Source organism: Ostrinia furnacalis, unplaced genomic scaffold (assembly GCF_004193835.3).
Source record: "Ostrinia furnacalis isolate ACB-3 unplaced genomic scaffold, ASM419383v2 OfSCF2077, whole genome shotgun sequence".
NCBI classification, from domain to species: domain Eukaryota; kingdom Metazoa; phylum Arthropoda; class Insecta; order Lepidoptera; family Crambidae; genus Ostrinia; species Ostrinia furnacalis.
The window spans coordinates 23,362-167,540 of record NW_021132316.1 but is presented as its reverse complement, the minus strand read 5'-3'; the positions used below and the strand labels follow the sequence as shown (position 1 = coordinate 167,540).

Below are 144,179 nucleotides of genomic sequence, written 5' to 3'. Positions count from 1 at the left end.
TTGCGTTAAAGTAGTAGGAAGTAGAAAACGCAGTAGAGATTAGTAATCAGATAGCAGCAGTTGAAATCATACGAGGGGAGGGCGGTGTTGTGACATATTTATCTGCCCAATACATTCACTGGAGGTTCACGGTATATGAAAACTAAATAATAGTGTAGGTACACATTAATCACAGTAATAATTTATCTTTATGAATGAACAGAGCGTATTGAGTAGCGTCCTGCGTTCCCACATCATTGCCCAATACAATCAACAATAGAAAACAATAGTTATACTGTTCCTTGTATGTGTCGGCGGCTGAGCCCGCCAGTTTTATTATGGATTGTACTGGTCAATAGATTGGGACTCTCGAGAAAGTTCGAAAATTGCAACTTTAAGTCGCGGAATTAAGCTACAACTACAACAGAAACAACTCACAGACACGATTGCGCTGTGAACAATATCAATAACATCATTCACCTGGGTGAAGAGGACACAAAAAAATCTACTTAGTTCACCCAGGTGAAATAAACCAAGGAAAGCAGAGGTGACGTCACGGCCGGATATCGCTCTAAAATATTTCATTTGTCAAGCTTCTTCAGTGTCATCTGAAAGGGTAGCTTCAGTGGTAAATTTGGCTGTGCCTAATGATAGGAGCAGATTAACAGGGAAACGCATCAAACAAAGGGTGCTCCTGATGTCAATATCAGACAAATAGTGCATAAAATTAACCCAACCTGAGAATATGGTCCGCAACAGGATTAAGGAGGGGCTGCCCTCCATCATAAAAAACGTCCAAGTGGCCTACTTGTTTTCCCGGGACTCCGCGGAAAGTGAAGAAACTCTCAAAGGTGACATCCTTTCTATCGAACCACATCATCCCAAACTTATGAATAAGTTATGGCAACTATCAAATCTGGGTCAGCAAGAAAAGGTTTTAGGAGTTTTCCTCCTCACGATCCATACAAAAGGCAGCTCTCGACAACTGGATCAGCGAGAGAGACATGTTGATTACTATACAGGCACTTGAAAAACGGCAGGAAGACTTCTTCAGACGCGCTCCTCCTGCACGAGCACAGGACATCTTGGACAAGCTTCGTGATACCCCTTGCGTCACCCGCTTTGCTCAGGCACTCAGAGAGCATCTCTGGCAATTGGACCTTGAGGGTATCACAATGGCTCCTATGCAGGAGTTGATAAATATTGTGCCCTGGAACTCCGTGCCTGAATCGCTCACCACATCTGCAATTTATGTCGAATGCACAGCACCCACAGAGGTTGACCTAGTTAAGCAAAGAGGCCCTAATACCCCCTACATAGGCTCCCAGACTAGGTTAAGAGCCCGGCGATCCGCTCTCCAAGTCGCAGAGATAGGCTCTCTCGTAGAATCTGTCAAATCTTTAATGGAGCTTAGAAGCTGGCTCAAAGGGAATAGTGCAATGCTTGAACTTATTGACAAACTAATAGGAGAAAAGACCAACCTACCGAAAGAGACACTGGACCGCTTCACCAATAAGGTGTACTCCGGTCTTCTCACTCATCGCCTCCCATGTCCCGCATTACGACGCGGAGGCATGATTAACATGAACTCTACGATATGTTCATGGCTGCGGGTAATCTCTGACACAGCCCTCCAATATGCGAAACAAGCTACCAACTATAACTTATGTTGGCAAGAGATATTCCTGACAGGAGTGGCGAGATTGGCTAACATTTACCACAGCCACAGATACCTACCCCAGCGCAATGCAATAATCATCCAATCGAAGTGTTGTGTGTGGGAGCTACCCCCTGAAACATTCGAAATGAGCCGCAGTAGCTACATCCCCCTCTGTCACACGTCATTTATCAGTCATTTGACCCCAACAGAAGATCATTATCTTGTTGACCCTAAGGATGTGACAGATCCCATTGTCAGCTACTCAGTTCATATGGCCCACAAATTTACTGCATGGATCCTCAACCTATCAAAGGAGGAGTTCTTCACCAGCTTGGAGAATCGTGCTCTTGAGGAAACTTATAGGGTCTCATTTGTCAACTTGACAGAGTTTCAACACTGCAGATTGGACATAATGCTTCCATGTATGGTTTTCTATATGATGCTCTATAATAGAGACTTCATAAAAGAGGGTGCATCATTATTGGACAACATACTGGTGACGTGCCGAAAGACTCCCTATGATGTGCTTATAGACACTTTTCTATCTTGTAACAAGGCTTACGAGCTATACAAATTGGCTCACATGCCACCGAGCTCATCTAAGACAGGGTCTCGTTCTGCCCTCTACATTATACTCACAAGCAATGTAGATAAGGGTTACAACCATATCATAGAGGAACATGGATATCTTACCCCTGATAACGCCCAAAGACTGCTTCCACGGTTGGTTCACTTGCACATGAATCTCGATGGACTTCCTTACTTACAAACTGATAGGCTTGAATTCAATGAGTTACTGCAAAAGGCGGCTACCCTTCGACCACCACTCAATGTGCGAATTACACTTACCGAAGAAGACGCGATAGCATACGTGAGGAACACGGCCCCGACAACGGATCATGAGGCATAGCATTCGTTTATCCCGTCAATGTGGATCTTGACATTGAAGTAGGATGCGTGTGCATGGTAATCAGAAACCGTAGATTTTCAGACCGACTGGTCCACAGCACAAAAGTTATCGTCGTGAAAACTACGCCACGTATAATATCTGTTCGCAAGCCAGGCGAAACAAATTAATTTTTGATTCGATCGAACCGGACGAAAAGCTGTGATATCTAATAGATTACAGGAAAACGTAGTAACTGTTGACTTATTCAACAATCTAAATAGAAAAAAACTAATAAAGAATTTGTTTATATTAAGGGCAAAAATGTATTGCACTTTGCGTAATAGCGCCACGCCTTGGGAACTGACAGTGCCAATTTTCATTCCGCAGGCCTCAGCCTACGGAAGTTTGCTGTGATGTATGTGAATAATCTGACACTGAACTATTATTCTCCAAATCTGTATAACGACTTGAGACAAACTTTCAATGCATGCCGTCCGCGTCCTCATCTAAGACTCAAGTGGTATAGCCATATAAAAGGAGATCCAGGGTTTACTGAGGAATCCTTTCAGGCATTAAAAGCGAAGGCACAAGTGAGCCAGCAACGACCATAATTGTGCTCTTGACATTCGATGCACTTGCTATTAGGCGTCAGAAAATATGGGACGGTATGCACAACGAGCGACACTCGGACTACAAAATCGGGTTTCGTTGGCGTTATCGCAGAGCTGGGTGCAGCAATGTTTTATCGCCGACGAAAAAAACTTTTTTTGAGCGAAGCAAGGTGTCTGTCCTAGACACATTGCGATTAATATTTCACTTTTTTAGGCTGCATAAGGCGACTAAAGAAGTAGGTGTAACGCGTACAACAGCGGTTCAAGTATTTCATTACCTAAGAGAAGTTTGTGAGATGGCCGAAGCGCACGACAGAGAAATACTAGGTGGGGATGATGACGTCTTAGAAGTGGAGTTTACAAGAAAATATCAGAAGACGACTTCTACGACGTCAAACGTAATCGTTTGGGTGCATAAGCCACCACAAACGAATCCACGTGGAATTAATACAAAATAAAAGTCCACCTGTTTTAGACAACATAACGTCAAAAGAGGCTCCTACATCATGTGGGACATGCACCGCGCGTATATGGGTGTGCACTTGCGGCTGGGTATGAGGGAGCAACCGGCTGTTAATCACAGCCTGAACCTCGTACAAGGCACAGTGAACATTCCCGTTCACAGGTCCCTGGGCAACCTGTGACGGACGCTTCAGTGGTGAATGCACACCAACAATCTGGAGCGAAAGTGGCTAGAGCTCAAACGCCACTAAAAGTTAACATGTCAGCGTGTGCTTCCGCATTATCTGTTATCAAAAATCGGGCTGCTTTTGATGTTTCTGATATTGACTCGATTCTTAAGCAAGCACGGTGATTTAGTTTACTGGAGAACAAACCTCGGGACCAAAAGTTGTTCCTAAAAGAATTGCCATGTGATTTTCGAGTAGCGAATATAGCGGTTAAAATAAATTCAATGGGCCTTCCATTGAATTTATTTTAACGAACAGGTGAACTGGCTATTTCCATTTTCACTGTGTAATGGAAGTTAACTGTTATGGACGTTAACTACTTTAACAATGAATTAATATTTTACGTAAAAACGTTTTTACTCGCGAACATAGCGATACTCAGGAGTTATTTGTTAATTTGGGAAAAAAATAAAATTTTCAATTTGAGCACTTCCCAATGTACCTAACAGGGGACGACCCAGAGTACATATTCAGACTTTTTATTAAAACTGGGTTCGAATCAATTGCCAGTTCAAACAGTAAAGGTAAATAGTTCAATTTAAAATTCAGTAAATTTAACTTCCCACCTTTCGTATTCGTATGTCATAGATTTAAACGATTGAAAAGATTTTGTTTTTTCACACGTAGTCATTGTTGAACAGAACACGTGTGCTGGTCGAGCAATACTCGCCACACACAATCAAAAATTAATTCCATTGTATTAGATAGGGTAGAGTCGGAACCGTTACACTTTTATTCGATTGATAAAGTCGTTTCCGAAAACGCGGACGAAATATTTTTAGGCGCGTTAAATTACAGCTAATTGGTGTTCCAGAATACGATCAAAACTTGAAGTAGGACGAGTGTGCATGATAATCCGAAACCTTAAGTTTCTCAGACCGACTGGTCAAAAAATTTACCGTCGTGAAAATCATTCAAGTCATACTAACTGTTCGCTCCGATTGAACCGGACGAAAAACTGTTAAATCTAATAGACTAGAAAACGTAGTTACTGTTAACTAATTCAAATATTAAAGCAGGTGAATATGCCGACCATAGATCCTAGCGTTTTGATAACGTTCGTCCCATCCTATAACGGAGACACCTTTCCATTTATAATTACTTGAAAAGTGCGAAACAATACTTGACTATAGCAGGAGGAAATACACCTCAAAATGTCATGTCATTGTTAGAAAAATAAGAGGGAAGAGCATCCCAAATTGTGACTATGATAAATCATAATTTTGTCTGCAATATAATAGAAAACTGTCTTGAATCTGAATATGGGGATAATAGAGAATTAAGAGTACCATGCCGACCGCTTCCCAGTTGAAACAGGAAGTGTTCCATTATAAATAATTATAATTCAGTACAAACTGAAAACGCACTGTTGCCGATGGTACATTAATAATATGCAGAATTATTCCTCAAATGCTAGTTATCTGTCATCAAAGTTACTCTATTTCCATTCCGCCATTTCCCCTCCTTTCCGTCCACGATAAATAACGTCGGCGGAAATAAAATCATGGAACGGTAAGTAATCTTCAATTCTATCTACTTTGTGAGGTTGTTGCAATTTTCAAAGAAAAAAGCTGTGATGAGTGCAAAAGTACCATACTTTTTTTATTTCATGCCAATTTATTTTTACTTATATTTTGTTTTTGAGTTTGCTTTGCTCATTTGTTTTTTTTTTGCATGTTATTATAGTGCAATGAGAGGAGGTCGTACGCGTGGTGGCGTACGCGCACGTGGCGGCGGTAGTGGTGGCACAGGCCGGCCATCAGTCTTGGAACCGTAATTACCGCCTTTTATTTTATTTTATTGTTAGGAAAACAAACAGCATTCTATAACACATATAATATTTGTATAATGAATATTTTACTTTGTTTTGTGTGTGTGTGTCTTGATTCACTTATATGGTCTTAATTAAAAAATGTACAATGTAATGATCAATTTTATTATTATTCCACGCAAAGTGAATGATTTTACTCAAGTCACTGTTATTATTATTTTAGAATAGTTTTAATTTATCAGCATTTTTGTTTAATATTGTCATACCCATATAGATAACAAATAGTTGATGCGAATGTTATTTTCATTTTAGGATGAGCAGCCTGGATATCAGGGAGGTGCCGCGTGGCAGTGGCCTGGAGCGGCCGCTCCACGCTCCCAAACGAAAGAGAATTTTGCCGTCGGCAACTGTGTATGTATTTAAATGAAACCCTGTTTTTATGATTATGTGTCCATTTTAGTATTGACTTAATGTATTTAATTTATGTTTTAGTACCAACATCCGAGAGCATGTGGGAGCGTGGAGCACTGACGATGCTGGGCTGCCGTCGGTTCCAATGTAAGTTATTAAACATTATTATTACATATTTTTTAAACTTTGAATATAGGACAACATAAGGTTTATTTTCTGTTCTTATACAATATTCAATTTCAGTGACATTCCAACTGATGTGCCGGACCCCACCCCAGCAAGAGGCTGTCAAGAATATGCTACCCAGAATAGGGACGCGGTTAAACGTTACTCGCAAAACCTACGAAACACTAAACACTGTAATGAAGAAGATGTTAGATACGTCGAATGGACAAGACACATAGGATTCCATCATCATAGCCAATCACATTGGTGATTATTCCATTTTTCATAGTCAAAGAGAAGCCACAATACAGTATCTACGTCATGGGACAGTTTCTTGGGTATCCCAACTTGATTGTCCGAAAACACGACAAATGAGCTCGAAATCAACGCGCGGTGCATGTCCCACATGATGTAGGAGCCTCTTTTGACGTTCGAAATTATGTTGTCTAAAAAAGGTGGACTTATAATTTTGTATTAACTCCACGTGGATTCGTTTGTGGTGGCTTATGCACCCAAACGATTACGTTTGATATTTTCTTGTAAAAAGATGAGTTTCGTCCACTTCTAAGACGTCATCATCGGGACCTAGCATTGTACTTTGCGTAATAGCGCCACACCTTGGGAACTAAAAGTTCAAATTTTCATATGGTATATTATCGTATGTGAGTATGTGAAAAATATTAAATATACCCCTGTTGTAAAAGTATTGTCTGTCACTGAACTATTATTCTCCAAAAACGTATAACTACGTGAGACAAACTTTCAATACATGCCTTCATTCATTCATGAAATGCAATAAACACATTTTGACTTTGACTTCCTCAACTTAAGACTCAAGTGGTATAGCCATATAAAAGGAGATCCAGGGTTTACTGAGGAATCCTTTCAGGCACTTAAAGCAAAGGCACAAGTGAGCCAGCAACGACCATAATTGTGCTCTTGACATTCGATGCACTTGCTATTAGGCGTCAGAAAATATGGGACGGTACGCACAACGAGCGACACTCGGACTACAAAATCGGGTTTCGTTGGCGTTATCGCAGAGCTGGGTGCAGCAATGTTTTATCGCCGACGAAAAAAACTTTTTTTGAGCGAAGCAAGATGTCGGTCCTAGACACATTGCGATTAATATTTCACTTTTTTAGGCTGCATAAGGCGACTAAAGAAGTAGGTGTAACACGTACAACAGCGGTTCAAGTATTTCATTACTTAAGAGAAGTTTGTGAGATGGCCGAAGCGCACGACAGAGAGATACTAGGTGGGGATGATGACGTCTTAGAAGTGGACGAAACTCATCTTTTTACAAGAAAATATCAGAAGACGACTTCTACGACGTCAAACGTAATCGTTTGGGTGCATAAGCCACCACAATCGAATCCACGTGGACTTAATATAAAATAAAAGTCCACTTGTTTTAGACGACATAATTTCGAACAACGTCAAAAGAGGCTCCTACATCATGTGGGACATGCACCGCGCGTATATGGGTGTGCACTTGCGGCTGGGTATGAGGGAGCAACCGGCTGTTAATCACAGCCTGAACCTCGTACAAGGCACAGTGAACATTCCCGTTCACAGGTCCCTGGGCAACCTGTGACGGACGCTTCAGTGGTGAATGCACACCAACAATCTGGAGCGAAAGTGGCTAATGCTTCCGCATTATCTGTTATCAAAAATCGGGCTGCTTTTGATGTTACTGATTTTGACTCGATTCTTAAGCACGGTGATTTAATTTACTTGGAGAACAAACCTCGGGACCAAAAGTTATTCCTAAAAGAATTGACATGAGATTTTCGAGTAGCGAATATCGCGGTTAAAATAAATTCAATGGAAGGCACGAGCTTCATGATATTTGCATGCAATATGTAATTGGCTGAGTAGGATAGTGAGCTTTTTCCTGTATTCCATCTGTACCTGTACCCTACTTAATGGCAAATAAAATGTTTGGGTTTGAGCGGGTGAACTGGCTATTTCCATTCTCACTGTGTAATGGACGTTAACTGTTATGGACGTTAACTACTTCAGCAATTAATTAATATTTTACGTTAAAACGTTTTCACTCACGAACATAGCGATACTCAGGAGTTATTTGTTCACCGCGATAATTCTACGGTTTCTTTTTGGTTTGCCAACCAATTTTACCGAATAGTCACGCGAAAATAATAAATACAATCATCAGGACGAAAACCATAACAAAGCACGTTTGTTTTGTTGCCAAAACATTGATGATCTCGCTAAATTATTGTTCATAGGATAAGCGTACACCTCGACGCAATACTCCACACATAGATTAACTGTAGTCAATTTTGCGCTATATGAAAACTGAAGTCCCGTCGTCCCACTCGGACCACGCGACGCGAAATTAACCACCTTAAAACCTGTCGTAATTCTTGAAAGAGTTTCTTTAAAATCGATAGACATTGTCCCAACGATGTATAAGCCGGCTCACCAAAGTTTGTTGTTACAAGCGACGTGGCGCACTTCAGAATTTGATATCACAGCTCGCGAACCGAACGCAAAGCACCTCGCCGTACATCTTGAGGGCCAACAATCCATCTTTTTCAAACCGGGAACCGAAGCAGAATCGGTGAACAGTTGGATAACTTAACGTACTTAGATTTTTACGAGCGGTATATTGTTCATTCGCGACGTCCCACCACTAAAAACTTTGAAATCTTTGAATTAAGAAACAATAAATTTTTGACAAGACTTCTTTGTGGGATAAGTACAAACATTTAATTGGTCAGGATTTTTTGCAGCGTTTATCCGATGACGCAAAAAAGCGTACAAACTATGTCTCGTCTAAATCGACCGGTTATTGCGTTAACATGGGACATCCCTTGTCGAGCAAGGGTTACCGGGCGTTGACGATTCGACCGAAGTAGGCCGCGAGCGCGTCGAATATAATCGCGACGAGTTAAATACGTTCGTGAGTAGCTGGCTACCAAAATTATGCCCCGACCAAAACCTCGTGTATCGTTATATTCACACTCTTTTGAGTGACAGCAAGTTCCGAAACTCTAACAATACTGCCATTAATTATAGACGGGCCTGCCGGAACAAGTAAAACTTTGCTCTTAAATGTAATTACTGAACACGCACGCGGAAATTCAGCACATAGCATGTTTAAATTCCCCCCCCCTCAACCCTATAGATGATCTTGGTTACTGAAGCATTACCAATGGTTTGCAGTGCGCTGAGCTTGTTCGACAAGCTGACGTGATTATTTACGACGAAGCCCCCCCTATGGCTCACAAATATTTAATTCACCTACTTGATAGGTCTCTCCGCGATTTGATGAAGTGTAACAAGATTTTTGGTGGGAAAATCGTAATTTTCGCAGGATATTTCCGTCAGATACCTCCTGTCGTAGTTAAAGCTAAAACTAACTCTGACATTATCAACTGTTCAGTTAAGTCCTCACCAATTTGGGAACAAATTAAAATTTTTAATTTCCAACGAAAAAGAGACGACCCAGACAGAATTCAGACTTTTTTAAAAAACTGGGTTCGAATCAATTGCCGGTTCAAACAGTAAAGGTAAATCGTTCCATTTAAAATTCAGTAAATTTAACTTCCCACCTATCGTATGTCACAGATTTGAACGATTTAATAGATTTAGTTTTTTCACACGTAGTCATTGTTGAACAGGACACGTGTGCTGGTCGAGCAATACTCGCCACACACAATCAAAACGCTGGAAATTAATTCCATTGTATTATTTATTTATTTATTTAAGGATAGTACACAGCACAATATCAATCTGTAATAACAATGTTAGATAGGGTAGAGTCGGAACCGTTACTTTTATTCGATTGATAAAGTCGTTTCCGAAAACGCGGACGAAATATTTTTAGGCGCGTTACATTGCAGCCAAAAGAGGTGTTCCAGAATACAATCTAAAACTAAAAGTAGGACGAGTGTGCATGATAATCCGAAACCTTAAGTTTCTCAGACCGACTGGTCAAAAAATTTACCGTCGTGAAAATCATTCAAGTCATACTAACTGTTCGCTCCGATTGAACCGGACGAAAAACTGTGAAATCTAATAGAATAGACTAAAGGAAAACGTAGTTACTGTTAACTAATTCAAATATTAAAGCAGGCGAATATGCCGACCATAGATCCTAGTGTTTTGATTAAGTTCGTCCCATCCTATAACGGAGACACCTTTTCCATTTATAATTACTTGAAAAGTGCAAAACAATACTTGACTGTAGCACGAGGAAATACACCTCAAAGTTTCATGTCATTGTTAGGAAAATAAGAGGGAAGGGAAGATTGAACCGGTATAGACTACAGGAAAACGTAGCAGTGAGTTATTCAACAATCTAAAGAGAAAAAAAAACTTAAAAGAATATTTGTTTAGATTAAGGTAAAAATGTATTGTAATTGCGCCACGCCTTGGAAACTAACAGTTCCAATTTTCATTCATAGATGGCGGCCTCCGCCTACGTAAGTTTTCTTATTTACGCGTGTGATGTATGTGAATAATATTAAATATACCCCTGTTTTGTCTGACACTGAATTATTATTCTCCAAAAGCGTATAACTAAGTTAGACAAACTTTCAATACATGCCTTCCTCATCTTAAGACTAGTTGTATTAGCCATATAAAAGGAGATCCAGGGTTTCCTGGGGAATCCTTTCAGGCACTTAAAGCAAAGGCACAAGTGAGCCAGCAACGACCATTGTGCTCTTTGACATCAGATGCAGTTGCTATTAGGCGTCAGAAAATATAGGACGGTACGCACAACGAGCGACACTCGGGCTACAAAATCGGGTTTCGTTGGCGTTGTCGCAGAGCTGGGTGCATCAATATTTTAACGCCGACGAAATAAACTTTTTTTGAGCGAAGCAAGATGTCGGTCCTAGACACATTGCGATTAATATTTCACTTTTTTAGGCTGCATAAGGCGACTAAAGAAGTAGGTGTAACGCGTACAACAGCGGTTCAAGTATTTCATTACTTAAGAGAAGTTTGTGAGATGGCCGAAGCGCACGACAGAGAATTACTAGGTGGGGATGATGACGTCTTAGAAGTGGAAAAACTCATCTTTTTACAAGAAAATATCAGAAGACGACTTCTATGACGTCAAACGTAATCGTTTGGGTACATAAGCCACCACAAACGAATCCACGTGGACTTAATATAAAATAAAAGTCCACCTGTTTTAGACAACATAATTTCGAACAACGTCAAAAGAGGCTCCTACATCATGTGGGACATGCACCGTATATGGGTGTGCACTTTCGGCTGGGTATGAGGCTGTTAATCACAGCCTGAACCTCGTACAAGGCACAGTGAACATTCCCGTTCACAGGTCCCTGGGCAACCTGTGACGGACGCTTCAGTGGTGAATGCACACCAAAACTCTGGAGCGAAAGGGGCTAAGGCTCAAACGCCACTAAAAGTTAACATGTCAGCGTGTGCTTCCGCATTATCTGTTATCAAAAAACGGGCTGCTTTTGATGTTTCTGATATTGACTCGATTCTTCAGCAAGCACGGTGATTTAGTTTACTGGAGAACAAACCTCGGGACCAAAAGTTGTTCCTAAAAGAATTGCCATGTGATTTTCGAGTAGCGAATATAGCGGTTAAAATAAATTCAATGGGCCTTCCATTGAATTTATTTTAACGAACAGGTGAACTGGCTATTTCCATTTTCACTGTGTAATGGAAGTTAACTGTTATGGACGTTAACTACTTTAACAATGAATTAATATTTTACGTAAAAACGTTTTTACTCGCGAACATAGCGATACTCAGGAGTTATTTGTTAATTTGGGAAAAAAATAAAATTTTCAATTTGAGCACTTCCCAATGAACCTAACAGGGGACGACCCAGAGTACATATTCAGACTTTTTATTAAAACTGGGTTCGAATCAATTGCCAGTTCAAACAGTAAAGGTAAATAGTTCAATTTAAAATTCAGTAAATTTAACTTCCCACCTTTCGTATTCGTATGTCATAGATTTAAACGATTGAAAAGATTTTGTTTTTTCACACGTAGTCATTGTTGAACAGAACACGTGTGCTGGTCGAGCAATACTCGCCACACACAATCAAAAATTAATTCCATTGTATTAGATAGGGTAGAGTCGGAACCGTTACACTTTTATTCGATTGATAAAGTCGTTTCCGAAAACGCGGACGAAATATTTTTAGGCGCGTTAAATTACAGCTAATTGGTGTTCCAGAATACGATCAAAACTTGAAGTAGGACGAGTGTGCATGATAATCCGAAACCTTAAGTTTCTCAGACCGACTGGTCAAAAAATTTACCGTCGTGAAAATCATTCAAGTCATACTAACTGTTCGCTCCGATTGAACCGGACGAAAAACTGTTAAATCTAATAAAATAGACTAGAAAACGTAGTTACTGTTGACTAATTCAAATATTAAAGCAGGTGAATATGCCGACCATAGATCCTAGCGTTTTGATTAAGTTCGTCCCATCCTATAATGGAGACACCTTTTCCATTTATAATTACTTGAAAAGTGCAAAACAATACTTGACTGTAGCACGAGGAAATACACCTCAAAGTTTCATGTCATTGTTAGGAAAATAAGAGGGAAGGGAAGATTGAACTGGACGAAAGGCTGTGCCTTAGATAGACTACAGGAAAATGTAGCAGTGAGTTATTCAACAATCTAAATAGAAAAAAAAAAACTAAAAAAGAATATTTGTTTAGATTAAGGTAAAAATGTATTGTAATTGCGCCACGCCTTCGAAACTAACAGTTCCAATTTTCATTCATAGATGGCGGCCTCCGCCTACGTAAGTTTTCTTATTTACGCGTGTGATGTATGTGAATAATATTAAATATACCCCTGTTTTGCCTGACACTGAATTATTATTCTCCAAAAGCGTATAACTAAGTTATACAAACTTTCAATACATGCCTTCCTCATCTTAAGACTCTAGTTGTATAGCCATATAAAAGGAGATCCAGGGTTTATACTGAGGAATCCTTTCAGGCATTTAAAGCAAAGGCACAAGTGAGCCAGCATCGACCATAGTGCTTTTGACATTCGATGCAGTTGCTATTAGGAGTCAGAAAATATAGGACGGTACGCACAACGAGCGATACTCGGGCTACAAAATCGGGTTTCGTTGGCGTTGTCGAAGAGCTGGGTGCATCAATATTTTAACGCCAACGAAATAAAAAACGTTATTTGAGCGAAGCAAGTTGTCTGTCCTAGACACATTGCGATTAATATTCCACTTTTTAGGCTGCATAAGGCGACTAAAGAAGTAGGTGTAACGCGTACAACAGCGGTTCAAGTATTTCATTACTTAAGAGAAGTTTGTGAGATGGCCGAAGCGCACGACAGAGAGATACTAGGTGGGGATGATGACGTCTTAGAAGTGGACGAAACTCATCTTTTTACAAGAAAATATCAGAAGACGACTTCTACGACGTCAAACGTAATCGTTTGGGTGCATAAGCCACCACAAACGAATCCACGTGGAATTAATACAAAATAAAAGTCCACCTGTTTTAGACAACATAACGTCAAAAGAGGCTCCTACATCATGTGGGACATGCACCGCGCGTATATATATGGGTGTGCACTTGCGGCTGGGTATGAGGGAGCAACCGGCTGTTAATCACAGCCTGAACCTCGTACAAGGCACAGTGAACATTCCCGTTCACAGGTCCCTGGGGCAGCCTATGACGGACGCTTCAGTGGTGAATGCACACCAACAATCTGGAGCGAAAGTGGCTAAAGCTCAAATGCCACTAAAAGTTAACATGTCAGCGTGTTACAAACTTTTTATTTTATATTTTACGCGGTCTTTTGACTTTATTTTATACTGTGTTTACTTGTGTTTTATACATTGACGTACGCCTCTAGCCAATATGTTTGGTTTTCGTACTCCGGCAAAGAGGACTACTACAGAAGACGTCCAGCAAAAGTCTCCTGATTCCCCGCCAATCCGAAGACCGGGAAAGGTGAGACGCAGCGTCGGCGAGATGACTCGGTGAAGGCGGAGGACATCGCAGCCATATTGGCTGAGAAGGGGAGATGCTCAGTGGACCTTGCAAGAGATCAGCGTTGCAAGTGGCTGAAATAGGCTCTCTTGTGGAATCGGTGAAATCCCTCATGGAGTTGAGAGGCTGGCTGAAGGGCAACAGCGCCATGCTCGAGCTGATAGACAAACTTATCGGAGAAAAGACGAATTTGCCCAAAGAGACGTTGGACAGATTCACGAACAAGGTCTACTCCGGCCTGCTAACCCACCGCCTACCGTGTCCGGCGCTTCGACGAGGTGGTATGATCAATATGAACTCCACAATATGCTCATGGCTTCGCGTCATATCAGATACAGCACTCCAATACGCAAAGCAAGCCACAAACTACAACCTGTGCTGGCAGGAGATCTTTCTCACGGGTGTGGCAAGATTGGCCAATATCTACCATAGCCACAGATTCTTGCCTCGACGTAACGCAATCATCATACAATCAAAATGCTGCGTATGGGAACTGCCCCCCGAGACGTTTGAGATGAGCCACAGCACCTATAGACCTCTCTGCCACACATCATTCATCAGCCACCTGACACCCACAGAGGACCACTACTTGGTCATACCCGAAAGACGTAACGGACCCCGTCATAAGCTACTCCGTGCACATGGCTCATAGATTTACCGCGTGGATCCTGAACTTGTCCAAGGAGGAATTTATCACCAGTCTGGAAAACCGCGCTCTCGAAGAGACCTATCGCGCGTCGTTTGTAAATTTGACGGAGTTCCAGCACTGCAGGCTAGATGTTATGCTCCCATGCATGGTATTTTACATGATGCTGTACAATAGGGATTTTATCCGAGAAGGAGCGTCTCTCCTGGACAACATACTGGTCACCAGCAGGAAGACTCCATACGACGTGCTCATAGACACCATCTTGTCATGTAATAAGCTCTACAAGCTAGCACGCATGCCACCAAGCCCCTCCAAGACTGGCTCACGCTCGGCATTGTATATTATCCTTACAAGCAATGTCGACAAAGGCTATAACCATGTAATCGAAGAGCATGGATACCTCACACCCGACAATGCCCAGAGGTTGCTTCCTCGCCTGGTCCATCTTCATACCAACCTAAATGGTCTCCCATATCTCCAAACCGAAAGTTTTGAGTTCGATGAGTTGCTACAGAAGGCCGCAGCCCTGAGGCCCCCACTCAAGGTGAGAATCACGCTCACAGAAGAGGACGCAATTGCATATGTCAGAAACACCGCGCCCACGACTGACCATGAAACATGCGCTTTTGTATATCCCGTTAACACAGCCCTAGATATAGAGGAAGGCTACAGCTTTCATTTTTGCGAGAATATAAATAAACTTGCCAACTTAACATCGCTCCCCGTTTTGGTCGCCTCCTGTTATGAAGCTCTCGCCAGGAGACACCATAAGAATGATGACATCCAAACCAGCATTGTGTATACTTATGGGGATGACAATGGGCTCGCCGCCTGCGCCCTATGGCACCTTTACCGCGTGCCTGTGTGCCCGTTGTGGACACTATCAGAAAGGGACTCTCATGTCTGGGAAAACGGACCCATGGCCCTTGCAACGGACCCGTGTGAGCCGGAACTGGCTAAAGGGGAGTTTTTCCGGCTGATGGCCCGGGAGAACCCTCTGGAGAGAAGCGACGTGGCGCACTTCAGAATTTGAATATCACAGCGAATCAAACGTAAAGAACCTCGCCGTACACTTTGACGGTCAAAAATCCATCTTTTCCAAACCGGGAACCGAAGCAGACGCCGCGCGCTCATTCGGACTTAATAACCTATTTTAAAAGGCCTTTCGGTGAACAGTTTGATAACTTAACGTACTTAGATTTTTACGAGCGGTATATTGTTCATTCGGGACGTCACCACTAAAAACGTTGAAATCTTTGAATTAAGTAACAATAAATTTTTAACAAGACGGCAAAGTTGCGAATTGAAATCGCGTTTATTCTGCAGGTCGCGCCAAACAGAAGTAATTATTTTACTTGCGTCTTCTTTTTGCGTCTCAACCCGTGTCGTAGTTACGACGATTTGTATCAACTTGCTCCATTGTGCAAAACTGTCCAGGAAGCGTCGAATATAATCGCGACGAATTAAATAACGAGGTCTGTCTGTCTGTCTTTGAATCATTACGATTAAAATGAAATACTTAACAATGAATTAATATATTAAATATTTATTGTACATAGTATTTATTCCCTCCAACCATTCTCTCTGCCTACAAGCTTCCATTGAAGCTAAATTTTTGAAAAGCCTTCTCTACCGTGCCTTCCCCCACCGCCCGAATCAGTTGCAACTGCTCGAGCGGTTCGTGTATGTGCGTCCATAGAACTCTGCAGTTCACTGTGCAGTCGCAGCTTGAAGCTGGACCCTGACTGCTTCAAGCGGTCCGTGTATTGCCGGCCTTAATGAAAATTGTTGCGTAAACGGAAATAAATATTCAAACGATCTTTACGCGTATGAAGTCGTGGGCACAGTTAGTTTTTTTTATAACGATAAATTGATAATACTTTAAATAGCTCCATTTACAGTCGCAGGCCTCATGTGTACGCCCTTGCATATATACATATGTACGTCATGTATTGCTCACGTAAGCCAAAAGCAATTAATGTCAAAGTTTAGTTGCAAATTAAAGCAGTAATAATGGACTCTAGCAGTCACCACGAAACTCGTGCCTGTAGCAGCTGACTTCAAATTCACATTTACGAAGATACTCAGTATTTTTCACTATTCACATTCAAATCAACGCCTCTACACATTAAGTTCACTATTTATAGGTCGCCGTAACGCAGGGAGACCGCGGTCCCGGAGCCGGCGGCGTCTACAGCACTAGATAAGTTTGACTACCAGTTGAGAGCTTTCACGCAACCTTAAATCGCACAAGAGTTGAGGAGAGAAACCTTCTCTGACATTAATTGTGGACCTACTACTCCATATTGTGCTGTCATTGATTGTTGGTCTGTAAAAGTTTGACAGATGACATTGACGTTTTGCTTTTCGCGCCTCTTGGCGGCACGCGGTCTCTTGGAGGAGCACGAGGCTTCAAGATGGTTACCTACTCTGCTGAACCTGTCTTATGCCTGTCTTTTCATTGATTATCCTACACTACATGGTGGCAGCGGTGGACAGCATAAACTGCAAGTGGAGAGAGATCGAGTGCGAGAAAAAACTATCGCTAAGATGTCGGGAACCAAGAATATGGTTGAGCCTCCCAAGGCCATGGATTTTGAGGATCCGGCTGCTTGTAGATGATTAAGTCACACAATAAAATTATTGTCTAGGTTTATTCTTATGTAATTTAAGCATAAAGTAAATGTAACTTTAAAGTAGTTTTAGCATAAAGAAAATGTAACTTAGATTTTCTCATTTTAACCTTGATTTAAATAAAGAAAATCATCTTGAAGCGAGGGGTGTGCTGTAATTGATTGTTGGTCTGTGAAAGTTTGACAGATGACATTGACGTTTTGCTTTTGCGCCTCTTGGCGGCACGCAGTCTTTTGGAGGAGCACGAGGCTTCAAGATGGTTACTCCGCTGAACTTATGCCTGTCTTTTCATTGATTATCCTACACTACACATATGACACTTTTATCGCCATTTGGACAAATAATGGAGCACATTGTGGAGACAAACCTGTACGCTCAACAACTTGCATCCTTCATGATTCAGTCCCAATACTGTGTCCTACCAGTAGGATAAAGTGGGTGGACACGACTGTCGACGAACTGTGCGTGTATTTCGCTAAAACACTAGCAATGGGGATTTTGGTGAAATCACGTATCGAGGAGTATTAGAATTGCTCTCGTGACACTTTCTCTACTCCTGAATTTAGCGATGACTTGTGATCGCTTCTTGTTATTAAGTGTCTCGCACTTCCAAGACAACGCTGCGAGTCGCGTCTATCAATCAATCCTGTCGAGCTAACGAGAGCTCAAGCTAAATTATTTAAAATCCAGCCCATCGTAGACCATTTAAATCATAAATTCTCCCATTTGTATACAATGGATCGAAATGTGGCACTGGATGAGAGTGACGATTTTGGAAGGGGTGGTTGGACATCAACCAGTTTATTAAAATCAAAGCAGCAGCAGTCCGCATCAAGACTTATGATGTGTGCGAGGCCAAGACCTGTGGCGTTTTGAGGTCTATTCAGGACATGAAGAGGCCTCAAACGCTCAAGCGTCCCCGGTCTCTGGGATCATACCCTCAATAGTCTTGAGGCTACTGAATGGTCTCGAGACCGAGTTGACCGGGATCTAGTCCTCTTGGCAGAGAAGCGCAATGAGCAGTGCGAGGAGGCAGTGATGATCGATGGTTAAATACCAAATCTGCCTCCTTCAAGGGACCTCAACCATGCTGTTGTAGTTTAGTACGTAAGTAATTGTAGGAATATTATAGTTTCATTAGTGTACACCGCATGAGTGTATATGGGTCGATGACATACGCGACCTCAGCGTGTGACGTAGTTTAAGTTAGAACATAATATTTTGTAATGCACTTTTTCATTTTAATTATTACACGACTATCATCTAGAAAAGATCCAGACGGATCGGGAACTTGTTTTGTCTCGTTGCGTGACCATGGACGAGACCTGGAGCCACCATTTTGATCCGGAAACCAAACAGCAATCGATGACTTGGAAACGAGCCTCTTCTCCGACGCCGAAGAAATTCAAAGTGTCAAGTCGGCAGGAAAGGTTATGGCGTCCGTTTTTTGGGATGCTGAAGGAATTATTATGGTGAAATACCTAGAAAGGCTCCCTCTATTACGGTATCTTACTACGCAGACCAAATAAGAAGATTGCGGGAAGCCATTAAAGAAAAAAGACGAGGCAAACTCCGAGCTGGAGTGTTGTTTCACCAAGACAACGCACCGGCTCACAAAGCCGCCGTCGCGATGGCTGCCATTCAAGAAGCGGGATTAGGGTTGCTCGAACACCCACCCTATTCACCAGACCTGGCTCCCAGCGACTTCTATCGCTTTCCTCGACTCAAGGAACACCTCCAAGGCAAAACATTTGAGGACGATAGCGAGGTGATGACGGCGTTTTTGGAGGGTCAAGACAAAGATTTTTTTTCAAAAGGAATTATGGGTTTAGATAAAAGATGAACTAAATGACTTACTAGGAGACTATGTAGAAAAAAAAAATTTTTTTTTATAGTTAAAATACCCTTATTTTATATTGATTATCATTACTTTTGGATCACCCCTCGTACAAAACAAACTTTTAGATTTTTATGAAAATGCTAATGAGAGTGCTGATGGCATGTTTGCTGCTATAAAAAAATCTATGGATATGTATAATATCCCTTTTAATCGAGTATCTGGCCTTAGTGCAGATAACACAAACTCAAATTTTGGTGTGAATTCTCATTATACACTAATATGGTAAATGTAGTACCTGATATGATATTGTTAAGGGTAATTGTTGTCATGCACATATTGTGCACAACTGTGTGAAACATGAAATGGGTTTTCTAACTTATGATGTTCAAAATGTTATATTAAAAATACAAAGCCATTTTTCTGTGTCCGCTTGTAAGGGAAAATCTTCTGTAGAAGAGAATCGGACTGGACCGAGGTCCTCCAGATTGACCTAGACCAGTACACAGATCTGGACCAGGATTTGGACCCGGAACTGGACCTAGACTGGTCCACCCTCGAGACCGAGCAGAGGACCAGCCCAGGAGGCGACCCAGGAAGAAAAGACGCGGCAAGAAAAGGTTCAGGAGCGGCAAGTCAAGAAACAAAATCGACCAGCAAATCAAGGACAAAATTAATTTGTACGCTAATTCATAATGGTAAAAGTAAACGATTCAAAACATGATTATACAGCTGACGACCATCAAAACCACTACCACCAAAACCAAGTATACATAGAATGGACAAAAATGACTTTTATAGCAGCGAAGATATTGATAATAACAAAAGGTAGAAAATAATGGAGCACATTATTGTTGGAGACAAACCTGTACGCTCAACAACTAGCAGCGTTCATGATTCATTTTCTCTACTCTCAACAGAGTTCTCGACAGCGATGACTTGTGATCGTTTCTTGTTATTGAGTACGTGTCTCGCACTTCCAAGACAACGCGACTTGCAGTCCTGTCGAGCTAACGAGAGCTCAAGCTAAATTATTTAAAATTCAGCCCATCGTAGAATTCGTAGACCATTTAAATCATAAATTCTCCCATTTGTATACAATGGATCGAAATGTGGCACTGGATGAGAGTCTGACAATTTTAGAAGGGGTGGTTGGACATCAACCAGTTTATTATAAACAAATCAGCAGCAGTCCGCATCAAGACTTTGATGAGTGCGAGGCCAAGACCTGTGGCGTTTTGAGGACTATTCAGGACATGAAGAGGCCTCAAAACGCATCTTATACAGTTCATGTTTGTGTACGTATACCATCCCATACATCAAATGCTTGTTATGTCGGGCTATGCCTCAACTATTGGAAGTTGTGGGGTCTCAACTTATTGGACTCAAGCAGTCACCACGAAACTCGTGCCTGTGTCAGCTGACTTCAAGTTCACCTTTACGAAGATACTCAGTAAGTATTTTTTGATAAGTATCAAATTGCTGGTGGTGCTTACTGCTTTCGACACCCTTGACCAGGTGATACTACTTTTGTAAATAAAATAATATTCACGTTGGAGAATTGACGATGGACCAACTTGAAATCCTACGGTCGCAGAATCCCACTCACGGGTTTATGTGTTAATGGAGAAGATGTAAGAAAATCCCCTACTACATACAATTCAACGATAACTGCAGTCTTATTTTCACGAGTTGATGGTAACAAGGACGCCTCTTTTGACAGCGTGAGTTGCCGTAAGCCAGCCAATAACTAGAGGTATACTGATTTGAAATCTCCCGTGCTGGCAGTCTCTCACCTAAAATGTATCGTATGCTTTCGGTTACAGAGTACATTTTACGATTGGCAAATTTACTCCCACCACGAAATTCTTAGATTCTGTAGAGCCTGAGGAAGGAGAGAGGAACTGGAATCACGTTTAAGTGACAAGCAGCAAAAAATACAACTGCTGAACCAATATTCTTTTATACCTTGTTGGTGATCAAATAAATAAATATGTTCACAATCAGATGGAAAAGGTGCAACATGTGCATACAAAATATTAGACATGTTTTTTACTCGTGATTTTTTATACAAGTGTTCCTGGACAGGAGGCAGCGGTGTTCACGCGGCGCGTATAAACAGTGCAAAGGCGCGGGTAGCGGCGTCGTGTGCAGAAGCCCAGCAGTCTTCCCAAGAAGTTTTTAATATAACTAACTATTAATACTACATACTTTTTATTGATAAGGCTAATTTGTATTTAGAGAAATGGTTCGATTTTCATCAGACTAACTTGGCATTCTTTAATAAGCTGTTTGTTATTGAAGTATTCGGTCGTATTTTATAATTTTGAGAAATTTCAGATTGTCTAAATTTGTATAGACTCAATATTGGCATGGATGAATTATATTCAGAATTAACATATTTGTAGTAAAAAAAGTTGCAACTGTGGGGTGGAGGAACTGCAAACCCCAAATAAGAGGAAAGACGACCGCCAGGGTTGTAAGCCCCTTGACAAAGTGGTGCGAGGGGGCAGAGATGGTCGATGGCTAAATATACAAATCGAAATTTAATTTCGAATTTCAAATAGTGATATATTTGCTTCTGGTGGTCCGAACTCTTTAAATTTTCACACATTTATTACTGTTTAACCGCATAATTGTTAATGTAAGTTTGTTTTTAGATATATTGGAAACAGAGAATTTAAAAGATTCCGACATAACCGATAACCGCCTCTGTGGTCTAGTGGTTAGACCACCTGCTTCAGACGCAGAGGTCCCGGGTTCGATTCCCAGTGGGGGCAGATTTTTCTGTTCGGTTTGGTTGGTGGTAGGGCTTGTTCTAAGTCCGCCTGGCTAGCTACCACCATCTTACCTAAGTCTGTCGCCATAACAACAATGTTAACAGCATTGTTGTGTTCCGGCAGNCCATAACAACAATGTTAACAGCATTGTTGTGTTCCGGCAGTTAGAGGTAAGATAGCCAGTTCCTCCGTGGTTGAGGATTCCGGGTGAAGCTCGCTTCCACCTTCGGCCTGATCGTCACTTACCATCAGGTGAGATACAGGCCAAGAGCTTCCTCGTTGTGGATAAAAAAAAAAAAAAAAAAAAAAAAATTCCGAAATAAATATATCGAGTTTTGAAGAGCAGGAAGACGACAAAATCTTTGAAAATAACCACTTTGAAGTCGTACTAACTTTATGCTTGCTTAAACTCTTTCAGATAGTAAACTTTATTTAGCAGCAAAGACCAAGACTGCTGATCAAGTTCGGAAACCCACAGACTACATTCGTCGAGAGGCTGTGATACGAATTAAACATTTGGAAAATAAAAAAGAATGGAAATGCAAATATTGAAAACCCAGGTACATTTTGTTTCTAATCATGAATTGAACAAGTAGTGATTTTTATCAAATAATAAAAATAAAGTACAACATAATGTATATTATTATGTTTCTCTTTACATTTAGAAGTAGAGGAAAATAAAAAAAGCAACAGCATTTTTAGAGCAAGAGAGTCAGAAAACATTATTAGAAAAAGCTAAAATTGAGTTAGAGGAAATTAAGAAGTCAAATGGTGGTTAAAAATAAAAATATTTGTTTGATTTTCGGATTTTTATTTGTAAAAACATTATGCATTTGTGTAATGTAGGTAGTATGCAGGTAGTAACGTGCTGCTAGTACCATTTTTATCACCCAATTCTATTCCCCAAGATTATAATGAGAAACACTGGAGAGATGCTTCGGCATAAAGATTCGATCTGGGAATTTAAGAAAAACCTTAAGCTAGAGTTGGACAATGTCGAATTTGTGTGCAGTACAGCTGATATTTGGTCTTCATCTAAAAGATGTTACTTGGGGGTTACAGTCTATTGAAAATGAGACTAGCAAGGAAAAGTGCTGCAATTGCTTGCAGAAGATTCTGTCGCCGAAGAACAAGACTTGCGGTGGATGCTTTAAGAAAATAGAAGATAGGCGCGTTTTGACGTGCCACTCATGCAAACAGCACTATAACTTGGAGTGCGCTGGGATCACTGAGCGGCGATTCCACGAAAGGTGTGTGCGTCACCTGCGTCAAAGCGCAGCCCAAGCGCGACAACACAAATACGCCGGTCCGGGCCGCCGTCGACAGCTTTAACTTTCCCCGGGACAAACTTGACCTTCACTGGTTGGACTATTTCAAACTGTAGATCCTGGCTACACAGGAGTTGCAGCGGTGGGAATAGTCCCGAGCCCCGTCAGCCTGGACGACTCATGCTCGAGCGGCCGGCGTTGGACGACACCGCGCACAATACGACCGTGGAGCTGCCGGACTTCCATGCATTCGTCCTCGAGATGAGGCAGTTCAGCAAGGAGGTACAGGACATGTAATAAATCGACGCCATTTTTAGAATCCAAATAATGGATATGTTACGGTTAATGTGATAATTTGAAAATTATTAATAATAACCGGTTATTATGAATAATTACCAACAGTCGCGGTAAAAGTGATAAATTAATCACATTTGACAGTGATTATTCAATAATTCAACCTTAGTACTAACAAATTTCATAAAAGAGAACAACATCTTGTGTACGTGCTCGTGTACAGCCAAACTTTTGAACGTTTTGATATCATATATCAATATAATTTGACATAATGACTTTTGAATGTTTCTTGCATAATATTACTTTTCCATGATGCCTATAACATAGTGTTTTGATTAAAAGTGAAAAATAGGTTAAGGTGCGGCGGGGGTGGCCCTTGGGCCACCCCTAAGCCGCCTATTTAGTTTTATACACACATAAATGACCTCATATTAATCACATTTACCAAATCATGCGGTAATTATTCATAATAACCGGCGATTATTCATAATTTTCACATTTATCACTTTGACCGTAACAGATATATCAGAATATCCCAGTGGTGAACCCCTGGAAAGGCTTCTTAATGTAAAAAGAAGACGACATTCTATGGTCATGTCGGTGTATGTTTTTTCTTCTCTTGCCAAGTCATGTATCAAAGTAAAAAATTAGTTTTTCTGCTGTTTATAAAGTTATTGTTTTCAATCAAAATCCCATAACCTCATACCTAGTGCAAGACATGAGGGAAACTTGGTCATTCTGAGAACGAATGTCGGACAACAAACGGGTTCCACGTGTCCAATTTCAGTCCAATAATCCTCAACCTTCTACTCTACCCTCTGTTGTAGTTAAAGCTAAAACTAACTGATATTATTAACTGTTCAGTAAAGTCCTTACCAATTTGGAAACAAGAAAAAATATATTTGAGTACTTTCTGATCGAGCAATACTACCCCCTACAACTCAAAATGTCAGGGAAATTAATTCCATTATACCCTTTTCCCCTATTCCAAACTCTTTTGCAAACCAAAAGAGTACGCAAACACGCCATCAGAGGGCGCTGCTTGTTTCGAATCATCTAGAAAACGCGGGAACTGCCTACGACAGTCAAGCTCAATAGAAAACCGCAACCATTGTCGACATTCCACCAGCTCGCACTAATCGTTTCGATGACTCTTTTATAATGCGAACATCTTTTATAATTGCCATCGTGGTTTAAATGCAATCGTAAAAGAACGATTGCATTTAAACCAAGATGGCAAGCGATACTGATTTTTAAGTTGGTAGATAAAAAAAAACAGGAGAAAAGGGAGCGAGATGTGGTGAGGCAGGGAGGATGGAAGAGGCCAATTCGAAACGAACGCATAGTATAATACATGCACAAGGCAATAAACGTACAGCCACCAAAATTATATGGTTTGCCTAAAATACACAAGAGCAATGTTCCACTTAAGCCGATCGTGCGTGAGTCAAATAGATTCACCAACATATTTGGCAAAACATGTTGCAGGAGTGCAACCATTAGTTGGTAAGACATTGTCCTATGTGAAAGATTCGATGCATTTTTTGAGCTTATCAAGAATGACTCAGTGGAGCCGGGTGACACAATGGTGAGTTTCAAAGTCGAGTCACTGTTCGCCAGTGTCACTGAAGGATTGTCAAGATTGAGTCAAGAGATTATAGGGACAACTTTTGTCCTAAGTAAAGAAACGCAGGTAAAGACAATCTGAGCCAAGATAGCGATCGGATACCAACTCAATGCAAGTCGATAACTTATAAGTTATCGACTTGCATAAATGACATCTTGTTTAATGTAAGTATTTACTGTATCTAATTGAAAAAGAGGCTGACAAAGGTGACGTTTCTTCAGTCACTTCTTCTCAGCACCAGCCCATACGTTGTCAAGTGGTGGTAGGGCAAGCTACATTTGGGACGTACATAAGCGCCCTGAAAAGACATTAGCCTGGTGAATTATTGCCTAACAATTTCTTTTCTTATCCTATTGGACAAGTTCTAATAAAATCTAGAAAAAATATCATCATATCAGACCAACAGTGGTCTCAATTATAATTTATTTTTATCTAAATATGTTTAATTTTTATACACAAGATATGACGCAAAAACTGACTGTACTCAACTGTACTCGAACGAGTACGGCGCGCGCGGCGGCGACATTAATGGGTTAATAATAATAATACGTTTATTTCAGACCACTTATTTCGTTAAGGACGACTTCACAAAATTTCGCCAAGTCTATTTTATGAAGGAAAAAGGAGAGGTTCATGAGAAACTTGAGCAAATGTTGGCAGAGACAAAGGCTACCTACTGGATATATTGTATAAGAGATACTCAGTGACAATGGAGGTATTATAAGTGCCAAATTACTGGTCAAAACTGAATAAAATATTTTTGAATTTGATTTAGAATACCCAGGTCAAACCGGATGCAGTGCAAGGTACAGCACAAATAATTATTGAGAACAAGGGAATATTTGGCATAAAATATTGTCAACTTGCCAATCCTTTTGTGAGCAGTGTTCTCTTTAATCTTTAAGGTGTTGTTATTATGTTTGTTGTTACCTAACTATTTAATTACGTAATAAGGTATAAACCTGTGTAATTAAAATAAATAAATAAAATAAATAAATAAATTTGGAATCATAGTCCCACTGCCAGTACAGAATCTGACTAATCCGGTACACCTTCACTTCAAGCCTATGGATAATGTTGTCCAAAAAATAAATTGCTGATCCATAATATATCTCAGGATGGTAACAGTTTTAAAGGATTGAATTTGAAGGATTTTGTATTGTCTCTCGCTCATGCTTGGAAGTGTATTTCATGATTTCATCCTTGGGGCAACGGTATTTGGGGGAGTATAAAGTATGTCCTACCAGCAGAACAAACAGCCAAAAACTGAGATGGATGACATAAGGTCTAAAATTATATGGTGAATACATTGTGAATATTATAAACTTTATGTATTATTTAGACCATTATAAAATATTGAACTTTAAACCTTTGAAAAAGAGGCTGACAATAGTGACAGAGTTTCTTGCGCTGCTTCTTCTCAGCACTGGCCCATTTGTGTCCTGAAGCAGTGGTAGGGTTAATACTGGGACGTGTAAAAGTGCTTTTTATAAGCCTATTTAAAGAAATAAATGAGTTTTATGAGTTTTTTTTATTGTGATTTCCTTTCTGTTATACAAGAATGGTCTGTAGTTTCAATTACAATAGAATTGGAACTTATAAGATTTTTATAAGACCAACCAAAGTGGAAATAATTGAGGAAGAAATAATTCAAAGAAAAAGAACTCTATGAGAAGCCAGTGATTTATCAGGATTGTGAACCTGGTCATAAGAGAATCGATTCAGAAAGAACAAAACCATCACCTACAGAATAAACAAAATACTAAATATATCTAAGTACCGACATCAACCACAATTATTATTGTTTGTATGAATAAAAACATTTATTTTGTTAAAATTCTTGTTAATACTCTGATAAACAACAAGACAAGACAACCCAGACGCACATACGACAAATAAAGTAAAATTTAAACCAAATTAGAACGAAATCGATTCATTTGGAGTTTCTACCCCTACCCTCCGACCATTCAATAAAATTAACTTGAAGCCCTTTAATAAAAGGTTACGAATTCCAAGTAAATGCAACTTCCACGCGTGCATTTTACGTTATTTGTGATAAACCTTGACAAAACCAAGACAACACCTCAGAAAAATCCAACGAATTCCATGATTTGCAGATTTTCTAGATCTCAAGTAGGAACAAACGAACATGATGTTAAACGACACAAGAGGTAATTCAGAAATATTTCCCAACGGTAACAATAGGAACTGTTTTTGAAAACCATTTTTACAAACACCAAGATAGATCAAATACAATAAATTAGCGAATCTGCGATTCCAACAAGAATCACAATCAAACAAGACCCAGAACAAAAAACAATGGCGATTGACCGGTAGATTTGTCTATGGTAGCGGAGCCGGCTGTCAGGCTGTCATAGACAATTATTAGTGATGACCGCATGTCTGAATCGAGGACTAATTTTGACGATTCATTAATCTTTAAATTCTAATGGTTAAAGTCTTGCAGAAATTATACCGGTAAGTCGTGACAGTTATTTCAAAATTAAAGGCAAGTCTTTCAGACATTAAAACGTTTGTGGTTTGACCCTATAGTTGTGATTCAAATATAATATAATTATAGCTCGTTGGTTGAGAGTTAGACGCTAGCTACCACAGATAACACAGAAAAAAATTAAAGCTGTCATGTCATTGTCAAACAAAAATCTTGTTTTGTTTGTTGTTGTTTTACTTTTACACGTATTTTTATATAAATATTGTACAATGGACAGTGAAAATGCAGAAAGAGAGTTATTGCTACCTCACCACGAACAACAGTCGCTGTGTACCACGCGTTTGCCGTATAGACAAGGCCGAAAATTAACTGCTGTTAAGGTTTGTTTAATTTCGATATAAACACCCTTTTTAATCAAGAAAATATGTTGTAAAAGGTATACGATTCTTAAATTTACATCAAAAGTTCGTTGTGTAATTATAGAAATAATTTTGTGTGAAAATAATATACAAAGTGGTGAATTTAAGATCTTCCTCATTATTTTATTCTATCATACCACATAGGTCCTTCTTACCTTCACTGATGACTGTTAAACAGTATTATCTAACTACAGACAGAACTCCGTTGCTGTCTTGCTCCTCCAACTGCTAAAAGCCAACTTTTTTGATGCTTACTTACATTGGATACTTCTTTTCAGGTATACACTGTCAATAACGAGTCCAATCACCTGCTAGTGTTTGGAGTGCCATCCCTAAACCTTCGCCAGGAAGCCAAAGCGTTATTCGCAAAGTTTGGTAAACTTTTGCAATTCAACATCAGCAAAGATCATGCGGCTGAAGTGTTTACGGAGACGTACTATGTTTTGTTCGAGAAGATACAGTCGGCAAGACTAGCAAAACGTATGTTAGACACGAAGAATTTCTACGGAGGCTCTCTGCACATTTGTTACGCACCTGAGTTGGAAGATGTCAGTGAAACCCGCAGCAAATTGTTGCAGCGTCAAAAAGATGTAATATTCCGGCTAAGAAATCTTCAAAAACCAACAAATATTAAGAAACCATTACTTGAAAAAGTTACAGAAATGACTGTTGAACATGTTACAGCAGATGATACCAAAAAATTAAACATGGGTGATATTAACACTATAAATTTAGAAAATAATACCCTGAAAAGGAAGAAAAATCAACCAAAGCAAGCTCAAGAGAAACATTACAAACCCTGTTTTTTACCGAGTGATTCCAAAGCTTCCAAATTGAGTAAAAAGTCTAGTAAGAATCACAATAATGATGTTAAAGAACAAAGTAATTTAAAAAATAGTGACTTTAGACTACATAATGATATAGAAATAATAGATTGTACTTCAGCGGACTTGGAAACTGTTACTAACATTAACGAAAGCCCCCAAGACTTAGGCAATATTGAAATAGACGGACAGAGCAATAAAATAAGTTTAAATGATCAATTGAATTATAATAATTTTGGTAATGAAGATATAAGAAAAGTCCCCTCCAAATCTGTAAATAAGATTAAGTTTAGTTTAAATAAAAGATAATTGTTATTAACTAGCTTTTTATTTAAAATTCTACAATGTGTTGGTATAAGATCATCATCATTTCAGCCACTGGATATCCACTGCTGAACATAGGCCTTCCCCAATGATTTCCATAGTGACCTGTTGGTAACGGCCTGCAAGCCTGGCAGCCTGTAGTCATAAGTGTGGTATAAGTTACATGTACTGTTACTAACATTAACGAAAGCCCCCAAGACTTAGGCAATATTGAAATAGACGGACAGAGCAATAAAATAAGTTTAAATGATCAATTGAATTATAATAATTTTGGTAATGAAGATATAAGAAAAGTCCCCTCCAAATCTGTAAATAAGATTAAGTTTAGTTTAAATAAAAGATAATTGTTATTAACTAGCTTTTTATTTAAAATTCTACAATGTGTTGGTATAAGATCATCATCATTTCAGCCACTGGATATCCACTGCTGAACATAGGCCTTCCCCAATGATTTCCATAGTGACCTGTTGGTAACGGCCTGCAAGCCTGGCAGCCTGTAGTCATAAGTGTGGTATAAGTTACATGTACAAAAATATTAGTATTGTAGACTTTCTATCTACAGGATGTCCCAAAATTAGCACGGTACAGACACTGGAGGTAGCTGAGCCGAGGAGGCATTGAACAAGCCAAAATGTCCATAAAAAAGTTTCATGAGTTTTGAGATGACCAATTTTCATAAAACTTGTTCGATACCTCTTCAGCTCGTATACCTCTGGTGTCAAAGTTACGTGCTAATTTTAGGACACCCGTATTTTCAAAACCCCTGTGCCTTCCTTGCTGCCTTCGGACACCACACCTGTAAAGATAAAAGCGATTTATTTTTTCTCATTACAGTGAAACTACTATTACTACTATTCTCACCATATTATCTAGTTTTATAAAAGCGCTTTCTATGGGTATTTCGCCAAAAATGGTCAATTTTGCCTAATTTCCTTGGCACGAATTTTATTTTTGTTTTTAACTATTTTTAGTTTCCCATTGCATTAAGTAGTAAAAACTAAGCTAATATATCTAGAAGGGGTGTCATAATTCGTTTTAGAAACAAAGTTATGAGGTCATAAATTTTTGGTAGCCAAGGAAATTATTATAAATATTTTTTTCTCTAAGTTTTCTTCTGTGGTTTGCTTTTTTTTTGTTCGACCTATTTTTGTGTACTTTCGCAAGCAAACATGCCAATGAATATTATATCATTACGACCTTTTTACACAACTAAGGAAGATAAATGCAGTAGATTGAGTTAAAAGTTAAAAACAAGTTTTTCTATATCTATTCTGATACCTATTTCTTAAAATGTAAATTTTAAACTTATTCCAATAAAGAAATACTCAAAATTTGACTTTACGCCGAATTATTAATGGTCTTTTATAATTTCCTAGGTCATTTTATGCCACGGAAAACAAGGAAATTAGGACCAAAGAAATTAGATTTATGCCTAAAAGACACCACAGACAAAAACCTATTTACCCTATGCATTTACTATTTAAATCATGGGTTTACCCCTACAGATACTACATTTGTGTAAATAAACAATAAAATTAATCCATTGTTTATTTGCAAAAAACCGTCCAAAGAAATTGACTTTTTAGTAAACAAAAACCCAAGGAGGGACCTATTTATGCGATTTGTCGCGAAACTGATCAACGACGTACTGTCCTGCCTCAATGGCCTCTTGGGACGAAATGGCCGAGTGTAGTGGTGCAGTGCGTTACATTCCAAGTTTTTTTGTTTCGTTACAACAATGGTCGAAACGAAGACCCAGGGAAATTATACTTTTGACCTGGACAAGAACTTAACTTCACTTTATTTTCTTCCTATAAGTATTTGACATTTAAAGTTTTTATTTTCCGATAGCCAAACGTTTCTCAAATGTAAAGAGAGTGCTATTAGAATTAAATTACGCTTCAATTTGTTATAATGAGCCTTCATTTTGGCAAACAACAGTAATGGACATAACAAGGAAATTAGAAAAACGACTTTTGATTAAGTTTTTCTACGGTATTATTTGTAGTTTCTTCTATTGTAATAGCAAAAACAAATAAAACTTTTGATGAACTTTCCCATAAAAATAGTTTTATACAGATATATATAAAAAAACATGTGTTCGCCTGCCTGGACACAGAAAATTTACTGTTTCGGCGAAATACCCCTATACAAATATTGAACTAAGATTTTTTTTTACCAATAGAACTTTGAATCGAAAAACCGTAAATACGAATACCATCATCACTCGTTTGATGAAACAGTTCGATTATACAATTCAGTGACATCACTACCCACTGTCACTGTCATTTCCTACATTCAGTTGTTTGTTATTGTCGACATAACCTATAAACCCCACGTGAATTTGTAATTTTGTGATAATATAAATGGCAGATTGCTTGTAAAATGCCCAAACTTCACATAGATGAGGTCTACCCTAAAGACTCTACCTATCAAATGGTAGTAAACTTCCAAAATGGGTACACAACTGAGAAATTTAAGTCGAAAAGTTGTTTGCTGCTCAAAGACAAGTTTAATGGCGAAAAATCTGTTGTTACTGAGGTGTCCGGGCTCGTTTATGCTGGAAAAGAAGAGCAAGAAGATCTAGGGAAGACGTTGATACTGGCGAGGAATAAAATCACTGGGAAAGTGCGAGTCATTGAAGTGGGAAATGTGGAATTGAAACCATACGTAAAGCAAAATAGCGATCAGAGTGTCATAGGTTTAGACAACAGTAAGCTTGAGTTAAGTAGGAAATTTGGGTCTAAGAAGCAAAAACAACACATGGAGCAGAAGGAGAAGCTTAAAATCAACGTTCAAACTGTCACCGAACAAATGCAGAATGTTACGGAAAGTGTGACAGAGGACCAACTGGATATATCGTCTTATATCAAAACTGATTCGGATGATTTCTACATACCGCCCATTAATCGACAGGCAACATCGGCTAGAGAAGTGTATGACATGTACAAAATACTAAGCGAAGATGAGTATGAAAGAATTTACAACGAAATAAAAGATAGCGATTATATGGAACAGATTCAACCGTGGATAAGAGACATGATCGCAACGAAGGATCTATCAAAGGAACACACCGTTTTAGTTGTATATGCGAGTACGTTATTAAAATTATTCAGCACTACAATGAGAGATATCGTTAAAAAGAATTATGTTGCGTACTCATTATCGCCTACATTAAACGATATCCTTCTCAAGAACTTCACGACGTTTTCCAACGGCAAACGGAACCGACCGATGCCATATAAGGATAAAACTTTCTGCCATGTATTAGTGTTCCTGCTTATCGTTAATAATTTCAAATGTGATATAGATGAATTGAGTAAACACATGAAATACAGCGCCAAGACTATGATGACGAAGTTTCGAGTTATCGGAGCGACTGTAGTGACGATGGGTGATAAGAAAATAGCACAGCTCAAGCTACCGTTGGCAACAGTGACGAATATGAGGCGGAAAAGCGCGAAGTTTTGATGTTCACAAATATATGACTATGTTACTGTTACTTTGGTGTTTTATTGTATCAGTATAATTTGGAAAATCAATCAGCTGCTATATTCGCCTATGATATACATATATGATAGCTTACAGCAGCCGTTTTTAACACAATCGGCGTCAAATAGTATACCTAAAGTAGCCAAAAAGTTCGTTACATGTCTTTGTTAAAAGGAATTATCCTTTTGTACCCTTTGCACCACCGGCCTGCACCACTGGTGGTGCAAAGGGTATTTTTAAATCCCTCTTGCACCACCAACAAATAGTGCTGTGCTACCATCGACTGTAAAACTAGTAGTAGACTGTAAAATACTTAATAATTTACTTGTTATAAATAAATCAAAACCTACCTAAAAGTTTTAATTTGTGTGTGTGTAAGTGCCTATAAACATTTCACTTCAGACCCACGATACCCCGGGCCTACATCCTACATACAACGAATAAAGTACCAGGGCAACATAACCATAAAGGAGCTATTTTATGATACATGTTTATTTCTCGGATCAACCAAGAAGAATTTGATATAGCTCCTTTATGATTATGTTGCCCTGGTAAGTACTTTAGGAATTATTCGTTGTATGTAGGTATGAATGGTTGTTATTAATTTTTATGTTATGTTGTCAAATCTGTCCAGTAGTTTCGGAGCCTATTCAGTACAAACAATCAAATCTTTCCTCTTTATAATATTAATATTATATGATTATAGATAATCGTTTTACAGTTAATGGTAGGGCGGCACTATTGGTGGTGCAAAAGGGATTAAAAAATACCCTTTGCACCACCAGTGGTGCAGGCCGGTGGTGCAAAGGGTACAAAAGGAAAATTATTAGCATAAGGTTGTGTTGTCAACGTTGGCCAAAAAGTAGTTCGACAACTATTATTTGACGCTGACTGTACGAGTGGCAACATGGGTCAGTTATAATTTCGGAATGCCTTCATAGAGCGAAATAACGTGATACAGAAAAACGCTAAAGCGTACAGTGGCGGACTTAATACTATAACCGGTTCGCTACCAGAGCCCCGATTACGGTAATTTTTAACGTCAACAATCCAGACACGCTTCTCGATTCTGCGATACGATTGGTCGTTCAACAGCGTACGTCAGCTGTTTTGACCAATCGTATCGCAGAATCAGAAACGCGTCTGGATTGTAGACGTTATAAAAGTTACCGTAATCGGGGCTCAGTAAAGCAATAATTACAACTGTCTTGTTTTGCCACTACTATACAGGGTGTTGAAGTTGGGTTACCTACGCCATATCGAATGACAAATGATCGAAAATCATAATATCGAATACGTTTCATCGAACGATCAAAATATCGAATGCTCAAAATATCGAACGTTCAGAATATCGAACGATCAAAATATCGACAGTCGATATAGACGTTTTTATTAAATTTCATCTACCTTGCTCGGCTCTGGTGCATGGTTGTGTTTGGTCATACAACTTTTCAACAAATGTTCCTCGGCTCCTTGCCGAAGGTAGATGAATTAAATAAAAACGTCTTTATCGACTTTCGATATTTTGATCGTTCGATATTTTGATCGTTCGATATTCTGAACGTTCGATATTTTGAGCATTCGATATTTTGATCGTTCGATGAAACGTATTCGATATTTTGATTTTCGATCATTTGTCATTCGATATGGCGTAGTAGGTAACCCGTTGAAGTTACCTATTTATCTAGCTTTATTTTACTGAATAATAAACACAATTTGTGATATGTTATTTATTGGAAGAAATAGTATAGGTACAAAATGAGTATAATGCTGGTAAATAATTTTTAGAATACAAAACTATTCTTATACATAATAATAGACTAATATATTATTATAAAATACACTGGGTTTAAATGATAGATTAATCAGACCTTTCAGAGGGAAATAAATCTTGTGACATCAACAACACAGTTCATAATTTTAACCGTCAGCCTAGGTGCAGAACACAGACTTATAGTTGGGCCCTATTCTAATTTGTATGAAGAATCGGCCGATACTAAATCGGTGTAGTGTGCGCACTTCCTATGTTCATAGTGGTCAACAATCGGCCAACTGAAAGTCGGTGGTCTGCGCCTTAGCTAAAAGTTTCTTGATAAAGTTGTAACATAACATACCTATTTATTACCTACTCAAAGTGACAATACATTATTATACAAATATCGTAGAATAAAAATGTTTTTTTATTACACAAATATTCATTATACATGATATTATTTTTTATTTACAGACTTCACTTAAACCGGCGTCACACATTAGGCACATTAGCTATAAATTATTAAAGTCAGATTCCATATACCAACCAATGCGTAGATCGGTCTTGGCATTATGTTTATGATCAATATCTGACCCAAAACTGACATTTCCCCACACATTTAACTTTCCCCCGGGACAAACTTGACCTTCATTGGTTGGGTTTTTATGGCAGTCAAGCTGTATATCCTGGCTACACAGGAGTTGCAGCGGTGGGAACGAGAGGTGGGAATAGTCCCGTTTGACCTACACATTGGTCAATTGGTGTTAGTCATCGTCATAATTTCAGTCAAGACGTCTACTGCTGAAATAAAATATCCTTGGACATGGTTATAGCAAGGAATCGTACATCTCACTGTTTTCTTAGATTTTAACGTAATAAGTTAGGTACTTACTTTGGAGATAAAGTCCGGTCGCCGAGCACATAGAATTTCGTCCAATGACCCCAAGCTACCCATCCTTGTCGCTCGCGCGTAATTACATTACTGTCGCGACAGTGCGTTTATGTAGTTTATATTGCTGTCGCGACATTCTATCTGCTCGGCGACCGGACTTTGGTACTTATTACTCCACGTCGAGATGGTAAATAAGGTTCCAGCTCTTGTATGAGGTCACACACACACACACTTATTTAGGCGAAACAGTCCGACGAACTCGCGCTCCGGTATTTCGAAGGCTATTTCCAAGTTCCGAAGAGCCATAATTCGTCGACGATGTAAAATACTCTCCATAACACGGGCGAACATTTCTTCATATTCCTCGGTTCCTCACTGATGAGACACATACATAATATAGTGTTCCTCCATAAAGCCCGGTCTGTGAGCACGTAGAATTTTGTCCAATGACCCCAAGCTACCCATCCTTATCGCTCGCGCGTTATTATATTGCTGTGCGTATAGAATGGCTGCTTGGAATGCCGAACATAGGCTTCCCCCAATGATTTCCACATCTCCCGTTTGGTAGTGGCTAGCATCCAACGCCTTATTTACCTTCATGAGGTCGTCGGTCCACCTTGTGGATGCCCCACGGTGTATTGGATCCGAGAATATAATGTGGAGCCAATATGCATACCCAATGTGTGACGCCAGTATTAAAAACTAAGGCCTAGTTTCTAAAATGAGATCTAAGTATGAACTTTTCATTAGCTAAATAATCATCATTGAGTAGAAGATTGACTTCAAGCTTGAAATCTCAAATTAGATACCGGGCCTAGCCGTTAGCTTGCTGTTATACAGGGTGTAAAATTATTACATATATTCAATAACTAGCTGTGCCCGCAACTTCAAAAAACGGAAACTGCATCTTAGCCTATGCAGGCTACAGACTTTTTTCAGCCGTTAGTTTGGTCGCCTTTTAATTTGAATGAGGAATCGGCCGACACAAAATCGGTATAGTGTGCTCAATTTTATATAGATTACCTGCCCAATTAAACTATCTATCAGCCAACAAAAAGTTCCACGTATAGAAAAAGTCCGGTCGCCGAGCATTTAGAATTTCGTCCAATGACAAGCTACCCATCCTTGTCACTCGCGCGTAATTAAATTACTGTCGCGATTGTGCGACGGGCGGCCGCAGTGAGTGTGAGAGTGCGAGATCATTATAATTACACGCGAGCGATAAGGATGGGTAGCTTGTCATTGGACGAAATTCTAAATGCTCGGCGACCGGACTTTACCTAGCTCCGCAACGTATAAATTCTAAGGAGACACCGGTTCAGTCTTTACAAACATTTCTTCATCTACAATTTCTTCCTTGATATCACTTGTCGTACTTTCCGGTTCCATTATTTCATGCAAAGACCCAAAGCCCGCGAAAGACGTTTCATCATCGCTCATTTCTGTGGTGCACAGCTCACTGAGAATCATTTTACCCTTTCCAGCGTCATCATTGACCAGTTTATACCTTTGGATGTAATACTCCAACGAGTTATATGAAGCCAGACAAGATTCGCATTTAAATATAACAGACTCTTTCGAATGCTTCAACTTCTGATACAGATTAAAGTGCTGATCGTCGTTGAACTTTTTTATACATTCTTCGCAGTCTACATTAAAAATTCGACGTCGAGAACCAAAAGTAGCAAGTTCGTCGACGTCGAATTCGTCGTGGAACTTCTTAATGTGTCTTTTCAGAGTCTTTCTAGTGCTGAAGTCTTTTATGCAGATAATGCAACGTGGCAGGATCTTTTCCTTCATATTAGGCACGACGTTCACGTGGCACAACTCGTTATGTTGCTCAAACTTCTCTTGGCCTTTGAACACCAAATTGCAGACCTCACATTTGTAAATCTCATCCTCGGCCAAGTGCTTCGTTTGCAAATGAATCGTGAGCGCTTCTTTCGAACTGAACGATACTGAACACAAATCACAAGGAAATGTGTTCATGTTGAACGAATGCAACAGTTTCAGATGGATCTTGCACGATTTGGCCGATTCGAACCTCTTATAGCAAATGTGGCACTGCGGAAACGTCACCGAGTTTGGATGCTTGGTTCGCACGTGTTTCCTGAGACTGCGTTTCTCTTTAAACAGCGTCTCACACTCGATGCATTTGTACCTCTGCATGCCGAGATGCGTGTACTCAATATGCCTGCGGATATTCCTTTTAGATTTGAATTGTTTCTCGCAGTAGTCGCATTTCGACCACGAATCGTTGTTGTGCACGATTTTTATATGCGACGCTAAATAATATTTGTTGCTGCATATTTTTCCACAGTATTCACACTCCATTGCCTCATCTGTGGTGTGTTTTAGCTTGATATGATGCTTCAGCGATCTGTCGCTGTAATAAATTCGGTCGCAATGCTTGCATTTATACGAATTGCTGTCGGTTGAATCCTCTATGTTCGTAGATGTGATATTTGAATCAGCAATTTGAGCTTGTGGGTGGAAGATTCGTGTGTGGAACTCTAAGCTGGATATATCTGTGAATAGCTTGTCGCAGTGGCTGCAAGGGTTTACGTTCGCCGGCGGCAGACATATCTTCTTGTGATTCACCATCGATTCTTTGCTGTAGAACTTATTGAAACAGACGTTGCACGTGGACAGAGAATATTCTTTGTCATGATTGATCCTCATATGGTCTTTGAATTCGTAGACGCTGCCAAATGAGTTGTTGCAGTACTCGCAGTTATAAAACACAATGTTTTTGCTCTTAGACTTATTCATTTGCTTCAGTAGCGACTTCTTGCAGTACTTATAAAAAGCTTTGAACGAATGTTCGTTTTTGACATGCCTGCGCAACTGAGATTCTTCCTCAAACGTTTTCGAGCAGGAGACACATATGAACTCGTGCGATTTGCTAGAAACCACATCGCTGAAGTCCACAGAGTTGGAATCTTGTTTGTGGAAGAAGGACGTGTGACTTTCTAAGTTCTCTTTACCGTATAGAACTTTGTTGCAAAACTCGCACGTGTATTCGTCATTATCGGTGGTGTAATGTCGAGTACGGATGTGCCTTCGTAAGCTCTGGTTAGACGTGTAAACTTTAGGGCATATATCGCAACGAAATTCCCCTTTCTCGCCATGGTACATTTCGATGTGTCGTTTCAGATTTCTGTTGTTAGTGTACACTTTAGCGCATAAATGGCATTTTATAGACCCTTTTTCGGAGATGTTATGCGTCGCTTGAATATGGGCGATCAGGGAATGCTTCCCTTTGAAGACCCGATTACAATCATTGCATGTAGGATACTGAACATCAGGGTTATGGAATTGGTTCATATGCCGTTTCAAATTCCACTCTGTAGTGAAAACTTTCTCGCAGAGCCCACAGCGGATCCCCTGGCTTGTGTTTTGGAGGTGTACGGTGATCATGTGGGATGTTATGTTTTGTTTTCGGGCGAAGATGTTTCCGCAGATGTCACATTCTGGGGACGGTTGGCCGTAGCGGTTGTGGCCGCGAGATAAATGGAGCTGTAGTCCGGCTGGACTGCCGAAAGTCTGGTTGCATATCTCGCAGTGGCAGGACGCTGAGAGGTGACAGTTCTCGATGTGAGTTTGCAAGTTGTACTTCCTGGTGAACGCGCGACTGCAGTAATCGCAGACGAAATCTAGAAGGTTTTGATACATGATGTAGCTTACTTAGGTTTTTGAGTGTGTTACCTGGAACAAAGAAACATATGTTTAGTTGTGTTACCAATTTCACGCAGTCCAGTCTCGCAATTTATGAGCCTGTATTGCAAGGATGCAAATTGAAGGAAGACTCCAAAAAAATCCAGTTATGGAGGTAACAGTGGTAACTATAGGGTGGCAGGACTGGCAAAATGCCACGGGCCCCCGACCTGAGGGGGCCAAGCTAATCGCACCCCTCACGATGATCTCGGGGCTCCCTGAAAAATAAACGCTAGATACGCCAAGGGCCCCATGCACAGAATTTGCCACGGGCCTCAGATGGTATAGTTACGCCACTGGGAGGTAACTTGTTTCAAACTATGTGTATTGATTTTTCACAACAACTTGAGGTATTGAATATGGATGTAAGGTAAGTCAATTTTTTTTTTGTTTAAGAAAAAATGTATTGAATTTACATCAAAGGTTAACTTGTTAATTATTTCGACATAGAAGGTTGAGATTTCAATTAAAGGAGGTTATGGGCTTGAAAGAAAGGGAACACCACATTTTATCAAGCTACTGAAGTTTTTGACTAATCAAGGTTCTACTGTATAGTAACTTTTGTCTTATCACCAGCTCTGTACGAAGTTGTCTCAAAAATCATTAATCAAAAAAGTTAAATGAGAGCAACAATTTTACAACAATAAAATAAAAAAACGCAAAACTATCCATTCACTGCTAAAGACAAACTCTCTCTTGCAACTCACGAAGGCAAGTGAGCTTGTGTGTGTATGTGTACATGCAAATTTTTGTATTGTTATTCCATTTTCTTCCATAAACTTTGAATTTTTGACGAATTTCAATATCTAATTACTACATGTGATATACCATTGGAAAGAAGAAAAGCTAGAGATGTTTTAAAGATCATAGTCAAATGGGCGAATTTGTATTCTTAAAATTACCTTACCTATACACCCACGAAGTTTGTCTAACCTTCCGCCAAACACCCTGTATGTATAGTTAATAAGTTTGTAAATTACTTGTAATTTTTTTTTACTATAAACTTCGATGCAGTCCTTATTTTGGTTAGTAACAAATTTGAACTTAGAGACTATGTTAGTAGGGTTATTAGTAACAATGTTAGAAGTATGCTAGAATCACTTTGAAAGCTTAGGGTCTGTTTTTTTAGTGGTCATTAAAATGCCCATTTCTTTGTCCATGTCGCAGGCAAATTGTATGATTCCGCATTTTACAAACGGCGTCGTCAGTTTACAAACGCTCGCTGTTCTATGAAATGCCGAAGGCAAATTGGCGACTCGTTCAATTGATAAAATTTCGACTATGATTGTTGCAATAGGGTGACCATCATAAAACACATGTTGGACAAATCAGACTTAATTTCAGAAATCAGGTAGGTATCTATTCAGGTAAGACAAACCTAAGATACTTGCTACTCCTAAAGTAATTAAAATATTTTCGTAATAAAAACAACACTAAACTAATTTAAACTATTGACGTACGTACCTAGGTAAAACTATGACATACAATAAGTTTCGATAGTCAGTCCTTTAATTCTTACATTTTAATTATACCTAGAAGAAGTCTAGAAGACAACACAATATTTTTTTAAACCAATAATATTCCGCAGCAGTCCACCACCAGTCCGAGCACCAGATTCCATTGTCACCTTAGCGTTTTTTACGTGCCGGATAACCTCAAAAACTATTTCATTTTTCCATAGCTTTTTCACTGCTCCTATTTATGAATCGTAAAATATTTTTAATTCACTAAGTATAATCAATGTCTTTTTATGTGAAAAGTCCTTTGAATACGTAGAATTTGCACTGTTTTCTGTATCACAACACCACGACTCGACGCCATTTTTCTTGTTTTGATTAGCAGCGCCTCGCGTGGTAAGAAAAAGAACTAAATACTTCAATTTGCCGCGGCATTTTGTAAACAGCAATTGAATTGGCTATCAAATGTTTTGGCATATTATAAAGTGCCCAGGCAATTTACATTTTGCCTTCGGCATTTCATAGAGCAGCGAGCGTTTGTGAACTGACGACGCCGTTTGTAAAATGCGGAATCATACAATTTGCCTGCGACATCTACAAGCGTAATTTCATTTATCTTCGACATTACTTGTACACGTAGAAGGTCTAAAGGCCAGTCAAAGTTTATTAATTTAGCTGTTACTTACTCCACTTCCATTTTTTGCTTCGTTGAGTAATACGGGGAGTTCACCACAGCAAAATGCAAACTTCTTTTTAACTGCATTTACAGTTTATAGCATAAACTGTTAGTTGTTGTTGTTAGCTACGTAATATAGAAACTTAGATTAACGTTAGGGAATCACAAATAACAATTACGAATTAAAAACTGAGAAATAACAGCGTAAAGAATTTTTTCTTTGCGATTTTTGTTGATCTTTTTTGACAGATTGTTGATTTTTTTTCGAGCAAGTTGACAGTTCGTCATTGTCTATAGTTTAGTAAAGCTTCATTACATGAGCCATTTCATAACCTACATGGTATTGAGGAAGAAACAGACGCAAAATTTTATGTTCTATTGATTGTACACAAATTGTGTTAATTTGTTAAGAGTGTTTTACAGTCTTTTGTCTTTTATTAAATGAAATATTGACAACGAACTTATCTGAGCTAGAGCTATTAACGAGCTATGACAAAATTAACCGGTAACGAATTTAAATCGTACAACACTAGAAAGCTTGAAAAAAAGTAAATATTGTTTATGGATGGCTGTCAAAAAACTATTTTGTTTGCGATTTGTTGCTATGTTTTTTTGTGCAAGTAAACAAACAAACACACATTTCTAAAGAATTTATAACTCAAATTATCGTCTTCGTTGTAACCAAGCTCTAAAGATGAATGAAACACATTTAAATGCAAATACGTAGTGCCAAAGTAGCAAGTGAACTTTCAACTTTACTATTTTTTATAAGAAAATTACTAAAAAAATGAGCAATATTAAACTTTGCAGAATATGTTTAGGTCACAATACCCCTATGTACACGGTAACCGCTACAAATTTACACGAGTTTTACGAGAAAAATACGAATAAACCAGTGAGTTCTTTTCCTTAATTTTTGTATTTATGAACATTTTAATGAAAATATTTTGTTAGAAAACATACTAAATTATTAATTTAGCCTAATTATTAGGCAAGCAAATTTAAAGAACAGAGAGTAGGGTTGGTTTTTCTGAGCAAATTATACATTGAAAATATTATAGAACTTGTAAACACTATAATTTCAGCTCAAAACTGACGGAGAACTGTCCGTAGCATGTTACATCTGCTACCATTTGCTGAAGAAGTGTTACAGATTCATACAATGCGCAATAAAAGCAAACGAAGTGCTACAGAAAATATCTAATGACGGGACTGAGGTGAGATTAAATGTAGGCAATAGACTAAAGTACGGCCAACGAGAAGCGATACCAAGTGTAAACAAACCCAATATCATGGGTGAACCCGTCTGACTTTGACATATTTTGGCAGGAGAATGAGACATTACGACAAATACTTAAGATGGGAAGAGACAGAATATATTGTCAACTCGACAGTCGTATCGACCTTTTGTATTTGTATTGCTGCTAGTTGGCCGTACTTTATTTGACACCATTATCATCATCTCAGCCATAGGATGTCTGCGTCCAGCGCCTTCCTGCTGCCTTTATGATGTCGTCGGTCCATCTTGTGGGTGGACGTCCCACTCTGCGTTTTCCTATTTGACACCATTCCCCAATAATTCAAAATCACAACTTTTTTAAAAAGACACGTCATTCTGGTCTTGAAAACTTAATTAGTTTTAATTTAATGTATCTAAATAAAGGTTGTATAAATACACTATACAGATAAATACTTGAGATTGAGAATGATCCATGACCTTTACTAATTTGAAAATTATAAATAACTTGAAATAATCGAACTGCCTAAGGCAGGAATTGAACCCACGACCTTCAGCTTGCCGGGCGACTGCTCTTTCAACTGATGATTACTTTGAGATGCGACTCTTAACGCTAAAAAATTAAATAACCATGACCCTTACCTTAAAAAGTCTTTAACCATATCGTTACAGAAATATTTAAGCCAAAATAGACAATTCTGTTTTTCCTTAAACAAAAATCGAAATAATTATTAATTTTTCTTCCAGATAACAGAAAAAGCCATAGCACTCATTGACAAGCCTTATTCATTTGGAATTTTCCAAGACACCCCAATTGATTTCGTGGTTTCTACGGAAGTCGAAGAGAGTATTGAGGTGCCGATCGTGAAAGACGAACACTTGGATATTAAAAGAGAACCGGCCTTAGACACAACGACATTGGCAGAGGATGAAAAAGATATTATAGGTATACTAGCGGCCGCCCGCGACTTCGTACGCGTGGATCCCGTTTTACCCCCTTCATCTATCTTACGCGGTTTAGATTTTTTCATACAAATGTTTTTTCCCGCTAACTCCCGTTCCCGTGGGAATTTTGCAATATCCTGTTGTAACTAAGCTTTAAGTTTACTAAGGTACCTGCATGCTAAATTTCAAGCGTCTAACTTAAGCAGTTTAGATTTTTCATACAAAAGGATTTTCCCGCTAATTTCCGTTCCCGTGGGAATTCCTTTCTTAGTGCACCTCTACGGTACCTAAGCTACGTCCCTTCCAAATTTCAAGTGCCTACGTTTAGCCGTTTAGGCTGTGGGTTGAAATGTCAGTCAGTCAGTTTCTCCTTTTATATATTTAGAAATGACGTCCACCGCTGGACAGGCCCCTCTTTCCCACTGGGCACTTTGGGCACGTGCCCAGGGCCCCCATCTGCTAATAAGACCTGTTTCCAGATGATAAGGGCCCCCCTTAATCCTGAAATGCCCAGGGCCCCTAGTAGGTTAAAGACGGCCCTGCTGCTGGACAAAGGCCTCCCCCAAGGTTTTCCACAATGCACGGTCCTGCGCTGCCCGCATCCAGGCTCTACCCGCGACCTTTACCAGATCGTCGGTCCACCTAGTAGGAGGCCTGCCAACGCTACGTCTTCCAGCCCGTGGTCGCCATTCGAGAACTTTCCTGCCCCAACGGCCATCGTCTCTATGAGCTATGTGCCCCCCCCACTGCCACTTGATTTTAGCAATTCTGCGAGCTATTTTATGTTGAGTATATAATAAATGTGTTCGTTGTTCACAGAGCCACCGCTACCAGACGATTCCCAAAGCTTCACGGACTCGGAGGACGATGTGCCTCTAAAATGCATCAGCAGGAAGACTGAAACACAGGTCAAGAATAAAAGACCTACTAAAGTTATAAGACCCATTAAAAAAGTTAAAAAGGGTAAGTGAAAATATTTTTATTTAGTTCAAAATGTGTAAATAAATGGTATACCTATACATATGTTTTCTTCTTTTGAGTGTGGCTAGTGTATGTTTCACTAAAAAAACTCAACTCTTAAAACTCATTTATTTTTGCAAATAGGCTTTTAAAAAGCACTTTTACACGTCCCAATATTAACCCTATCGCTGCTTCGGGACAATAAATGGGCCAGTGCTGAGAAGAAGTGGCGCAAGAAACTCAGTCACTATTGTCAGCCTCCTTTTGAAGGGTTTACAGTCTTTAAAATAACATCGTAGACGCGTGTGAGAGTCCTTTCGCCAGAGGAGTAGCTTTGTTGCTCTCTCTTTCTCTCTCCCGTCCATCTTGTCTTCTCAATAGACGAGCATCGCTCTCTCTTACTTTTTCTTTATTTTTTTTCTCTCTCTCTCTCTCTCTCTCTGTCTCTCTCACTCGTTTTATTAGGCCCAGAACACACGGTGAAACGAAATTGCAACGAAACTGCAACTTCTAGTTACTTTTGAGTTGCATCTAAGTTTCTGCCATAGATTCCGTTGAGAGACCACACATGACGCGGTTCTCCGTGTGTTCTGGGTCTTAATGTGTGTCTCACACTTTTAGCCCCAGTTCTCATCGATGCTCGCGAGATAGTCCTATCTCTAGAGGAGCAGCGAGCTCAGTTGCTCGCGCGAGCTCAGTCGCTCAACTACTTGCATTCGCCGCATCGCTGTACTTTATGCTACAAAGGATTTGTAGATCTAAAGGCCTACGAGAACCACAAGGAGAAGCATGACGAGGTATTTGGATTTGTAATAATTTTAAATATTTTATGATTAACAGCTTTTGCCTGCGGCTTCACCCGCGGGAAATTTAGTCTGTGACATATCGTCATAAATTATAGCCTATGTGTTATTCTGGGTTATAAACAACAATACTGTAAAGTTTCATCAAAATACGTTCTGTATTTTTGCGTGAAAGAGTAACAAACAGCCAGACATCTAAACTTTCCCATTTATAATATTAGTAAGAAGTAAGATTGTCAAAATCTAGATCACATTGATCACCTGGAATTGATCACCCAGGTGATCAAAGCAGACTCTGGTGTCCTTTGATCACCAGTGGATGATTTTATTTCAGCCATAGGACGTCCACTGCTGAACATAGGCCTCCCCCAATGATTTCCATAATGGCCGGTTATTAGCGGCCTGCATCCAGCGCCTTCCTTTATGAGGTCGTCGGTCCACCTTGTGGGTGGACGTCCTACGCTACGTCCAGTACGTGGCCTCCACTCCAGAACCTTTCTGCCCCATCGGCCGTCAGTTCTGCTTACTATGTGCCCTGCCCATTGCCACTTCAGCTTGCTAATCCGTCGGGCTATGTCAGCGACTTAAGTTCGTTTACGGATCTCCTCATTTCTGATTCGATCTCGCAAAGAAACACCGAGCATAGCTCTCTCCATAGCACGCTGTGCAAGTTTGAGCTTCTGCATAAGGCCTATAGTGAAAGGCCACGCCATTAATCTTTCAGAAATGTGTCAATAGGGATGTTTCCTGGGTAAAAAAAAACAAGTTTTAATTAGTCCGTCAGTTAGCTTATCAAAAACTACTCGACACGTATTTTTTATTTTTTAAAACTAATGAAAATGTAAAGAAATAAAGCGTGTCAAAGCCCTAAAGTAAAGGCCCGTGACGTCAATGAGTGCGCAAAAGTGCAGCACTTTGTGACGTCGCACGGAACTTCAACGCACTATAACTTTGTAAATATTTGTTTGATTGACAATTAAAAATATACGTGTCCAATATTTTTTTATATTTAAATTGACGGACTAAAAAAAATTTTTTAGGAAACTAGCCTATTGTAATCCTCATTTCGTCGTTCCCTACAGCGCAGCGGCCCGTTCGAGTGCGAGATATGTCGCATGCGCTACCGCACGTCGAGACACCTCCGCACACACGTGCACACCTGTCATGGCCGCCAGTACGCGTGCAACAAATGCGCGCACCGCTCGCACACCGCGTGAGTATACACACACACACACGCACACACAAACGCACACACACACACACACACACACACACAAACACACACACACACACACACACACACACACACACACACGCACACACACACACACGCACACACACACACACACACACTTATTTCATTATCTATATCAGGGGTCTCCAAACTACGGCCCGCCACTGCCATCAATCCGGCCCGCGCCAGCTTAAGACTAAGCCTATTTTTGGCAGAAAAATTAAAGTTGTTATGGCCCTTGCAACATACCAAAAAAGTTTGAGGACCCCTGATCTACAGGGTATCCTAGAATGGGTGAATCAAACTGATATGAGAAGTAGCTCTACTAATGTACTATCCCTAACAAATAAATATTTTGAAAAAGTGAAAATAAATCAGCTTTGCCTAAGTATCTGGCTATAATTGCTGCGTTTGGAGTTTATTTGTACTTTTTTCTTACTAATATTAATTGTACATGATCGCTTCGTGTATCTGTAAACAAACTGTTGAAAAAAATGATAGTAGTAGTAGGATAGTACATTAGTAGAGCTACCTCCTCTATCAGTTTGATTCACCCATTCTGGGACACCCTGTATATCAAGCCTGTTCATCTCCTGGCATCGAAAATGTGTCATCGAAAACACCGTCGGGTTTAATTCACAAGGTATTCACAGTAGTGAGTGACGTACGCGCGCGTATTCTTCACCCATTGTAAAATAAAATATTCGCTATGGAAAGAAGAAAAAATACGCGCGTGTGTGTATCATTAAGGGTAGATTCGACCAAACAAGAGTAAATATTAATCTCAGAATATATCGTCAGACATATTTCCCATACTGAAACTGTCAATGTGCCAGTTACAAAGCCCGGTCTCCGAGCACGTAGAATTTTGTCCAATGACCCCAAGCTACCAATGCTTATCGCTCGCGCGTAATTATGTTGCGGGCTGCACAGCACTGCGGGCGCCCGTCGCACAGTCGCGACAGCAATATAATTACGCGCGAGCGATCAGGATGGGTAGCTTGGGGTCATTGGACAAAATTCTACGTGCTCGGCGACCAGACTATACCAGTTGTTCTCGGATAAACGTTTGGTAGAATCGGGCCTAAAGCACATAACTTACAGCTAATATTGAATGTTTCAGCAACCAAGCTAGAGAGCACGAGAAATGGCACAACGGATACACGTACGAGTGTCAGCTGTGCAGCCAAAAGTTCAGGTATCGTACGAGAAAGTCTTTGTAGTTCTTTTATGGAGAGCTTTTTGCTCTGTACGGAGTTCAAAATCAACTATTTTTGTAAAGGGCATGCACTTTATTTTCCAATGGGGGGTTCAAAACTTACTTTGTTTTCCAGTGGGGGGGGGTCAAAATGTACTTTTTTTGTTAATGGGGAGTACTACTTTTTCCCCGATAAGGGGTTGAAAATGTAATTGTTATAAACGTAATTCATTTTCCGATGGACCCCCCATTGGAAAATGAATTACGTTTTGAACAAATTGTACTTTATTTTCCAATGCAATGGGGAGTTAAAAAGTAGTTTTTTCCCAATGGCGGGTTCAAAGTTTACTGTTTTCCCTAAGGGGAATTCAAAATGCATTTTTTCCCAATGGGGGGTTCAAAATGTACTTTATTTTCCCAATGGAGGGTAACAATAAACTTGCAGTTTACTGTTTTCCCAATGGGGAATTCAAAATTTATTTTTCCCCCAATGGGGGGTTGAAAATGTACTTTATTATTCCAATAGAGGGTTTAAAGTTTACTGTTTTCCCAATGGGAGGGTTAAAAGTTAACTTTTTCCCAATGGGGGGTTGAAAATGTAGTTTATTTTCCAATGGAGGGTTGAAAATAAATAAATACATTTTTGGACAATTTTACACAGCGCCAGCTAGCCCCAAAGTAAGCAACTTAATGCTTATGTTATGGGTGCTAGCTTAACGGATATACTACTTATATACTTTTTTTTTTAAATACATAAATATTATACATAGTCACACCCAGACCCGTCACAGAAATTAAAATTCATCATTTCAATTTCTGTCCGGCCGGGAATCGAACCCGGGACCTCTCGGCATAGTAGTCCGTTCTGAACCACTACACCAAAATGTCCTTTATTTTCCAATGGGGTGTTCAAAATGTACTGTTTTCCCAATGGGGAATTCAAAATGTATTTTTTACCCTAATAGGGGGTTCAAAATGTCCTTTGTTTTCCAATGAAAGGTTCAAAATGTACTATTTTTCTCAATCGGGGGTTGAAAATGTCCTTTATTTTCCAATGAGAGGTTCAAAATGTACTTTTTTCCTTATAGGGCGTTCAAAATGGCCTTTTTTCTCAATAGGGGGTTCAAAATGTATTTTCTCCTCAGGAAACCGACCTAATACTTGACACATTCTTCTGTGGGTTTTGATGAAATGTTATTTTACATACAGTAGGGGGTTATAAATGTAGAAAAATATTATTATTCCTCAGAAAACCAACGTCATATCTCACTCACATGCGCAAGCGACACCCGACGGAGCACGTGTGCAATATATGCGGTGACAGCTTCGTAGGACGCCACGGGCTCCTAATGCACAAGAGTAAGACGCATCGGGGACAGGAGGTGAGTTGGATGTGGGTTGAGACGACTTCTGGTCTGGTTGGACCAATGCACAACTTTTCCCAAAGGACCGAAGTAACTGGAAAATGGGCTTAAATCTTTATCTATTTAAATATACAGGGTGTTTCTTGTAAGGTGTCAAGCCGAAGGCAGGTGATAGGTGAGGACTAGACCTATCGATTTCACCCCCATATATGTTCTACGATTTTTCGTAGTTTAGAAGTTATCGTTAATTTTGTGATTTTTTCAAATTTCAGGACCTAGTGGCTTAATTTTTTTTTTATCTTTTTTTTGGGTTGACTTTTCTCAGATTTCTTTTTTTTGACAGATTCCCTATTAAGTGCAGATATTTGAAAAAAATAATCACCTTCCTATCTTTGATGCAAGATACAAAATTTTTGCTAGAAACATAAAAAATATGCTTTTAGCAGAACATTCTAAAATTTTCAAGTCAGATGAAGGGCAAGAGCTTCCTCGTTGTGGATAAAAAATGTTCTGTTCAGTTATTGTCTCTAAACGTGTTCTACGTAACGTACACTTAGTGGATTGCAAACATTAGTTAGTCCTAAGAAAGTCAAAAACATGTAACGGAATCTCCGACTTACTACTTTAGTAGAGCGATTACAGAAAATAATGGCCTATTAAGTACATGTTTTTTTGTGTTATTATGAAAGTTTAGAAAACTGCGCAGTTTTTAAAATTATTTTGGACATATGGAAATTCTTTTTTTTTCTCATACATTTCAGTTGAAAATTTTAGAATGTTCTGCTAAAAGCATATTTTTTATGTTTCTAGCAAAAATTTTGTATCTTGCATCAAAGATAGGAAGGTGATTATTTTTTTCAAATATCTGCAACTAATAGGGAATTTGTAAAAAAAAGAAATCTGAGAAAAGTCAACCCAAAAAAAAGATAAAAAAAAAAATTAAGCCACTAGGTCATGAAATTTGAAAAAATCACAAAATTAACGATAACTTCTAAACTACGAAAAATCGTAGAACATACATGGGGGTGAAATCGATAGGTCTAGTCCTCACCTATCACCTGCCTTCGGCTTGACACCTTGCAAGAAACACCCTGTATAAAAGGAGAAACTGACTGACTGACAGACCAACGCACAGCCTAAACGGCTAAACGTAGGCACTTGAAATTTGGAAGGGACGTAGCTTAGGTACCGTAGAGGTGCACTAAGAAAGGAATTCCCGAAATTCCCACGGAAATGGGAATTAGCGGGAAAAAACATATGTATGAAAAATTCTAAACCGCATAAGATAGATGAAGGGGGTAAAACGGGATTCACGCGTACGAAGTCGCATTCGCGAAAGCATTGGGGGAGGCCTGAAATGATGATGATGATGATGTAATAATATAACTCAGCTATGTAACTAGATGCATAATATCATTCACACTAAGCGTTTCGATTACTCTTTTATAATGCTAACAGCTAGGGACTGGAATTCGCTGCCTGCTGCTGTCTTTCCTGAACAGTATAATCCGGCCTTTTCAAGGCGAGAGTGAATAGGCACTTACAGGGCAGATATGTACCATCCTAGACTGCATCCCACTTAACACCAGGTGCGATTGCGGTCGAATACCTACCTGAAAACTGTTGTAATGCATTTTTGTACATTTTTTCAGAAGCTCACTCCAGAGCAAGAACCGAAGTTTTGTGCGGACTGCAACATACACTTCGTGTCTTTGGACGCTTGGAAACGCCACATCATGAGCTCAGCCAAGCATGCGGTGGCCACTGATGCTAGGTAAGTGTCATCATCATCATCATCAGCAACAGTACCGAAACGCGTTTGATCAGTGATCACTCATCCCATTTTTAACCAGAACACATCTTTATCCATGACCATAAGGTCAGTTGTTGCTATACCCCGATGGATTAGCAAGTTGAAGTGGCAATGGGCAAGGCATATAGCACGCAGAACTGACGGCCGATGGGGCAAGATTCTGGAGTGGAGGCCACGTACAAGATGGACAGACGGCCTCGTAAAGGTAGCAGGAAGGCGCTGGATGCAGTTCGCTACTAACCGGGCGATGTGGATATTATTGGGGGAGGCCTATGTCCAATACATCTAGCATGAACAACTTTCGTCTTCGAATCGTTTGCGTATTTGACAAAATTCGATACTCAACCTTCGAATTAAACGATAACGTGACAATTTTGATTCTCAAAATAAGTTTCGTGCAACCATTTCTCATACTAAGTTCACTTTACTTTCAAGTTCGAATCGTTTGCGTACTCGAATCCCCATCAAAAGATTTAGTAAGAAAACTACAACAGCGCCCTTGTGAACGTGTCGTAAAGTGAACTTAGTATGGGATGTGGTTGCACGAAACTTATTTTGAGAATCAAAATTGTCACGTTATTGTTTAATTTGAAGGTTGGGTATCGAATTTTGTCGAATACGCGAACGATTCGAAGACGAAAGTTTTTCGTGCTAGCCGTACTGGTCATTTACAGGTCGAGCGTTTAATTCAGTCAGTACCTCCGACTACATTTGTGAATACAAAGTTTTCTTGTTTCTATCTTTTCTGTTCATTTTAACGCAGTTGCGTTTTTCGTTTTTTCAACAATATTTTTTGTGTGAGCAATTTATTAATTGAGGTATTTTGTGGCAGCGTGGGACGGCCACCCACAAGGTGGACCGACGACATCATAAGATAGCAGGCCGCTACCAACCGGGCAACATGGAAAGCATTGGGGGAGGCCTATGTTCAGCAGTGGACGTCCTATGGCTGAAATGATGATGATGATGAATTTATTCATTAAATTTTCAACTTCCTCAGTACATTGTGTCACGCGTGCGACACGCGCGTCCCGGGCTCAAAGCTGCGCGAGCATTTGCGCTCGCACGAGGCCGAGCGCGAGCGCGCGCCGCCGAATACCGCCGCGAATGTTCGCGCCGCGCCGCGCGCTCCCTGCTCTCAGGTAAGAGGGATGGTAACAAAGAGATTTTTTTTTTGGCATCAGTGTCGTGTATACTAGGGATGTTATAAATATGTAGTTTCGGTTATGGATACGTTTACGGATATAGGAATAATATTATACCGGTTACGGTTACGGATACTTTAATATTTCAGATATCCGAAAGTTTCGGTCACGGTTACGGATATCCATAACATCCCTGTGGGCTGTGTGAGTTTACATACATGTATGAAAATTTTAGGTTTTGATAGTTTCCCGCTAGGGGCGCTGTACAATCCGTCATACAATTAATGTCATTTTGACGCACTCACTAGTGAGCGCGTTTGAAAAAAACTCACACTCAGCCCTCTGGTGTATACTACGGCTTAGTCATCAAAATGACAACTTCTCAAAATGACAACCGGGACGCCGAAAATGCGTTTCAGCTCGGAATGACAACTTCTCAAAATGACAACCGGGGCGCAAAATGTCCACTTCTCGAAATGACAACTTCTTAAAATGTCAACTTTGCTAAAAGACAACTTCTCATAATGTCTATTTCTCACAATGACAAATTCGCATTTGGTCAACTTCACATAATGACAACTCTAGAAAAACTAGAACTCTAGAAATAATGAAAATAAAATATCAACAAGTAATTGACATTATGCGAAGTAGACCAAATGCGAATTTGTCATTGTGAGAAATAGACATTATCTAACGAAGTTGACATTTTAAGAAGTTGTCATTTCGAGAAGTGGACATTTTGCGCCCCGGTTGTCATTTTGAGAAGTTGTCATTCCAAGCTGAAACGGCAAAACTGTCCACAAATAATCGAAATATCCGAAATAGACAATATTATTATGAGAAGTTGTCTTTTAGCGAAGTTGACATTTTAAGAAGTTGTAATTAAGAGAAGTGGACATTTTGCATCCCGGTTGTCATTTTGAGAAGTTGTCATTTTGATGACTAAAGCCTGGTCCGTGAGCACGTAGAATCCTGTCCAATGACCCCAAGCTACCCATCCTTATCGCTCGCGCGTAATTATATTGCTGTCGCGACTGTGCGACGGGCGCCCGCAGTGAGTGTGCGAGCGCGATAGCAACATAATTACGTGCGAGCGACAAGGATGGGCAGCTTGGGGTCATTGGACGGGATTCTACGTGCTCACGGACCAGGCTTTAAGCCTATGATGAGATGGGCGTTGTTTTACAAAAGCACACCTGTATACTCGTATTTGTTTTCTCGTACAGTGCGGAGCAAACTTCGTGAACCGCTCGAAGCTGCAGGCGCATATAAAGAGGATCCATTTGGGAGTCAAATACAACAAGAACATCGTCTGCGAAGTGTGCGGGAAGAAGTGCACCGTAAGTCTTATGTTTAAGGTCCATTTTCAAATGTGATTTTGCGCCAATAGGGATGATGATTGGGTAATGAAATCGAAATTCTATTTAGTCCGTCAGACAGATAACAAAAAAATTTTGGACACATATTTTTGAATTTTTTTCGTAATCGAATAATTACAGTATTATATTGAGTTGAAATGTCGCGTGACGTCACTTTTGACTAAAAAATCTACTCAAGCGTGACGTAACGCGCCATTTCAACTCGATGTAGCACTGTTATAAAAAATATGAGTCTAATATTTTCTAATTATTATCTGTCTGACGGACAAATAATTGAAATTTTGTCATCTAGCCTATTAGCGGTAAACTCAGTCTTTGCTTTCATTGCTTTGGGATAATTTTGTTTAAAAAACATGTTTGAAACTTCTCACGCCCCACGCAATTATTGTCCACGTCATGTAAGCTCACCTTTTCATTTATTTTCAACGCCCCTCGAATGCCCCATGCAAGCCCCGCCCACGCCCCACTGATAAAGCCCCACTAACGCCTTACAAATGTCCCGCAAACACCTGTCTCAGTGAACTCTTACCACCACATTCCCGTAAGTTTTCCTCAAATGCCCCGTGAAAGCCCCACCAATACTCCTCGAAAGTACCGACCATTCCATGGAAGTGTCATTGTCTGCTGAGATGCTACGACACCATGCTGTGAATAACCATTTCTTCTTCTGCTTCATTTACCTTTACTTCCCATAATCTTTCCTCCAACGCACTTTCTAACTCCCCACGTACGCCCCGCCTATTTGTTTAGAGTAGGCGCACACCGTTGATTTTTAGTTGGCCGATAGTTGTGCCCGATTTTAAATTGTATGAAGAATCGGCCAAATCGAATCGGCGTAGTGTGTGCACTCCCATACATGCCCATACTGATCAACTGCCCGACTAAACTATCGGCCGACGAAAAATCAACGGTGTGCGCCTACTCTTAAGGTTAGTATTGTTTCAGTCAGTCATAAAATAATATTGAAAGCCCCACCTTTCCTCCAAAGCAGTTTCTAACGCCCCGCTTATCTGTTTATTGTTGTTGTTAGTATTGTTTCAAATTCAGTCATAAATAAAATAAGAATGAAAGCCCCACTAATGCCCCACTGTTGCAGTCCAACGCCTCGCTAAAGTACCACCATGTAAAACATCTTACTATCTGAATAGTACAATTGTTTATTATCCGGAAAAAAATGAAAGCCCCACTAACGCCCCACTGTTGCAGTCCAACGCCTCGCTAAAGTACCACCATGTAAAACATCTTACTATCTGAATTGTACAATTGTATATTATCCGGAAAAAAAAAATTAAAGCCCCACGTATGCCCCACTAACGCCCCACTGTTGCAGTCCAACGCCTCGCTAAAGTACCACCATGTAAAACATCTTACTATCTGAATTGTACAATTGTATAATATCCGGAAAAAAAAAATTAAAGCCCCACGTATGCCCCACTAACGCCCCACTGTTGCAGTCCAACGCCTCGCTAAAGTACCACCATGTAAAACATCTTACTATCTGAATTGTACAATTGTTTATTATCCGGAAAAAAATAAAAAATAAATAAAAATGAAAGCCCCACGTATGCCCCACTAACGCCCCACTGTTGCAGTCCAACGCCTCGCTAAAGTACCACCAGCGTACGCACACGGGCGAGCGGCCGTTCGCCTGTTCACACTGCGGGAAGCGATTCGCCGACAACAACCAGCGGCGGATACACGTGCGGTGAGTCTATTATACCTCAGTACTTCTAGCATGAACAACTTTCGTCTTCGAATCGTTTGCGTATTCGACAAAATTCGATACTCAACCTTCGAATTAAACGAACGTGACAAGTTTGATTGTCAGAATAAGTTTCGTGCAACCATTTCTCATACTAAGTTCACTTTACGACACGTTCACAAGGGCGCTGTTGTAGTTTTCGTACTAAATCTGTTGATGGCGATTCGAACTCGAAAGTTTTTCGTGCTAGCCGTACGGCTGATGACTGAGATACTGATACACTATTCGCGAGGTGGACAGACGACCGAATAATGGTAGCAGGAAGGCGCTGGATGCAGGCCTCTACCAACCGCTGTAGAAGTCATTGGGGGAGGCCTATGTTCAGCAGGGGACGTCCTTTGGCTGAGATGATGGTGATGACTATTCTCGAAGTTGGTCGAAGTTAGTCGAAGTAGGTAGTGAATTCTTATTTCATTTCGCTTCGGGCAACCTCACCTCGCATTGAAAAAGTTAAAAATAAAAAATTGCAAATAGGAACACTTGATTTCTTGGAATCCATGGGTGGCAAGATACTATGCATCGCTTCATGCAATTTTAATCACGATGGAGCTCTTCATGAGACAACAGCGTGCATCTTTTTTCAAAACCAACGAAATTTACAAAGTTTTTAACGGTCTTGGAGAAATCAATCGTTGCTAGAGAAAATTAAGAATAATACAAATAATTAACCTACATAGACTAAATATTTACAAATAAAAATATGTCCCAAATCGCTGTCCATACAACGCGACATGGTGCCCAGAATGCTGGCTGCATTTCCGCGCTGAATGGCCAAACTGATTCGTTGGCCAAGAAATGCGCCAGCTTTGCTATTTGCAAAAATATTAGATGCAAATGGAGGATGCGGCCTAAACTCCCCTAGCTGGCCAGATAGGTTGGGGACGCCAGTACGGCTAGCACGAAAAACTTTCGAGTTCGAATCGTTTGCGTATTCGAATCGCCATCAAAATATTTAGTACGAAAACTACAACAGCGCCCTTGTGAACGTGTCGTAAAGTGAACTTAGTATGAGAAATGGTTGCACGAAACTTATTTTGAGAATCAAAATTGTCACTTTATCGTTTAATTCGAAGGTTGTCTATCGAAATTTGTCGAATACGCCATATTTCACGACATCAACGAAAAGATCTGTTCCTTTTCTGCTTCTTCCGGAACCAAATAGATGTTTTTTTTATTTAAGTACATTTTTTTATACAGGACACATACCGGCGAGCGACCGTATTGCTGCGCGGCGTGTGGAAAGAGATTCAGCCAGAAACCAGCGCTAAACAGGCACTACCGGGTAAGTTATCAATTTAATTCACAAACGACCACCACAAGGTGGACCGACGACCTCAAAGGCAGGAAGAAGGCGCTGGACGCAGGTTACTACCAACCAGTCGATGCGGAAACTATTGGGGGAGGGTAAGTCAATAATTTAATTCACAAACGACCACCACAAGGTGGACCGACGACCTCAAAGGCAGGAAGAAGGCGCTGGACGCAGGTTACTACCAACCAGTCGATGCGGAAACTATTGGGGGAGGGTAAGTCAATAATTAAATTCACAAACGACCACCACAAGGTGGACCGACGACCTCAAAGGCAGGAAGAAGGCGCTGGACGCAGGCTGCTACTAACCGGTCATTATGGAAATGATTGGGCTTATGTTCAGCAGTGGACGTCCTGTGGCTGAAATGATAATGAATATATTGCCACCATAAGTTAAACCTTACTGACTTGTAATAAGATCGAAAACCAATGATTTTCAACATGTTTTACCTTCTTAGGCTGGGTTGCACCATTACTTTAACTTTGACAAACGTCAAAAATCTGTCAAACTCCATACAAAAAACACCGGTTATCGTTAAAGTTACGGTCAAAGTTAGGTGGTGCAACTCAGCATATAAAAGATTTGGTACTTAAGGCTGATTTACACGTATTAAGTAGTTAAGTATTTAACTAAATTTTAAGTGATCAAATTGCATCGTAACTAAATTTTTACTTTATTCCAAACGTCAAGCTCTTGTTTACTATGAAACTGCTTGTCAAAACGTGTCAAGTAACAAGCCCCGCCCACCAACTTGACAGAAAAATCAAGTTATAGATGACCCACGCTGAAATGTCCCACCAAACTCAATGACAGGGGGGCGCTACCATCGTTCAACTATATGGTTTCCAACATGGCAAAAATCTGAACCAGCGATCCGGTATTGACGGTGGCGCCCCACTGTCAATGTCATCGACAGGACAGTCCAGTATTTTGGAACTATAAAATTTAGTTACCTACTTATTAAATCAGCCATTATGAACTATACTCGAATAAGCACTTTGTTCACTGATTTTCCAACAACCCATATCACTAAAGATCATACATTGGCCACTTCATCTCCAGTAACTTTTAATTTTGATTCCAGGTGCACACAGGGGCGAAGCCCTACGACTGCCAGTTCTGCGCGAAGACCTTCAGCCAGTCCAACTCTCTGAAGCTCCACGTCAATACAGTACACTTAAAGATACCACGCGCTGCTAAGAAACAAACCGCGGCACCTGATGCTTAGGCAAGACTTGGATGGGTGTTCGTTCGTTTCAGCCGAAAGACGTCCACTGCTGGACAAAGGCCTCCCCTAAGGATTTCCACAGAGGCCGGTCCTCGCTCGCATCCAGGCACCTCCCTCGACCTTCACCAGATCGTCGGTCCACCTAGTGGGAGGCCTGCCCACGCTACGTCTCCCAGCTCGTGGTCGCCACTCAAGAACTTTCCTGCCCCAGCGGTCATCAGCTCTTCGAGCTATGTGCCCCGCCCACTGCCACTTGATTATAGCGATTCTGCGAGCTATGTCAGTCACTCTGGTTCTTCTACGGATCTCCTCATTTCTGATTCGATCACGCACATTGGATGGGTGATACACTACTTCTACGTCAATACTGTACACTTGAAGATACCACGCGCTGCTAAGAAACAACCCACGGCACCTGATGCTTAAGACCGGAGTTGGATGGGTGACCCTACTTCTTGTAGTCAAACCTTCATCATAATTTCATCCACAGGACGTCCACTGCAGTACGGCTAGCATGAAACACTTTCGAGTTCGAATCGTTTACGTATTCGAATCGCCATCAAAAGATTTAGTACGAAAACTACAACAGCGCCCTTGTGAACGTGTCGTAAAGTGAACTTAGTATGAGAAATGGTTGCACGAAACTTATTTGAGAATCAATTTTGTTGAATACGCAAACGATTCGGAGACGAAAGTTTTTCATGCTAGATGTATTGAACATAGGCCTCCCCCAATGATATCCACATCGCCCGGTTGGTAGCGACCTGCATCCAGCGCCTTCTTGCTACCATTACGAGGCCGTCTGTCCATCTTGTACGTGGCCTCCACCTCCAGAACCTTGCTGCCCCATCGGCCGTCAGTTCTGCGTGCTATGTGCCTTGCCCATTGCCACTTCAACTTGCTAGTCCATCGGGCGGGGTATAGCAGCAACAACTGACCTTATGGTCATGGTCAAAGAAAGTAATATAATATAATATTGTACGCCCAATCGGCAGGTTATAGCGGTTGTATGTAAACATTTAAGATCTGTGTTATTGTATTACCTATAACTAACACAATAAATGATTATTTGATTGATTGATTGATTGTTCTGGTTAAAAATTTGATGAGTGATGACTGATCAAACGCGTGTATCGGTCGAAGAAATGACATGTTACATGATTTAAGGTCTTAAATAGTGATTTATTATATTTATTATAGTCATTTAAAGTGGACCCTTTTCAAAAATCTATTGGGTGCAATATTTAATGTATTTGCATTTTTATTATAAATTAATATAATTTATAAAATGTATTTATAAGTAATAATGAAAATTGGATATTTGAATTTTTATGGTATGGAAAATAAATTGTATTTAATATTTAATAGTGTATTTTATCTACTTCTACAAAATGGGAGCTTTTTAGGGATGAAATAAAACAATAATTTCAACAGAGATAATTTTTATTACAATGTAAGTATAACCAGGCGCAAACATCAACATGGTATAAGCTTGCGGTCGACGGGTTAAGAGTCATATACAGGGTGTCCCAAAATCGATGGTTTTATTTTATTTTTCTTTATTTTATAGAAACCATAGTGAGGGTCTATCGATAGAAGGTTATCCATTGTTTTGGGACACCCTGTATAATTTATACATACTTTTAAAATTACATTAAACCGAAGTAGATATCAAATTAAAATAATATGTTGTCAAGATTTTTAAACAATTTATAATCATATAAGAATAATGTAGAATATACCGAATAGTTCCAAAATAGATTTTTGCTGAAGTTAAAATATTATACTTTTTTTGTGAAAAAGAAATGCATATAAAATAATATTTCAATATCGTAGCGTGCGCAAGCGAAAACATGAACACAGACTTATATACGTTATTATTTTAATATACACACTAAAATATAGCTATCACGGTACAGTCAACGTCAAATTTATATAAACATCGGAATTTATATAAAATTGGAAAATTTCAAAAATATTTTTGCCACGATGGACGGGACTTTCTTTTTCACGTTTTCACCACTGCACAGTAATGTAGACATGATCTACAGTTTGGTCTTTAATTAATTTTATATTATCGTTTTATCGAGCAACTTTATCGATTTTAAACGATAATCCCATGCATTTGTCGTCTACAATCAACGACAAGATCCTACGCGCATTCTAGACCGGTAGAATCTTCGCTCCGTTGCGAAGCGTCACACGTAAGCCAAAACCAGGAGCGAAGCAATAATATTATGTAGAACCTAGAGTTCATTTTTTATGACAAAAAATCCTTTAGAAATTACAATTCATCATTTTAACCAAGAACAACCCAAAATACTTCTTTTTTCAGGAACAGAAAGTAGTTCATGTAGTTTTTGGATTATTTTGAGTTGCGCCACTTTTGTCTAAAAGTGCGATATATGTAATGACGTTGACTGTACGCGAGAATTGTTCGTTTGATACTACAATATTTAGCGATTTACAATAGTTCGAATTCACAACCCTCAAAAGGCAAAGGCTGTATATCTAAAACATCGATATTTTATAAGTGGCGCCACTCGGTAAGTATCGATAGTTGTACATCTAGCACATAGCCGACGCAATTGCGATGCGATGTGTTGAGTTACCTACCATGCGATCGTATCGTAGCATCTTTAGTTAATTCTATGGATGGATCGAATGATGGCTGGATAAATTATCGACAATTCAAACTCTACAGTTACTTCTCTAGCATTAGTGTGACCATCATAATGAATTCGATGTCGTTATATCGATGCTACTCATAACTTCTATAATGGTCTCGATAGATCCGTTAGACTAGGCGCAGACCATCGATTTTTAGTTGGCCAATAGTTGTGCCCGATTTTAAATTGTATGAAGAATCGGCCAAATCGAATCGGTGAAATGTGCGCACTTCCATAAATGCCCATACTGATCAACTGCCCGACTAAACTATCAGCCGATGAAAAATCAATGGTCTACTCTATCACTAAAACACTCACAGGTGTGAGAGATAAAATATTTACTTACACTCGAAAGTTAGCAATAATTTCACATTTAGTTTTAACGATAAATTTTCTAAACAACTATACAACATCCAACATCAACATCAACACACCTAGACCATTTTTAATACAATAATTTTGTAATTGACGTTACTTTATTAATTGCAAGTGCTTGTAACACATAATAATATGTAAAGCCCGGTCTGTGAGCACGTAGAATTTTGTCCAATGACACCAAGCTACATACTTATCGCTCGCGCGTAATTATATTGCTGTCGCAACTGTGCGACGGGCGCCCGCAGTGACAAAATTCTACGTGCTCGCAGACCAGACTATATCTATAATAGATACAGTCAGCGTCAAATAGTTCTAGACACTCAAAGTGGCCAATTTGACAAGACAACCTTATTGCAATTGTAACAAAAAAAATGAAGTATGATGTTTATATCCGTTGTCTAGTACCCATATTACAAGCTTTGCTTAGTTAGGGACTAGAAGCGTAGTGTAAAATGTCCAAGGATATTTATTTATTATTATTATAACAGACGTGTTGCGGAAGTTTTGGCTACTTTGGGTGTTGCGAACTTTTTGGCTACTTTAGGTGTCAAGAACTATTTGACGCTGACTGTGTACAGTCAAATTGCACTGATTAATACTAAACTGGTTAACAAAACAATTGGGGTACGTTTAGGCTAAATTTAGAACAATAGATTTTAATTAAGTACTTCAAAAAATAGGCCGAAGATTATAATTGAATTTAGCAAAATACGGATATGATACTACTTGGTCTGCGATCCCTTTTCACCATTTTTGACACCCTGCCTTGTTTTTCACAGTTACAAAGTCGATCGACGGTTAATTAATTGACAGTTCAGTTTGTGTTGGTGGCGCTAGTGTCTGCACAATATTTGACGTCCGCTGTCAATTTTTAGGCGGAAGTATTGTTCATTTTTTCACTCGTCACAAATACATTTTCGGGTTATACATATTTATTTTGCAACTTTCATGAGTCTGAATGAATTTAACAATGATAAAACCTTGTAGAAGACTATTTTAATTTTTTTTTTTTGCAATGCGGCTGTTCAAAAAAGCGTTTACCCAATAAAAAAGTCAAGAGTCTACAAGATAAATAGTGGTACTTTACAAAACATTTCATTTTAATAATGTTCCCCAAAAATGAACCAATTTAATGATCTAAAACCCCGTCGATCGACACGCAACGTGTTATTATTACAGAATCTAAATTCCCGTTTTGTCGTCCATTAATAAGGCCTCTCCATATCACAAAAATTCATGTGAAATCTCTACATCTTTAAAAATCACTAGACAGTTTCCTAATATATGAGTTGAGCCTTAGGACACAGCAAATTTTAATTTTTAATTAATTTTGGACCAGATACTAAGGTTCGAAATATGGTGGGAAATAATTATATTCCCTGCCTTTAAAAGGGTAAAACTTTAATGTGTTGGTCGTGCTTTAACAAACTACCTACATACTTTCTTAACATCCTACGTTTCTTATAACCACATAATATTTCGTAAAACATATAACATCGAATACGTTGAAAGCACACCAAAAAGTGATACAGCGTTAGTGCATTTATATATTTTATATTAATAATTAACTTCGTGATATTATTGTACAAAGATTCCTCCAATAGAGGCAATGACACCATAACTATATGGTCCAACAGACTTTCCCATAAAAACCATAATATTACAAAAGAGACGTTTAGTTTTTCTGGAATATGAAAAAAATAATAAGAATATCACTTTATTTTAATTTAATTAGTTTGGATATTTTTTTCAAGTTAGTTAAGAATCTTCTTAAGAAATCTTTTTTCAAAATGCATATTATATTTTATTGTTAGAAAAATGTCAATAAAAATGAATTCAGTTACTTTGACTGCAAAAGAGAGAGAACACTGAAAGTAAATGGTTGTGGTGTCATCATACCCTTTTGCGGAAGTATTTTACACTAGATTCTATATTATACATATACAGTGTCGATTCCGTAGGGACAAAATAGTCAAAAAACATAGATGTCACTAGTAACACAGTTTGCGCCAAACTGATAGTCAAAAATATCAAATTGAATAAAGAAATAATAAAACATAAAAATAATAAAAGCTAGAGCTATGACACATAATGTATACAGAATTATAAAATATTTGTATACATTCAACGGGTTTTTTACCGGTATACTTAGCAACAAAAAATATAAATGCATAAGTTTAATATTTTTAAAATGATTATTTGTATTCGCAACTATATCATCTCTGCATAAAATATATAGATTTATATAAGAAAAAAATGCTGCCATAGTTCATTAAAAATATTTTTTCTTTACTACATAATATATTTTACTACTAATAGATTTTATATATTTATTAGTGTGCATTGCAAGCAATCTTAAAACCATCATTAACTTTGTTATTATTTTATTATACGACAATACATACTATAACTGAGTTGACACTATATTTCATTAATAATTGTCAATGACTGTGACATTACTTTTAGTCAGCAGACCAAAATGACGTCATGGGTTTGAATTGACATTTAAAATATAAGGAAATGTATCATAAAAAGTTCGTGTCAATATAATTTGAGTGTCAACAACTCTACAAAGAAGGCAACATTCGATTATACTTTGATTGGTTAAAATCTGCGCATACTTACGTAAATATATAATTAAAAATTGCAATAACAAGCACAGCTGTTTAAAATCTTTTTCGTGTAAATATATTTTGTATAATGTTCATAATTATATTTTATTTTCTTCTTATAAGATAGGACGAATTCCAAGTTCTGCTAAATGTATAATACAGGATGTAAGAGATGGTATTTATTTTATTGTAGAAATAGTTAACTCAAAATTGCGCCTTGAGCAAAAAATGGAACTGTAATGTTATCTGTCTCTATTTTATTGTCATTCAAAATATTAAATATCTGTGGTATATTCCGAGAAAAAAAATGCGCGTTTTGTAAATTTTCTGTTTTAAAACTTAACATCCTATACAATACATATTTAATCAAGGTCATAAATCAATCTCTAATGGTTTAAAATCTTATATAAAAAACATTATCTTGCAAATAAACATCTAATATAATATAGATAGAAATAAATTGAAATGTTAAACATATAAGGGAAGGCACTGATGCTGATATATAACATATTATTGACATAATATTATAGACATCTCAGAACATCTATGGCACGAATAAAACTACGTATAATAAAACAACTTGTAAATATGCCACGCGATTATAGCTCTTATTACAATTGACTCAAAACTACAACTAAATATAATTAGGGTTAACTCTCCACTTACTGCAGGTCACCTGGAAAATAAAGTATACATCGTAGAACGAATTTACTTTCATCCGCCAGCTATAATAGCCAGGATCTACGGCTTGGCCTCCAATAAAAACTCAACCAGTGAAAGCTAAGTTGGTCCCCCAAAAAGTTAAAACTATTATTGTTTTCGCAATAAAATGAATAAGAACATAGCGTCGAAGACAGTGAAAATCTGCGTAACTAGCATTGGTAGACAATACCGCAGTGCAGATAGAAGGTGCTACAACTATTTCAACACCTGTTAAAATGGTGACTACCAATCAGAATCTTACGTGCAATGCCCGCTAAATCTAAACTGAGCCAGTTACGCGGTTATTCAATGCTAGTTATGCCGATTTGCACTAAGCAATCCACACCTATGTGCCTTCCCACCAAACTCTATGACGAGATGCCCTAAGCAAGTGGTTCCCAAAGTTGTCTGGGCTACGACTCATCTAATACAAGTTCCCAAACTCGGGACCCACCAGGAAATTTCGCCCGCTGCCCAGCGGATCGGTAAGGTGGTGTGTCGTTCTATAGACAGGGCCCGCTCAATGTGTAAGTAAACCCATAGTTTGGGAAACTAAGCCCTAAGCAATCGTGTAATTTGCACTGTCCTCGACCATAGGAGGAGTTCGAAGTTAAGGAAAGACAGACTAGTAACTACTGGTAGAAATATACAAAAGGGTACTCACATCATTTCATGGCCATGGAGTCGTAGATGTTGAAGTCATCGAAGCCTTCAGCATCGAACGCTCGCATCTGCTCGAACAACTCGCTGTCCATGAAAGTGGACTCGGTGGGAGCAGGAGTGGCCGCGCTGAAGCAGCTGTGGTCCAGTGTTTGTGGTACGAGTGGAGTGGTTGTGGTGTATTTGTGATGGGGGTGTTTTAAAGTGTTTTTTGTGCAAGTAGTTTTAATTTAAATGTTTGTGGTGTGAGTGAAATAGTGGTGTTTATCGTTCAAGCGGAGTGAAGTGTGGTTCAAGTGGAGTGGAGTGAAGTGGTTGTGGTGTAAGTGGAGTGAAGTGAAGTTTTTGAAGTATTTGTGGTGCAAGTGTTTTGGAGTGGTGTTTTCGTGATTCAGGTGTTATGGAGTTGAGAGTTTATGGTAAAAATGTTATAGTGCAAAGCGTTGTGATAACATATTTTCGATTGTTTTTTGCGGTTTTGTAATATGCGAGAGGTTTGCGTTTTATGTGTGTATTGCAAAATTATTAATTATATGGGTGATATTTTTATATGTATTTCGTTGTGTGTTTGTGTGTGTAGAACCGTCGTCGAAGAGTCACAGGATCGGGAAAGAAAGAAAATGCAACACATTAGTGGTACGGTCGTGAGACAGAAACATTCCTACGTCCTCTCGCCAAAATGTCAGCACAGACAATGCTAGCTCAATTACAAAGCGAATTTAAACTTTACATTACAACTTAAATATAAAAAATACTACAAAAATCTGAAACGACCGTCTGTGTTGCATTTTCGCGATAGGTTTGTGTTGTTGGAAAAAATGTCTTGTGGTAAATTAATAAAAATAATTTCCATAAATAAAATAACTGCTGCGGAAAAATAACGCGAAGCGGTGGTATACAAAATGTCAAATTTACTGCCAACAGTCGCTGTATAGTCAGTATCAAATAGTTCGTGTCACCCAAAGTAGACAAAAAGTTCGAAACACGTCTTTGTTACATTGGAATAAAGTTGTGTTGTATACTTTTTGACCACTTTGGGTGGTGCGTATTTGAAGCTGATTGTACGCAAGCATTTATTACTTTATTTATTTTATTTTACTTTAATTCCTTGGAATAAGTTTCATAATTTATTGAGGAATTTGTTTGAAGTTGACGAGCTGGCTGTTGTCAGACACCCACCGCTTCGCTACTTGCATTTACTTACATTTTTTCCAACGTAACAATAAAAAGATACAATTTTGAAATCTCACATATAATTGTATACAAATACATTGAAAACATACATACATCCAACATTGTCATGTATAGTCAAAGATCAGTTATGTAAAAACATCGATCACCTTGTATCTGAATTATCTGAAAACTAGTCTATTGATAACATTACAAATTGAATCTTTAAACAGTTATTTCAAGACACATTTTGCAACTACAACACCGATCTACGCGGAGTGATAATTCAATAATTTATAAAACAGTTGTAGATTTCGTAACAGCATTTTAATCACAATATTCGTTGCCTTTGCGTACATTTTAAAAAGCTGGACAAAGACACTAGCCACATATTTGACAACAGGTTTCTCACGTTTGACATCTGTCTTTTTGACAGATGTCAGTTTAACAGCTGTCAAACGAGTATTAAAATATCAGATACAAGGCTCTAACAAATCCGTAAGCGACCGCGAGTGAGGATTCAAATCCCACGAGATGACGTCTTACGCTAAAAATATTAACTAGTCAAAACTCCCAAGAGAAGTTGACAAAAAAGTTGTAGCAAAAAAAAGCCTTGATTCTGAGTTTTAGGCCAGCATCATTATTAGGCATCGCGAATACAGCCGACTGTCTCCGATGCGCGACTCTTGAAGACGGGCAGTCATTAACGTATAATAAGAGTGTCAACATGTCATAACAGCAAGAGGCGCGAGTCGGAGACTGTCCTCGACAGTCGCTGATCGTCGCTTACGACTATCGCAAGCAGTCGCAGACATAATATCGTTCGACTGTGAGCTCTCCAAGTCCCAGAACAGACGGAGAAACGCAACTGCAACGAAACTGCAACTGCTAGTTACTTTTGAGTTGCATCTAAGTTTCTGCCATAGCGTCCGTTGAGAGACCACACATGACGCGACCAGCTTGAAACTTACAGTTTCAGTTTCATTCTTCAGAATCATCAGAAAGTTGCAGTTTCGTTGCAGTTGCGTTTCACCTTCTGTTCTGGGCCTAAGGGACAAGACTTTTTGTCAATTTCTATTGGGATTATACTTATAATAGTCACATCCATTATTATATAAATTCGTTAGCCAATAACTATACAACTAGGTCTAAATGCGTAAACTTTGACAATTGTAATTGACCAATAAAATATGTCCAACAATTGAATGATCAAGTACTTGTATACTAACACAGCTAAGGCCGATGCCACACTGCCTAGAGCAGGGCATCTAGACAACGCTAGATTCGTTTTCGCTTCGCTGATTTATTACGAAACACTGAGGGGAGCGATTCTCTTGTGACACAAACATTAGATTAATCGTGATTAACATCTTGACAGATTGACATCCGTCATTTATAGCTCGATTTCTAGTATACAGGGTGGAAACGATAAGTGATCTCATTCGATTATTTCTAAACTATACAAGATATTGAAAAACTGGTTACAGATCCTGAAAGTGCTTCACGAGCTCTTTCAAACGGTACCAATAATAGGTTACAGAATAAACTGGAACTATCCGAAAATTCAATGTTTCCAGCTTCCATACTAAATGTATGCCAACCACACAATATTAGAAGTGTTATTTATTTTTTGTTAAATAATAAACTTAAAAAGTCAGTTAAATAAACTCGGAACTTGCATCTTATTTAAAATTATTTGTGGATAAGATTAGTTTTAGGCTTTACTTGCTATAATATTATCAAGAGATGAGTGCCATGACTGTGATAGTACTAAATGTATGGAAGATGGAAACACTGCATTTTTGGATAGATCCAATTTATTCTGTAAGCTATTATTGATACCGTTGGATAGAGCTCGTGAAGCACTTTTAGGATCAGTAACTTATGTTGTACGCTTTGGAGCTCATTATTATTATTGTTTTATTTTATTTTTTATTTTTTTTATTTTTTTCGTTCTATTGATTAGTTTTATAACACAGCATGCCCATACGCCCAAGGCGTCCACTGAAAATCAGTGTCCAGCCATGCATTTAGCTGGCTGGATATACTGAGTGGGCGTCCTTTTTGGCACATCGCCTCTATAGACATTTATAAGTATTATTATTGTTATTGTAATTTTTTTATTTTTATTTCCATATTAATGTCCTGATTTATTGTTTCTTTTTGTGTGCCAAATAAATCATTCTTTCTAACTAGTCATGCGATATCTTGTGTAGTTTTTAATATTATGTAACTTTACCAAATGTATGGAAGCTGAAAACATTGAATTTTCGGGTAGTTCCAGTTTATTCTGTAACCTATTATTGATACCGTTTAAAAGAGCTCATCAAGCACTTTCAGGATCAGTAACCAGTTTTTCAATATCTTGTATAGTTTAGAAATAATCGAGTGAGATCACTTATCGTTTCCACCCTGTATAGATGACCCACGCTGAACTGTCCCACCAAACTCAATGACAGGGGGCGCTACCATCGTTCAACTATATAGTATCCAACACGGCAAAAATCGAAACCAGCGATCCGGTATTGACGGTGGCGCCCCACTGTTAATGTCATGGATAGGACAGTTCAGTATTTTGGAACTATAAAACCATCAGAACAGTATCGATTCCTATTTCAAATAAATACGAAGATAAATTAAGTACTAAGTTACAAGTTAAGTATCCAGTATTTTACCTTAATCTTACTAAGAAATTCGGATGGATGGATTTTCTTCGAATATTCAAATGATCAGAAGCTATTGGGACTAATCCAACCTCTTTACAATGACATATTTCACAAGAAAATCGGTCCCCTATAACGTATGGCTAGCGTGTCAATGAGTCAGTTTTACCATTGCTTCGGTAACGGAGGCTAGGCCACACTACTAGGTTTGGTGTTCCGTTGAATATTGAGCGTATACTCATATAATAACAATATAGTAAAGTAGATTCACACTTTGGATAAGCTCTTGGCTATGTGGCATGGACTTAAGACTTACGCCCGTATTCACAAACGATGCTTGCTTAAGTAAAGTAGCAAATCGAACGCACAGCGTTGATCAAAGCTCTGTGATTGGTTCGTGTCACCCTGTGCGTCCACGCACACTGTGAGACCTCATAGTAACGTTGGTGAATACGGGCGTTATCTTAACCAATTTTCAACCATCTGACAGTTTTTCATCTGTTAAACATCAGATATTATAACAGATAAAGCAGTTTTAAAATTATGCCTACACTAAGATTATAATATTTAATGGAAACAATTATTCACGTAATTATATTTTTGTGCAATTATATGTATAGCTAGAGAATATATAAATTTAATTAAAAATAATAATAAATTGTCATGATCAAGCTGTACTTAGTGTTTAAAATAATTAGCACCGAATTTACAAAAGAACAAACGAAAATTTTCTCATAAACGTATTTTGATAAACCAAAATGCGCATGAAAAAAAATCGTATTGTCAGAATCAACGTTTGCGACGGAAACTTAAAACTAATATTACCTTAATCGCAAAACTACGCCAAAATATCTTGTTTTTTTTTATCTCCCTACTTTTTTTCGCACACAGAAAAAAGAGATGTCTTATTATTCCTCATTATTAATAATTGTAACATTAACATTTAATATATCTAAATATAATTAAAATATAAGAGAAATGCGTTTATGTGGACCCGAAAATTACAAAAGAAACTTCGTTTTGTTTTCAACAATTGTAAAACAACGAAGAATTAAGTATATGTGCTCATAAAGGAGTTTATATAAAATAATTATAGAAGGACGGTTGTTCGATGATGGATTTTATTCTAAATTGATTATAATTAATAAGTAGAACCTTACTTTGGCATTTTCTAGCCCGAATGAGACCTAATTATAATAGTTTTGCAATGCTGTCACAATTTTTTAAAATATTACATTTTTAAAAGATTGCCGGCTAGATATATTTTTGATTCACCTATGCGAACTTTGTTCATTCTTTTTTCCACATCATTTTTTTTTTCATTTATTTTATGGCTAACACTAATTAAGTATTCATGACAGCATTACAAAACTTTTTTTCAACTTTAGCATTCAACCGACAATCAACCAATTATATTTAACCACTTATGTTCCGATTAAACCCTTTTCTATCCATTATTAACGTCAAACGTGAACAAATGCAATTCCATGATTAATTTTCGTCATAAATGCATTTACTATAAATGAAATATAATTTCCTTTCAACATTTCCCTATCTATCTAACATTCGCCGATTCCTATATAACAATCCAATACTGATTATAATATAATTTCATAACAAGCTAGTAAATAATTATAAAACATATACATATTAATAAACCACTCCACCGCAATAATAGAATAATTATAATAATGGATATTGTTTTATTTCGGTCGAGAATACAACGTGACTTGTTAAATACCAGTGGTATAGGGTGTTTCGTCTTCATTATTAACGCACGTATTCACAAACGATGCGTGCTTAAGTGAAGCAGCAAATTGAACGCGCAGCGTTGAATAGAGCTCTGTGATTGGTTCGTGTATCACCCTGTGCGTCCACGCGCACTGTGAGACCTCATAGTGATGTTTGTAAATACGGGCGTAAGTCATTTAGTCTCTACTACTCAAGGCATGACTTTAATTTACCAGAGGCAAAAGATGATTTGCCCTAAGCTGCAGCGCTTCATAATAGGTTCCATTTTTTTTTTAATTTAAAACCACAACAACCATTCAACGAGTCATGCTGTACAAAGATATTAACTTTCAATGTAATTCGATGTGAAAATATTTTTTAATTTTGTCTAGCTACTTGTCCCATAGTACCCTTCTCAGTCGATTTATTGGTCATTTTCTTCTATTTCTTTTCAGTCGTTGTTTTTTATTTAAACCTGTACGTTTTGTAAATTAAATTCGTATACACCCTGAAGGCTTCATTCATTTTCGCACAAGATGGAATTTTAAACTAAATATAGTTATTTTTTCCTAAGTCTATGCTTTTTTTGAATCAAAAACATTTAGATGTTGAACTTAAGTACCCTTAAAATAAGTTTCAAATTGATTAGAATTCTTTTGTTCATTAACGTGTTAAATATTGTTCCTACCTACTTCTGTCAACACCTACCTACATACGCTGTATACCAAACATTATTTTCCACATTTATCTATGTTTTACAAATAAATGATTTGATTTGATTTGAGACCAATTTCAATCACTAGGTTCACAATATTCGTAAGCTGAAGTGATTTCACAAGATTGCTTTTTTATCTGTGGTAATACTGACATTTTGTAAAAAAAAGCCTCCAATTTCTTTGTATAATACTAGTATTTTTTTATATTGAGCGCCTGATTTTTATAAATTTAAAACTTACATTAATTTTAGTATAATTAATACTGTTCCAATATTCCAGATCACAGTACAGGACGAATGTATGGGGCGGTTTTTACTATGTTTTTTTTTGTTCTGATGGTATAATTGACGTATAATTATATTAATAGTCGTGTATATTTAGATATATATTTTTTTACTACATTTTATGAGCAGCCGAAAAATATAGAAAATTTTAGATTAATTTTTTCCATTGTAACTAGTGATATAATTTTTAACATATTTTTTAGTGTCCGAAACCCAACTTTAGTATACGAGAAAAAATATACCAATAGAATTAAATTCTTCTAATCATTAGTTTAAGACCTAGTTTTAGTATTTACTTAAACTTTTTGATATGAAAATGGGTGTATATAAACCCTCATTCGTCCTACAGATATATAATTTTGTATATCCAATATTTTGGACATTTAAATGCAATAAATAATACTTAGTACATAATTTTAATACTCCATAACATGTACCACGTTTTTTTGAGAGCAAATTTTTAATATAGCGTGAATATAGTATACAGAAATATGCATATAATAAGAGTATAATTATAAAATATACAATATAAACTTACGAATTATAAAATATATATGATAAAAACATGTGCCTTGTGTAACGATTTATATTAAAATACAGCATGTAAAAACCATCCAATCAAAAAATGGTAACATATTGCTTGAATAATTTGAGCAATATAATCACCCTTTTTTGATTAGATATGATTTTTATACACTCTGTATATAAAATTACGTATTATCCGTGGTACTACGACATCGATCAATAACCCTAATTATTTTTAATCTACCGTCAAATAGCATAAAAGCCCAGGGGCACGGAAAACAGTACTTTGGCCGAGGGTTCGCTTACACGTGCAATCAACACAGGAATGTCCACTTTTGGCAAATTGAACTTTAATACAACGGGATACGGTTCAATATTTGACAAGTATACATGCCAGTGTTGATCACTGAACACAAGGGGCTAGAAGCTTGTATTGGTTTAATATTTAAGTGCGAAAATTGACATGAATATTATTATTCTGTCGATTTAAAACGTATACGGGCACAACTCAAAAAGATCTGAAATCAAGCTATGGTCCAACAGTGGGATGAATATAGCCTAGTTACTAGGCTCAAAAAGTCACTTTTTGAGTGACTGTTGGTCAATTCAACTAGGCCCTAATTGATTTGATTTGTATTGAATACGTGTCGAAGCACTCCTTCATTGTTCGTTAATCGTTTTTTATTCGAATTTCACAGAATGCAAGTTATGCATTTTTCCAACACGACGACAGAATGATAAATTTATAATAGATTTTTTACCAATCACATTTATAAGCAAGATTTAGGTGACCAATTAGACCTTATTAACATAATAATATAGCGTTTTATAGCTTCTAGCCCCCGCTCTTAGGCCTCAGCCTCGAACTTAGCGGGCAGCGGCGCGGGAGCGGCGGCGGGGCGGGAGCGGCAGGATCTTATGCGTAAAATCAAATAGACCGGTTCTCGAAAACAGCGGCGCGGCAGCGGGGCGGCAGCGGGCAACGAGCGGGCAGCGGCGAGGGAGCGGGCAACGAGCGGGCAGCGCACTCCTTCTTTTGCCCACAATAAATCGAGCGTAAGGAATAAATTTGAATCGAAATAAAATTGTCGCCGTTGTTCAGACATTTCGTTCGCGAATAAAAACAAATATCTCGACAACACAACCCCGAACACAACACTTCGCCGCTAAAGCGCCGCGCGAGCTGCCCGCTTGTTTCGAGAACGGGTCTGCGTTACCCGCCCCGCTCCCGCGCCGCCGCCGCCGCCGCCCCGCTGCCCGCTAAGTTCGAGGCTGAGGCCTTACTCTAACATAACAGGGCAAAAGTCAACATATCTGTGTATATCGTTACACTAATCTTCTTACAACTGCAGAATGGTCGGTCCACAACTAGAAAAGAAGTATACCAATATATATTTCGATATACACTTAACAAATTGTATTAACCTTGTAGATAATGTCTTTAATCGTTTGATTTTATGAAACGTTTGCTTCGAGCCAAGTACAGTGTTATTTTGTTAAAGCTTGGCTTTAATTGTGATCGACAAATTGGGTAGTTAAAAGTTGAAACACTTCAAACGTACATAACTGAGCGGAGACGCAACAAAAAAATCCATTTTTACTACTCAAAAAAGTACGTTAATTGATTGGTGGTGTAACCAATTACATTTTATTATATCCGACTGAATATAATAGCGTTGTAACTCAATACGAAAGTTTTGTTTGTTCCTCAAAAAAGTCACTTTTTGAGTTACACCACTATTGTATTAACAGTGCGATGTCAAAGCATACATTGGCAAGAGGCAAAAAACTTCTTTCATGTCAATATGTTGAAAAAATTCAGATAAATTATGTCATTTTAATTTAAAAAATCTATAAAAAACTTACCCTAAAAGTTTATAAAACGCAAACTATAAATATATTCAATAGAAGGAAGCTCTTAATTTTAAAGGCACTTTAGAATTTTGTGTATGAAAAAAATAATATAAAAAACTCAGGATGTGACTATTTTAAACTTAAAATAAATAAACTAGATTTAAATTAGGAATAAGCCTTGTCTGGACGCGGGGCGTTAGAAATCTATCATGTACCTAGTGAAGGAAAGAAAAAAGGTAAAATAATATAAAATGTTGCATTTGAGGAAATAATAAACAAGCGTGCGAAATGTGCTAGAAATGAACATAGGATTTTTTTTATACTTTGCTATAAACAACGCATCATAGGTCGCGCGAAGAAAGTTGAGGCGAATACGATACAACAATATAAATATTACACATTCAAATATCGAATAGTGCTACCTCGCGCTCTTTCTAAATATATCGGATGTGTGCAAGCGAGACACAAAGCGCTTGTCAGTCAGAAACAAATCATTGCTAGTGTTGATTGCCTCAACTCTCGGTGCGCGAACTATAACTGTACTTTTTAGTTTTAGAATCGTGCCATCAAATATGGATGACCTAAACTGAACTGTCCCACCAAATTCATTGGCAGGGGGACGCCACCATCGTTCAACTGTATATAGTTTCCAACAGGGCAAAAATCGGAACCAGCGATCCGGTATTGACGGTGGCGCCTCGCTGTCAATGTCACGGGTAGGACAGTTTAGTATATGGGGTCGATATTTTCTACAAATGACATTAAATTTTGTCATAGTATTGTACAGTCTGGTCTGCGAGCACGTAGAATTTTGTCCAATGACCCCAAGCTACCCATCCTTATCGCTCGCGCGTAATTATGTTGCTGTCGCGCTCGCACACTCACTGCGGGCGCCCGTCGCACAGTCGCGACAGCAATATAATTACGCGCGAGCGATAAGGATGGGTAGCTTGGGGTCATTGGACGAAATTCTACATGCTCAGCGACCGGACTATATGCTTTGTGCTCAATGGACGGCTTACCTGTTGCTTCCCATAGATAAAGTCCCTGAGTCTCCCCTGAGATAGTTTAGTGACCGTTTTCCTCAATCTTCCTCAAGTTACCATTTTTTTTTCTTAAAAGTCCCTCCTCCTACAGACTATTTTGTGACTTGTAAAGTCCGGTCGCCGAGCACGTAGAAGCTCGCACACTCACTGCTGCCGCTCGTCGCACAGTCGATAGCAATATAATTAGCGCTCCTGCGCCGCCAGCGAAATTATGCTTTGATGGCGCGGTGCAGCGGTGGCGGCGCGACCACGGACTTTACGCGGCGCGTATGAACAGTGCAAAGTCGTGGCGTCGTGTGCAGGAGCGCTTACGCGCGATAAGGATGGGTAGCTTGGGGTCATTGGACGAAATTCTACGTGCTTGACGACCGGACTTTAGATATAATAACTTTCTATCTATGTATGTTACCTGCTGTGCGCTGGTGTGTGTCGGTGCGAGTCGGGCGAGTGCGCGTAGCTGGCCATCGAGGACATGTAGGGCGGCAGCGTCGTCACCAGCACTGGCTTCACGTAGCCGTTCGCTGCTGCCCGATGGACGGCCGACCGTGCCTGCTGTGCTCTCTAAACGTTTTACCTTTAGACTGCCTGCCCCAGTGTTTGATGAACAGATGCCCTAAGACTCCCTAAGATAGTTTCGTGGTTTTTTCCCCTTTTTCATCACCATCATCATTTGAGCCACAGGACGTCCACTGCTGAACATAGGCCTCCCCCAATGACTTCCACATCGCACGGTTGGAAGCGGTCTCCATCCAGCGCCTTCCTGCTACCTTCATGGGGTCGTCGGTCCACCTTGTGGGTGGACGTCACACGCTGCGCACTCCAGAACCTTGCTGCCCCATCAGCCGTCAGTTCTGCGTACTATGTGCCCTTCTTGCTTGGTGATTGTTTTGCGATTCTCCCCTATGGACTGTGCTCTGCGCTCGATAGACGGCTTAACCTGTACCTCTAGTAGGAAAAACTTTCGAGTTCGTTTCGTTGCGTATTCAAAGTGTCACCGAAAAATTTTGTATGAAAAATTAAACAGCGCCCCCTAGGGCGGCTATAATATAGGGGGCGCTGTTTAATTTTTCATACAAAATTTTTCGATGACACTTTGAATACGCAACGAAACGAACTCGAAAGTTTTTCCTACTAGAGGTACTGAGCCCTGAGATAGCTTCGTACCTTTTTCTCTTGCTTCTTCACTAGCATTTGTTTTTCTCCTACAGACTATGCCCGATGGACGCTATTGTGACCTGTTTAGAGAAACAAACACTTTTTTCTATGTATAACCTGATCGAGTTAAGTGCACACCTCACTGGAATGCGACTCTCCCTCGTACGCTCCGTCCGTATCAGAGCGTTGTGACGTCACAGCTGCCAGGTGCGCAGTGTATCTATGTATGTTACCTGCTGTGCGCGGGCGTGTGTCGGTGCGAGTCGGGCGAGTGCGCGTAGCTGGCCATGGAAGACATGTAGGGCGGTAGTGTTGTCACCAGCACTGGCTTCACGTAGCCGTTCGCTGCTACTCGATGGACGGCCGAAAGTGTCTGCTGTGCTCTCTGGGAGTGCGACTTTCAGACTGCTTGATGGACAGATTTCTTGAGACTGACAGCTTCGTTGCCTTTTGCTGCTTGCTATATCCGCCTCTTATGGAAAGCCTACGGAGTCTACCCGATGAGCAGCTTACCTGCTGTGTCGTATAGAAACTCGCTGAGATAGCTTCGCGATTTTATTCCTCTTGCTTTTTCTTCTCTAGCATGTTTCTCCCCCTAAAGACTATGTTGGATGGACACTATGATAACGTTAAGAGTGGCGCACACCGTTGATTTTTCGTCGGCCGATAGTTTAGTCGGGCAGTTGATCAGTATGGGCATGTATGGGAGTGCGCACATTACGCCGATTCGATTTGGCCGATTCTTCATACAATTTAAAATCGGGCACAACTATCGGCCAACTAAAAATCAACGGTGTGCGCCTACTCTTAATTTTGTGACCAGCGTAGTGTGAGTTTGCGTCAAACGTATTCGATGTCCACTGCGTAAAAGTGACATTAAAAGTATGACGGCCTGTACAGCGCCCCTAGCGGAAACTTTCAGGAACTAAAATCTTCATAATATATTTATTTAATCCGCTCGTTAGTGACGACATTTGATGTAAACTCACACTAAGCTCTCTGATTGAGTTAATGAGGGTTTTCGCGAATGAAAGATCCGCTAGATGGCGGGACGTGGATGTGGGGTCTGATTGGTGGATTTTGACATATCTGTCAGTGTCATGTCGAAAATAACCAATCATGCAGCATTTGGACCTCGCGTCTACGTAATGGCGGATTTTTCATGCCTTCCCGCTGGAATGCGACTCCTTCACACACCTTCCCGCGTTCGCTCCGTCCACTGTGTGACAAATTTTCGTAGCTAGGTCCGACAAATTTTTCTCCCCCTACTATGCTGTGCGCTCGATGGAGCTTACCTGCTATGCGCTGGCGTGTGCCGGTGCGAATCGGGCGAGTGCGCGTAGCTGGCCATCGAGGACATGTAGGGCGGCAGCGTTGTCACCAGCACTGGCTTCACGTAGCCGTTCTTCAGCATTTCGTTCTCTGCAAGAGGAAAGAAGAAATAAGCTGATTTTCTACAAACGCAGCGGTAGTGCATCATAAATAAAAAGAAAGAAAAAGATTTATTTGATTCAACTTATTGACGGTTAAGCAGTAGATCCTGGTCCTGGATACACAGGAGTCGCAGCAGTTGGAATGAGAGGTGGGAATAGACCTGTAGAAATGTAACGGTAATCTTTTATAATAATAGGGATGATATTATTTTTTTGTTGTAATTTGAATACAAGAGGTATCATGAACATAAGTAACATCTTTATTTTGGTAGAATTAAAACTTCAATAAATTCTCAGTCCGTCATCCTGTTGTGAGCGAGGACTAGCTAGTCTAGTACTAGGGGTGTGGTCACCCATCCTAAACTTACCATAGCTGGGATTACTTAACTACCAGTTTACTCTTGGAGAAGACAGTGTCTTTAGTCTCTTTGAAGGCGGTCACCCATCCCAAAGTGACCGGCTCCTCGGCTGCCGGAGCACAAGAGGCGGTCACCCATCTTAAAGTAAGCACAGTCGAGGCTGCTTTACCATCATGGCTTTCACTTTAATGACTCAAGGAGGCGGTCACCCATCCTAATATGAGCACAGTCGAGGTTGCTTGACCATAAGAGGCGGTCACCCATCCTAAAGGGACCACAGTCGAGGTTGCTGGAGCATAAGAGGCGGTCACCCATCCCAAATTGACCACAGTCGGAGTTGCTTATTCAGCAGCTCACTCTTGGAGAAAACAGTGTCTTTAGTCTCCTTGAAGGCGGTCACCCATCCTATAGTGACCACAGCCGAGGCTGCTGGATCATAAGAGGCGGTCATCCATCCTAAAGTGACCACAGTCGAGGTTGCTTAACCATAAGAGGCGGTCACCCATCCCAAAGTGACCACAGCCGAGGTTGCTTGCCCACACTCGGCGACCACCCATCCTAGTGAGCACTCACCGGGCTTAGTGTAGTACTTGCTGAAGGTAACCCATCTTTAAGTAAGCACAGTCGAGGTTGCTTGACAATCATGGCTTAGTCACTTTAGTGACTCAAGAAGGCGGTCACCCATCCTAAAGTGACCATAGTTGGAGTTGCTTGACCATCATGGCCAATTTTAGAGACTCAGAGGCGGTCACCCGTCCCAAAGTGACCACAAGAGGCGGTCACCGATCCCAGTGACCACAAGAGGCGGTCACCCATCCTAAAGTGACCATAGTTGGAGTTGCTTGACCATCATGGCCAATTTTAGAGACTCAGAGGCGGTCACCCATCCTATAGTGACCACAGTCGAGGTTGCTTGACCATCATGGCCTAGTCAAAGAGGCGGTCACCCATCCTAAAGTGACCACAGTCGAGGTTGCTTGACCATCATGGCCTAGTCAAAGAGGCGGTCACCCATCCTAAAGTGACCACAGTCGAGGTTGCTTGACCATCATGGCCTAGTCAAAGAGGCGGTCACCCATCCTAAAGTGACCACAGTCGAGGTTGCTTGACCATCATGGCCCAGTCAAAGAGGCGGTCACCCATCCCAAAGTGACCACAACTAAGGTTACTTATCCATAAGAGGAGGTCACCCATCCTAAAGTGACCACAGCTGCAGTTACTTAACCATAAGAGGCTGTCTCCCATCCTAGTGACCACAGTCGAGGTTACTTGACCACACTCGCCGGCCACCCATCCTAGTGAGCACTCACCGGGCTTAGTGTAGTACTTGCTGAAGGTAACCCATCTTTAAGTAAGCACAGTCGAGGTTGCTTGACAATCATGGCTTAGTCACTTTAATGACTCAAGGAGGCGGTCACCCATCCTAAAGTGACCATAGTTGGAGTTGCTTGACCATCATGGCCAATTTTAGAGACTCAGAGGCGGTCACCCGTCCCAAAGTGACCACAAGAGGCGGTCACCGATCCCAGTGACCACAAGAGGCGGTCACCCATCCTGGCGTGACCACAGCCGAGGTTGCTTAACCATAAGAGACGGTCACCCATCCTAAACTAACCACAGTCGGAGTTGCTTGCCTACAAGAGCCGGCCACCCATCCTAGCGAGCACTCACCGGGCTTGGTGTAGTACTTGCTGAAGACCGTGTCCTTGGCCACGTTGGGATACAACAGCTGTAGCTGCGGCAGGTCGAGCACGCGGTCGGCGAGCGATCGCAGCATCAGGTCGCGGGATGTGAATGGTTGAAGACTGAATACTTCGTTGCCCTCTGGAAAAAGAGGTTTTCATTAGCATTTCTCAAGCTGTAGATCCTGGCTGAAGTCCGGTCGCCGAGCAGATAGGATTTCGTCCAATGACCCCAAGCTACCCATCCTTATCGCTCGCGCGTAATTGCAGTCGCGCTCGCACACTCACTGCGGGCGCCCGTCGCACAGTCGCGACAGCAATATAATTACGCGCGAGCGATAAGGATGGGTAGCTTGGGGTCATTGGACAAAATTCTATCTGCTCGGACCAGCAGACTTTAGTATAATGTTGCTTAAATACACGGATTGTTCTGTTCATTTCCATAGATCAGCTAGTAGTGCAAAGAGGCAAAGCATGTTTGTAAGATGGGGATAGCGGTGCGGGTTGTACAATCTAAATGTCGATGTATAACTTTACTGCATATCTATATATGTAACTGTGTTTGTTCCGGCGTTTCTTCTCAGCACTTGCCATATGTTTGTCTCGAAGCGCTGGTAGGGCCCAAAAGATAAGGAGACATGTAAAGTGCCCCATAAGGGCTACCTTTTTCTTTTTTTATTATTTTCTATTGACGTTCATAAGTGCCACTTGTGGTCTAAACTGAATAAATATTTTTGATTTTGATTTTTGATTTTGTGCTTACGCGCATATGCTCGCCAATACAATGCCCCGATTGCGCTAAAAAATTTCAACTGAAACGTAACTGGACGATGTACGAACTTCAGCAGTTTTGACAAATCCGTATCGCGGTATCATTTTGACAGCTAGTTCAACAAACGAAATCGACACTGAAACGTAAACGGAACGCAACTGCGTCTAGCTACTTTATCTCACACGCAATTCAAACTTTTCACGAACATTTGCTGTGTTTTAGTAATTGTAAGTTTAAAAAATAAGGTGTTTGGACTTTTAATGGAAAGTGCTTAAATCCATTGATTCGTCTTTGTTTGCGCGTGAACTTTACCGCTTTAGCTGGAATGAGAATGGAGTGTAACTGGAGTGTTGCCTGAAGATGAAACGCGAATGAATTAAAGACATTGCAAATTAGCGCAATCGGGGCCAAGGTGTGTTAAAGTATAATCTGTTACGTTACGTACCTCCAACCCAGGCGATAGTGATTCCTCCTAGTTCGGAGTCTGAGAACCGCAGCAGAAAAGTGCCAGGCGTGCACTTGGCGAGCATCTCTTCGGCTTGCTTCTTCTGGATGAAGCCCATGATCAGGCTGGAATAGAGAGCAGGTATTAATAATAATGTTTTATATAAGTATTTGTTGTGTAATTGAAAAACAGGCTGACTAAGGTGACCGAGTTTCTTCCGCCACTTCTCATTATCAGCCCACATGTTAGACTACTTTGTCAACATGTTTACTACCTTGTCAACATGTTTACACCACCTTGTCAACATGTTTACCTATCTTGTCGGGCACGGCGAAGGGTAGGCGCCTCGGAGGGCTGAAGGCGTTGACCCACGTGACGGTAACTCTTTTCTCTATAGCCTAGAGCCATAAATCAAAGTACCAGGCTAGTAGAATCACTAAAGAGATGTTCCTTGATTTGGAAGTCATCAAAATATCAAGAGAATCCGACTCAATCGCTGCCACCAAAGAAAAAAGTATCAGGCTGGCAGGATCTCTAAAGAGATGTCCCATGATTCAGGAGTCACCAAAAAATATCAATAGAATCTGACTCAAGCGCTGCCAACCAAGAAAAAAGTACCAGGCTGGTAGGATCACTGAAGAGATGTCCCATTGTCCTCATCGCAAGCCAAATCCGACTCAATTCTGACGTAGACAAAGCAGAAAATCGCACGCATCGCTTCTCATCTCTGGACTCTTCTCTAGCTGTATACCTACAAGCTAAAACCGACTCTATTCTACATATAGCCTAGAGAATAAGGGTCAAACTCACCCGTCGCACCACAGCGTGCGCAGGTAGTCGCGCGTGACCTTCACGACCATGTAGAACCACTCCCAGAAGGTGAAGTTCCGCTCCGGCAGCGCGTCCTTGCAGAACTGAGTCCAGGAGACCATCATGGCGTCAGGTGCACTGTGACGTCACAGCTGCGACTGTGCTGAGGTCACAGCTGCGACTAACATTAGTAGAAGACTGAGGAAGAGTGGCTGGCTGCGTCAAAGCTGCGACTTGAGTGCAGCTACTAAGTCAAAAGTACCAGGATGGCATGATCACTGAAGAGATGTTCTATGATTTGAAAGACACTGCCATTACAAGATTCACAAGCCAAATGCGACTTAATTCTGAATTGGAAAAGGAGCAAAATCGCTCAGCTATCAATCACCACACGCTGCCACGGTATCATAAAGTACCAGGCTAGTAGAATCACTGAAGAGATGTCCCATGATTCAGAAGTCACCAAAACATCAAGAGAATCCGACTCAAGCGCAGCCACCAAAGAAAAAAGTACCAGGCTGATAGCATCACTAAGGAGATGTCCCATCATTCGAGAGACACGACCATCGCAAGCCAAATCAGACTCAATTTTGAAGTAGACAAAGCGGAAAATCGCACGCACCGCTTCTCATCTCTGGACTCTTCTCTCGCTGTATACAAGTCTACATCTTTATACCTTGTCTACGTAAAACGGCTCTTATCAAGACCACCTTGTCAGCATGTTTACTACCTTATCACCAGGACTGTTGTGGACGCCCTCTGCCCCATCTAGGGGACATAGGACCGTAAGTCAAGTGAGTCACCATGTTTACCACCTTGTCAACATGTTTACACCACCTTGTCAACATGTTTACCTATCTTGTCGGGCACTGCGAAGGGTAGGCACCTCGGAGGAGAATGTGACAGGCTGAATCCGACTCTATGGCCTTAAGAATAAGGGTCAAACTCACCCGTCGCACCACAGCGTGCGCAGATAGTCGCGCGTGACCTTCACGACCATGTAGAACCACTCCCAGAAGGTGAAGTTCCGCTCCGGCAGCGCGTCCTTGCAGAACTGAGTCCAGGAGACCATCATGACGTCAGGTGCATTGTGACGTCACAGCTGCGACTGTGCTGACGTCACAGCTGCGACTGACATTAGTAGAAGACTGAGGAAGAGTGGCTGGCTGCGTCAAAGCTGCGACTTGAGTGCAGCTACTAAGTCAAAAGTACCAGGCTGGGATGATCATTGAAGAGATGTTCTATGATCCGAGAGAAAACACCATTGCAAGCTAAATAAGACTTAATTCAGAATGGGAAAAGGAACAAAATCCCTCATCTAACAGTCATTATGATATGACAACAGTGTGATAGGGTACCAGGCTGGCATGAACACTAAAGAGGTGTCCCATGATTCAGAAGTCACCAAAATATCAAGAGAATCCGACTTGAGCGCTGCCTCCAAAGAAAAAAGTACCAGGCTGGTAGCATCTCTAAGGAGATGTCCCATCATTCGAGAGACAAGACCATCGCAAGCCAAATCCGACTCAATTCTGAAGTAGACAAAGCGGAAAATCGCTCGCATCGCTGCTCACCTCTAGTCACGTTTCTTCCTGAATGTGACAGGCTGAATTGGACTCTATGGCCTAAAGAATAAGGGTCAAACTCACCCGTCGCACCACAGCGTGCGCAGGTAGTCGCGCGTGACCTTCACGACCATGTAGAACCACTCCCAGAAGGTGAAGTTCCGCTCCGGCAGCGCGTCCTTGCAGAACTGAGTCCATGAGACCATCATGGCGTTCAGTTCCAGCAAATTCATGGGGAGACTCGTTCTGTGGACAAATAATAAGTATTAGAATTTGCCCGCGGCTTGGATTCCTACTAATATTATAAATGCGAAAGTTTATGTGGATGTTAAGATGTCTGGATGTTTGTTACTCTATCACGCAAAAACTACTGAACAGATTTTGTTGAAATTTTACAGTATTATTGTTTATAGCCCAGATTAACATATTATAGGCTATAATTTATGACGACATGTGATAGAATTAATTTCAATAAATAACAAGACGTAAGTAAAAAGCGCCATCTATCGTCGTTGGTTAAAATCTACAGCCAAAAAATTTTGACGTTCGCAAATATTCATGCGGGGGAAGCCGTTAAACTCCATCTATCAACATCATTAGTAATTAAACGAGGTCCACGCGTCCGAAGTCGCGGGCGAACGCTAGTTATGTCATAAAAGAGGCTGACAATAGTGACTGAGTTTCTTGCGCTGCTTCTTCTCCGCACTGGCCCATTTATTGTCCCGAAGCAGTGGTAGGGTTAATACTGGGACGTGTTAGGCTCAGAATAGACGGTGAAACACAACTGCAACGAAACTGCAACTTTCTGATGATTCCTATGAATGAAACTGAAACTGAAAGTTTCAAACTGGTCGCGTCATGTGTGGTCTCTCATCGGACGCTATGGCAGAAACTTAGATGCAACTCAAAAGTAACTAGCAGTTGCAGTTTCACAGTCTGTTCTGGGCCTTAGGGCTGATTTTTTAATCGTCAGATATCTTTTAACTGGAGAATAAACTTGCCATCTTGACATATTGAAAAATCAGCCCTAAGTCAAGTAAAAATACTCTTTATGTCTGAAAGGTATAAGGTTCAAGACTATAGAGACTTGATAAAGTGCACATATGAAACTGGGTGAAACTAGACCCATTTTTATCCAAGAAAAAAATGACAAAAAAAAGTCAGATTTTTTTAATTTTTTCTTTTAATTACTTATACAATAAGTAAACAAAACGTTATAACTTTTGAACTAAGAGGTATATCCTGATAAAATAAAAAGTGTAATGATGGTAAATAGCAGATGATACTAAAAAAATGCATAAAATACCCATAAAACTGCAATAAGTATAAATAAAATGTACATTTTTGATAAAAATCTGTGTTTTAATTTGTGTTTTTTTAAATAATTTCATCTCCAAATCTTGCCCATATGTATTTTTTTATTTATTATTTATATTTTATGTGGTTTTTATTAATTTGTGTTATTCTCCATCGTATTACCTTTGCTAAACCAAAAATCTCATGTCTTTACCCCTATCACAACGTTTGCTGTGAGCGTTTGATCTTACCTAAAGATCTTCTCCGCTAGGAAGCGGAGGTTGTCCTCCGACAAGTCTCCGCCGGACGTGGCCGAGTAGAACTTGATGCGGAGCGTCTCCGCTAGCTGGCCCCATGACACCTGAGAAATTAAATATTTTTTGTGAAATAAAACACTTATGGATTCGCTTTAAAAATAAAGTGGGATAAAGATCTTTATACCTTGTCTAGCACGTAAAACTGCTCTCTTATCAATACTACTTGGTCAACATGTTATTATTAACATGTTTACCAACTTGTCAGCATGTTTCCTTCACCTTGTCTACATATTTACTACCTTGTCACCATGTTTACCCTACCTTGTAGGCATATTTAGTAATATTTACCACCTTGTCAACATGTTTACCACCTTGTCAAAATGTTTACCACCTTGTCAAAATGTTTACCACCTTGTCTACATGTTTACCCTACCTTATCTGGCACGGCGAAGGGCACACGCCCCGGCGGGCTGAAGGCGTTGTCCCAGGTGACGGTGGCCCAGCCGTGGGGTTCCTGGTTGCCGTGGACTATCACTACTACAGGCAGAGACAGCGTCCACACCTGAGGGCGATAATAATGATCATCAGGTCATTTGATCTCCACTGCAGGGCACAAGCCAATCTAATTTACTAGAAGCACAGAATAATAATAAGTACTACGTACAGAAGTTTTACTTCGCGAAGGTATTTAAAAAAATGTATGCTCAATGTCATAACAAATGGTGTAATTTAGCCTGTCTCAAGAGTCAAGCACCATTTTGTTGACAAACGTCAGTGATCGGCACTGCGCCGAAGCTATAGGGCTGACTTCGGTAAAATGATGTGACGTGAGGTGCCAAACTGCGGAAAATGGCGGAGGAAATACATGATTTAGCATGAATTATTAACTGAACTACTTATTAACCTCTCAGTGACTTGAGGCAACTTAAAAAAGTACATTCTGTGTTTTTATTATTATTAGGCAGTTAAATACTGCACAGTATTTAGTACACCATTTTCTTAATTTTCTTCCATCATACACATGAATACGCGTGCGTGAGTCAATGTTCGCTCGTATGTGAGACCTTATCGAATAGTATCCTGTAGGTGAGCCATGGTGTGTGTTTTGTTTTCGATGTAAACTCGCGGAGATAAACAGGCCTGCTAGAAGCAAAGATTGGTGTATCAAGGAATCTACAGAGTGGAATTTTGTAATGAAAATTTTACTAAAAGAAAACATTTCTTTATTTTTCAAAATAAAGAGAAATGCATTCAAAGGTTTTCGAAAATTTTTAGAAAATTCACTACCATACTATACATTTTTTTGTAACAGAATTAAAATAATATAAGATTTCATGGTTTTCCTTTCATTTGATTTATCAAGTTTGTTAGAGAGATTTCATCCTTATACTTAACCCTAACGGTCGATGTAATAAAAATACAGGGTGTAATTTTTAGCAGACTTTAGTTGGTTCGATTCCCAGGTGTGGCAAGCAAATTTTTGGAAATCTTTGCATGCAGTTCTATTTCTTTTCAAAAATAAAGGAACGTTTTATTTGAGTTTTTTTTTCTATCTACAATATTAAGAGTACTATCCGTCCAGGTGGCATTACAAAATTCCACCCTGTATACTAATATTATAAATGAGAAAGTAATTCTGTCTTTCTGTCTTGCTTTCACGCCTAAACCACTGAGCCGATTTTGATGAAATTTGGCAGAGATAGTTTGAGACCCGGGAAAGGACATAGGATAGTTTTTATCCCGGTTTTTGAAACAGGGACGCGCGCGATAAAGTTTTTCTTTGACAGACAAAATTCTACGCGGGCGAAGCCGCGGGCGGAAAGCTAGTTATAAATAATCTGAAAAAATCTAACTGCTGGGCGACTGTTCCTCCAGTAAGTGTCAAAGCAGCTCAGATGGAAGAGCGCTCGCCCGGCAAGCGAAAGGTCGTGGATTCAATTCCCACCTTTGGCGGTTTGATTTTTTCAAGTTATTTATAATTAGCTTTCCGCCCGCGGCTTCGCTCGAGTGGAATTTTGTCTGTCACAGAAAAACTTTGTCGCGCGCGTCCCTGTTTCAAAAACCGGGGTAAAAACTATCCTATGTCCTTTCCCGGAACTCAAATTATGTCCACCATCAAAATCGATTTTGTGGTTAAGACGTGAAAGAGAGACAGACAGACAGACAGTTACTTTCGCATTTATAATATTAGTATAGATTTAGTTTGAGACGCAACACTTAACGCTAGAAATTGAAACAACTATGTATCTAGGGATTTTTTAGGGGACGGACGGACTGGCTTTGTAATTGTGGTGATGATGACTGACTGACCTGGAAGACCAACTCGCCACCTCCCACATTAAACTGCGACTGGAAGAGAAGCGTTAACTTCTCATCCATGACACTTTCTGTGCCTTTTTTCTCAGCGCGCTTTATCTTGCGAAGCTGCATGTTTCTGTAAAAGAAACAGAATATTAATAAATATCATCTAAATCAGCGGTTCCCAAACTTGTTTTGTCTACTGCCCACTTTGAGAATAAATTCTTTTTAGCGCCCCCATTTGTAGTCGAGTGTCGAGTGCTCGGTCGGTGTCTAAGAGTCCTCCTAGTAGATGACGCCTCGCAAGCCTCTACACAACGTCCCGATTTTTTTTCTGGGTCTCTTACCGCCCCCCTTTAAGCCTGCAGCGCCCACAAGGGGGCGTCATCGCCCACTTTGGGAAAGACTGATCTAAATTTTTGTCTCCTATCACATAAAAAAAATATATATATACAACGTGTCCCAAAATTCAAGGATAAGCCGGCGCCGCAGGGTGGACCTAGACATGACTGCTTTAGGAAAAATAAGAAAAAAAATCTATCTAAATTATTTTTTAAGTTACACAATAAATTATGAAATTCGTCGAAAATTGACACCCCTTATGATATTTTACATTACCACGACTACAATTTTTCAAATACTTCAGTTTTTTTGTTTGTATCGGCAACTTAAGTAGTGCTGCTGTCCACCCCAATTCTTAAAACCCTCAGAATCCTTGCAGTTTTTACACAAAAGTTAATCAAAATATGATATTTCCTTAAAATTTTGAACGATTTTTACTTACACTCCACTTTGACTCGTCGTTTTGTATCCATACAAAAAACACCGGTTATCGCCAAAGCTACGGTCAAAGTTAGGTCACGTCAGGTGGTGCAACTTAGCCAAAGAAAAAATTCATTTTGATCGCTAATGTCAGTTTGTAGCGAGTGACACAACCTCCCCGTCTGAAGGCCAGCGGCCGACTGCCGCCCGCACCCCGCGAAGGCCCCCTCAACAGCAAAACGTTCGGAATTTATCAAAAGTAAAATTTATGAATGAAAGTAATGTTCGATTGAAAAACGCAACGTGTCATTTAAAGATTAAAGAATTCCCAATCTATTCGTGCAAAAATCTTTTAAATTAACATAGCCGTTTTGGAGGAGTAGGGAATTTAAGTAAAAAATCGATGTCCCGTATTTATTTTTTTAATCCAAAACAAAGAGACGTAGCGAAAATTCAAACGTCACAAATGTAGTCCTTGAACTGTTGTATAACATATATTTTTTTCAACTATTTCTGTCCAGCAGTAAAAGAGGAGTAGGCTTTACAAAATGCCCATTTGGCGCGGATTGAGGACACTAATCGCCTTAATTATGTTGCTATCGCGCTCGCACACTCACTGCGGGCGCCCGTCGCACAGGCGCGACAGCAACATAAATACGCGCGAGCGATAAGGATGGGTAGCTTGGGGTCATTGGACAAAATTCTACGTGCTCACAGACCGGGCTTTACCTGAAGCTGACGCTCAGCTGGCGGCTGGTGGCCTGGTACTCCATGACGCCGCTGTTGTTGAGGATGTCTCCGCACTCGACTGGCGCTTTGCCCTTTTGCCCTTTTATTAACCATCATTCTTGCTTGATCTACACTTAAAGCGACACCCTACGTGGACCACTACACTAGATGGACCGACGATCTGGTGAAGGTCGCTGGAAGAACCTGTGTGTGGTCAGCGCATGACGACCTTTTTAAGGAAGACACTGTATTAGGACCAAATCTATGAAGGACTGACGGCCGATGAAGCAGCAAGGTTCCACAAGGCAACTAGACCACTAGACTAGGAGGAGTCCACCCACAAGGTGGACGGACGACCTTATAATGGTAGCAGGAAGGCGCTGGATGCAGGCCGCTACCAACCGTTTGATTTAGAAATCATTGGGGGAGGCTTATATTCAGCAGAGGACATCCTGAGACCAAGGTCCAGTAGATACCGTCTCGGTTTTTCTATATATACTAAGCCGGGTAAAAAACTTCGTCACCGCGATGCAGGATTGTAGGCGCCTTGACGTGTGCCATAGTACTCGTGCGACAGCGCCATCTGTTGGTGTTTACCTAAAACTGACGCTCAGCTGGCGGCTGGTGGCCTGGTACTCCATGACGCCGCTGTTGTTGAGGATGTCTCCGCACTCGACCGGCGCTTTGCCCTTATATTAACCATCATTCTTGCGTGATCACTTAAAGCGACACCCTATATTTTAATCTAGGCAGGAGTGACGGCCGATGAAGCAGCAAGTTTCCACAAGGTGGACGGACGACCTTATAATGGTAGCAGGAAGGCGCTAGATGCAGGCCGCCAACCGGGCGATATGGAAATCATTGGGGTAGGTCTANAATTGCAAGGATTCTGGGGGTTTTAAGAATTGGGGTGAACAGCAGCACTACTTAAGTTGCCGATACAAACAAAAAAACAGAACTATTTGAAAAATTGTAGTCGTGGTAATGTAAAATATCATAAGGGGTGTCAATTTTCGACGAATTTCATAATTTATTGTGTAACTTAAAAAATAATTGAGATTTTTTTTCTTATTTTTCCTAAAGCAGTCATGACTATGTCCACCCTGCGGCGCCGGCTTATCCTTGAATTTTGGGACACGTTGTATAAAAGGAGAAACTGACTGACTGACATATCAACGCACAGCCTAAACGGCTAAACGTAGGCACTTGAAATTTGGAAGGAACGCAGGTTAGGTACCGTAGAGGTGCGAAGAGGTGAAAATCCTTTTGTATGAAAAGTCTAAGCCGTTTAAGTTAGACGCTTGAAATTTGGCATGCAGGTACCTTTGTAAAGCTTAGTTACAACAGGATATTACAAAATTCCCACGGGAACGGGAGTTAACGGGAAAAAACACTTGTACGAAAAAATCTAAACCGCGTAAGATAGATGAAGGGGGTAAAACGGGATCCACGCGTACGAAGTCGCGGGCGGCCGCTAGTTATTAATAAACATCATTAACGTTCTCTAGTGGCAACCGCAGGCCGGAGGACGTGGCGTGGACTAGGTGGACCGACGACCTGGTGAAGGTCAGCGCAAGACCGGTCGTTATAGAATTCCTAGAGGGAGGCTTTTGTCCAGCAGTGGACGTCTTTTGGCTGAATCAAACGAAACCATCATCGTCATCATCATATTCCCAGCCACAAGGACGATAATCCCTCAATGCCACCCACAAGGTGGACCGACGATCTCATAATGTTAGCAGAAAGGCGCGCCAACCGGGCGATATGGAAATCATTGGGGTAGGTCTATTTTTAGTAGTGTACGTCCTGTGGCTAAGATGATGGTATAAATACACCCCTATATTTGGACCAAATCTATGCAGGACTGACGACCGATGAAACAGCAAGGTTCTGGAGTAGAGTCACATCCACAAGGTGGACGGACGACGTTATAATGGTAGCAGGAAGGCGCTGGATGCAGGCTGCTAGAAATCATTGGGGGAGGCCTATGTTCAGCAGAGGATATCCTGTGGCTGAGATAATGGTAATGATGATGATGTGGGATTTGAAAATCGACCACATAAGGAAGCTGGACCTTCTAGTTGACACCTCGGTTTTTCTATATATACTAAGCCGGGTAAAAAACTTCGTCACCGCGATGCAGGATTGTAGGCGCGGCGGTGCGTGCCATAGTTATCGTGCGACAGCGCCATCTGTTGGTGTTTACCTAAAACTGACGCTCAGCTGGCGGCTGGTGGCCTGGTACTCCATGACGCCGCTGTTGTTGAGGATGTCTCCGCACTCGACCGGCGCTTTGCCCTTATATTAACCATCATTCTTGCGTGATCACTTAAAGCGACACCCTATATTTTAATCTAGGCAGGAGTGACGGCCGATGAAGCAGCAAGTTTCCACAAGGTGGACGGACGACCTTATAATGGTAGCAGGAAGGCGCTAGATGCAGGCCGCCAACCGGGCGATATGGAAATCATTGGGGTAGGTCTATTTTTAGTAGTGTACGTCCTGTGGCTAAGATGATGGTATAAATACACCCCTATATTTGGACCAAATCTATGCAGGACTGACGACCGATGAAGCAGCAAGGTTCTGGAGTGGAGTCACACCCACAAGGTGGACGGACGACGTTATAATGGTGGCAGGAAGACGCTGGATGCAGGCTGCTAGAAATCATTGGGGGAGGCCTATGTTCAGCAGAGGACGTCCTATGGCTGAGATAATGATGATGATGATGATAAGGGGTTTGAAGATCGACCACATAAGGAAGCTGGACCTTCTATTGACACCTCGGTTTTTCTATATATACTAAGCCGGGTAAAAAACTTCGTCACCGCGATGCAGGATTGTAGGCGCGGCGGTGCGTGCCATAGTTATCGTGCGACAGCGCCATCTGTTGGTGTTTACCTGAAGCTAACGCTGAGTTGGCGGCTGGTGGCCTGGTACTCCATGACGCCACTGTTGTTGAGGATGTCTCCGCACTCGACCGGCGCTTTGCCCTTGCCGGCTTGAGTCTCGCTCTTGAGCAGCAGTTGCGCTTGCTGCTCGGATATTATTGCCACCTGGAAATTAAAAATAAACCCTCCATTTAAACTGAAAAAAATATTTAAAATAACGTTTTCGCAGGGTGATGTTATACAGGGTGTTTCGTGTAAGGTGTCAAGCCGAAGGCAGGTGATAGGTGAGGACTAGACCTATCGATTTCACCCCCATGATTGTTCACGATTTTTCGTAGTTTAGAAGTTATCGTTAATTTTGTTTGTTTTTTTTTTTTTTCAAAATGTATGACCTAGTAGGTTTTAAAATTTATTATAATTTTTTTTTTGTCATGTTTCCAAGGTTTGAGGTTTGTTAGGTAGGATAGCCAATTCCTCTGTGGTTGAAGGTCCCTTCCACCTTCAGCCTTATCATCACTTTCCATCAGGTGAGATGAAGGGCAAAAGCTTCCTTGTTGTGGATAAACAAATGTTTTGTTCAGTTATTGTTATCCAACTCATTAGCAAAAACTGGCATAGTGCAAAAATAACAAGAGGCAAAATCAATAATTACAAGTATAGTCTAGTATAGTAGAATTTTGTCAAAATTCTACGTGCTCAGAGACCGGGTTTTAATCATAGTATACTTACACTGACTCTGGGCGGGGTCATATAAACGTTGAGTTGCCCGCCGACTAGCAAACGGACGGTGGCCGTGAAGCTGTAAAGACAAACGAACATTTTAGAACAGAATAAAATGAGCGAATTTATGAACATTATGGAACTCTTTTTTAGGTTAAGTGCTAACATTGTGAGAAAAAATATCTAAAATATAGCTGTTGAGTTTCTGAATAAACTAAATAAATAAATTTGGTAAACAAACAAAGTACCTAATGCTTGATATCAATAGATAGAAGAGTTAGTCAAAATTAGGATTTTATACTAGCTTTCCGCCCGCGGCTTCGCCCGCGTGGAATTTTGTCTGTCACAGAAAAACAATATCGCGCGCGTATTTGCTCACCGTTTAGACCTACCCTGGACTACGACAAACATTTTAAAACCAAAATCAGCTCAATCGGCCCAGCCTTTCTCGAGTTTTAATTAGACTAACGAACATCAATGAATTTTTATTTATACAGGGTGTTAGGTAAATGGGTATATGAGCCGACACTAGCCCATGTTAACATGGGCATATAAATGGTATGGTGAAGTCAGAAATTTGATATAATCATTTTGTTTTTTAATTTTCATACAAAATAAATTTTATAAAATCCGATTTGTATGAAAATTAAAATAATTAAAATGAAGATATCAATTTTCTGACTTCACCATACCATTTATATGACCATGTTAACATGGGCTTGTATCGGCTTATATACTAATTTACCTAACACCCTGTATAGATTAAAATCTATGGGAGAATCTATGGTGGTGATCTATCTTAGCACATTAAGAGCGCGTGCAATACATTTTATCGTGACGTCATGTTTTATGACGTAAGCAAATTGTATATTATTGTTAAAAACTCACCGAGTGTTGGTTTTCATGACTTGCGGCGGCTGTTTCTCTATCACAAATGTTGACGTCACGAGGGTAGACAGCAAGTTGGTCACCTTAAAAAAATGAAATCGTATACATTAAAATCGGTCAAGTGCGAGTCAGATTCGAGAAGTAAAGGCTCGTTTGAGCGCATTTCGTCCAATTAGCAAATCATCCAGCGGGCTTAAAATGTGCAATTCAGATTGCAAGATTACATTGGTATTAGTTACTTATTAAATATCCACAAATTTCGCGTTTACACTAATATTCTTAGCCTCCACAGTATTCACCTTTTACCTATTCTGAAGTTTGGCTTAATCGGATGCCAGTGATTAAACGTCAAGTGACCAATCGCTGAGAGGCGATCCTATGGGCTCAGGCCCGAAATATCAGTTTTCCTAAAATGTACAATTCTTAAAAAGTATACGTACTCATCATGTTTTCATTCCTATTTTGTCAGCTTTATCGAAATGTCTTTAATTTAAAATGTGCGGTCTTAGAAGATTCACAATGTTTATCATCAACAGCCCTTTACAGTCCACTGCTGGACTATGAGCCTCCTCCACTATAGTGGAGGGTTTTGCCATAATCTCCACGCTTGGCAGGCGGGTTGGAGATCGCAGTTTAAAAGATTGATGTTTTCCAGAGAGGGCTGCTGCCCATTCTCTGTTTGATGTGTAGTCCCTAAGTCGCCTCTTACGACACCCGCGGGAAGAGTAGGGGTTGGTGACAAATGTATTCTACTCTGCCGTCACCACACGGCTCTCATAATAATAAGAAGAAAAATAAGAATTCATAATGTTTACATTTCTATAATTTGTATAATCTGAAAAGCGAACATTGTACATAAACTGTTATTCTTGGAGACAGACAATTTTGAATAGTTGACATTTTAAGCAGCTGAAGTTATGCCAGCTGCTGTTGACGTGCTCACATTTTGAATAGCAGACATTTTGCGAAAAATAAATTTTAGGAAAACGCATAATATTTCAGGTCTGTACCTCTAGCATGAACAACTTTCGTCTTCGAATCGTTTGCGTATTCGACAAAATTCGATACCAGTGTTGGCACNACCTTCTAGTTGACACCTCGGTTTTTCTATATATACTAAGCCGGGTAAAAAACTTCGTCACCGCGATGCAGGATTGTAGGCGCGGCGGTGCGTGCCATAGTTATCGTGCGACAGCGCCATCTGTTGGTGTTTACCTGAAGCTAACGCTGAGTTGGCGGCTGGTGGCCTGGTACTCCATGACGCCACTGTTGTTGAGGATGTCTCCGCACTCAACAGGCGCTTTGCCCTTTTGCCCTTATATTAACCATCATTCTTGCTTGATCTATACTTAAAGCGACACCCCATGTGCACCACTACACAAGATGGACCGACGATCTGGTGACTACTAGGTGGACCGACGATCTGGTGAAGGTCGCTCGAAGAACCTGGGTGTGGACGATTCTTGGAAGGAAATGCTTGAGGGAATTGGGGGAAGCCTTTGTCCAGCAATGGACATCCTGTGACTGAGATGATGATGATGAGGGATTAATGCCCGTTTTCACCATCGATCCCTAATTTTTAAGTGACCCCTATGGTAACACAATAACAGGAATTTTGTTTTCACAGGGGTCACTTAAAACGGGCATAAGATCGACAACATGGAAGCTAAGATCCACTTGATACCGTCTCGGTTTTTCTATATATACTAAGCAGGATAAAAAACTTCGTCACCGCGATTCAGGATTGTAGGCGCCTTGACGTGTGCCATAGTTTTCGTGAGTCAGCGCCATCTGTTGGTCCGTATGCACGTAGAATTTTGTCCAATGACCCCAAGCTACCCATCCTTATCGCTCGCGCTTAAGGCGATTAGAGTCCTCAATGACCTTGGGCGTTTGACCTTCACGCCGCGAGCAACACCCGCGTACCCCGCACCAAAAACTCCGATTTGACACCGATCAAAAATACACGGGCATAGGTAGATACAGAATAGAAGCTCTTTCTTCATACATTACTGCCTATTATTTTAAACTTAAATTGATGAACCTTGATGTCGGTGTCATTTAACTCAGGCGTAAAGGTATTTAATAAAAATAACAAAATCCATGAACATTTTGTACGGGATACAATTTTATTTTATTTTTCGTAAATTTTCTAATGCTTTTATCGGTTCAGTCGTTCTCGAAATTTGAACAAACCCGACTTTATTACAAGCTTTTATTTAGCTTGCAATTTATGATGTAAGGGGGGACAAGTCATACCCAGCTTCTGGCCTTCAAGTCAGATCGTTTGAATTTGCTCTTTCAAAGCTAATTCGCGAGATACGCCCATGGGAAGGCGTATGTTCAGCAGTGGACGTCCTGTGGCTGAGATGATGATGATGAGTACAGACCAGCTGTAGGCTGGTCCAGATGACTTCTGAAATTCTGACTTTATGGGACCTGCAATATGCCCGTAAACAAAAAAGGGTAGAAGAATGTTGGTTGCAGCCTGCATCCAGCGCCTTTCTGACATATCCAGCTTCTGCCCTAGGTGGGGACAAGTCATACCCAGCTTCTGGCCTGGGGGAGACAAATCATACCCAGTTTGTGACCTGGGGGGCAAGTCATACCCATCATCTGGCCTAGGGGGGGCAACTCATAACCAGGGAGGGGGGACAAGTCCGTTTTTGGATCAAAACGTTTGACTTAGCTCTTTCAAAGGTACGCCCATGGGGAGCCCTAGTTCGTCCTGTGGCTGAAATGATGATGATGATGGGTACAGACCTGCTGGCGACTGGTCCAGATGAGGTCGGCTAGGAGCTCACACCACTCATAGTCATCCATCATCTGGCCTGGGACAAGGCATACCCAGCTTCTGCTTTAGGGGGGGACAAGACATAGCAAGCTTCTGGCCTAAGGGGGGCAAGTCATACTCAGCTTCACCCTAGGGGGGACAAGTATTACCCAGCTTCTGGCCTAAGAGGGGGCAAGTCATACCCATCATCTGGNCCTTGGGAGGGGGCGGGGGGGGGACTTTTCCCCTATCGTCAGCCAGCCCTCTTAACTTCTTTCCTGACCCAATTTTGCTGGAGGATACCGGAAGAATAGAAGGAATTGTGAGAAACAAAACTAGTGCGATAAGTGTTTTGAGTAGTGAAAGTTGACGCAGTTTTTTGGGAAAACGACAGTACAACTCCAGATCCCCCCTTTGCTAGACATTTTATGAGTCGCGGGTACCTTTTCATACACCCCCAACCCTTTTCTTATGAAAATAGTGGATAGTTAATCAAATAATCAAATTAACGATTACTGATTATGATTAATTAATCATTAATCAAAAATTTTGATTAAGATTAATTAATCATAATCAAAAAAAATTGATTATGATTTTAATCATTAATTTTTAATCATTAATCAGATTAACTTTTTGCCAACACTGTTCGATACTCAACCTTCGAATTGAACGATAACGTGACAATTTTGATTGTCAAAATAAGTTTCGTGCAACCACATTTCATACTAAGTTCACTTTACGACACGTTCACAATCACAAGGGCGCTGTTGTAGTTTTCTTACTAAATCTTTTGATGGCGATTCGAGTACGCAAACGATTTGAACTCGAAAGTTTTTCGTGCTAGAGAGGCACTGAACACATTGCTTGCGTAGATTATATTATTCGAACGTTATCTATCTATCTTAGCGTAGAAATCCTATCGAGTAATCGTATCGAAATGACACGTGGATATGGATTCTGGTCACAGTACCTGCTTGCTCATATCCTCCAACATTTCAATGAGGTGCGGCTGACGAAGCTCAGGGATTGTCTTATTGTTGATTCGCGATACGTTGGTCACCTGTGTACAATAATAATTAATTAATATTAAGAAAAACCTTCTTAATAATGACGTGTGGACGTCATTTGGTATTCATTATGGAAAACCTTGGGAAAGGCCTTTGTCCAGCAGTGGTGCTGGACAAAGGCCTTTCCCAAGGTTTTCCATAATGAATGCGTACTTACCTACATACGTACCTCATTACATGTAAGTAGATTAATTATTTTTTCACTAGACAGCAACCCTAACAGCGTAAGAAGAGTTCAGAGGCACGCGATAGAAAGAGACAAAACTTGTAGGTAAATAAAATTGTAGGTACGTAGTGCTGTGCGAGCTGAATTTCACTGTATCGCGTCGTAGCAAGACTCGCATTTATTTAAATCGTCTTGCGGAGTAATCCTTCTGTACCTGTACTATTACTTATTCTGTGCTGCTGGGCAAGTTATACTCAGCTTCACCCTAGTGGGGACAAGTATNAGAGGGGGCAAGTCATACCCATCATCTGGCCTGGGGGGGACAAATCATACTTAGTTGTGGCCTAGAGGGGGCAAGTCATACCCAGCTTCTGGTCTAAGGGGGCAGACAAATCATACCCAGCTTGTGGCCTAGTGGGGGCCTAGGGGGGGTAACTCATACCCAGGAAAGGGGGATAAGTCAGTTTTTGGATCAGAACGTTTGACTTAGCTCTTTCTAAGGTACACCCAAGGGGAGGCCTAGTTCGTCCTGTGGCTGAGATGTTGATGATGATGATGATGATGGGTACAGACCTGCTGGCGACTGGTCCAGATGAGGTCAGCTAAGAGCTCACACCACTCATAGTCATCCATCATCTGGCCTGGGACAAGGCATACCCAGCTTCTGCTTTAGGGGGGGACAAGACATAGCAAGCTTCTGGCCTAAGGAGGGACAAGTCATACTCAGCTTTTGATCTAGGGAGGGACAAGTAGTACCCAGCTTCTGCCTTAGGGGGGGGGGGGACTAGTCATACCCAAATTCTAGCCTAAGGAGGGACAAGTCATACCCAAATTCTAGCCTAGGGGGCGGCAAGTCATACCCAGCTTCTGGCCTTCAAGTCAGATCGTTTGAATTTGCTCTTTCAAAGCTAATTCGGGAGATACGCCCATGGGAAGGCGTATGTTCAGCAGTGGACGTCCTGTGGCTGAGATGATGATGATGATAAGTACTGGGGGGAGGGGCAAGTCATACCCAGCTTCTGGCCTGGGAGGGACAAATCATACTCAGCTTGTGGCCTAGAGGGGGCGTTTAGGGGGGGGGGGCAAGTCATACCTAGGAAGGAAGGACAAGTCAGTTTTTGGATCAGAACGTTTGACTTAGCTCTTTCAAAGGTACGCCCATGGGGAGGCCTAGTTCGTCCTGCGGCTGAAATGATGATAATGATGATGATGATGGGTACAGACCTGCTGGCGGCTGGTCCAGATGAGGTCGGCTAGCAGCTCGCACCACTCCTGGATGGTGTTCAGGTTGGACTGCATGGGCACGCCGTTACCGCTAAGTTGCTGTTCGCGCTTCCATCTAGAAAAGTATTGGTGGTTTAGCAAAACCCAGAGTAGTATGTCTTTCCCGCAGTGACAACCTAATGTCCCGTTTGCAGGGTACAAAAAACCGATTCGTTCGAATTTCCGATTCGGTTTTGTCATTAAACTGGACCAGTAAAGAACAGGATCCAGTTTAATTACAAATATTTTGTGTGTATCCAATTTGAACACAAGTGGATAGGGTTCCTTAGTAGCTAGTTAGAGGTTCGACTATATTCGTCCGTCAATTATTTATTTTAAGGACAGCTAACAAAGATAATATAATTATTTTAGTCGGCCGTTTGGTGTAGTGGTTCAGAACGGACTACTATACCGAGAGGTCCCGGGTTCGATTCCCGGCCGGGCAGAAATTGAAATGATGAATTTTAATTTCTGTGACGGGTCTGGGTGTGACTATGTATAATATTTATGTATTTAAGAAAAAAGTATATAAGTAGTATATCCGTTAAGCTAGCACCCATAACACAAGCATTAAGTTACTTACTTTGGGGCTAGCTGGCGCTGTGTGAAATTGTACAAACATTTATTTATTTATTATTTATTTATTTTTATAATTATTGTCAACAAATATTTGACACGCATACTCTTATTGAACCAAGAAACAAGTAAACACGAAGTTATGATGCGTTGGAGGTTCCGTGTGACATCACACCGTGATACACTTTTCACCACGTAGTGACGTCACGGGGCTCGACTTTTGAGCTTAAGTTCGGTATATCTCAGTCAATTTTCACCGATTTGGATCTCTTCGTGGATGAAAAGATCTATAAATGCTGAGTTCTATCTTTCTTCTAACACCTGTCTCGCCCTATTGTCTGCTATTCTAATGTGGTCTTTAACATCAGTACATAAGGTCCAAACTCACTTCACCAGCAGATGTCGCCTTTGTTCTAATATAGTCCTTAACACCAGTATACACCACAAAATTCTTATCACCGAAAAAAAATTCTGGGTAATGAGTTATTGATAATCCTATTTATGCAAAAAAAAAAAGTTAAATAAAGTTACTCAAAATTTCCTCCCAAAATTGGTAATTTATGGACACACGCGTCGCTAGCACTATTTACGTAAGATTATGTAACACTTATTAGAACTCAAAATTACTTGAAATGTTGCATTAAAATGGTCTAAGTTAGCTAAGTAAGTAATAATAACACTGGAAGCGTGGTCGAGGCGTGAGCGAGACAGACAGATCGGGACAATGTGCGAGCGCGTACGACTACTCGGAGTGGCCCAGCTGTGACGCGTAAAATACGAACTAAAGAAAATTTAATAAAAAAAAAAACTTAAGAAAAAAAAAATTTTTTTTTTACTCTATATTTTTCACACATTTCTACATAACCTTTTAAAATTTTTTCGGAGATAAAAATGTAGTGGTGTATAAGGTTGAAACTCACTTGATGAGCTCCTCATCCAGGACTTGGCTCTGTAGCTGTCTCAATGCCGCGATATTCTCTTTCATGTGGTCCGCTAGTTCCAGCTGCGATTGGTTGATCTGGGCCACCTGTGAAAATAGACCTTATGATGAGGGGATAAGGTTTAAATTGTGGTGGGAATATACAGGGTGTTGATTTCAATCCTCACCATATTTATTTAGGTGATTTTTTTTTTTTATTTATTGTTCACAAAAGGATACACATCAAATATAAAGATACACTTGCCAAACTGCATTACAGTTTGTCGGCAATAGTTCTCGTCCTTAGTTTTTCGGGCTCAGTTGCACCAGCCTACTTCAACCGTTACCATAGCAGTAACTAGGTGTTTTTTGTATGGAATTTAATAGATTTTTAAAGATTATTAAAGTTACAGCAAGATGGCGCCACCCAGCCCGAGCATTCATTGTGTTTCCTGCTAATTACTACACTATACTATATCTACTCATGCAATATTTAAAAAAATTACAACCACTACAACAAACAATACAGTTCTTGAGCTTAGTTCTTATGCAACTCACGAAGGCGAGCGAGCCCCACCTGTGTGTGTGATCTATTATTTATTTATTTATTTATTTAAACTTTTATGCCAAAATAAATTTGTACATAAGGCGAACTTAATGCACTAAAGCATTCTCGACCAGTTTACCTTTGGGTTGAGCAGAAAAGAAATTTGTTTGGCGGTACTTCTAGTGCAGGAAAGAAAAACAAAAACAAATAATAATATGCTACATACATAAATAATATATAAAATATATAATAAATAAATACATACATAAAAAAGATGATTGAGTTAAACTGAAATTACAATTCATGAAGATGAGATCATTTGGAGGAAGTGATTATGGACAGATTTTTTAAAAGAAAACTTACTAGACGCTTGCCTGGTCTCTTCAGGCAGAGAGTTCCAGAGTTATTATGACTTGTAATAGTTTACACTGCGGCACCATTGAGCTAAGCTGATCGCTCACTTATCATGTCGGATAGCCTACTGAAGGAAGCCACGTAAAGTAGGTAGTGTAAATAGGTATTTTTCTTTGACTAACTAAAGTTAAAGTTCGTTTTAAATTTTTTTCAAAACTTACTTAATCAACTCCCTAAATATGGCGTGTATTGAAATCAACACCGTGTATTGGAAAGAGCCATGTCAATAGGGGACAGTCCAATGGGGACAGCTACGAACGTAAGGGCCTATGAAAAAAGGAAACTGCTATAAATAACAGAGCCCTATGGGCCCACTTAGGAGTGAAGGGCCCCATCCAAAAAGTTTCATGGGGACCACTATGAATAAACGGGGCTTACAGAAACCACTAGAAATGAAAGGCCCCATCCTATCTATGCAACTATGGAAGCCACTATAAACAAAAGGGCCTACGGGGACAGCTATAAAAATTAGGGCCCCATGGAGATAACTTGGAATTTAGGGCCCCATCTCATCTAAAGCAACCATGGAGACCCCTATAAACAAAAGGAACTCATGGGGACCACTGCGAACAAAGGGGGCCTACGGAGACCATTTAGAAATGAAGGTCCCCATCCCATCTAAGGCAACCAAGGGGACCGTTACAAACTAAAGCAGTACATGGGGACAGCTACGGACTACAAAGCCCATTGGGTCCTAAAAAATGAAGGGGCTTATCGAATAATAATAATCAATAATAATCTTTAAAAAAAATATCGAGACCGTTATAAATTAAAGAGCCCTATGGGGACTTCTTAGAAGTGAAAAGCCTCTTAGGGACCACTTATATATGAAGGTCCCCATCTCTTAAGACATACATGGATACCACTATAGACAAAAGGTACCCACGGGGACCGCTATAAATAAAAGGGGCCCACGGGGACCGCTATAAATTAAACGGGGCCCACGGGGACCGTCATAAAGCCCACTTACCAGCACGTTGAGCTTCCGTTCCATCTCTTCGATTTGGATGCGCAGACATGCCTCCAAGTCGCGGCGCTCCGTCGTCATGGGGCCCGCTTGTTGAAGGTATGTAATGTGCCCTAAGGGGGACAAACATAAATAAATATTTTAAACTATTATGTTGCATTTATTACTTTATTTATTAATTCTTCTTCCTTTCGTGTCGACAACAAACCTACACAGTGTCAGCCCAAAACTCCGCCACCTGAGTGGCGTTGTCAGTAGCACTCATCAAATCCTCCCGAGTGCAGTCTCGATTAATATTGAAGGGTTCTCACAGGACAAATCAGAGATTCTGTCTAACCTTTGCCGCAAAACCAACTGTGACATTCTTTGCGTGCAAGTGACCCATCGAGACGAAACAAATAGCCGGACTTAAGCTTATCGCCGAGATCGTTAACGCAGTGTTTGCTGCTCCCGGCGTAAGCATCATTTCCACCTCATGCTCGTCACAAAATGACATTTATTAATTTATTTATTTATCTATACTTATAATAAATCTGTAGAGAGGTCAATTCTGTACATGAAATATATTTTCGAAATAACTATCAGGGGGTGATTAGTGATCGATACTGAAGCCAAAAATGCAATCAGTAAAATTTTTGTCTGTCTGTCTGTCCGTCTGTCTGTCTGTCTGTCTGTCTGTATGTTCCTTATAGAAACAAAAACTACTCGACGGATTTTAACGAAACTTGGTACAATTATTCTTCATACTCCTGGGCAGGTTATAGGATACTTAGAAATTCCCGCGGGAACGGGAATTAGCGGGAAAATCCTTTTGTATGAAAAATCTAAACCGCTTCAGTTAGACGCTTGAAATTTGGCATGCAGGTACCTTAGTAAACTTAAAGCTTAGTTACAACAGGATATTGCAAAATTCCCACGGGAACGGGAGTTAGCGGGAAAAACCATTTGTATGAAAAAATCTAAACCGCGTAAGGTAGACGCTTGAAATTTGGCATGCAGGTACCTTAGTAAACTTAAAAAGCTTAGTTATAACAGGATATTGCAAAATTTCCACGGGAACGGGAGTTAGCGGGAAAAACCATTTGTATGAAAAAATCTAAATCGCGTAAGGTAGACGCTTGGAATTTGGCATGCAGGTACCTTAGTAAACTTTAAGCTTAGTTACAACAGGATATTGCAAAATTCCCACGGGAACGGGAGTAAGCGGGAAAAAACATTTGTATGAATAAATCTGAACCGCGTAAGATAGATGAAGGGGGGGTAAAACGAGATTCACGCGTACGAAGTCGCGGGCGGCCGCTAGTCACTTATATTATTGTATGCCAACCAGGCGAAACATAGTGAGACTATCATGTTATATTTTTATCTGTAAACACCTATGTTTCACAATAAATAATTTTGAATTTGAATTTATAATTATCACTTCACGGGATTTTACATCAAAAATTTATAACGGTAAATAAGATATTTCTATATCGCACCCTTAATAATGAATGGGCACAATTCCAAAATTCAATTTTTTGGGAAAAGCCAAAAAACCAATCGGCGGATCGCGGTTTTTTACATAATTGGCTCTAAAATCTTTATTTTATCAGCTACAACTTTCAAATTAAGCATACTTCATCACTGGTATCTGTTATATAATTTGACATAAGACATTTTTGAAAATATTGATTATGAGTATTTAAAAAAATTGTTTAAAAAAATATTTCAAAGTTAGGCCTTTATTTTACTATTTATGTTGTTGTGATTTTGGGTATTACTTATACTTGTGCCCATCTAATCCTTAGGCTGAATTGTTTTATATGGCATATCCCCTAATATTGCTCTCTAATATTTAAAAATAATTGTATTATTCGATTTTTATATTGATTTACGCCCAATAACATTGGGGACAGTTATTTTGCGGTATAGTAGCTTATAGCCAATTCAGTATAAGAGTAGGGTGCTGAATACTAGAAAATTATTAGATATGTCGAATTAGATTAAAATAAAGACTATTAGCTATTTCTCTGAGAAAAACGACATGAAAATACTAATTTTATGCATTTAAAATATTTTTACTTAGATAGATAGGGACTCTTACCCTATAAAAAATATCATCATCATCAACAGCCCTTTACAGTCCACTGCTGGACTATGAGCCTCCTCCACTATAGTGGAGGGTTTTGCCATAATCTCCACGCTTGGCAGGCGGGTTGGAGATCGCAGTTTAAAAGATTGATGTTTTTCAGAGAGCGCTGCTGCCCATTCTCTGTTTGATGTGTAGTCCCTAAGTCGCCTCTTACGACACCCGCGGGAAGAGTAGCGGGAATAAAAAATATGCTTTTCATCAAATCAAGAAAAAACCTACAAAAACTTTTTCTGTAAGGTTTTCTGTTATGGATTTGTTCAGGATAATCACTTATTAAAGTCCAACAGCCAGTACCTCCATTTTCCGCAGTTTGGCACCTCACGTCACATCATTTTACCGAAGTCAGCCCTATAGCTTCGGCGCAGTGCCGATCACTGACGTTTGTCAACAAAATGGTGCTTGACTCTTGAGACAGGCTAAATTACACCATATTGTTAATGACATTGAGCATACATTTTTTTAAATACCTTCGCGAAGTAAAACTTCTGTACGTAGTACTTATTATTATTCTGTGGTAGTACTGACCCTTGTTCTTGATGCACTCGTGGTACTGTATGGAGAAAGACTCCATGTTGGTCTGCAGGTTGCGGATCTCGTCGCTGACCAAGTTGACCTTCTGGCGGACCGTTTGCAGACCGGTGATCAACTGCCGACGTTATATGCAGTTAGTTAAGGTCCATATTAGAATACTAAGCCAAAAGTACGGCCAACTAGCAGCGATACAAAAGGTCGATACGACTGTCGAGTTGACAATATTATTATATTCTGTCTCTTCCCATCTTGTGTATTTGTCGTAATGTCTCGTTCTCCCGCCAAAATATGTCAAAGTCAGACGGGTTCACCCATGACATTGGGTTTGTTTACATTTGGTATCGCTTCTCGTTGGCCGTAGTTTAGGTTAGGTTAGGTTAGGATTATAGGATTAGGTTAAAGGCTTCCACAGACCAAACGCGGGTCAGAAGCAGTGCGGGTCAGTTGCAGCGCGGCTGAGGGACACTGAAAGCAGCGCAGTTTCAAAGCAGTTGCAACGCGGGCAAAAATTTAAATATTCGAAAACCGCTTTCAACGCGCTACTACCGCCCTGCGTCCGGTGTGTCATGCTAATGCACTTGCCATATGTTTGTCTCGAAGCGCTGGTAGGGCCCAAAAGATAAGGAGACATGTAAAGTGCCCCATAAGGGCTACCTTTTTCTTTTTTTATTATTTTCTATTGACGTTCATAAGTGCCACTTGTGGTCTAAACTGAATAAATATTTTTGATTTTGATTTTTGATTTAATATGGCCGCCATAGTAATACAAGAGCGCGGGCCCGCGTTCAAATGACAATGCCAGATTTTGTATGGAAAGTGGCGTCTTTTTTTTTCGCGCGGCCATCGACCAAACCTTGTTTTTTGATTACAAAATAGTGTAATAAACCAAACTTACTATGGCATGTATACCTCTAAACTCAGTCTGAACTGAGTTACGAGCATTAGAAGTTTGATGATTTTCATACTAGATTTGCTTTTTGTGCGCAAGTTTTGTAAGAAATTGCAACAAAATATTGCGCAATTTTTTTATTGCGGTGATTCTGCTCCNCACTTTTCTTTCACGACTATAAAAATATTTTAGCAATTTAATTCACGAAATCAATTGCACACATTTAAAATAAAGTTTGTTTACACTTTGACAACAATAGACTGACATGCATGGTGACATGTCAATGAAGTTTTCAGTTACTGTTGCCATTAAAAGAAATTAGTACCATTAGATGGCGAGGGTTTTTATGTTCCTGGTCAGGCTATAGCACAGATATCACTACTTAAGCTTTATATGAAAAAATATAAATTCTATATTCCCCTATGAAACATATCTGTGCCCCTATTATTACTTTTCTCTATGCCCTATGCGTTCTTCTTGACGCGTATTGCTTGAAATATCTAAAACCGCCTGTATCTAATCGGTCGGGGATTTCAACATTCTCTTTCTATTCTACCTACTTAGTAGCACTAGCACTCACAGCACAGCGTGGTCATCGGCCAGTTCGAAAGTTCGAATCACGTCGCGGCTGCAGGACTGTTGTTATTGTGAACCCTAATATAGGATAATTAATTACCTTANGATCCACACGATCTCTTACCTCTTTGCCCGTCGCATTTTCTGGTTGGTCGTCCACTGACAGCGCCTGCTTTTACCGACCTCTCCGAAGAGCCAACTAGTCGTCTCACCCGATACCAGAGAGTGGAGCAGATTCGACAACATTTCTGGACGCGATGGACCAAAGAATATGTCTCAGAGCTGCAGACTCGGATAAAATGGAGTGAACACAAGCCAGACCTACAACCCAATACTTTTGTGGTTATAAAGGAGGACAATTCTCCCCCCTTGAAATGGAGCTTGGGTCGCATCATCACCACCATTCCGGGCAAGGATGGAGTATCTCGAGTAGCAGACATACGAACAGCAACTGGAGTGGTACGCCGTGCCTTCACCAAGATCTGCCCGCTGTTCCACGAGAATACACATTAGAAGCTGGTGCTTCCAAGGCCGGGGGCATGTTGAAGCCAAACTAAAACCCACGTAAAACGGAACGCAGTGACTTCACTCAGCGGCGCTCTTATTGGCTACTTTAAAAAACGTATCGCTGTCAAAATTTGAATTTTATGCATATCATTACTATTTGGTCTACGCATTACAACCTTTGAACCTGTAACTGTCTTTTTTTCTGCTCATCATCTACTGCAACTGAAATCTTCAATTCTCATACGAAACAACGTACCTATAGTAATTATCATTAAAATCAAATAAGTAAGTACCTACCAACCTAAGTTATTAAAAAGTAAAAAAACTAAAACCCAACTACGACAAAAAACGACGCTGAAAAAGTATAAAACAAGATTTTCAGAATACTGAACTGAACGAAGTTGCCAATGTAGTTGCATAGTAATTTTCATGTTTGGAAAACCGCAGTCACACGTTGTCAAAGTGCTATGGTAGGTAGGTAGGTTTAAGTAACGTGTGACTACGCCTTTCCAAACATGAAAATTACTATGCAACTACATTGGCAACTTCGTTCAGTTCAGTATTCTGAAAATCTTGTTTTATACTTTTTCAGCGTCGTTTTTTGTCGTAGTTGGGTTTTAGTTTTTTTACTTTTTATTATTTGTACTATTTTGGTGTTAAAGTGTATTTGTGGCGCATAATATGTATTAACAAAAGTTAAATTGATGAACTAATAAGTAGTAAAGAAGCTATGAACGAAAAGATCTGAATTATATGCAATCAGCCCATGAATACAGGTAAAGTCACAAGCAAATGCTAGTAATATATATATATTCGAAATGTGCAAGTAAAGCGCTTTCAAATGATACCAAACACGACATATTTATCTTAACTTTATTTTTTTACTCTGTATGTTTTGTCCGCTAGAGGGCGCCACATTCGATTTTGTGAAACCCCATATAGCCTATAACCAGCGGACAATTAAGACGCTTCTAATGATATGTCATTTGTCGAATTCTGATAAGTAGTTTAGAAGTTACGAGGGAACACATGAACATACATACATACATACATACATACATAGCCTGTCAAACTCATAACCCTCCTTTTGCTTTGCCGTAGTCGGGTAAAAATTAAGACCCTACCAAAAAAATTTACAAATTACATACAGAAAATAAAAACGAAGTAATTCTTATCCTATTTAACTACAATCGCCTACGCGCCCATCCCATTTGTCCGCCGCTGAACCGTACCCTAATATTCATCTCAGTAGGTAACGGCACATAGTAAGAATTTGCAAGGAAGTTTGTAAAAAGTCAGTAATTAACACTTTGATTTGCTCGTTTAAACACAGTGAATGATTCAAATAGGTACATACAGTGAATGGTTCAATTACATAAAATATCTTTATTTATTAAATTTTCAATATTATTTACGAACAGCGCTACACTATTAATTATATAGTACATGTAATATTTAGTTACTAATTTACTAATGATGTCGATAGATGGCGTTTGACAGCTTTGCCTTCATGAATATTTACGTACCTCAAAAATTTTTGTCAGGCGCAAGAAGATTTTAACCAATGACGATAGATGGCGCTTTTCCACGTCTTATGAAAATCCCAAATATTTTACGGGACCCTATTTTTTTCCAAAATAAAATTTAGCCTATGTTACTCGTGAGTTATGTAGCTTTCGAATGGTGAAAGAATTTTTAAAATCGGTCCAGTAGTTTTTGAGCCTATCCATTACAACTAAACAAACAAACAAACAAACAAACAAACAAACAAAGTTTTCCTCTTTATAATATTATAGTGTAGACATACTCGTATCTTTAAAAAATCATAAATATAATTTAATAAAGTAAATAAGCATGCAGAGCATGCAGCATGAAAGCAAGCATGCAGCATGCATTGGTATCTCCTCGTCTCCGGCGCTGTGGGATGTGCAGCCCTTCCGCCCTAGCGTAACGAGGCTCAGGCTGAGGCTCAGGCACCCACGCTTGCTTCCGCAGCTTCGGCTTTTTGGATCGCCATCGGCGCCTTCGGCGCCTCGGCGACCAGCCTCAGCCGCTCCAGCTCACCCGGGCGCCTGAGCCTCGTTACAGCGGGCGAGGGCTGCCCTCCCTCCGCGCCTCCGGCTTTTAAATTACACTCTAGGGGTAGGGCAGACAAGACTACGTGGAGTCGGTTTTGCAGCGATTCGTTTCTGTCACGTTAGTTTTGTGGCACAAAATATTGCCTGTTTTGGACCATTTCAAATTAATTTAATGTTAAAATATGATTTAATACGAATATAGAATTTCAATAATATGGATAAATACGGATTACTAATATTTGGCCAAAAACGTTTCCCAAATTATCACATCGCAAACAACGTTTCGCAAATTTTCATTTGGCAAAAATATTTTACGATAAAATATTTACAAAATAATTTAATTGTCTACTACAAATTAGCTTGTGGTTATTATTTTGTTTAGTGGGTAGATAATATAAAATTTGTTCTAAATTAATTTTCATATTAAATTCTTTTTATCGAAATTTCCAAATGATTCATTAAACAATAGAGGTGATTCTAGCGCTCGGCGGCCGCTGCCGCGGCACGCTTCGCTCGCCTTCGCGCGTTAAGGGTCACTGTTCTAACCTAACCTAACCTACTATTTTCTACGATACCTACTTTCTGCAACCATACTATTTTCTGCAATCTCTTTGTTTTACATAAAATTCTTGTGAAAACCATGATCATCTGCCTTATGCTTTGTTTTGTGGGTAACGGTGGGTAAGTATGTGTAGTGTCAATAAAACATTTGCTATACATATAAACATTTGCCAAGTAAAATTTTGCCAAATGATAATTTGACCAAATGAATTAGTTGCGAAAAGTACAGTTGCTAAAAGTTCATTTGGGAAATGAAACTTTGGCGATAAGTTGTTTGCGAAGTGAAATTTGGCGAAAAGTAATTTGGCCAAACGGAAGGATACCGATAAATACACTTATAAGTAATAAATTTATGAAAACAAATATTAGGATTCATCACATTTATGAATGTTACTAGCTTTCCGCCCGCGGCTTCGCCCGCGTGGAATTTTGTCTGTCACAGAAAAACTTTATCGCGCGCGTCCCTGTTTCAAAAACCGGGATAAAAACTATCCTATGTTCTTTCCCGGGACTCAAACTATCTCTATGCCAAATTTCATCAAAATCGGTTGCGAGGTTTAAGCGGGAAAGCGTAACAGACAGACAGACAGACAGAGTTACTTTCGCATTTATAATATTAGTTGGGATAGTTATTTATTCGAATGATTATGAGTTTCGATCATTAGTATAGAAAAATATATGAAAACAAATATTAGTAAAAGCTAAGTGTATGATTAGTGATATTATGAATATCAATGATTATGTTTTTAAATATGTAGGTTTTAAATTTTTTATGAAGAATGATCATTATGGTATCAAATTGTATGAGAAATATTTTCGGACCTCCAATGATAGGAATTGAAAAGTTATGTAAGAAAATGCGCTACCCTCCTGCATACTAGTCTACTGGTAATACGTGTTATGGCAGTAATTGTAAAATTAATAGGTTCAACATTAACTGAAACTCGTGATAACGCTTACTATAAAATGAGTAATCGCTGAAAATGCTTGATTATTGTTCAAAGTGACAATGTCAAAGTTAGTTTTGTTCGTGGCCCTTACGGGCGTTTTGTTTTCAGTAGCTGCGTTGTCACTCTTAGGTATTTGTTATTATTAGGGTTCCATAACCAAAGGAAACTGAACCCATTACTAAGGCTTCGCTGTCTGTCTGTCATCAGGCTGTATTACTCGTACATAAACCGTGATAGCACATCAATCTACTACTACGGACCAAGAAATTTCCCTAACGGATTTTGAATTTTATACCTTTAGAATAAGTATCAAAATAATTATTGACGTATGTAATTTTTGTTTTCAGATCCATGCACTAATGAGAATGAAGAGTTCTCCTCTTGTTCAGAATGTGATCAATACTGCGACGACCCAGAAGACCAAGACTGTGAATGTACGTCGTTGTCGTTCGGCTGCGTTTGCAGCGATGGCTTTGCGAGGGACGATGATGGAACTTGCATACCAGAAGAGGATTGCCCACGTAATGTATTTTTTATCTACTACGAGGAAGTCCTGAGAGGTACGGGAGGTGCCTGGATTCGAGCGGCGCAGGACCGGCCTTTGTGGAAATCCTTGGGCGAGGCATTTGTCCAGCAGTGGACGTCTTTCGGCTGAAACGAACGAACGAACGAGGAAGTCAAAGCCTGCATCTAACCTGATGGGAAGTGATGATCAGGCTGAAGGTAGAAGCGAGCTTCTTAACCCGGAATCCTCACAAAGTTCATAGAGGAACTGGTTATCTCACATGTAACTGTCGAAAAACGACAGTGCTGTTAACAGGGTTGTTAAGGCAACTTAGATATGGTGGTATGGTGGTTTACAAACCGAAGCGAGTAAAAAAAAAAATTGTCAGCGCTGAGAATTGACCCTGGGATCTCTAAATCTCTCTCAGATCTCTTATCCTCGGTTTTATGATTGGTTTATGATCATCACTAGGCGGTTTCTATGAGTTAAATGAAGCCTTGCAGCATCACACGTCCTCACTGATAGCATCGGCATATTTTGTAATGTTCTCAGGCTTTGTAAAATTTTCTTTTGAGTTTTACACGAAGAAATTTCATCATCATCATCATCATCATTTCAGCCATAGGACGTCCACTGCTGAACATAGGCCTCCCCCAATGCTTTCCATGTTGATCGATTGGTAGCGGCCATCGTCCAGCGCTTCCCTGCTACCTTTACGATGTCGTCGGTCCACCTTGTAGGTGGACGTCCCACGCTGCGTTTTCCGGTGCGCGGCCTCCATTTCAGAACCTTTCTGCCCCGACGAAGAAATTTAACGATGATTATCCACTTTTCTTGGTTAAACTGTGTCTTTAACAAAATTCAGGACATAAATTTCGTACTTACTTAAAAACTTACAAAGATAATTATGTCATTATTTTATCGCTATATTTACGACTTATATCATTGGACCTGGCCTGTTGAGGGTAAAGGACAAATCACACTAATTAACCCGGAAACGAATCGTAACAGTATCAACTCGAGGCGGTCAGTATTCTTTGTGTGAAACTCCGTACTGCAACGCACACTTATCCGCACCGTAACCTAAACACCCAAAGTGACCGACATAGCTCGCAGAATTGCTAAAATCAAGTGGCAGTGAGCGGGGCACATAGCTTGTAGAGACGATGGCCGTTGGGGCAGAAAAGTTCTCGAGTGGCGACCACGGGCTGGAAGACGTAGCGTGGGCAGGCCTCCTACCAGGTGGAAGATCTGGTGAAGGTCGCGGGAAGAGCCTGGATGCGGGCAGCGCAGGACCGTTCATTGTGGAAAACCTTGGAGGAGGCCTTTGTCCAGCAGTGGACGTCATTTGACTGAAACGAACGAACGAAGGAACCTAAACACCCGCCTCGCGGTTGACAGCGCGGCGAAAGGCGATACTGTGTTGATCCCTTTCCGAGTTGATAAGTGCCATAAGTAGGAAATGATCTATTTTGAAACAGTTTTTTTAAATGTCCGCATGATTTACAGCACCGCCACCACCACCGCCGCCAGCATAAGGAAGAGAAGACAACTAAGAAAGAATGCGATGGCAGCACACCTAAGATATTATAAGGGAAAGGGAAAATAAAAATTATATGAATAAAAAATCAATCGTCAACAGGTCATTCTGTTTAGGAAAGGCTAATGGAAAATTAGTACCGCTGGATTTAGTGTAATCATCATGCAAATTATTGTGAATTTAAAATGATGCGTGAATTTTAAAAGAAGGGCTAATACCTAATACATTATATGAAAATGTTGTATTATTTTTTGTTACTCTAATTTTGTTTATAAATTGGCATATTATTAAAGTCAACCCTTCTTAATTCAACAAGTCTTGAAACCCAGCTCTTATTATCTTATTAAATTAAGCAGTGTTGCAGATTTTGGCAAATTATTTTAAGCATAAATACTTTCAGCGTCTTAATCGATATCTCTAAGGCATAAGAAAAAAGTATGTTATAGTTTTAGTTGAACTTTTATGTGTAGTGGCGCATAATAAACAAAACTTAACTTTCTATTTTTCTTTTCATGTTATTCTAATCTTTTTACTTTTTGTATGGAGTTTAACAGGTTTGAAGTTGTGTTTGAAGTTTGTTGAAGTTAAAGTAAAAGTAATTCAACCCAGCCTCATACAATAAAACCCATGTCTGTTAAAATAAAATTGTTAGTAAGAAAGGTATAAAATTTATTTATTTTTATTAAACAGTACTTTACCGTTATTCGAAGCCTTTATAATGAGATTAGCGTCTGTCTTTTCCTGTTTGAGTACTAGTTTTGACGTATAATCTGCCCACGTGACTTCCGCTCCGGTCCCCCACCGCCTAAGCACGCCTCAATTAACGACACTAGCGCCACCAACGGTAGCTCGAAACTAGGTTTCGATATTCTCGCCATTGGTGTTTTAGTTCCCGTTCGAGACGGTCGTAGAATTAGCTCCGCTAGTTCGCGACCCATCTCACAGGTACTAGTCGTGACGTGATTCAGGTAAAATATTACCATCATAATGTAAGTACTTCTAAATTATTATGTACTGGCTGAAAACTTATAAAAATTACTGTGATTACTTATTTCGCAGTGTAATTTATTTTTACAACGGTGTTACCGTTCGGGGGTAGATTGCATTCAATCTAACTCAGTGTAATTTTAAATAATTATCTTTCTTCTCTAGTAATACTTGTACCTAACGGTATTCCGTTAGACGTGTTTTAAAAGTAACATTACTTTTTAGCAATGTTTGTTTCTAACGGTTTTTCGTTAGATATGTTTTTAAGCTAACTTTTCTTCTTAGCAATGTTCGTACCTGACGGCGTGTTCCGTTAGATGTGTTTTAAAACTAACATTCCTTTTTAGCAATGTTTGTGCCTAACGGTTTTCGTTAGATGTGTTTTAAAACTAATATTCCTTTTTAGCAATGTTCATTCCTAACGGTATAACACTCCTTTTTAGCTGTGTTTGTTCCTAAGGGTTTTCCGTTAGATGTCTTTATTTTCAAAAGGAAAGAGGAAATATTATGTCCACGTGCAGAAGAGGAGCAAGAGTTGGCGTAGAGGTCAAATCAAAGGATGGTGTGGTGTAATGTGATAGTCGCAAGATGTGATTGCTTGCTACAATAAGCTGTAAGTACCAACTTACCAATACCATTTCAGACATACGAATTCCATCGGACGGATTGTGTTGATTTATAAATCAACAAAATAAATAAACGGTAAACTACCTTTATCAATATGCATCCGGGGAAAGTATGAAAACTTCCACTAGGTAGGGTAGCGTACCGACGTACCTATTCTACCGCCATTATGGAAGTCTAACGCATGGCTTATAACCCAAGAGTGAAGTGTGCAGTTTGTCCTATTAGGATACGGTACGTAGGTATAATAATACCTTTGTGGTTTTCTTAAACTATGATTTCAGGAAAACGCTATGCTGTTACTGTGTAGATAAACAGTGAGTCTGTGTAATAAACGGTGAAGGATGAACATCGTCTATTCAGCCTGATACGCAGTTTATTTGATGCTAGCGGCGTCTGGAAAATTTTTCGGCAGCAATACGATCGCAACTCTGCTCCGCAGATCGATCTGAGATTTCGCCTTATGCTAAATACCTGCAGTGGAAAAATCAAACTGGCTACTCGGCAAGCTAGATGGCAGTGTAACCAAAACGCAGCAGCATAATCCTGTAGCGAGGGTAAGTTCTCTTGGAGCAAACAGGGAAAAACCAGGAGCCAGAACCTTTTCTCCCTCATCCCACCGGGATAGGAGAAAACTCAAACACTCAAGGAGTCTCATATTGAGCCGGGCAACGCCGCTCATTTTTATTTACATTGAGAGGTCTTAGTAGGGCATTTGTCCAAACCCTCTTGTTATCCCTCATCCCACTGGGATAGGAAATTACCCAAAGAGAATCAGACTCAAATCATTACATTTCGAGCCGAGCAACCTCGCTCATTTTTATTTACGTCGAGAGGTCTTAGGGCATCGCTCTAAACCCTCATGTTATCCCTCATCCCACTGGGATAGGATATTACCCAAAGAGAACCGGACTCAAATCACTACATTTCGAGCCGAGCAACCTCGCTCATTTTTATTTACGTCGAGAGATCTTAGGGCATCGCTCTAAACTGTCATGTTATCCCTCATCCCTCTGGGATAGGAGATTACCCAAAGAGAATCGGACTCAAATCATTACATTTCGAGACAAGCAACCGCGCTCGTTTGTATTTGCGGTTCAAAGACATGAGGGCATCGTCCTAAACTAAATCCTCATAATTTTGAAGAGTTAAAGAACCCAAACGCCTTATTCCACGGCAAACGAAAATAAGTAAAGTTGCCGGGTAGACATGAGGGCTTCGCCCTAAATCCGCATAACTATAAAAGGTTCTGAAATTCTATTTTGCACGGCAAAATTAAAGTGATATTGCAGGGAGGACATGAGGGCATCGCCCCAAATCCTCATAATTTTCAAGGGTTATGGAACCCTAATTAAAATGCTTTATTTCATGACAAAAGTAAGCTATTTAATACCTGCCATGGGTAAAAGGTGGAGACAGAGATCATGAGATTACGCAAAAATGACTCGATTCGTGTCAGTTTGGCTTATTTCATTACTGCCGAGATGATACGAGGGCATCGCCCTAAACCTTCAGAATCTTGAAGGATGTTAATTAATCGGGGCCGCAGCTATGCGCTCTGAATTTTTGGTACCGAACAGTTAACGCCTGGAGAAATTAAATAAACTTAAGCCTTTATGCAGCCTCTGCATAGTAAAGTTACAACTATTGACCTGACAGTCTTTTAAATAAGGTTATACATCCATAGACACTTGGCGGGTACCACAAAGTACTGAATACTAAAATAAGTATTTCTCTGCCTATACATACCTATAGTACACCGACAGACTCATGCAAATGTTCTGACGGCAATTGATTCGCACAGAAAGAGTCGCGACATTCGCGCCCTTACCTATTAGACGACTTCATTCTGGGGTAACTCAGGACCCATCCTTGCTTCGGGGTCAGATAAAACCCATGCCCCTATTGTAATAAAAGCATACAAGTCTGGATAATAAACACAATGAAGTCGGTCCTTACCTATATAAAATAAATAAACAAAATAATAACAGTCTTACAAACTAGTAACAGTAAAAGGTGAACTCCATAAATACAAAATGGTCTAACCGAGTCTCGGTTACCAAAAACATGCAGATCAAGTCACGTAACGTTACAAATCCTAAAGCATTGGCTCTTCTCATGTTATAACACTACAATTCATGATTTGCGTGAGGCAAAGAGTATTTTAACCGCCAACTTGAGGCGCTCATGGCACCCAATACCAAGTACTTATGATCCACAATAACCAAAAGTATGAAGCTTATCTGAGCTTAAAACAAATTGGACACGCTGCATGGTAACGCATTTCGCAATTGAATTTCACTGTACAACGAAAACAGTGACTTTAGTAAACCGTACTTACTAAATATATATTAAACCGCGCAGGTTTACCTACTACAATTTGTTATTTTCTCATTTACACAAGCCATTACATTCGTTGGAGAAAAGATTGCATACCAAAAGTCACACAAGTCTTTAGTCTCTTAACTGAACTTTCCGTGTGCCCTATTATAGTGTCAATGACTACGTCTAGTCTACTTAATTTAAGTAAATAAATATAATTTATTATTAGTGTCATAATATGACACCATGTCATATTGCTAATTCGACCTTTTGTGCACCTCTGTGGTACAATAAAAATTGTCGTATGAATATGAACGACTTTTACGAGGAATTAAGGGAATAAATAAAAACCTTCAGTCCAAGAAAGTAATTTAACTCTGATTTTTCCAATTATCACTGTGACCTTAGGGTCACACAGAAGTACATAAACATGGTTGGACTTAATTTTGGATAATTGCATTAACACTCTTAAGCTCTTTGCTTGGGGCCGAAAGTCCTTCGCCTACCTACATGGTACAATTTACAAAATTCGTATTTGATGTGATTTAAATCCATCAATCATTATACTGTAACGAAGGTAGTCACAAGCAAAATGTTGTGGCACAAACAACTGTTTACGAGTTAGCTTGTTTTAAGTACAACAGCCTCGTGAAATATTCTAATACCTATCCGACTCGCTAGGTCAATAAAGTAATTTGTCTCTGCTGACTATTGTCACAAAAATTAGTACTTACCTACCTACTGGCAACTTAGGTATGTACACTTCAATGAATCATGAGTGACATTGGCGATGATATAAAACTTTGTGTTACACAAACATCATTACATAAATATTTTTACATAAATATTATTACATCATGCAAATGAGCGATCGTCCAACGGCATTCAGGGTGATGAAAATAAATCATTCGAAATTAAATCCGATGCCCACCCTAAGGGCCTTGATGAAACCTGATAAGGTTTAGATCGGCTACGAAACTATCATTTAATTCTAGCTGTGCTTGCGACTTCGTCTGCATAACTTTTCCCGCTTTCGCAACATTCTTATTGATGCTCCGCTACTATTGGTGGTAGAATGATGTAATTATGATTTTATAGCATTCGTGGTTAAAGGACTCCAACTTCTTCAGCCCTATAACATTATTATCATAATTGTAATTACAATAATATACATAATTACATATTATTATTAAGATTGCTCTGAATTAAGCTGGTTGACTAACCGTCAATAAGCTGATCTAGCTAACAAGTTATCACTGTTAGCCCTAAAGATAATGGTCGCACAGTCCTACCACAGCACCGACGTTGGTAAACCGCAAAGTTTACTAACTTTGTACTAGAAAAGTTTGTATCATTATAAATTTTATCAATTCCGACTCAAACTTCGCTATCCCTAGCGAACAGCGATAACGCGGAATACTCAGACAATACAAAAGTATCGTACCTATACATAGCCGGCTAGCTATTGTCACCTATTCATTACACCGTCCACCTAGGCTACGGTCCCGTAAAGGTTTTTAAATATTAAAATCTGATCTGATACCTAAATGTGGGAAATGTTGGAGACCATCAAACGCCCGCTATCGGCAAGCGACTTTAACTGTACCAGTGAATATTCTTATCCATACCTAATAATTATTCACTCTTACCGAAGCTTACATATTTCATCCAATGGCCTGATAATGTGAGTGAAGGTGAACGTAGCTTTTGAGCCTTTTACATGACGTAAAGTAACCGATAGTTCATTATTACGTAGTTAATAAACAATCCATTAAACGTGAATTTACGGAGATGCATATGCAGTGGTTGCATTCTGTAAAATATTTTAATGTACCTGCACACAGTAGGTACATTACCACTCGGTAGACAGATAAGCGTATCCACCTAAATATTCAACAATTTTATTTAGGTTCTAACTAATTCATAACATTTCTCACTGATCAATGTCTTATTCTTAAATTGATCACATTGGCGATTACACAGCGCCACCAGGAGATAATAGACACGTCTCTCATTATAAAGGCTTCGAATAACGGTACAGTACTGTTTAATAGCGACGTTTTACCTGAAAATAAAACGTTTATTAAACATACTTACCTTATTCGAAGCCTACTTTTTAAATCTACCTGGTGTCATAAAACACAATGGCGAGAATATCGAAACCTAGTTTCGAGCTACCGTTGGTGGCGCTAGTGTCGCTAATTGAGGTGTGCTTAGGCGGTGGGGGACCGGAGCGGAAGTCACGTGGGCAGATTATACGTCAAAACTAGTACTCAAACAGGAAAAGACAGACACTACTCTCATTATAAAGGCTTCGAATAAGGTAAGTATGTTTAATAAACGTTTTATTTTCAGGTAAAACGTCGCTATTATTTCTCAGTCAGTACCTCTCTACAGTCGACATTCAGGCTGGGTTGCACCTTCGTACTTTAACTTTGATAAACGTCAAAAATCTGTCAAACTACCTACATACAAAATACACCGGTTATCGCTATAGTTGCTGTCAAAGTTAGATGGTGCAACTCAGTCTTAATATTACAGCTAATTAAGTTAATAGCTTGATGTCCTATTGTTTGTTTCTTTGTACCTTGACTTGAATCACCTGAAATATATAGGTATAGGTTTTATTTTTATCAGTACTATAATCACTATTTTCGTAATTTGCCAAACAAATATTGCGCCCATAAAAAACATGTGAGTGCGTCCATCCATCGAGCAGCCCTAAAAGTGGAATGGAGTTGATTCTCAAACAAATACCGGCCAAAGTTCACCACAGTACGAACTCGGTCATTTAACAGATGCCCACGTCAGTGCAAAATGTTCCGTGGCGGAATGTTGCCGGGCCGGCAAGCAACCGCAACCGAATAACGGCTCAACCACACCGCTGAAAACCGGATTTGCGAAAGCCTAAGCTGTATTTATAAATGGCATGTATTTAAATGATCTTTTTAAATTAGCAAAAACGGCAACTAAAAAAATCTAAATGGTCATCTATTTTAATGATTGATCCTCTTTCTTTGAGACATAAAATAAATGAAATCGATCGATATTTTAACCGCTATTGAACTACGCAAAAAAAATTTGAGATGTAAAAATTATATCTGATCGTTACTTGTTGGTCCTCAAAAATAAAAGAAATGAGCACCAAATATTCAATATTGTGATACTTTTTTAAATAATTCGATTTGTATAAAATATTTTTTGTCTATATCAAATAATCTTCAAAATAATTATGTTATGGTACTTATTTTTATTAAGTTGTAGTCAAAGGATGGAAACTATTTAAAGGCACTTGATGTTCAAAGATATTTTTTATTAAAAAAGCATACTTAACACGTTCACACTGCGTTATCGGGTCGAATTGACCTTAGGTGCTGGATGCGTTGGTGCGGGATGGATGGATATATTCGATCTTTTCAGTAGTACGAAAAATAAATATTGTTTTGCAATTGTTTCGTCAAACACAGTAAATATTTGGAAAAAAAAACTTATCAGGTCCTTACGACCCGATGTCGCACTAAAAGTAAACAAATATCGTTTAGTGCTTTTATCGTGTCTAATCGACCCGTTGACAGATGACTTTATGGTCACTGATCACGGTCGAGATCGGTATACTAAGAGAAAATCAACCTTGCGATTTGAACAAAATAAAGAGGTAAAAATTATAATGTCGGGTTCAGGGATGTCAGAAGTAAGAAATTATTTTACATAGCGCCTTTAGTCCCAAACCAAGCAAAGCTAGTAATTTAAACAAACATGGCAATGTACCATTCTGCTTGCTTATTGGCCGCTCAATGACCAATGACGGACGATTGTCACTCAACCACAAAGTACCGAGTAAATTAAATATTAACCAATAATATTTTTAGTTACATCAAATATATTTTAAAGTTAAGTTATACATAGATCGAAATGTATTTATTAGGTGATCAATATTAAAAGGCAAACTTGATATAAAAATCATCAAATTAACAAAATTAAAGATCAATAACTAAAAAAGAGGATCAAATATTATTTTTGTTTACCAAATATTAAAAGAGTATGTGAAACATAAATATTATGTTACCTTTAATGAAGATCATTCATAATTTGTCCGTAGATCAACTAATATAGACCCAATAATTAATATAAAGATAAAATATAATAAAAAACATCATTTATTTTTAAAAGTGCACATACAAAAAAGATCAATTAGTTTTTAGAGGATCAAATAATATTGTCCCTTTATAAATGGGTTTGCCGATGATCATTTCAGAGACTCGACTTAGTTTAAGTCAATGAAAGGGTTAACTTATACAAGTTTGTTGGTCTAGAACAGTGGTTCTTAACCGGTGGTCCGCGGACCACTGGTGGTCCCTGGAGGCATTCCAAGTGGTCCACGAAGTGCACTTGCACACCTTGGTCAAAACCACTTTTAACTAATTTTTGCAGTCAAACTGGTTTTGACCGATTATGAGGTGGTCCCTGACAAGACAGAAATTTGGTAAAATGGTCCCTCATGACTCAAAATTTATAAAATTCATTTATTTTTGCAAATAGGCTTTTAGAAAGCACTTTTACACGTCCCAATATTAACCCTACCACTGCCTCGGGACAATAAATGGGCCAGTGCTGAGAAGAAGCAGCGCAAGAAACTCAGTCACTATTGTCAGCCTCCTTTTCAAGGGTTTACAGTCATACGCATTGATGCGAGCTAGGTGGCTAAAGGTTAAGAACCACTGGTCTAGAACTACAATGAATTGTATAGTACAACAATGATAGCAGAGGGTGCAGATTTATCCTTTACCACCGACTTTTAGTTGGCCGATAGCTGGGTCGGGCTGCATGTATGAAAGTGCGCACATTACAACGATTTGGTATCGGCCGATTCTTTAAACGAACTAAAATCGAGCCCAACTATCGGTCAACTAAAGGTCGGTAGGTCTGCGCCTAGGCTTAATCGGAGGATAAGTCAGTATGACATGCTTTAAAAAAAAACTGTAAAATAAAATAAAACCTTTTATTTTGCCAATATCTTGAACATTTTTTTGTTTTAAATAAGGATCAAATAAATATTTTTTAATTTAGTTTATTTTTTCTTAAAATCCAAAAGCCTACTTTTGTCCGATTTCCATCTGGGTTATCGTTGCATGCTTATCAGAGGCGGAATCAAATTAAAACAAAAGAAAAGTTGGCAAAAACATGAATGAATTCCGGACCTTGTTGATTTCAAAACCAATGGATATAATTTTCCTGGAAAATTCATATTTTAATTATTTTTTTTTCGGTAAAAATGACAATGATCCGAGACAATATTTTATATTTTTGCCAACCAATTCCTTACACTTTAAAATATAATTTGATATAATGTTATTCCTTCATTCTTGACTTGATATCTTGAAAATCGGTGCAGTTTTTATATCTTCTTACTTTTTGTCTAGACATGGTGGCTGCGCTTCTGTTGAAATAATAATAAAATAGTTTTAATAAGTTATGATTTTGTTGATTAGTTAGTAAGAATAATGGATGGCTCAATAAAAATATTTTTGATTTTTGATTTTTTTGAAACACCATGAGCACATTAATTGAAGTAGGTACAGACGATAGTAAATTAGTCTTTACAATTTGTTGTCAATTCGCTATTATTACAAATACTTAGTTACTTAGGCAGTTCGATTTTTTCAAGTTATTTATAATTTTCATACTTAGTTAAGAACCCACAGTGTTCAGCTGCTCTTGCTGTTATCCGTACTTATAGTATAAATGTATATTGTATACTGTGTATCGACTACGTTAAAAATATTAAAGCAGCAACAAAGAAAATCTATAAGACTATGAATTTCAGATTGATCCCTTTTATCACAGTAAAGCTATATTTAAGTAAGTTGTATAGAAGCATCATATGAAGCAATCACAGGCGAGGTGCTCTTGGATGCAGGCAGCGTGTGACCGGTCTTTGTGGAAATACATGGCGGCCTTTTTCCAGTAGTTGACAGCATTTGGTTGAGAAAACCATCATTTTACAGCTTGGTAATTACGTACCCTCAAGCATAAATGACTCTTATTTAATAACATATTAGGTACATTATTACCTGGGCACGTATCTTCTGGAATGCACATTCCTTCTTGTGTCCTCAAATAACCATCCTTGCAGATGCACCCTGGTTTACATTTTTTCTTAGGCTCTAATGCCAGGCAAGAGAGGAAGTTTATACCGTACTGGATGCAATACTGTTTCATGCATGGGGCGTTTGAGCATTGAGAGTATATTTCTCCGGGTGGACATTGCGCTTCTGGATTGGGAGAAGAATAATAACACCGGTCAACAAAAAAAAAAAAAATTTTTGCGCACGGATTTTAGTTATTATATTTAAACTAAATAAACAAATTTATTTAAAAAAGTGCGATTACAAATCGAAAATATTTGCTTTTTAAGAAGTTATAGCGATTTGAATATTCCATCTTCATAGTAGAATGTCTCTAAAAATGCACCTCAAATTCTCATTGGGATACATTTATAAATAATTATGGGGGCTTATTCGCAAGAACAAGGGGCACGCTTCCATAAAAATATAGTGGGATTTGAGAGACGATGTTACCAAGGCCAGTATACTGAAAGCATGATAGGGTTAGGTTTTTATGAGAAAAACCTTCTATGGAACATGACAGGAAAGTAGAACATTTCATTTTAAGTAAATATTTGGACTCTATTTTTAAACTTCTCATGTGAGAATGAATCTTAAATGGATGTTTGGTATATTTTAATAATTAGAAAAAAAAGAAAGAAAGAAAAAAACATATTTGGCAACAAATTAAATCATCTCTAAGTCCATGTTTCATACATTCATTGATGAATTTTTCAATTTTTTACACATAAAAGCAAATTCAGAACAATTTTTTGTTGTTATTCTTATTTCTAGGTATTAAAGCGATAAAAATAAGCTATGCATAACCCGTGCGCAAAAATACTGTAGAGAGTTGTAAATAAACAGGTGCAGGGAATGGGATGGGAAAATCTAACAGCTAATTCAGACTACGAAGGCTAATAAATAGAAAGAACTAGAGATTTTTTCCCGGAAAATCAACAAGTTTGCTTGATCATAGTGTGTTTTTTTCAAGTTAATTTTATTTCATGAAAATTACATCGATTTCGTTACGTTCCTTTCGTTCCTTCGTCCATTTCAACCGAATGTCGTCCACTGCTGAATATAGGTCTCCCCTATAGACTTTCACAACTACCAGTCTTGCGCTGCCAGCATCCAAATGCTTTCCGTGACCTTCACTAGATCGTCGGTCCATCGAGTGACCTGCCTAAATACGTTTCCCTACGTCTAAGTATAGTTAATTACCTGGACACTCCTCCTGTGGGATGCAAACGCCGTCTTTATTCTTCAAGAACTTCTTCTTGCATATACATCCGGGTTTGCATTTGCTAGTATTGATTGCTGGACAGAATGGAATCGGCGCTCCATACTGGCTGCAGTATTGGAGTCGACATATCCCGTTAGCACACGTGGAATACTCTTCGCCGGACTTGCATCGCGCTGAAACAAAAATTAAATATAAGCGCTCGTGCCCACGGCAATCCAGTTCAGCGGGATTCACGCCTCTATTCTGAGCTCTGTGATTGGTTCGTGTTTCACCCTGTGCGTCCAAGCGTACTGTGAGACCTCATAGTAATGTTTGTGAATACGGGCGACAGTAATGCAAGATCCCACAAAAGTGGATTGTCGTGTGAACAATTACGAAATTCGATATACAAATGGCATGTTCGTGTGAACGTTAAATTAAAACACATAGGTAATTAATACGAAAACAGTTTCTGCAAAAAAACGGGATATCTCCGCAGGAACTAGCTCATAAAATGCGAGCTTCAAAACAGTTGATTGAAGTGCTATTCATTTTTTCATGATAAGTTTGAAATTGTTTATTTCAATATGAGTTTATTAGAGTCCGTTAGTATAGTTAATTCTCATGAACTAAGGCTGAGTTTCGAACTTTGACCACCTAACTTTGACCGTAACTATAACGATAAACGGCGTTTTTGTATGGAGTTTGACAGATTTTTGACGTTTGTCAAAGTTAAAGTAAAGTGTAAGCAACCCAGCCTTAAAATGATAGATTTAACTTTAATTTATTGCTTAAGCAGGTAAGGTTGATGCTTGAGCCACCTTATAGCAAGCAAGATGCTATCCTCGAGGGCCAACTTTGGATGGTAAACATACCCACATTGTTTACTCTGGAGTTTACACGGGGCGAGCACATAAACAAAGGTGTCTCACAAACATTGATGCACTTTAATACAGTTTAATTTTATGTTTACGATCACCAGAATGTACTCTGTGTTTGTTCATATAATCTTTGCAGAATTCATTGTCTAATGATAACTCAACAAGTCCCTAATAATAGGCTTAAAGCGGAGAGAAACGATAATTAAAACTGTTAGAAATGTAACGTCACTTTGTCTAGGGCGCTGTAGACAATGTGACAACCATTCTTTACGTAAGTGCTTCGATATTTAAGTCCAACACAAACGATGCACTCGAATAAACCCCATCTAAAACTTTGATCATTTCTGCCTAGAATTATACGAAATTAAATCAACATGGTTCGTTATTAGATAGCCAAGCTAAACCAAATATTTTGTCCGAATTTAGTTGAAAACCCAATTCGTTGGTGTAATCCGTCAACCCGCCCGTGCCCCGTACTCTAGTTTACTCGTTTAAAGGTTGCTACACACTATAAGCGGGTCACTATTATCGATCGGCACGAGTGACTACTGCATCTACATTTTTGCATCTGAACTAATTACTATAATTTTATTGATTAACGTCCGACTGTGCCGATTATCACTGATTATGCTTATGACGGTTCGCGTCACAACAGAGAGTGACAAAGACAAGAAGTGACTGTGACAAACTAAGACAGTAGACTACGCTACGATCGTACTTGACTTAGACACCTTAGATCTGTCGCTTGTCTCGATTTCGTTCACGAACTGTGTGCTTACCATGAGTTAAGAGTTTACGTTAGATGTGCTCGCTAGCGACTACGTAAACAATGACATTAAATGTATGACAAATTGTGCAGCGCCCCTAGCGGCTACTTTCAAGAACTAAACTCTTCACAGATTTTTTTGATGCAGTAGCTAGCGAGTACACCTAACGTAAACTCATGTTAAGCACACTGAACGCGCGGTCTCTGTCGCGGTCGCTGTCGCGGTCGCTGTCGCGCTCGCTTGTCATTGCACTTGTCACGATCGCTTCTCTCTGGTCGCGGTCGCTTGTCACTGGTCGCGGCGCGAAACGCGTGAGTGTGTAGCTTCCCTGATAGCACAACACCGACCCGGTTGTAAATAGATGGGCAGGGCAATGAGTGGGAGGTGCAACACTCAAGACGGAGAGCTATATCCACTGAAGGGCATTGGGTCGGCGAAGATGGATAGAAAAATTTTTCATTACTTAAGACTTTATCTTGGGTTTATCAAAAAAGTTAAAGAAAACGGTGCAGCAATAATTTCTGAATAATTCTGAAAACGGTTTTATTCAAGGTCCGGTTTATTTTATGCGTTTCATTTATTGCTATAATTTTTATTTGTTAAATGATAAATGTAAATGAAATATGAATAAATCAGTTTAAGAAGCTTAGTTTAAATTTTTAAAAATGTTAGCAGTTATTTTTTTTGGTTCTAAAACACACATGTCAATAGAATTTCATTGAAAAGCTTTTAAAATTTTGACTAGATGGGATTAACTTTTAACAATACATTTTAGTTTGTTGGGATTTCCAGTGGCCAGGGCTTAGTAATCAACTTAATTGCCAGCCGTCATATCAGTCGGCGTATGAAGCGGCTTTGCCATGTCAAAATAATAATTTCATAAACTAGAGTAACATTTAGGATTAGGATTACTTTGATCCTAAAACAGTTGTTCAAAAACAACGTCTGTTGTATGTATATCAACAGCACTTCTTCTGAGTTCTTATGAGATGCCACGGTGTTAACATCAGCTGGAATTGTTCGTTTATGGTCCTACTCGTATCAACTAGCCTATTTTTACCCGACTGCGCCAGAAGAAGTGTTATGTTTTTTTCTGAAGACCATTTCACTGGCTGGATTTTGCTGCCAATGAGATCAAAATTGTAAGTAGCTCATTCACGATCTCCGAGTAAAGTTCTGAATAGTAAAGTTCCTAAGTCTTTGGCAAGCAAGAGTAAGAAATATTTTAGTGTCAAAGTCTGGTCAGTCTCATGGTTTCGTTGCTCCTATGACACTTTATTTAGAGACGGTGAACGAGAATTATCTACAAAAGCACTTACGACATTGACTCTCTGGTATGCATGTTCCATTATCAGCTCTCAGGTAACCAGTTTCGCAAACGCATCCCTTGATACAGCCGCCTTCTATTATCGATACGCAGGCAACAGGCTTGTCCAGCTGAGAGCAGTTCCTTCTAGCACAACCACCGTTGATACAATCGGAGTACACTTCGTGGCACTTACAGGTTGGGGCTGCAAGTAGGTAACAATAATCAGTCTTAAGCTTATTTATTTAGAAAGAATATTAATTATTTGTTAAATTATATTATCCAGTCTGACAACGACACGGTTATTAGTCGCCTTAATAAACACCTAGTTAAACACTCATGATGTTGTTTGCATAACTAATTAATGTGACAAATGAATGCACGATCTACCAACTCAATCAACATAGGGCACCTTGTAACCATGCCAACAATTTACACGCTTTTATACATATTTAAACGAAAAGAAATAATTAAAACTTACTGCATTGCTTTGGTAGCACACACTTCTGGATGTTCTGGTCGTATTTGTAACCAGGTTTGCATTGACATCCATTTACTTTACAGATTTTAGGACATGGTATTGGTCCGGAGCATAGGTCACAAAAGACGCCACACCCTGCTTCGGCATTAGGATCTCCTCCACAAGAAGCTGCAGCGAAAGTTGTGTTGTTTAAAAAGGATTCAATAGAGTTCAAAATTCAATGTAGGATTCTTGTAGAAGTGTACTTACGACATTGTTTCTGTGGAATGCATGTGCCATTGGCAGCCCTTAAGAACCCTACATCGCAGATGCAGCCCTTTTTGCAATCTTCGGGACTTATCTTGACGCAAGGGACGGGGTTACCCAATTGAGAGCAGTTTCTAGCATCGCACCCACCATTTACGCAGTCGGAATAAACTTCATTGACTTTGTTCTTACAGGATGCTTCTGCAAGACAGGAGTTGTTTACAATTCACATTTTGAGTTTACAACAAGCCTATAGCTTTACATCCTAGTCATAAAAGAGTTAAAGATAAATAATAAAGACCTGGACATTTCTCCTCCGGAATGCAAACACCATCCGTATTCCTAAGATTGCCTTTTGCACATATACAACCGGGCTTACAAGAATCAGGGTTCATAGGCGCACACGGTGGAACAGGCTTTCCATACCAGCTGCAGGTCTGGGGTGGACAAATTCCGTTGGCACATTCAGAGTACACTTCGCCTTTTTGGCAGCGTTCTGGAATAAAACCATTATTATTTTTGGCACTTTTAACACACACAATGTCAATAGAATTTAATCGAAAAGCATTTAAAAGTTTGGCTAGATGGCATTAACTTTTTAGTTTGTTGGGATTTCTATTGCATGATATTTCTGCAAGACAGGAATTATTTACATTCACATTTTGAGTTCACAACACGCCTTTATAGATTTACATATTATTCTGTAAGTCATAAAAAAGTTAAAGATAATCATAAAGACCTGGACATTTTTCCTTCGGGATGCAAACACCATCCTTATTCCTAAGATAGCCATTTGCACATATGCAACCAGGCTTACAAGATGCAGGGTTTATGGGCGAACACAGTGGAAGAGGTTTTCCATACAGGCTGCAGCTTTGGGGCGGACAAACTCCATTGGCACATTTAGAGTACACTTCGCCTTCTTGGCAGCGTTCTGGGATAAAACCAATAATTGATATAAATAGCCTATATGATAATGGGTAAACCTCACAACGAACAAATGAAAACTGGTGCAGTGTCATTTCGTCGCTTGCCTCTCTAACTGACGTAACTGACATTTTGCAAAATTTTCAGGCGATTAGACAGATCGATTCGTCTTGCGAAATTGATTAAGATGGTGTAGATAACTCAGTTTCGAAAAAAATGACAGATACGTCAGTTAGAGAGGATAGCGACGATTTGTATCAAAGAGCTTAAGGTATCTACTAACGGCACTGATCCTCCGGTATACAATTCCCCTTATCATCTCGCAGGTATCCAGATTCACAAATGCATCCCTTAATACACCCGCCTTTTGTCACTAGAACGCATAGAATTGGTTTGCCCACTTGCGAGCAATTCCGTCTAAGACAACCACCGTTGACACAATTTGAGTACACTTCATGGTCTTTGCACGTGGGAGCTGCAAGCATAATCTTCAGTTAAAAAACAAGTCAATTACGAAACACCTGATCAAACATAATTTGCATTACAAAGTACCTAAGCTAGCAAATAATTGTCTGAGCACATTGTGTCTGGGACTATAGAATGACGTCAAAAAATAAGGTATACAACTGCCTAAATAAATGGTTGCAGGCTTGCAAATTTATAAATCAAACACAAACACCAGATAAAGCCAATAAAATAGACTTAAGAAAATTAATTGGTACTTACTGCATTGTTCAGGCAGTACGCACTTCTTGGTGTTATCATCATAAATATAGTTGGGTTTACATTGACATCCGTTCACTTCACAGATTTTGGGGCATGGTATGGGTCCAGAGCATCTGTTACAGAAAACACCGCATCCAGATTCCGCATTAGGGTCGCCTCCACAAGATGCTGGTGTAAGAAAGGTTTGAAAATTAGATTAAAAATTTCAATATCATCGATTTTCTCAAATAATTCTGTTAGGATGGGTAAACTTACGACATTCTTTCACAGGAATGCAAGTGCCATTGTCAGCTCTCAAATAGCCCGAAGAGCAAACACATCCTTTAATACAATCGTCGGGATTCAACTTTACGCAAGGTATTGGATTGCCCAGTTGAGAACAGTTTCTTGCGTCACATCCACCATTGATGCAGTCGGAGTATTCTTCATTATCTTTACAAGTTGGTGCTGTAAGATCGAATTATACATCAATCTTAGTATAATCGATATGCAAAAAGAACAAGTAAAAATTTCGAATAGTACGTACTGCATTGATTGGGTAGAACACACTTCTTGATGTTCTGATCATAGATGTAGCCGGATTTACATTGGCAGCTATTTGGATGACATATTCTCGGACATTTTATTGGTCCTGAGCATCTGTCACAGAAAACGCCGCACCCTGATTCAGCGTTAGGATCGTCTCCACATGATGCTGTCACAATGAGAATGGCATAATTAGATCAGGTATTTTGACTCGTATGTAAATGGTGATTAGATTTATTCATTCTAACTACACTTACGACATTGTTTCTCGGGAATGCAAGTGCCGTTGTCAGCCCTCAAATAGCCCGAAGAGCAAACACATCCTTTAATACAATCGTCGGGATTCAACTTTACGCAAGGTATTGGATTGCCCAGTTGAGAACAGTTTCTTGCGTCACATCCACCATTGATGCAGTCGGAGTATTCTTCATTGTCTTTACAAGTTGGTGCTGTAAGTTTCAATTATACATCAAGCTTATTATAATGGATATGCAAAAAGAATAACTAAAAATTTGGAATAGTACGTACTGCATTGATTGGGTAGAACACACTTTTTGATGTTCTGGTCATATATGTAGCCGGATTTGCATTGGCAGCCATTTGGATAACAAATTCTCGGACATTTTATTGGCCCTGAGCATCTGTCACAGAAAACGCCGCACCCAGATTCGGCGTTAGGATCATCTCCACATGATGCTGTCACAATGGGAATGGCATAATTAGATCAGGTATTTTGACTCGTATGTAAATGGTGATTAGATTTATTTATTCTAACTACACTTACGACATTGTTTTTCGGGAATGCAAGTGCCGTTGTCAGCCCTTAAAAATCCTGAAGCACAGACGCAACCCTTAATGCAGGCGTCGGGACTTATATCCACGCAAGCTACAGGGTTGCCCAATTGAGAGCAGTTCCTTGGACCGCATCCACCATTGATGCAGTCGGAGTATTCTTCATTGTCTTTACAAGTTGGTGCTGTAAGATTCAATTAAACATCAAGCTTAGTATAATGGATAATTATGCAAAAATAATAACCAAAACTTTCGAATAGTACGTACTGCATTGATTGGGTAGAACACACTTCTTGATGTTCTGGTCATAGATGTAGCCGGATTTACATTGGCAGCTATTTGGATAACAGATTCTCGGACATGGTATTGGTCCTGAGCATCTGTCACAGAATACGCCACACCCTGATTCGGCGTTAGGATCGCCTCCACATGATGCTGTCACAATGAGAATGGCATAATTAGATCAGGTATTTTGACTCGTATGTAAATGGTGATTAGATTTATTCATTCTAACTGCACTTACGACATTGTTTCTCGGGAATGCAAGTGCCGTTGTCAGCCCTCAAATAGCCTGAAGCACAGACGCAACCCTTAATGCAGGCGTCGGGACTTATATCCACGCAAGCCACAGGGTTGCCCAATTGAGAGCAGTTTCTAGGATCGCATCCACTATTAATGCAGTCGGAGTAGACTTCATTAGCTTTGCAAGTTGGTGCTGCAAGATTCAGGTGTAACAATTAATACCTACTAAGAAAATAATAAAACAAACTTGAATCTATAAAGACAATACTCACTGCATTGCTCGGGTAGAACGCACTTTTTTATATTCGGGTCGTAAATGTAGCCCTCTTTGCATTGGCATCCGTTTAAAACACAGATATCGGGACAAGCAACTGGACCAGATTTGTAGTTGGTGCAGGTTTCACAGAATGTACCACATCCAGATTCTGCATTTGGGTCACCTCCGCAAGCAGCTTTAAAAACATTAGGTACAACAATTAAATGCAATGCAAGTATGGTGAATTACGCTGTATTCAAATGTACTTACGACATTGTTTCTCGGGAATGCAAGTGCCGTTGTCAGCCCTTAAAAAGCCTGAAGCACAGACGCAACCCTTAATGCATGAGTCGGGACTTATATCCACACAGGGCACAGGATTTCCCAATTGAGAGCAGTTCCTAGGATCGCATCCACTATTATTGCAGTCGGAGTAGACTTCATTAGCTTTGCAAGTTGGTGCTGCAAGATTCAGGTGTAACAATTAATACCTGCTAAGAAAATAATAAAACAAACTTGAATCTTCTAGAAAATACTCACTGCATTGCTCGGGTAGAACGCACTTTTTTATATTCGGGTCGTAAATGTACCCCTTTCTGCATTGGCATCCGTTTAAAAGACAGATATCGGGACAAGCAACTGGACCAGATTTGTAGTTGGTGCAGGTTTCACAGAATGTACCACATCCAGACTCTGCATTTGGGTCACCTCCGCAAGCAGCTTCAAAAACATTACAAAAATTAAATGCAATGCAATGCAAGTATTAAATGGTAAATTACGCTGTATTCAAATGTACTTACGACATTCTTTCTCGGGAATGCAGGTTCCATTATCAGCTCTTAAGTAGCCCGCGTCGCAAACACAGCCTTTTTTGCAGTATTTTGGGTCCAGTCTTACGCAGGGCACCGGTGTGCCCAGTTGGGAGCAATTTTGGGCAGTACATCCAGTATTGGTGCATTCAGAATAAACTTCATTGATCTTACATGTTGGCGCTGCAGAATTTTATAAAGTTACTTAAGGCATGTTAAATGAAACGTCATAGTAGCAAAACAATTGTTTAAATGATAATAAGCTTACTGCATTGTTTTGGGAGAACACATTTTTTTGTATTCTGATCGTATATGTAACCCTCTCTGCATTGACAGCCGTTCAGTATACAACCAATGGGACAAATCAGCGATTCATTTTTGTAGTTAGAGCATCTTTTACAGAAGCTACCACATCCTGATTCGGCATTAGGATCACCTCCACACGATGCTGTTGCAAAAATAACGTATAATCAATTAAAGTGATTACTATAATATTAAAAAGAGAAGAAGGGTCATGTATTTTACTTACGACATTGATCTGTAGGAATGCAAGTGCCATTATCAGCTCTAGTGTAGCCAGGTTTGCAGATGAAACCTTCGATACAGTCTTCATCTTTGACCACAACGTCGGCACATGCCAACGGATAACCCAGCTGCGAGCAGTTGCGCGCGTAACACCCGCGATTTATGCAATCAGAGTATTCTTCATTGGGTTTGCATGCTACGAAAAACGTGAATTAAAGTTAGACATTCAGATACCAAGTAGGTATGATAACATTGCACATTTTATGAATTTGAGAAAATTGTACTCACGACATTGTTTCACAGGAATGCAAGTGCCGTTTTTAGCTTTCAAATAGCCTGACTTGCAGACACATCCTTTGATGCAAGCACCTGGTTTCAGCTTCACGCAACGCACTGGCTTGCCCAGTTGGGAACAGTTTCTTCGGGTACACCCACCATTGACGCAGTCAGAGTATTCTTCATTGGCCTTACATGTTGGTGCTGTAAGATAATCAATTATAAAACACTAACCCCCTTACTAATAAAAAGTTACACACTTGTTGAACACTGTTTTAAAATGACATTTCCATACTAAACGTCACTTTAAAACACTGTTCAACGAGCGTGTAAGTTTTATTAGTAAGGGGGTAAATATTCTACCCATTAAAAATACAAAGTCCAAATTGAACTTACTGCATTGCTTGGGACGAACACACTTCTTTATATTCTGATCGTAGATGAAGCCCTCTTTGCATTGACAGCCGTTCAGTATACAGCCAATAGGACACTTAAGCGTTTCATTTTTGTAGTTTGAACATCTTTTACAGAATGTACCACATCCTGATTCGGCGTTAGGGTCACCTCCGCACGATGCTGTGATAAAAATAACGTTTAGGCAATTGAAGGATTTACAGTCAATACAAGAAGGATAAATCATTGTATGTATTTCACTCTCAACATTGGTTTGACAAAACATCTACTCACGACATTGTTTAGAAGGAATGCACGTGCCGTTGTCAGCCTTCAAATATCCCGACTTGCAAACACAACCTTTGATGCAAGCATCAGGACTCAACTTTACGCAAGGCTGTGGCTTGCCTAGCTGGGAACAGTTTCGAGGACTGCATCCCCCGTTGATACAGTCAGAATATACCTCATTGTCCTTACACGTTGGTGCTGTAAGGTTATCAATACATTTAGACAAAAGAACATCAATTTATTATTATCAAAGACTCCTAATAATAATAAGATTAACAACTTACTGCATTGTTTGGGAAGAACACACTTCTTGATGTTCTGATCGTATATATAGCCTTTTCTACAGTCACACCCGTTTAGCCTACAGATAGCAGGACACGCAATAGGTCCTTTCTTGTAATTGGAGCATTTTGTGCAGAATGTACCACACCCCGATACGGCATTAGGATCCCCTCCACAAGATGCTGTTAAAGATGTTACAATTAATTGAAAGCTTATTGTTAAAACGAGAAGGACGATAATTTTTTCGTACACTTACGACATTGATCTGTGGGAATGCAAGTGCCATTATCAGCTCTTGTGTAACCAGATTTACAAATGTACCCTGGGATGCAGTCTTTGGGATCAACATCGACGCATGGTAACGGAAGACCCAGCTGCGAACAATTTTGTGCGTTGCATCCACGATTTATGCAATCGTTGTATTCTTCATTAGGTTTGCAAACTGAAATAAATTATTTGATTTGAAATAAATTAGCTATTTAATTAAAGTTTATTGAAATAAAGAAAAGATAAGAGCTTTACATTACCCAAGTTACTTCATGCATTCTTAGATTACGATAAATGTACATGTGACCTTGCCTAAAAGATAACTAATTACAAGTAATTCTAATCTTGCTGTAAAGGCCTTGCTGTGTACGAGTATTAATTGGAACACGAAAGTTTTAGCCTAACAACAACAATAATAATAATAAAGAAAGTAAAACAACCATAATACCTGTCGTTGAAACTACTAAAAACACATCAGCCGTTATGGCCGCCAACAAAACCAGCTTCAACATTGTCACTTCGAACATTTAGCGGTGTAAAGATATTTACCCCGTTTTATAGCCGGTGCTAACACGACTTTGAGCATCTGTTTCAATAAAGAGAAAATGTTTTTCCTTCAATGAATGAAGTTTTTTGCAATACATCATACCTAAGTACAATAATGAAATTTCCTTTTACAGCGTGTTTGCTGGACTAATAACGGCTTTGTGCAGTTAATGTGTGTAAATAAAACAATATTTAATATTCCTATCCTTCGTAAATAAAATTTATGATAAGATACGTAAATTGTTACAAATTAATATTGTTGTCTAGTAAGCACAGACATGAAACAGTGTGAAACATAATATAGATAAGTGTTAATTTTCTAGAATAGTTAATGTTTAACTAAGTATAAAATAATTTATGAAGTACGACATTACCTGCCATTTAAACTCATAAATTGTGGTATGGCGAATGGATTACACAAAATTGTAACACATTATTATAAAAATTTAGTACCATAATTTATACCCACCCCATCTTGCTCTACTTATCTGGATCTAACCCGTAACCACACCGCGGCAATTAATTATGTCACACTTGTTCAAAAAGCAAAATAAATCGGAACCCCTGTTTTAGAAATCGAAAACATTAACAAATAAATGAACAAAAGAAAAAAAGGCAGCATTTAGTACCAAATATGGAAAAAGGCAGCATTTAGAGAAAATAAATAAAAATGTTAAAGTAAACAAAAATAGAAAATTTTAAGACTTGAGATCAACCTTGCTTACGTTTTTTATTGTTCTTATTTCAACCTATCCGTGATTGCGTTGCACGATAACTGATTCAACGCAGTATTGTTAATATTATTACGAGGAAGTTTTTTTACGCCTACACGGTTATTTAATGATAGTTAATTAATGTTCTATCGTACGTGAATGTAGAATAAATAAAAGTCGTTAGGTGATATTAAAAAATTTGAATACGTTGTTTTATACATATAGCAATATCATCACACCTCGGGAACGGAGGAAACTCAACTGGTTAATGTATTATTTTAATGTATCTTAGAGTAGAAAAAACTAGCTGTGTCTGCGACTTGGTAACGCGTGAAAATAGTTTGAATAATATTTCCCGTTTTTGCAACATTTAATTTACTGCTCCGCCCCTATTAACATAGCCTAAAGCCTTCCTGGATAAATGGGCTATCCAACACAAAAATAATGTTTCAAACCAGTTTTTCCTCAGATTAGCGCGTTCAAGTAAACAAACTCTTCAGCTTTATAATAGTAGTAAAGTATAGAAGTAAATTAACAAATACCCATCAACTGAATGTCCAAAATCCTTTCGACTATAAATCTAGAAGTTTCCGCGGTTTGTTAAAATCTTGTAGATTGCTGCCAGTGAGGGACAAGTTGTTTCTGCTGACAGCGCCCAGCTGCCCGCTGACAACGGTCCGCGCTGTAATCCCATATTACCCGGGCCTGTCTACATAAACATATACAGATATAGTAGGTACAACAGAACAGAGTATAAATTTTTGTTGCGAATTCGCACTTATTGTAAACACATAAGATGCATTCAAAACGCTAGCTGTGTGCAGTTTGAAATACTCGTGGTGCCAAACGATAGAAACGTTCAGCCTAGGTTCAGACTACCGACTTTTTATCGGCCGATAGTTGAGTCGGGCTGTTAATCAGTATGGACATGTATGAAAGTGCGCACATTACACCGATTTGGTATCGGTCGATTCTTCATACTAACTAGAATCGGGCACAAATATATCGGCCAACTAAAAGTCGGTGGTCTGCGCCTAGGCTTATTTTGGATTCAAATCGAAATTATTTATAACCAATACCATTTTTTATGCAATGTTATCAAAATAATTATAAAATCGGTTAGACACAAACGCAACGACACTGATCCTAAGCACTCATCAAGAAAACTAGGATGTAGATAGGAGTTTGAAGTTATGATTATGGATCTACTTCCCTCTTATTCAAAACGGATGACAGATGAAAAGTTATAAAAACTTATAAGAATAAGGCTGAGTTACATTATCTTACTTTAACTTTGAGAAACGTCAAAAATCTATCAAAATCCATACAAAAAGCAGCGGTTAGTGTTATTGTTACGGCTAAAATAAGGTGGTGCAACTCAGCCTAAGAATACGGATTGTAAGCATGTACAAATTGGGACCTAACGTAATCTGCTAGCTTTTTTCTAAATGACGAATACTTCTTTCAGCGACAAGATGGGTATAATAAACACAGAAATATCCTACGTAATTTTCCACATCAAATCAGTTCTGGCGAAATCCATTGATATTATTTCGGAGTCTGTCAAGTAGGAAAATCTTCCAAACAATAAATCAAACAAATATCATTAATAATATTACTGTACCGTGAAACATGGACGAAAGCAAGTTTATTCTCATAGTTTGTTATAATAATATTTTCATATTGGTCCATGAAGTCTTCCTGCTCCGAAGAGATAGGGCGCATCCACATACGTATTTGAGAAGTAAGTAATACAAGATACTCAAGTGGTAGTGGGCGGGGCACATAGCTGATGGCCGTTGGGGCAGAAAAGTTCTCGAGTGGCGACGGGTAATGGAGACGTAGTGTGGGCAGGCTCTCACTAGGTGGACCGGCGATCTGGTGAAGGTCGCGGGAAGTACCTGGATCCTGGCAGCGCAGGATTATGTATTGTGGAAATTAATTGTGGAGGTCTTTGTCCAGAAGTGGACGTCATTTAGGTGAAACAAACTTCATTCTGAGCCCCAGAGTAAACGTGTAGTCTATCTATTCTCAATACCACTAAACCATGCTTTAATATCGTTAAATTTACCGCTAAGAGTCAATACCACTAAAGCGTCAATTTCCTCTGTAAAACTTTATGAAAAAGCAGTAAATAGACATTTTGTGGCGTTCGAGATGGCGGCTTTGATAGATTTAGTGTGAACGCAGCCTTACAGATATATCCGTAGTTTATCTATGTCACGTCCGGCGCGAAGACTAAATATTTTTCTATAGGGTGCCGTTAATAGCACAGCGGCCGTAAAGATACGCTTCGAAATATAAGGAATTGAAGATTTTTATAAGTCAGCTATAAATACTGGATTTTGAAATCCACTGAAAATATCGAACTAGTAAGTCAACATTGAAATGTATTTACAAATGGTTTTGAGAAAATCCACAGTTTGCTGGAAAATTGACCGTATTACAACTTTATAAGATGCCACAATGTCTACCTTGGAGTCCCTTATTTGTACAGTACCTTATCTTGTAACGACAGTTTGAATATTCCCCGTACTAAATATTCAAATGTCTATCTGCAAATATAGCCATTCACAATTATCATTTCCTTTAAATCTTGTTGAGGTTCAAAGCGTAATGAATGGCTTTTTAAACAAACTTGAACTCTCCAGAGCCTATTTATTTGTGAATCGAAATTGCGCTATCACCTCCGACCTCCAAGCACTTCTGAACTTTTATCTGTCCTTAATCTAAAGACAGTAATGTAATTTATTCCACTGTAGCTATCCCCGGAGATATCGGTGCAGAACTCAGAAGTTATGGCCCTACAGTTTACCCTTTCAAAGCGTATCGACTCGAAGCAGATTTACTAGATTTAGCTTTATGCGTGGTCGTACCGATGGGAGAGTAACAGGCTCTTCTTATCGTAGACGAATCTTCTATAGAGGGTATACGTCACTAAAAGGATGCGAAGTCAAACCGGGAAACCATATCGTTCTTCCGATCCGAACAATGCTTTCAAATGAGGAATATTGAGGATCCCAAATTCAAACCCTATTTGAGGCTTAGCGTCATTTGATTTCGTTTCAACGATTTCAATAATCGTCGACTTTAATGCTGTGGAATAAGGAGCAATAAACTGTTAATGGTGTAAATAAGCTTTAGTCAAAAAGTTTCTGGTGAGTAAACCGTTATAAATTTAGGGAAATTTTCTAATAAAGAACCCGGATGTAGAAAGAAGTCATAATTAGATTTTCTTGTTGACTACTCGTGAAATAATTCCGTTCGTTCCGCTGATTTTTATATCAACCTAATATTCATTTTGGTCGTAAAAATAAGTACAGGAATAGGGGAAATATAATCTGAGTGGAGCATGAAAGAATTAGATTTTTTTCGAAGTCGAAATAAAAACATACAATACTGCCAAAAAACAAATTGAATTGGACTCGTTTATCCCGTGAGAATAAATTCGATATCGCAAAGTGCTATTGTTTGCCTGTAATGGATATTTTATGCAGCGTTCAATGGTCTCTTTTTGGGCCTTATTTAGTGACGTATTAAAATTGTTATGAGATCTCAATCTTAATTGTACTGGGCTATAATTAAACTGAATTTCCTTTGTTATTCTTTTGTTTTTATTTTGAGCTTGGTTTTGGGACGAAAAAGCGTTTGCTTTAAACAAATCATCATCGTCATTTCAGCCACAGGACGTCCACTCGTCCACTGCAGAACATAGGCCTTCCCGATGATTTTCACTTCGCCCGGTTGGTAGCGTTGGTTATAATGAACATTAGTAACAAAAGCTTAAAATTTATTGATGAAATCGTAAACTGAAGTCCCATGTTACATAGTAGACATACTCTGGACATATTCTATCACTCAACACGTATTCATTAGTATTGCATGTGACCATTGCTGAGGGTTGGCAACATAGTGAATAACTAATCAGTCACTAAGACCTCTTGTGTAAGCGAGTAGTGATCAATAGGACATAAAATTAATTATTGAAAGAGAGCATCCTCTCATTCCCACCATTGCAAACTCCTGTTGGACACACAGGAATATTTAATTTATGACTATTAATAAAAGTCAAACAGATAAGGTTAAACTAGTTTTGGGGAAACCTCTTACAATATTAAACTGGTGATAATAGAAAAGCGAAGCGGATAACAGCTAACAAACAAAGGAATGACAACAAACACTGTAAGTAGTATATTATGTAGGTACATGGACGTAGAAATTAAGAAAAGCATCAGTGTGCTTACCATGAGCTTACGGTAGATGTGCTCGCTAGCGAATACGTCAGAAAAATCTATGAAGACTTTAGTTCTTAAAAGTAGCCACTAGGGGCGCTGTACAATCTGTCATACATTTAATGTCATTTTTTATGCAGTCGTTAGCGAGCACACGTAACGTAAACTCATGGTAAGCACACAGAATGATGAAACATAATGTAGATTTTGTAGATAACCAAACCCAAAATAGAATGATAAGCCCCTATAGATCACAACAATTTCCAAACACATGAATTCATTACCACAAAGTCCATAATTGAAAAGAGTAAATCAAACAGAGCGGCTAACTGCTTTTATTGTTTCCTTTGGCTGTACGGACAAAGGGAGGCACACATAAAACGGCACTGAATACGCATGTCACGTCTTATAAAAGGGTATTTTATGGAACCAATGGCATCGTGAACTCCTTCGGTCCCAGATATATGGAGACGACAGTAATTTTATTATGATTGATGGATAAAGCCACGATGTTACATCCTTGGGTAGTGCCATCTCTATCCAGACTAGTGTTGGAGATAAAGGAGGCAATAACGATCGGTTACGTTGCATCTCTTTCGGCACTTGAAGTTAAGGAGCGTCATTTGGATGTTCAGACATAATGACATGATACGACGATATTTTATTATGTGACAAGAGTATCTATTAGAAAGTTTTGACCTAACTTTACAGTTTTGCGGGACATAGTAATGTAGGATCCTGCAAAACTGAGGGCCTAGTGTGAGTTTACATCAAACGTGCTCACTAGTGAGCGCGTCAATAAAACATAACTTTTTTTTTTAAATAAAACCGACTTCAAATGCGTGAACACAAATAATACCTATTCAACAAAAAAATAATCGTTCAAATTGGTTCATAATCGGCGGAGATATTGCGTATAAAAAAGTTCATCCCCAATTTTCCACCCTTGGGGGTGAAATATTTTCTTCAAATTCGCATGAAACCACCCTTTTGATAATACCTATTCAACAAAAAAATAATCGTTCAAATTGGTTTATAATCGGCGGAGATATTGCGTATAAAAAAGTTCATCCCCAATTTTCCACCATTGGGGGTTGTTTTTTTTATTATTAAATTTAAATGGGACCACCCTTGAGGTATTACCTATACGCCGAAAAAAGATTTGTTCAAATCGGTTCATAATTGGCGGAGTTATCGCGTAACAAACATAGAAAAAAAAACATACGGGTTGAATTGAGAACCTCCTCCTTTTTTTGAAGTCGGTTGAAAAATGATATTAAATGTATGACGGATTGTACAGCGCCCCTAGCGGGAAACGTTCAATAACGTTTGATGTAAACAACACTCAGCCCACTGGACTACCGTGTGAACACACTAGTGTGTGTTTGAAATTCGAATTACAAATTCGATTAAATCAGTTTTTGCGGGACACTGCATCGCGGGATATGATCAATGATCCTGCATAAACAGTTCCTGCAAAACGGCATTTCTCCGAGGGAAAGAGCCCTTACTCAGTTATGTAATCATTTCTTTTTTAAATTAATTGAGGCAATTACAACAATAGGACTAAATATACATTAATAAGCCTTACGGTCACTAATAAGAAGTACTCGACCGTATAAAAGCTAATAAAAATAAGAAAAAAAAACTAAAATTAAATAAGCTAGAATCAGATATCCTCAAAACACTGTCAAACGCCTTACACAAGTAGGCCAAAATGCCCATTATTTTTACCACTTCTCAAATCTGAGCTGACTAACCTGATTTTCCAAAATAACTCAAAGGCCGCACAGTTTAATCAAAACGTAATTTATGAAGATTAGTGTAACACGCGCACAATGGGATCGTATATTAGAAAGAGAACAATGTTCACGACGGTCTTTACGACGGAATTAGTTGTTGGCTGGAAGAGACGCGGTAAATTATTTTCACTTAGATTTACGGTCAACCCTTCTTTCTAGGTTTACCTAAAGAAAATCCTACTAATCCTACTATCCTACTTATAATAATATAAATGCGTAAGTTTGGATGTCGGGATGTCTGAATGTTTGTTACTCTTTCACACAAAAACTACTTACTAAACGGATTTTGATGAAACTTTACAGTATTATTATTTACAACCCAGAATAACATATAGGTTATAATTAATGATGATCTGTGACAAACGAAATTTCACGCGGGTGAAGCCGCTATAAAAGCATTAAGTATACACGAGTGTATTCAAAAGTCATGGTAAGCTTGTAGAAGCTTTGACATGTAGCTGAAAAAAGCACACGGTAACTTTTATTCTGGTCTGGATTGGAGGCCACGTACCGGAAAGCGCAGCGTGAGACGTCCGCCCACAAGGTGGACCGACGACCTCATAAATGTAGTAGGAAGGCGCTGGATGCAGGCCGCCACTAACCAGCCGTTGTGTAAATCATTGGGGGAGGCCTATGTTCAGCAGTGGACCTCCTATGGCTGAATGATGATGATGAATTTTAATCTAATTTAATTTGATAAGCCACTAAAATTCTAGAGTGAAAAAAATATACAGGTGTTGTTTTACTTTGTAATGACTTACCTACATTTTAAATAGTTAATAGTCGAGTCAAACTATTATGCCAGAATGAAAAAAAAACTGATTCCATATAAATTAACTTGATATTTTACTTTTGCCTGATCAAATTTTAATGTTGCGAAGCCAATTTTATGAGCTGGAATACGCTTAACTTCTTACAAATAACATTACTTAAAGCCGTAAGAGTTTTTGTTTCGACATAGAGCTGATATTCCATGAAATGTCTGCGAGGTTTTCACTTAGTTAAGTTGTGAAACAGTTTTTCTTTGTTTTCTCTGTTTTCTTATGTATTTTATAAAAGTTACAAGTGCTGCTTTAGACCCTTGACAGGTTTATTGTTGCTTTGTTGCTACAAAATAACCACAACTATTTCTTTTTTTTCTTACTTACGCACATGTTTGTGCAGTGAGTGATCTTCGATTTGAAGATAATTTTGGACACTCAGGGTGAATTCTACCAAACAAAAGTAAATATTAATCTCAGAATAAATTGTCAATTATTTTGTCATTTTGACATATTTCCCATACTGAAACCATCTAAAATTGTCAATGTGCTAGTTAGGTATACCAGGAGTTATTATAAAAGTTTAGAGCCTTTTGAGCCTTAAGAAAATAAAAAATAAAACACAACAGCTTTCGATATTCACGCATCTTGAACTGTGTCCCTCACATGGGTATATATCTCCTTATTTTTTTGTCAAATATCTTTTCACCTTGTTTTCACTGAGTAGGTCAGGGCTTTTCAGACGTTTTCCTCTCATATCGGTACACGCTACACAGCATCTTTATTTGGAAACGCTACCTTATTCCGTTGTCAAGAGAAAGGGAACAGAACTGTCATGAATCCTTCAGTAAAAACACAATTTCTCGCAGATTTTTAACTAAAACTTTTCTAGTAAAACCGTTGAATGAATAATAACATCCATGTTATTTTACTACGGGTGTATTCACCTTTTGAATAAGAGGCGAATGGTGCCAGCGTGTTGGAGGCACCGGGTTTAAAAATCAATCAGCTAAGTAGCTGGTACTGATTGAACCGTGTGACAATAGCTGGAACTAACACACATTCCTTTGACGTATCTTACACAAAAATATACAACAAATAAGGAAGTATTCATCGCTTTTGAGCTATTTGTTTTAAGCCGTGGACTGAAAACCTCACACTGAAAACTACGTGTTTGTTTTTATTTTGAAATGAAAACATTGCTTTTACTTATTTAAAAGGAGGAAAGCGAAAATTATTTGCTAAATTCGAGGTATTAAGTTTATTAATTAACACTTTATCTGAGTAAGTAGTGCCGTGTCAATATTGCCTCTGAACTCGGCGTCCCGCGTGAATATTGCAAAAAGAAAAATCTACGCAAGATAAAATGAAAACTTGGCGTTAAAATAATGTCTTGTTCATTACAAAGATTTACTTACACGTTTAAGCAAAAAAGGAGGCAGGAACGGCTTTTAGAATGACAATAAGGTGTATTATTCTCAGCAGGATATTTCCGTCATAATTTTGCGGTCTCGCCTCATGTGTTACGAAATTGAATAAAGATACTGGCAAGACATTTAAATAGTTGAGCCATTAAGGCGCCGCAGACGGTCTAGCTAGACCGTAGTGATGTGCAGTTGTCTTGAATCGCTTAGGACCAAAACGATTAAGGTTTAGACCTTTATCTTGATTTAAGAGTATTGGCAAGGTCGTTTTCTTGTTCTGGAATTCAAATTTGGCGTAGAAATGTTGGTATAATGTTTACTTCCTATTAAAATGCCTCAATTACAAGTTAACTTAGTTTAATTAATTTTTGAGCTGTCTTGAATGAAGCACTATAGAAGTCGTAATCATCCATTTTTTCTAATCATACTTTTTATGCATGGTTGCCTCATTATTTCATTGTTTAGGTGCATTATAATCAAAATCGTTTGTTCAAAATACTCTATGTAGTACCTACTGTAATCTTGCTTGACGAAGTATACAGGATGGTACATTCTTGCCTAGTAAATGCCTATAGCTAAATCAAAATATTAACAAACTATTGCTGGATTGCACCATCTTACTTGAACTTTGAAAAACGTCAGTAATCTGTCAAACTCCATAAAAAAGCACCGGTTATAGTTACGGTCAAATGTGGTGCATCTCAGCCTACCATGGTTAAGAAAATACAGTTTGTGCATACAGTGAATTCAAATGGGCAGACATTAGGCACAACGCTATGTAGAGGGGCACGAGAATGCACTGGCTCCATGCAAATGGACAGAATTCACCGACATAAATTATTTGGGCGAGTCCATTCCCTTATCGCTCCTGCACAATTAAAACTTATTATGTCAAAGGTAATTGCCCATATAACACTTTTTATTAAACCGGGCTTTTAAAAATCTTTATTAAAGTCGTAAATTGCCGTCGCGGTTTCCATCTCAACGTTTCTATTAGCTACGAGTATTTTTCAGCAATTTTTGTGAACGTTACACGGATTTTCACGTCTGTTTATATTCCTCGAGAATAATAATATTAGATTTCCGATTTCACACCATAACACTGGTGTCTTATGTGGTTATTTCAATGTGGTAATTTATTTTCAGCTAATAGGCTCTTATAATATTTTAAACTATTATGTTGCATTTTTTACTATAAAATTATCACTTCACGGGATTTATTGCAACAATATATTGTGCAAATGCGGGTGGGTGAAGAAAACTCATCGCGCCGGAGCAGACGACGCCGCATCTCTTCAGTCTGCCCGCGACCATGACTCGTGCAACCGAGCCGAAACGTCGGGAGGGTAAATATTATTTACCGTTAAAATAGATATTGTTGCATGAAAACCCGTGAAGTGATAATTTTATAATAGGCTCTTATCAGAAAAGGCCGCTACCAACCGTGCGATGTGGAAGTCATTGGGGGAGGCCTATGTTCAGCA

At 39.3% G+C, this 144,179-nt stretch overlaps 7 protein-coding genes across 15 annotated transcripts; 4 read left to right on the top strand and 3 right to left on the bottom strand.

Moving 5' to 3' along the window:
- Window positions 1-5,775: 5,775 nt before the first annotated feature.
- LOC114354592 (uncharacterized) lies at window positions 5,776-7,533 on the top strand. The gene is made up of 3 exons (XM_028307061.1): window positions 5,776-6,010; window positions 6,092-6,157; window positions 6,254-7,533. The coding sequence occupies exons 1-3, from the start codon at window positions 5,913-5,915 to the stop codon at window positions 6,444-6,446; spliced, it is 357 nt and encodes a 118-aa protein (XP_028162862.1). The 5' UTR covers window positions 5,776-5,912; the 3' UTR covers window positions 6,447-7,533.
- A 20,364-nt stretch (window positions 7,534-27,897) lies between these two features.
- LOC114354587 (uncharacterized) lies at window positions 27,898-29,269 on the top strand. Its single transcript, XM_028307053.1, has 2 exons — window positions 27,898-28,097; window positions 28,415-29,269. Exons 1-2 carry the CDS (start codon window positions 27,909-27,911, stop codon window positions 29,267-29,269), a joined length of 1,044 nt encoding a protein of 347 aa, XP_028162854.1. The 5' UTR covers window positions 27,898-27,908.
- Window positions 29,270-31,559: 2,290 nt separating this feature from the next.
- Window positions 31,560-32,786, top strand: LOC114354586 (DNA-directed RNA polymerase I subunit RPA49). The gene has a single exon (XM_028307052.1). It carries the CDS (start codon window positions 31,670-31,672, stop codon window positions 32,753-32,755), a length of 1,086 nt encoding a protein of 361 aa, XP_028162853.1. The 5' UTR covers window positions 31,560-31,669; the 3' UTR covers window positions 32,756-32,786.
- A 3,823-nt stretch (window positions 32,787-36,609) lies between these two features.
- LOC114354588 (zinc finger protein 729) lies at window positions 36,610-41,531 on the bottom strand. The gene is made up of 2 exons (XM_028307054.1): window positions 41,282-41,531; window positions 36,610-39,129 (listed from the first exon to the last, which is right to left on the bottom strand). Exon 2 carries the CDS (start codon window positions 39,094-39,096, stop codon window positions 36,724-36,726), a length of 2,373 nt encoding a protein of 790 aa, XP_028162855.1. The 5' UTR covers window positions 39,097-39,129; window positions 41,282-41,531; the 3' UTR covers window positions 36,610-36,723.
- A 319-nt stretch (window positions 41,532-41,850) lies between these two features.
- On the top strand, window positions 41,851-57,768 carry LOC114354593 (zinc finger protein 3). Its single transcript, XM_028307063.1, has 14 exons — window positions 41,851-42,166; window positions 42,357-42,488; window positions 43,256-43,454; window positions 44,273-44,416; window positions 45,035-45,210; window positions 46,299-46,429; window positions 47,574-47,648; window positions 48,898-49,030; window positions 50,665-50,786; window positions 51,826-51,967; window positions 53,197-53,310; window positions 54,942-55,054; window positions 56,309-56,393; window positions 57,508-57,768. Exons 1-14 carry the CDS (start codon window positions 42,059-42,061, stop codon window positions 57,649-57,651), a joined length of 1,818 nt encoding a protein of 605 aa, XP_028162864.1. The 5' UTR covers window positions 41,851-42,058; the 3' UTR covers window positions 57,652-57,768.
- Window positions 57,769-63,092: 5,324 nt separating this feature from the next.
- Window positions 63,093-104,191, bottom strand: Stat92E (Signal transducer and transcription activator Stat92E). Of its 5 annotated transcripts, none has more exons than XM_028307046.1 (18): window positions 104,075-104,191; window positions 101,419-101,528; window positions 99,489-99,595; window positions 97,954-98,068; window positions 96,467-96,556; window positions 92,724-92,806; window positions 91,845-91,914; window positions 91,126-91,280; window positions 86,746-86,869; window positions 84,869-84,997; window positions 84,430-84,539; window positions 82,967-83,128; window positions 80,508-80,632; window positions 79,280-79,432; window positions 77,177-77,238; window positions 76,050-76,114; window positions 64,677-64,810; window positions 63,093-63,986 (listed from the first exon to the last, which is right to left on the bottom strand). In XM_028307046.1, exons 1-17 carry the CDS (start codon window positions 104,118-104,120, stop codon window positions 64,678-64,680), a joined length of 1,839 nt encoding a protein of 612 aa, XP_028162847.1. In that variant the 5' UTR covers window positions 104,121-104,191; the 3' UTR covers window positions 63,093-63,986; window position 64,677. The 5 variants fall into 5 exon arrangements, with proteins under 5 accessions (XP_028162847.1, XP_028162848.1, XP_028162852.1 ...); XM_028307047.1 differs by lacking the exon at window positions 76,050-76,114 and adding an exon at window positions 82,268-82,386 and having other exon boundaries at window positions 77,112-77,238; window positions 83,086-83,128; XM_028307049.1 differs by lacking the exons at window positions 63,093-63,986; window positions 64,677-64,810 and adding an exon at window positions 73,746-73,830.
- A 16,753-nt stretch (window positions 104,192-120,944) lies between these two features.
- LOC114354589 (zonadhesin) lies at window positions 120,945-133,770 on the bottom strand. 5 transcript variants are annotated; one of them, XM_028307055.1, is made up of 29 exons: window positions 133,666-133,770; window positions 133,207-133,392; window positions 132,953-133,132; window positions 132,675-132,866; window positions 132,384-132,563; window positions 132,000-132,191; window positions 131,716-131,907; window positions 131,455-131,634; window positions 131,178-131,369; window positions 130,918-131,097; window positions 130,648-130,839; window positions 130,394-130,573; window positions 130,123-130,314; window positions 129,867-130,034; window positions 129,592-129,783; window positions 129,336-129,503; window positions 129,065-129,256; window positions 128,809-128,976; window positions 128,538-128,729; window positions 128,283-128,450; window positions 127,840-128,031; window positions 127,369-127,563; window positions 126,931-127,125; window positions 126,633-126,830; window positions 126,384-126,551; window positions 125,916-126,107; window positions 122,948-123,142; window positions 121,691-121,891; window positions 120,945-121,056 (listed from the first exon to the last, which is right to left on the bottom strand). In XM_028307055.1, the coding sequence occupies exons 1-29, from the start codon at window positions 133,742-133,744 to the stop codon at window positions 121,025-121,027; spliced, it is 5,133 nt and encodes a 1,710-aa protein (XP_028162856.1). In that variant the 5' UTR covers window positions 133,745-133,770; the 3' UTR covers window positions 120,945-121,024. The 5 variants fall into 5 exon arrangements, with proteins under 5 accessions (XP_028162856.1, XP_028162858.1, XP_028162857.1 ...); XM_028307057.1 differs by lacking the exon at window positions 121,691-121,891; XM_028307056.1 differs by lacking the exon at window positions 122,948-123,142.
- Window positions 133,771-144,179: the final 10,409 nt, after the last annotated feature.

What these genes read in the sequence shown, in the direction of transcription:
- LOC114354587 (XM_028307053.1), top strand. Translation starts at nt 27,909, where the DNA reads ATGTCATTGTCAAACAAAAATCTTGTTTTGTTTGTTGTTGTTTTACTT. An exon ending in GAAAATTAACTGCTGTTAAG is followed by an intron (nt 28,098 to 28,414) that starts GTTTGTTTAATT and finishes ACTTCTTTTCAG; the next exon opens with GTATACACTGTCAATAACGA.
- Stat92E (XM_028307046.1), bottom strand. Translation starts at nt 104,120, where the DNA reads ATGGAGTCTTTCTCCATACAGTACCACGAGTGCATCAAGAACAAGG. An exon ending in AACGGAAGCTCAACGTGCTG is followed by an intron (nt 99,596 to 101,418) that starts GTAAGTGGGCTT and finishes CTATTTTCACAG; the next exon opens with GTGGCCCAGATCAACCAATC. An exon ending in CCTTCGCCGTGCCAGATAAG is followed by an intron (nt 84,540 to 84,868) that starts GTAGGGTAAACA and finishes TTAATTTCTCAG; the next exon opens with GTGTCATGGGGCCAGCTAGC.
- LOC114354588 (XM_028307054.1), bottom strand. Translation starts at nt 39,096, where the DNA reads ATGTATCAAAACCTTCTAGATTTCGTCTGCGATTACTGCAGTCGCGCG.
- LOC114354593 (XM_028307063.1), top strand. Translation starts at nt 42,059, where the DNA reads ATGAGCAATATTAAACTTTGCAGAATATGTTTAGGTCACAATACCCCT. An exon ending in GGATGAAAAAGATATTATAG is followed by an intron (nt 43,455 to 44,272) that starts GTATACTAGCGG and finishes CGTTGTTCACAG; the next exon opens with AGCCACCGCTACCAGACGAT. An exon ending in CGCGCGCTCCCTGCTCTCAG is followed by an intron (nt 51,968 to 53,196) that starts GTAAGAGGGATG and finishes TTTCTCGTACAG; the next exon opens with TGCGGAGCAAACTTCGTGAA.
- LOC114354592 (XM_028307061.1), top strand. Translation starts at nt 5,913, where the DNA reads ATGAGCAGCCTGGATATCAGGGAGGTGCCGCGTGGCAGTGGCCTGGAG. An exon ending in ATTTTGCCGTCGGCAACTGT is followed by an intron (nt 6,011 to 6,091) that starts GTATGTATTTAA and finishes TTTATGTTTTAG; the next exon opens with TACCAACATCCGAGAGCATG. An exon ending in GGGCTGCCGTCGGTTCCAAT is followed by an intron (nt 6,158 to 6,253) that starts GTAAGTTATTAA and finishes ATTCAATTTCAG; the next exon opens with TGACATTCCAACTGATGTGC.
- LOC114354586 (XM_028307052.1), top strand. Translation starts at nt 31,670, where the DNA reads ATGCCCAAACTTCACATAGATGAGGTCTACCCTAAAGACTCTACCTAT.
- LOC114354589 (XM_028307055.1), bottom strand. Translation starts at nt 133,744, where the DNA reads ATGTTCGAAGTGACAATGTTGAAGCTGGTTTTGTTGGCGGCCATAACG. An exon ending in TGTTCTTCCCAAACAATGCA is followed by an intron (nt 132,867 to 132,952) that starts GTAAGTTGTTAA and finishes ATAACCTTACAG; the next exon opens with CACCAACGTGTAAGGACAAT. An exon ending in TGTTCTACCCAATCAATGCA is followed by an intron (nt 129,257 to 129,335) that starts GTACGTACTATT and finishes TGAAACTTACAG; the next exon opens with CACCAACTTGTAAAGACAAT.